Source organism: Ailuropoda melanoleuca, chromosome 18 (genome assembly GCF_002007445.2).
Source record: "Ailuropoda melanoleuca isolate Jingjing chromosome 18, ASM200744v2, whole genome shotgun sequence".
NCBI lineage: Eukaryota > Metazoa > Chordata > Mammalia > Carnivora > Ursidae > Ailuropoda > Ailuropoda melanoleuca.
Window position 1 is genome coordinate 23,033,207 of NC_048235.1, and position 144,179 is coordinate 23,177,385.

The 144,179-nt window shown below is 46.0% G+C and overlaps 1 protein-coding gene, 1 long non-coding RNA gene and 3 pseudogenes across 3 annotated transcripts; 2 read left to right on the plus strand and 3 right to left on the minus strand.

Moving 5' to 3' along the window:
* LOC100471020 overlaps positions 1 to 635 on the plus strand; it is an 848-nt pseudogene extending 213 nt beyond the window's left edge.
* A 13,022-nt stretch (positions 636 to 13,657) lies between these two features.
* On the minus strand, positions 13,658 to 14,954 carry LOC100470768 (annotated as a pseudogene).
* Positions 14,955 to 60,844: 45,890 nt separating this feature from the next.
* PRAG1 (PEAK1 related, kinase-activating pseudokinase 1) lies at positions 60,845 to 110,724 on the minus strand. 2 transcript variants are annotated; one of them, XM_002919542.4, is made up of 6 exons: positions 110,489 to 110,724; positions 105,879 to 106,384; positions 101,738 to 103,575; positions 80,997 to 81,145; positions 69,243 to 70,000; positions 60,845 to 62,180 (listed from the first exon to the last, which is right to left on the minus strand). In XM_002919542.4, exons 2-6 carry the CDS (start codon positions 106,206 to 106,208, stop codon positions 60,999 to 61,001), a joined length of 4,257 nt encoding a protein of 1,418 aa, XP_002919588.2. In that variant the 5' UTR covers positions 106,209 to 106,384; positions 110,489 to 110,724; the 3' UTR covers positions 60,845 to 60,998. The 2 variants fall into 2 exon arrangements, with proteins under 2 accessions (XP_002919588.2, XP_034503371.1); XM_034647480.1 differs by lacking the exon at positions 110,489 to 110,724 and having other exon boundaries at positions 101,738 to 103,611; positions 105,879 to 106,014.
* Positions 110,725 to 111,447: 723 nt separating this feature from the next.
* On the plus strand, positions 111,448 to 119,937 carry LOC117797121. Its single transcript, XR_004622008.1, has 3 exons — positions 111,448 to 111,656; positions 112,625 to 112,779; positions 119,644 to 119,937. It is a non-coding gene; the product is annotated as an uncharacterized LOC117797121 (long non-coding RNA).
* A 20,985-nt stretch (positions 119,938 to 140,922) lies between these two features.
* Positions 140,923 to 141,629, minus strand: LOC100469841 (annotated as a pseudogene).
* Between the last annotated feature and the right edge of the window lie 2,550 nt (positions 141,630 to 144,179).

Sequence of the window (144,179 nt, forward strand, 5' to 3'; positions counted from 1 at the left end):
TATCTCTTCTCCCTGCCCACCAAGGAATGTGAATCATTGACGTTTTCCTGGGGGCCTCCCTCGGAGACGAGGTTTTGAAGATTCTGCCCGTGCAAAAGCAGACCCCAGCCGGCCAGCGGGCCAGCGGACCAGGTTCAAGGCGTTTGTTGCCATCAGAGATTCCAGTGGACGCGTTGGTCTGGGTGTTGAATGCTGCAAGGAGGTAGCCACTGCCTTCCATGCGGCCATCACCCTGGCGGAGCTCTCCATCGTCCCCGTGCAGTGAGGCTACCAGGGGAACAAGATCGGCAAGCCCCACGCTGTCCCATGCAAGGTGACTGGCTGCCATGGCTCTGTGCCCGTGAGCCTCATCCCTGTCCCCAGAGGCACCAGCAGCATCTCAGCCCTGTGCGGGAGAAGCTACTGGTGATGCCCGTATTAGTGACTGCTACACCTCAGCTGTCCTGCCAGCATGAGCAACTTCACCAAGGCCACTTTGATGCCATTTTCAAGACCTACAGCTATCTCATCCCTAATCTCTGAATAAAGAGAGTGTCCACCAAGTCTCCCTATCAGGAATTCACTTACCATCTTGTAAAGACCACACCACAGTCTTCACGCAGAGGACCCAGGCTCCAGCAGTGGCCACCACATAATTTTAAACAAAAAAAATAAAGTGAATTAAAGCCTACTAAATATAATAGAAAAGAAGGAAGGAAGAAAAGAAAAAAAATGAAAGAAGGAAGAAGAAAGAAAGGAAAGGAAGAAAGAGAAAGAAAATAGAGAAAGAAAAGAAAAGAAAAGAAAAGAAAGAAAGAAAGAAAGAAAGAAAGAAAGAAAGAAAAGGAAAGAAAGGCCATCTGTGCACCGGAGGATTTCTACTAGTTAGCCAAAGTGGCGCCGCCTATGGGCCAGAGGGGAGAACCAGATGGAGGACCAGAGCTGGAGTCAATCGTCAGCACTCCCACACTCCGTCTCAGGTTTTGTAGGAGTTAAATATTTATTGCATATCTCACAGGGGCATGTAGTGGGTGCATGAAAAGTGCTAAGAATGGCAACACTGAATAAATATTAGGCTTTTAAGATGATCACTTCAAAGGTCAATATAATTCCTGGCATCATTAGTTTAAAATGAATTATTTCTTCTCTCATCCGTATCTTACTTGAGTGATAAAGGATTTTTTTTCCCCCAAGTGAAACAATGATTGTGTTTTTCTAAAAATCTGCAGATGGTTATATGTGAAAGTGCTATGCGTCCTGTGAAGTGTTCTCAAGTCAGTGACCCCCCTGACATCGGCTCAGAACTTGTGCACTCAGCGGGTCACAGCAAGGACATTTCTGCGTGTGTCTGGCCAGCTCACGTGGATTTCCCCTTCTGTGGGAATTGTCTAGGATCCTCAGAAACTGCTTGTTTTTACGAGGAGACACCTTCCCAAGTCCTGGTTATGGAGTTCTTCCTTGAGTTCCATTAGAAACCACACTCTCTACAACAAATTCCTTAATCTGCTTATCTTAGTTTCATTTAGACTCTGTTACTCATAACCAAATGAACTTCAATGCAGTAAGGTGAGACAGTACATTTTTCTTAGGGATGGAGCTGGTTTTGCCTGAGAAAAATACCTTGCAAAGTAGCTTAGAATTGATGGTACAATCCCTAAGCTGGTCCTTTGCAGGAAAGAGCTGAGCGGCTGCCGAAAGATCCAGCAGGACTTTGACGTCGGAGGAGAGCAGAGCCTTGTGTGTGTGTGGCCTCTGGGAGTAAAGGCCAGGAGAGTACGTGCAGTCCAGATCCCCACGAGTTAAACAATTCAGCAAAAATGGAAGGTGATCCAGAGGTGACCTGAAACCAGGCTCCTCTGCCCAAACCCCAAGAGAGCTGGTGGGACTCTGAGAAATCACAGCCCATGGAGTAGCTTTATGCCACTTTTACTTTGATTTCAAAGGTTAGGCTTCTTCTGACACTGGAATTACACCTTCAAGGACAAATGTGAATAAACAGATTTTCAGGTTTAAAACCATCAGTTGTTATCTTACTGTCACCCCTTAATATCACCTTAAATTCGTTTTCCCTAAATGTTCTACTTCCGTTTAACCCTTAGTAATGATCTCAGTTATCCACCCCGTTGGCCAAACCAAATACATTCATTCAGCGCGTGTTTACTAAGCATCTTCTAGGCACTGAATTTACAAGTTGAATGTCACCTAGATTCGCGGATCTTAAAGTCTAGCAGCAGGGAGAGAAGCTTTACTGCAACAATAAACAAGTCATGTAAAATTGTCACCCCTGCTGGGGCGCCTGGGTGGCACAGCGGTTGGGCGTCTGCCTTCGGCTCAGGGCGTGATCCCGGCGTTACGGGATCGAGCCCCACATCAGGCTCCTCCGCTATGAGCCTGCTTCTTCCTCTCCCACTCCCCCTGCTTGTGTTCCCTCTCTCGCTGGCTGTCTCTATCTCTGTCAAATAAATAAATAAAATCTTTAAAAAAAAAATTGTCACCCCTGCTATAAAACAATCAAATAGGATATAAAGAAGAACAGGGTGGGTGACCTATTTTTGATACCATGGTCAAGGAAAACATTTTTGATGAGCATGAAATGCAATCAGGCATGGAAAGAAGGCTACGGGTGAGAAGACAGCGTGTGTGAAGGCTCTGAGGTGGGAAAGATGGGTCATGTCTGAAAGGCAGGAGCAGTCTTTCAGAGTTGCACCCCTGCATCAGAGGACTCGGGAGAGAAAGCCCTTTCCAGAAATTCTTCCATTCCAGTGAGCAATTCAACCACCCCTTCAGGCATGATGATAGACATACTTCCTATCTTTAAATCACTTCCTCCCTCTCTGTCCCAGAACACAGCGCCAGGCTGGGAGAGCTGACTTCACACAAAATGTGATATCGCCCTTAGTTGTGACGTGTGTAAGAAAGCTGCCACCACTGAACTCCATGCACTTGTCCCACGGAGGCTACAAGATGACAGGTGCGACAATACGTCCTCATTCCTCTTTGCTTCCAGAAGCTCCATGGAAGACTGACCTCGCTGTGTTGGAGCTACACGCCATAGCCCACCGAAGCGCTACACTGCGCATAATCCCCGAGAGGCACGGTAGCTCCCATGGGATCCTTCGATTCCCATGGAAAAGGGAGAAATCACTAGAAGACAAAGCCGAAGTGCTACAAAGCAGAAGTGGAAGGGATCCTCTGGGGGTGACGGTAACTCACGGATGGGAAGGATGTTCTCTGCCTTTTATAACAATCCCACAACACTTGGCTTGCAGAAAAGTCATGACATTAAAATTCTCAAGTTACTGAGAGGAAATCTTATTCTTCCTGTGGGAATGTTATCACCATGTCCTCAGTGCTTTCCTGGAATTTCTATGATCTGATCATGGTTGTGGCAAAAAAACTTTCAGATGATAAGAAATCTGGGTCTTCTCCAAAGCATGTGATCTTGGGCAAATCTTTACTCTTGGGGGCCTCATTTTCCCCATCTCTATAATTAAGGACTCAGAATAAACGTTTTCTGGCATTTCTTCCAGTTCTAAATTCAGTGATACTATGGGAAAACCCCGTGATGTAATAAAAGTTTGGGGAACATGGAAGTCAGCAGAGCTCAATGCAAATGTTAAGACTCAGTCATTGTTGGACTCTCAAAAAAAAAAATCTTAACCTTTCTAACCTCAGTTTCCTCGTTTCTAAACCAGAATCATAAAATTAATACAAAACTGAATTACATCTGGTTGAGGTCAAATGAAATGGCAGAGGGGAGAGCTTTGTAAACCCCAAAGCTCAGCATATATGGGAGTTTTATTACTATAATTCTGAAGATGAAAGTAAAAATAAACAATACCTGGTCTTCTTCATGGACAATGTGGCTTAGATCTACTTTCCTAGCTTTCATCTCAGCTTACCTTCCAAGACAACACTCCCAGTATTTGCCTTCTGGCAGGGAAACTCAGAATTTGGGGCCAGAGGCACCGGCCTCAGGCTTTGTGGGACCAACTAGGTTGTCCCTCCCTTTCCAGCCTCTCTCAACAGACTGGCATACAATTTCACACATTTATTTATTCACCTGTAGAGTAATTTTATTAGCTCTCCCGTGTATAACACAGAAGAGAAAATTACAAATAAAAATAAGATATATAGTCAAGTACATATATGATTACATCTACAAATATATACATTAATATAAGTTATAGAATTACATAAATTAAGCATAAAGTAAATTAATGTAAATATGCACATTACTTTGAAATATTAAATACCAAAAATCCAGTGTGGAGTAGAATAGAAAGGAATTTCCTTTATGTCTGTGGTTTCCTTTTTCTAAATAATGTGTGACAATACGACAGAATAAAATGGAAATCTAATAAGTTTCAATATCTCAGATTCCTAACTTTTTTGATATGATTTTTGTGCATGTGTATGTAACCGAGGGAAAAGATTGCTGAATATAGAAAACTTGTTTCAAAAGGCCACAAAAAAGACTATCATGTAAAGCAAAGAGGCTTAGCCAGATAGAGTAAATTACCCTGAGGAAATGGCCACACAAGAAGAAAGTTAGGAATTAGCAGCACAAGCAATATTTCTGAATACAGACTAGTAACTATGGACTGTTACCCACACTGCAAACACTGTGTTCTCACAGTAAGCTTTCATTTGGTTTTCTGGACCTCAGGACACAGTTCTCCATGGAAACAATGTTTTAACAATTTGCAGGCTGGTCTGTGAGACCAGTGGTCCCTTTATCTATTATGTAGCTAATGTGCTAGATATTGACAAACAAAAATGGTAAGAAAAATACCACCATATTACCAGGAATGAAAAAAAAATGAACATGAAAGAAACAATTGAGTACTTTCTTTAGAAGTGTAAACTCTATTGGCCGCTGAAGAGGAGTCACTTTCCTGTCATGTGGCTGAGGAGATGGAAAAAGACCAAGGTCTCCGTGGGCGTTGTCAGTGGACCAGAACCGCGGTGGCACCTGAAGCCTTGTGTGGGGCAGTGAGGAGCCTTCAGAGAGGGACCCCAGTGGGGTGTGTGAAGATCACATGCTTATCATCTAAAGAGAGAGGACCTAGCATTGAATGAATATTTAGTTTCTAAAAATTATATCAACCTATTACCTTTCAGTTTCAAGTGCTTTGATATAAGGTGCCATCCGAAATAGGATTCCTTTTGAAAACGATGGATTGAGTGCAAGAGAAAGGGCACTATGGGCAATACTTTTGGCAAGCATTTCTTTTATCCCCACACTAAGCTAGGGACAGGGGATGTCCACGACACGGTTCCCTCCCTCGAGGAGCTTATGGCACATGTGACAACACAGACATAAACTCATTGTTGCCTTGCGAAGTGACAAGTGACATTTAAAAGAGATAATGTATGCACTGCTATGGAGGACCAAGGGGGAGCAGGACCACCGACAAAGCAGAAGATTGCAGAAAACTTCATCCAAGATCATCGAACTTTTAACTTGGCCCAGAAGGACCTCCTCTTGGCAATCTCCTCGAGGTCATTATGCTCGCAGTTGCTGCTGTCTCTTGCATTTTCTTCCTCCCTTTACCCACGTCTCCCTCAGCCACCTTAGTCTTGGCAAGTGGCAGGGGAAGGGGAGAAAACCGTTTCATTAGTGGAGCCATTTTACATCACAAGATTGCTCCATCTGCCAATGCAGATAGAACAGCCTCGGTAAAAATAGCTTCAGCTAAAAATACCAAGCCAGCTACAGCGACCCCGAAGCAATTCCGTATCCATACTTGTTTCAGGCAAAGGCTGAAATCAAGGACAGCATATGGACTCCACAGCCTCCATTTGGGGACGCCAGTGCCATCTGTCCACGAAGCAAGTACCTGATAATCATTTGCTGCTTGGAATTAGAAGCTTCAGCTGAGGTGAAACAGGATCACTATTCAGAGATTATTAGCACGAGAGACTGTAAAGTGAGGCCATGGGTTGGTGTATAACTCCTGACCATCTACAAGGGAAAGGAATGAAATTCAATTTGAATGAATGAAAATGAAAGGAACGAAGTCATCTCTTTTGGGAAGAGACACAAAAGGGCAGGTTGGGGGATCAAATTCCAAAGATAACAAAAACAGCTCTATTGGTTGTATGAAAGCGAGAAGAGGACCAACAGGCTGATGAAGGTGCTGGCCCCCAAAACCTGGAAGCCAGGCTTCCCGGGGAAGAAACAGGAGGGAGAGGCTGAGAGTTCCTTACACCTCAAATAGATAAGAGAGGCACATAATGAACATGTGGGACTTCATCAAGATAGAAACCTTCTGCACAGTAAAGGAAACAGTCAACAAAACAAAGAGGCAGCCCACGGAATGGGAGATGATATTTGCAAATGACATTACAGATGAAGGGCTGGTATCCAAGATCTATAAAGAACTTCTCAAACTCAACACCCAAAAGCAAATAATCAAGTTGACAAATGGGCAGAAGACACGAACAGACACTTCTCCAAAGAAGACATATGAATGGCTAACAGACATATGAAAAAATGTTCAGCATCATTAGCCATCAGGGAAATTCAAATCAAAATCACATTGGATACCACCTTACACCAGTTAGAATGGCCAAAATTAACAAGACAGGAAATAACAAACATTGGAGAAGATGTGGAGAAAGGGGAACCCTCTTACACTGTTGGTGGGAATGCAAGCTGGTACAGCCACCCTGGAAAACAGTATGGAGGTTCCTCAAAAAGTTAAAAATAGAACTACCCTATGATCCAGCATTTGCAATACTAGGTATTTACCCCAAAGATACAGATGTAGTGAAAAGAAGGGCCACATGCACCCCAGTGCTCATAGCAGCAATGTCCACAATAGCCAAACTGTGGAAGGGGCCGAGATGCCCTTCAACAGACGACTGGATAAAGAAGATGTGGTCCATATATACAATGGAATATTACTCAGCTATCAGAAAGAATGATTACCCAACATTTGCATAGACATGGATGGAACTAGAGGGGGTGATGCTAAGTGAAATAAGTCAAGCAGAGAAAGACAATTATCATATAGTTTCATTCATATGTGGAACATAAGGAAGGGAGCACATGAGGAGAAGGAAGAGAAAAATGAAGGGGTGGAATCAGAGGGGGAGACAAACCCTGAGAGACTCTAGACTCCAGGAAACAAACTGAGGGCTTCAGAGGGGAGAGGGTTGGGGGATTGGGCTAGCCCGGTGATGGGTTTTAAGGAGGGCATGTACTGCATGGAGCCCTGGGTGTTACACACAAACAATGAATCATGCAACACGACATCAAAAACTAATGATGTACTGTGTGGTGACTAACATAGTAATAATAATAATAATAATAATAATAATAATAATAATAATAGTAATAATAATAAAGAAAGAGACGCATACATGCTCCCTCAGATGGCTCCAGAACTAAGCAATAAGTGAAGAAAATCAGATTGAGACCATTTCCAGCTGGAGAAATCTTCATCACTGCCAGCCATGGAAACGGTCATTTCTGGAAAAAGGCACCTGACCAGGAATTCTATTCCTGAAGCCTACTCCTTTTTCACACATTCAGGAAGTATTCATTGAGCACCTGCCATGTCCTGGATGTTTTCCTTTGCTTTGGGGCAAAATCCCTGAACTTGAGTTCCTCTCAGCATACTTCTAGGTTAATTAGAATTTTCTAGATATGATGCATCCAAAACAAAATATAGAAAAGGACAGTGAGGATATAAAAATAGCTGCCATTACAGTTTGTTTTAATTAAAATGCATTTCTTGATCTCATGGATGGCCTTTTTAATAAGTGAAAGTGATGCTTTAAACTTAAAAATAATTCACTAATAACATAGTATTTTATCGATTTTGTGTAGTGGAGTTCCATCACTGAAATAGTTTGAAAACCACTGAACTACGCTAGTGTCCTACACCTGATAGGAATCCCTTCCAACAGCCTGGATCTGTGTTCATCTGTCTTTTTGCTCCAGCAACAATGTAGCCCGTGCCATTTTCAGATGTTCTACCAGAAATTTTTTCTTGTTACCTTTGTTACCTCACATGCGTATTTTTTGCTGACCGACCACTCACTTTGCTTTCCACGAAATCCCATGGCATCATCTGTTTCTGTTTTGTTGTCACACCTGTTGTCACAGAAGCTCCTGTGCTTGTGTGATCTAGTTAGGCTTGGCCAAAGGAACGACTCCAAAACTTCCAGGCTTAAAACAAAAGCAGTTTAGTATCATTTCATGATTCTGTGGGTTGACTGGTGCTTTTCCCAGCGGTACCCGGACCTGGTCGCAGGTCTGCATTCAGTCAGCTGCTGGGCTGGGGTGGCAGGGGTCTCGGTCCCCCTCCCAATGGTCTTTCCACACTGCTAGCTTGGGTGGCTTTATAGCTTGTTGATCTCAATGTAGCTGGACTTTTTACATGGCAGCTGGCTCCCAACAGAGTTGACGCTGCCAACCTCTTTAATCCTGGGATCTGACCTCCCCGAATGTCATTTCTGTTGCATTCTGACCAGGACAGAAGTTAAAGCACGTAAAACAAGTTGCAAGGCCAGGCCGGATTCAAAGGGAAAGGAAACCGATCCCACTGTTCCACTTGCTTCGAAGCAGCAAGAGGAAGCAGCGACGGTGACAAGGTTGGTGGCCACGTGTGCGTACAACCAACCGCAGCCCGAAAAGCATTTTCTTCTTCTATACGTTCTAATGGCCAAGAGAAGTTTATGGCTGTGGTCCTCCAACGTGCTGTCGTCGCAGAGCTGAACACATTATTCTTTGAAGACCTTTAAACTCAGATAGGGTCTTTTCCTCCCTGCTAATGTAAGGGAGGCAAAACTTAACCTCTATCTTTTTTGGGGTCTCCAGCTGGGCCCAAGAATTCAATAGACATAGATTGGTTAACAGGAGAAAAGTATATGCATTTCTTTTCACATGTACACGGAAGTCTCCACACACATACACAAAACAACAACAAAAACAGGAAGACTCCAAGAAGTGGCAAAATATAAATGCTTTTACACCAAGTTGAGCAAAGACAGGCAATTATGAAAAAGTAACTAAGTCACACGAGGAAGCTCAAGGAAGATGAGAATTATTTAACACAACCTGTGTGCAGAGAATCCTCTTGGCCACAACTCCCTCGTCCCCGGTGACAAGAATGTTTCTTTCCTCCTGATACAGAGAGGACATCTCTCATGGGGGAGTTTTTCTCTTGCTTTCAGGAAGAAAAGGATTGGTCAGGGCACCTTTCTTGGTCCTGCTGTTTTTCAGAGCCTTCGGCTCCAAATAATCCTTCCACCAAAGGGCATATTTAGTGTGCCAACCCCACGAGGCCTGGGCATCTCTGGTTTGTCACTAGGACTTGTCACCAAGCCCTAGTGGCTTGCTGCTTTTACTTACCACGTTGAAAAGCTGGATGACCAACTAGCCTTTCTCTAAACCTGCCAAGCATCCCCCTGCCCCCGCCACCTTTTTTTTTTCCAATGTGGTAGTTTTTCTTCCTAATCTTTTGCCAAATGTTATTGCTTGGTTAAAGTAGCTCTTTTGAACATTCTTGGTGATGCTGAATTGTTTCTCTGGCCCGATGACTAATGTCTTCTGTGCATGTGCTTTTCTTAACACGGTTTCGATTGTTTCTGTGGTTGTTTCTTGTGCTTCTTCAAATGAGCCTTTTCACAACCTTATTGTTTTTGCACTTACTGGAGGTAATGGAGTAAAGAATGCTCCTAAAAGGACCTACATACCAAATGTAAGGATAATTAACACACACTAGACTAACGGCTAATGCCAGGGGCAAAACGCTATTGTTTCGCTACGTTCCGACTAGACTGACAGTGCGTAACTGTTACCGCCCTCTGCTGGTGGGTGTTTTTGCTCCAAACACGGTTTTGCCCCTCCTTGCGATGGCTTGCAAGCTCCGGAGTTGAGTTTCCGAACAGTCTCGGGAAGGCTCCGCGGAGCATGATTCACTGTTTTACAAGCACTAATTGTCTGCTTGCAGAGTGCTTACGTACTCGCACTTACAGCCAATTTTTAAAGTAATTGTGTTTTTGTAAAAATAGCATTTTATGAGTTGAATGAGTCTTGAAAACCTTGGTTAACACAGTGAAGCCATCCCAGTCGAATGATAATCTATCAATTTTTTTTTTTTTGAGAAAAAAAGATTCTCCAGCATTTACAGCAAATAATTTTGGGATTAAGTTTCAATGTAAAGACACTTGCCCTAATTCTGTGTACCTCTTTTGATGTGACTAGGAAGCAAGCTCCTTCTCTCTCCTCATTTTGACCACAACTCAGCCTGTGTTGGCTCTCGAAGAGTCTTCAAACGTAGTTCTGGTCTAACACGGCTGCTGTGCGCGCAGCTCCCACGGGGAACGTTGCCCTTTCTCCGTGGGGACCCGCGGGGCCTGGAACCTATTTCTGCTGCTCGTAAGTCCCCTTAGTGAGTGTCCTGGCCCCTCCTCCTGCTCGCGGGGAGGCCCCACGGAGGTCTGTCTCTATCACCGCAGTACCTGCCTGAGGGCCTTAATACGTGCTCAATAAATAGTCCTCGGAGAAAATAAGTGTCCCTGACTATTCCTCAGAGCCTGGAACACCACCCCCTGTGCCTCCGTTGTCTGGCTCCAGTTCAGGTCTTTTCTAGGCTCTGCAACAGCTCTGTAGAAGTGGGGGAAGTCAAAGTGTTTATTTTGATGATGACTGCTATTTTTAATTTGATCAGTGTCGCTTCATAAATGAGGGCGGCCAGTGGCTGCTCCTTTTCATTACATTTCCACTGCAACTGTAATATTTAAAGGCTTGTGGAGAAAAAGCATCTCCTGCGTGGTGAGCAAGAAGCCAGGGAGGTAGCCGGGTGCGGGGGACAGCGGGCTCAGGAGCGCCGTCTGTGCCACTGCCTGCGGTGCCGTGTGCTTTGGAGGTCCCTCCCGCGTGGGCTCCACTTCCTTGCCCTTCAGTGAGAATCGGGATTGGATGACCTCTCAGCTTTCGGCCAAGTCTAATGACCTTGGCTTCTACTGAGGTTTTATCACATGGAAGAGCGTGACTTGGGTCTCTCTCCTGTCTTCGGACTCCTGGGCCAGGGACCTTCCCGTGGCCCCAGTTCGTTTCTCCTCCTTCCGGGCTTTATAGAGCTTCTACAGTTAGAAGCAAATTCGCTTCGAAAACGTGGTACTAGAGTGCTAATTTGAAGGCACTTTCTACTAGGATTCTAGTCTCTTTTTCTTGACGTTTGATAGCTATGCTCGCTTACGGCACATGTTCCTTTTTCCATCTTAAGTTTCTCCTCTTTCTGCAATACTCTGCTTTTCCTCTGATTTAATTGAATTCTGTTTCTGCTACCTTTCCAAAGCACTAAATTTTCCTTAAGTCAAAAGCCTGTGAATATATCTTCCACAAACTTCATGAATGTTTCACTCTGCTTCGTCATGTGAGTCACTGGTGGAAATCTAATACGATGAGAGAATAAATGAAATAAAGCTTCCTGAAAATAGTTCCCTCATGTCGCTCCCCCATGAAAAGCCTACATTCCATCTTTCCCCGAACTCTTCTTCATATGTTTGATCCCCACTGGGCAAAGGCCCAGTGGTCAAGGAGAGAGGCCTGCATTCAGGAGCTGCTGGTTGCTGAGAAAGGCGGGGAAAGGAGTAAGATGTGAAATTATGGCAGTAAGCAGATAAGGCTTTTACGAAGGGGCTTGCGTCAAAACTGAAGTGTAGGTACCAGTACAAGGTCAAGGTGAGGCTGTGTGGGAGGTGGCTGTTCCGAGGCTAGAGGATTCTACGGAGACATCTTGGCAGACTCATGAACATAGGGATGGTAGCCGCTGCCATGGGATCTCACTGGAAGGCTTGATAAAAGAGAAAAATAAAGATTCAGGAACAGAACCCTAAACACCTCCGACTTTTATAGGACGGACGGACTATAAGAAGCCCACAACAGAAAACTGAGGGGGAGAGGATGAGGGCATAACTGTATTTAACATTCATTCATTCATTTCCTCAACAAAAACATACGGCCCACTATTTCAGGACCTGGGAATTCAGCAAGGATAAGAGAAACATACTTTTTTCCCTCAAGTTTGAATTTTGAGGAGAGACGAACGTTCAACATATAATTGCCCATTGACTGAATTACTCTTTGGAAAAGTATTATAAGGTGGCATAGAGCTTGCATGAGAGAACATGGCAGGACAACTGTACCCATTCCAGGGGATTCGGGAAGGTTCTTCCTGAATAAGTGAAGTTTGATCTGACTTCTGAAGGCTGAGCCAGCATTAGCTAGGTAAAGGGATGGCAAGGTCACCTCAGGCAGACAAAACTGTGTGTGGACAGGACAAGAGAATCAAGCATTCAAAGGATGGAAGGACTGATAGAATTGAGAGACAGAGATCTCGGGAAACAGAGCCTTGAGAAAAAGCCGGGTGACTTAGGTAAAGCACACAGCCTAGGAGATTGTTCTCTTTATCCTACAGGAAGTGGGATGTCTTTTTTTTTTTCAGTGCTACAGTAACTTTTTTTTTTTCAAGATTTTATTTATTTGCGAGAGAGAACACAAGAGAGAACGAGCATGAGGGGGGAGGCAGAGGGAGAGGCAGCGGCAGACTCCTCACTGAGCAGGGAGCCCGATGCGCAGCTCGATCCCAGGACCCTGGGACCATGACCTGAGCAGACCCTTAACCGACTGAGCCACCCAGGCGCCCCTACAGTACCTTTATTTTAACAGAGGAACCAGGGTGCAATAGTCCGCATGACTCGCGCAGATGGAGATTATCTTTCCAAAGGGTGAAGCCTGAGCCCAGCTGGCAGCACACGGAGGTTAAAACCGAAGCCCAGATATCCTCTTTCCCGGCCGTGCCCAGCGCTGCCCGCTCATGATGCGAGATGAGAGATGGCACAACCACACTCAATGAAGGAAGAGGTCCAACTGGGCAGAGGCGACATTCCGACAGGAGACAAAGACTCCTCAAAGAGGATGTGGAACCAAACGCACAGTCTACCCTCTGCTATTCTCTGAAGATCAAGGCCAGTGGGGGGAGGAGCGGAAGATCATGTTCTCCATTCTTCAAATAAGTAAATCCTAGGGGGTGGGGTTGGCGGTCCATCAAGCGGAAGACTAGGATGAAAATCTAGGCTAGCCAGCGATCTCTGTGCCTAAAGAAAAGAAGAGCAACGATAAGGGAGAAGAGAGGAGTGTTAAAATGCCTGAAAGTATTAAAAAGAAGAGCCCCCCTCCCTTTTTTTTCTTAAATAAGACAGGAAACGGCATCTTGTCTTTTCCTCGCGGCAGCCGCAGCACACCCGCTGGTTTTCAGGCAGCACGATCTCTGTAACGGGCTGTTGATAAGCTCGCTGGATCGCGGGAGGACAAGCACGAGGCTGCCTGTGAATGTGAGAACTCGCTCTTCCCACAGTGCCCCTTACAGGTGCTAATCTCATGCTGGATCTACAGAGGGGCCCCCAGCGCCCTTAGGTGCTGCAGTTAAAGCTTCGGGAATATCACAGTGGCACAATCGACTGGTTTTGGGGGGCTGTGTCTTTCTTGTACAGGTAAACTCGTTTGGAACAGCTGGGGTTAAAGGATGAGCAGGAGTTTGGGTTTTGAGCCACAGAGTTTCAGACGCCAGCCACAGATCCTCTGCCCGATTCCACTACACGTTCTTTTCTGAGAAACACATTCAGTGGTTGAGTGTTAAGTACTGCGGTTGAAAGACATGACCTGCTCGCCACCACCTGCCTCCTTCCTCCATGTGACTCGCACAGCAGCGGGGTCTGCAGGCAGGAAGGTTGTGTCTGTTCCCTCTCACCCAGGAAATTACTGGGGGACCTGGTGAATGGCACGGACAAGGTGGCCCACGTTGCCCAAGGTGACCTCTGCCACAGAGATGCAGCCGTCCTTTGTCATGCACATGGAGAAGTCCTTGGTCAGCCGCTCCACCTGCTCTGGCTTCAGTCCTGTGAAACAAAACACGCCATCTGGTCGGTCAACGGCTGCCAGCTGTGGGAGGAGCCCTCCTTCTTGAGGCTGGAGACCAGCTGAGTGCGCATGCTCCTGGTGCAGCCGGCCGCGCCTTGTACTTCCTGCCGCCATTGATTTGCAGGCCAGGGCCGGTCAGGATGGCTGAGGCAATCCATGCCCCGTTGGTTAGAGGGTTGGAATACGCGGGATGGACCGAGAGTTTCCACTGTGACTCCGCCCTGTTGGCTTCCGCATCTCTACAGGCCACAGTGAAGGCTCCCACAGGCCCACCCATGTTCTTGGCCCAGGATTGGCAGAGACCAACATCAATGCCCTGGTCGATGAGATGGCGTACAGCCCACCATCCTTGTTACCATCACCACTGGGAAAGCCTTGGTCTACCATGTCAAAGAATGCAAAGAGTTTGTTTTTCTTCACCACTGTCGCTATTTCCTTCCACTGCTCAGGGAGAGGATCCACTCCCGTGGGACTGTGGGCACAGGCATGCAGGAGAAGAACACTTTGCTGTGGCATTTTCAAAATGTCCTCTATAGCACCTGTGAAGTCAAAGCCTCATGTCTTGGGGTCATAGTATTGATAACCGTGGAGCTGCATGCCCACGTCCCTGAAGATGGGTGTGTGATTTCTGCAGGATGGTTTGTACAGAAAGATATCTCAACTGAACTTTAAAATTCGTTGCAGAAAATTGGCTCCAATCCTCAAGGCCCTGGTTCCAGAAAGGTCTGCAGGGTAGTCCAGAAAGGTCTACCCATTGGCAGGTATTCTTTGTCCAAATTTTTTACAGCGGTCTGGACACGAGTTGCCCATAAAGCTTTCCATTATCATCCCAGCAGGCATCAACCCCTGGATGCCTCTTTTTGCTGTTGGTGTCTCTCTTAAAGGCTTATGAGACTCCCAAGATGGGATCTGGAGGCCCCATCTCCACATGGGTCCACCAGGATCTGGCTCCAGCAGAAGCCACAGCAGCAAGGTCTGGGTGGAAGGTGGTGGCGACTCTGGGCAGGATTCGACCAGGATGCGGCAGGGCCATGGCAGTGGGAGGGGGTGAGGGGAGGGAAAGCAGTGGGTAGCTACATGGCAGAGCAGAGGACCACAAGTGGGATGTCTTTAAGCAAGAGAATAATGTGGGGCGCCTGGGTGGCACAGTGGTTAGGCGTCTGCCTTCGGCTCAGGGCGTGATCCCAGCGTTATGGGATCGAGCCCCACATCAGGCTCCTCTGCTATGAGCCTGCTTCTTTCTCTCCCACTCCCCCTGCTTGTGTTTCCTCTCTCGCTGGCTGTCTCTATCTCTGTCGAATAAATAAATAAATAAATAATCTTAAAAAAAAAAAAGAGAATAACGTGATCATATTCTGACTTTAAAAGGTTAGTGTGATTGTGGTGTTTCTTTCCCATAGAAGTGTGTTCTATCACTTCCCGAACATCTCAGGATACCTACCATACACTATGAGTACGTGCGGAATAGACACCTGATGGTGATGAAGGAGCGGAGAAACGAGCTGGGCAGACAATGTCCCTACACATCCTCTGGGTTCCTAACAGCCTTAAAGTTCCCTAAGCACTTCTCTTTCTTCTTCGGCCAATATTGGTTGAAGGGAATCCCATCTGTAGAAATATCCTTCATCATCTGCACTTTGTTAAAATAAACTCATTTCTTTCTGTTTATGTTCTGCATAGAAATCAAGTAGAGTCAATGATCAGTTTCCTTCCTCTGTGGAACACTTACTTACTGAGCACCTGCTAGGTTCTAGGCATTGCACTTGGCTTTAGGAGTCCAAATCACCACCACCAACAAGATCACTTCAATAACAAGGGATGATTATATTTTATCAAAAGTTCATACGTAGTAGTTATTTTGGGGGTACTCTTAAAGTATTTTCCAGTAAGAAATAAAGTACAAATGACAGTTAAGTTTTCAAACCAGTCCAGAAAATCTTATGTAACTTTATGGTAGTAACAAAAGAATGAGCTCAAGTCCCTTCTCTCTCTTCTCTCTCTCTCTCTCTCTCTCTCTCTCTCTCTGTGTGTGTGTATGTGTTTGTCTGTCTGTCTTGATGGTAAAGAGGTTGCACAATGCTTCTTTTCTACATATGAATTTCTAGCTAAAATTCTGAAATAGATGAGGTTTACCTCTGGTTTCCTTCCATTTCCTTTCTACACTCTGTCATAGTGGCGTCTTCCCTGTAGACCCCCACGCCTCCCGCCTTCTTCTGCAGCCTGGCCTTGGACTAGCCCCCTGCCCACGTGCAGCTCCGCACTCAGGACAGCCCATCCCCCAGAGGTGTCCTTTTTGGACAGATGCACTTGTGTCACCTGGCATGAAAACCAAATACATGGCTGGGTAGAGGTGGGCTTAGAGAAAAGGAAGTGCAGAGGACTAAGGGATTTACAGTCTACAGGGAAGACAGACATCAAACAATTACCTAATTATAATTGGGATAAGGATAAGATATTTAGGGTGCTATGAAAGCATATAATACAACCAAGCCTGGGATTAGGAAATGCTGAGAAAATGGCATTTAAGGTGACCCATGAAGCATGAATAGGAGTCTTTATATAACATAGAGAAGTCCTGTTCTTCCATGTGAGCTCCTCTTTTGTTCTCATCTAAATCCCTGGTTCTTCCATAAATGTCCTGGGCTCCAAAAGCACCACTGTTACCAGATCAACCCCAGGACAAGTACACTGACAAGGCGTCAGCTACCCTGGACTGGGAGCCCCAAGGGGAATCATGTCCGCCATCTACACCCTTCTGACCAAGAGTCAGATTAATTGTGACACCCAGGGAGTCTAAACTGCATGTGTTAAGAAAACAGGCTTAGGAGTCGAGCCACAGTGGCTTCAAATCCTAAGCCTACCTAAGGAGCCATACAACTTTGGAAGCATTACTTAACCTCTTCAAGCTCCAATTTCCACCTCGACAGAAAACATGGCTGCCTTTTATTTTTGTATCGATAGGATGATTTGACTTCAATAAGCAGAAATCCCTGCTTAAACCAGCTTATACAATAAGGAGATGTATCATCTCACAGGAGCGGTGATAGATCAGAACCCTGGCTGCATTTCTCTGAGATTCTCTCAGTCCATCCCTCTCTTTGTGTGAGCTTCAACCTTGGGCAAGTAGCAAGATTCCAGGAATGAGATTAAAGGTCATCATGGACTAAAGAAGAGAAGTTTCCTTCCATGGCTCTCTCTTAGGAGTAAGGTTACATTCCCAGAACCTCTGACACCTTCTCCATCAAGCTCTGTTGGCCAAAATTTGGTTATATGCTTCTTCCTGAGACAGAAACGGTCAAAAGGAATGGAAGGATCCTCAGATGAACCAGAGCCAGCCTCGTGCTGAGCACGAATCTTACAGACCCAATGCTTCAGAAACCAGTAGTCTACTTGGGCCCTTCAAGCTTTCTGTCTCCAGCTTCCTTCTGCAAACATCCCCAGCATGCCCCACAGATCCCTGCTCCACCCAGCCCACCCTCAACAATGACTCACCCTGAACACTGGATCCCAACAAGAGCTCTGGACAATGGGGACCCCCTTCCATCTTGGAAAAGCCAGCCTCAGACTTTTTCAAAGCCTTCTACTAGGCAAATCCAGAGCAACCTACAGGAGAAAGCCTGCTGGTGGTGGCGGGGTTGGTGTTAGTTCCGAACTATTTTAGTTCTTCTAAATGCAGTCAGCATGACCTCAAGTAGCTGCCTCCTGATACTCTCCCTCGGCAGTTCGCCTCTTCTAGTTTGTTTTTCTAACCCATTTGGCACCTTACCTTAGTTTCTACTTGTTATTCGGCCCCTGGGAATGCTGACCCAGTGTAGAAAGTTTGTTTTGGCTCTGACCTTGCATTCCTCTGGGGACGTGACTTTCAGTATTTACCTGTCTCTACATGGTACCGCAACTGCCAGCAACAGGTGCCTCATTCTTCGGCCCCATCCCGACCCACAGACCGAGGCCAGTCCCGCCTGCCCCAGGAAGGTGACAACAGGGGGGAATTCTGTGCCGGAGAGTCATCTCTCCTTCCCCTCCGCCCCGCGAACACTCTGCTTCTTCAGGGCTCTGCACATGTAGGAGGAAAGCAATCTGGCTGAATCGATTGCATCTTGTGTGTGAATTATTAATACCTGTTGCACCCTTAAGCTTGTATTTTAAGCCTACTTCTGGTTTTTATTTTTTAATTTTTATTATTTATTTATTTATTTTAGGGAGGGGGCAGAGGGAGAGGGAGAGAGAGAATCTTAAGCAGGTTCCACACCAAGTGCGAACCCACCGTGAGGCTCGATCTCAGGACCCTGAGATCACGACCTGAGTCAAAACCAAGAGTTGGACGCTTCACCGACTGAGACACCCAGGTGCCCCTATTTCTGGTTTTTAGAAGCAAACAAAGGTAACAACATGAAGCAAAGTGTTCAGTGTTGGGGGTAGGAGATGTTTCAGGCCGCTAGAAGTCACTCCTTCCTGGGAGGTGAAGCCTCCCCAGGTTTACCCTCAACTGCCTCTATTTTTACATTGCTTACTCTACTTGTGAAATCACGGAGCCCATGAATGTTTCCGCTTTTCAACTGACTTCTGTGGTCATCACAGTGGGTGCACAGATAAGGGAAAACATGCTCCGTTTTCTGTGTGCCTTGGTATATGGAGCTATTTTCTTCCCATTCTAGCTCTGATTATTACCTCTGTGTTTTTCTGTCTCACTTAATAGAAGAGCTCCACAGAATGAAAGGCAAGAAGGGGAATAAATTAGACTTATCTTAAGAAAGGAATGTTAGGTTTTAAAGTGTAAAATAAGTACTTAATTGTGTCTTGAATTTTAGTACAGTACCCCCCCCCCGCTTGTCTGTGGAGGATACATTCCAAGACCCCATTGGATGTCTGCAACGAAGGCTGGCACCAAGCCCTATATATGCTATACTTTTTTCCTATACACATGTACCTATAATTAAGTTTAATTTATCAGTTAGGCACAGTAAGAGATTCAAAACAGCAAGCAATAAAAAAAACCCAATTGTGCAATATTTACAATATACGATTATTACAATATATTAAAAATTATGTGAATGTGGTCTCTCTCAAATATCTTATTATACTGGACTTACCCTTCTTCTCGTGATGATGTGAGATGGTAAAATGCCTACAAGATGAATAGAAGTGAGGTGAGTGATGGAGCCATAGTGATGTAGCCTTAGGCGACCTTGACCTTCTGAGCATACATCAGAAAGAGGAACATCTGCTACCTGACCTCGGTTGACCAACTATGACTGAGACCACGGAAAGTGGCCTTTAACCCCAATCCCTGGCGCTTGGAATTTCCTGGGTGCTGGGAGTGCCTTTGGTTGAAATGGGGAGACCCTGGGTGTTCCTGGACAGCTTCAGGATGGGGGCTGGTCACCAGGAAGATCACGCCGTGATCAGAAGCTTGGAAGTTTCATCTCCACGCCCCATTCTCAAGTGAGGGAAGAGGGGCCAGAAAACAAGTTAATAATCATATCTACGTGATGAAGCATCCATAAAAGTCTCTAAAGTGTTCCAGAGCTCCTGGGTTGGTAAACGCATTCATGTGCTGGGAGGGTGGCATGTCCTAACTCCATGGGGACAGAAACTCCTGTGCTTGGGACCCTTTGGACCATCCTCTGTATCTCTTCGTTTGCGTCCTTTAGCATATTCTTTATTATATCACAAACTGGTAAATGTCAGTGTTTCCCTGAGCTCTGTGAGACATAATAGCAGATTGTTGAACCTGAGGAGAGGGTCACTGGAACCCCCGATTTGTTGTGGCCGAATCAGAAAGAAGTGTGAATGACCTGGGGACCACTGCCTATGGTCAGCATCTGGAGTGGGGTTGCCTTGTGAAACTGAGCCCTTAACCCGCGGGGTCTTCTGCTCACCCCAGGTAGACAGGCTCAGAGCTGAGCTCAATTGTAGGACACCCAGCTCGTGTCAGAGGATTGGTCAATGTGAGAAAACCCCCCACACATCCGCTGCCAGAAGTGGTGTGAGTGCAGAGCAGAGGAATAGAGTTTTCCTTTCATTTAGTAACGAATGGTTACCAGGGTCATTACCAGATGCTGTCTGGTTGTACACACGAACCACATGTCACTCCCTGAGTCAGAGATGCATATGAAATTTTGTGTGACTTGGGGGACTCTAAAAATTGAAAAAATATCCGTAATTAACCATTTACCCACACTTCTCACCAAACCTTTACTTGAACAGCAGAACAGAAGCCTCTGAAATGATCTACACAGATCCTTCTTTCGATAACTGCCGAATCTGGGTCAGCAGTAGGAGTGACTCCAGATGTTGTTATAAAGCTGACTCATTAGAGGTTTGAATAAACTGACACAACTTCTCACAATACATCAGGTCTGTGTAACTCTCATAACATAAATGGATAGGACGATACTGTGGAAGGCAGCACAGGAAACAGACTTGCTTTGGGGTCTGCTTTCGTGTCCAAATGCAAGGACACGGGGACATGACTAAAGTCGAGAAAATCTCCATGAGCCAACGAACCATTTTCCAGGAGCTGCTGAGGACCAGCAACAGCGAGTTACACAGGAGGACGGACGTTTCCGCCACTCTCAAGTCCATACCGACGCCAGTATGCAAGTTTGTTTCAATCAGATGGGCTTCGAGTTTGAGAATAAGCACATTCTTGCTTAGGATGTTTATCTTCCTTCCTAAAGTGATACTAATTTTGTTATCGCAAAAAAAAAAAAAAAGGATGATTTCTGGAACATTTATCTGTTTATCGCAGCAAAGAAAGGAAATAGGTCTATCGACATTCAAAATAAGAAACATATTTGCAGCTAGGGGGAGAAAAACACAATAGGAAAAAATAGTTTCCAGAATTGAATACCTTTCAAACGTTTATAGATTCTTTGTTTAATTTGAAACACTGACAGCAGTTAAGTCAAATGGCATTGTACTTTTTATTTTCTGTTCGAGAAGCACAGACTGAAAGGAGCCAAAAGACTGAGAAATTTAAAGCTACTATAAAATGGCCCTCATTTTTCTTAATTAAAGAGTGTGCTGTTCTGACTCAGAAACGGGCCTGAATCAGTGAATGTTTCATAAGAAATGTCATTTATGGCCACCCTTGACAGGGATAAGAGAATTAAATTAAAAGCCTTAAAGAATTAAAAAAAATTAATAAAGACTAATCACTTGGCATTCATTCATTATTTGTTTATAAAGACTACCACGAGGGTCATTTCAATTTTTTTTTAATGCATTTGCTTTAGCACTTAATAAACACATCCCTTCTTTGCTTATTCCTGGCAATGCAGTCTGTCTGGAATGACATGAAATTCCAGATTAACGGAGTCCAAATTAATGAACTCTGTTGGCCTTGCCTGTATCAAGTCAGAGGTAATCAACTGCTGATTTTGGGGGGGATTTTTTTGTAACATTCCCAGAAAAAGAATTTGTAGCTGCCTGACAAAATGATGGCATATTTCTCCTGTGGCCGCCAGAGGTCTACTCACCACTACAAATACTCCAGGCCCTGCGGCTGAGGATGTGAGCCAAGACAAGCAGTGTGGGCAAACCCACCGGGAAGAAACACAGGCTCTCCGGCCATCCCCCAGACCTATTGAATCAGAGGCTACATTGTAACATCACTGGGCAATTTGTGGGTGCAGGAAAGTTTGAGAAGCACCATTCTAGGTTACAGAAAGAAAACACTTCATGTTGTATAACTGATCAGAATTAGCAGATTTGAAAACTCAGAGGATCTTGCCACCTAGTTCCAAGCTGGATCTCCTGTCACCAGATCAGCTGGTGACCACTCTCTTAAGGGCTCTCTTCTTAAAACCACTTAGCCTGAAGGAGCACCTGGGGGGGGGGTCAGTCGGCTGAGTACCCTACTCTTGATTTCAGCTCAGGTCATGATCACAGGGTTCTGGGATGGAGCCCTGAGTAGGGCTTCCTGCTGTGGGGCCTCTGCTTGAGGACTCCCTCTCTCTCCCTCTGCCCTTCCAACTGCTCACACGCTCTCTTTCCCTAAAATAAATAAATCTTCCAAAAAAAAAAAAAACCCAAAAAACATTTGTCCTAAAGTGTTTCTTTTATGCAAACTCTATTCCCAAAAAATTTTCATAGTCATGAACGTTTCTTGTTTAAGCTCTGTTTTATAGATTTTTGGAGCTGAAAGGGCTCTTAGATTTTCTCATTTTACAGAAGAAAGCCCTGGGCAGAGGATTTTCAGAATATGGCAGTCTCAATGAGATTCCCCTTCCCTCCATTTCCAAATCCCAAAGATTTGCCGCTCAAGAGCCAGGATCTACTGTGGGTGTAAACGAGGCCTTGGACTCTCAGTGGGGACTCCCCATCCCTGAAACTTCCCTTGCTAAGGAAGTAATGCTGAGCTGGGTGAGCTCGGAGAAAGGGACTGGGCTAATCAATCAAGATATAGACCCCAGGGGTAGGGTGTCCGCCCTATCCTACTTGAGAGTGTCCAGATTCTCCAGGGACATAAAAGTTTGGGCAAGTCTTCCCTGCCATGGGTGCTGGGAGAGCCTAGGGTGACCTGAGAACAGGGCTGCTTCCTAGGTGCCTCAGAGAGGACTGTCTGCCTCTGTACTAGGCTCACGGGGATGAGACCCCTTGGGCTGAGAGTTTCCTGATTTTTTTGAGTAGCTCTAAAAAAATAGGCCTGAACTCCAGTTGGCCAATGGAGGGGGAAAAAAAAAAAAGAATCAGGGGCCTAAAGATGTCCAGAAGCCAAAGAGGACAAATAGATTCAACAATCACATTGCACACCCCATGGAAGAGACCTGCTGGATCAGACAAATGGGTTCCTAAATTTAAAAAAATTAAAGGAAGCACTTAGGAACAAAACTACTGAATAACAAATGAAAACCTCACCGATTCAGTGCATGAATGCAGAGGGTTGATGGTGATGGATGAGATCTGTGTTAGTGGCCTGCAAGATTGGGGACCATCCACAAGTCACAGAGTAGAACATGCCATGAGCTGGAAATCACAAGGTGACAGGATGTGACTTTGGGAAATGGATGCAGGATACCAACCATTTGAATAATAGACATTCTAGAAGAAGAAAGAACATACGAGGTAGAAGAAATAATTTTAAATCATTTCGGAGGAAATTTTCCTAAGCCAAAGAAAGACAAGTTTGCAGAGTAAAAAACACTCAAGAGTTTTTGGTTCGACTGGTGAAATGAACACATGCTTAGTCCTATCTGGGTAAAACAAGTTTCTAGGCTTTTCCTTTTTTGACTGTCACTGGACTTCTTATCTGCAACACTGGAAGCTAGAGGAGATTGAAAGAACCCCCAGAATCCTATCCTAGGCTTTTGCAGTTGTTTACCTGTTAAGGTGAGCAGAAGATATTCAAGGACATGCACTAATTCAGAGAATAAATCATAGAATGCCCCATCTGAGGTAAATACTTGAGAAAAAGCCCTTTCCAGACACCAATGAACTGGACAGAGACTTCAATATAAGGAAAGGGAAAGTAGGAAAGAATCAGAGATAAATAATGCATTGGTTTTTAGAAATACATTATTAAATATTAATGGTTAAGAATATAATGTGTAATATAAATCTTGCACATGGACCCTGAAGACAAACGAGCACACAGACAGTTGTTAAGTAAAATCCTATGTCCAACTATTTCAGCAAAGCCTCAGAATTAAGAGTGCAAGAGGAAGTAAAAACATTCCAGGGTTTAATTAGGGGGCTAGAGATGCCTAGAAGGAGGAGCAAGAGGGAAAATGAAAGAATTCTAAAGATTTCGTTCCATTAGGCTATGAGCAAAACATGATGAAATCAGAAAGAGGAAATCAGTAGGGAAAGAGTGGGTCTTGGTGGGAGAAACAGCTTTGAAATAATAGGGCAACAGAGGCACTCGGTTGGCTTTCTAGAGACCAGAAAAGCCAGGTCATTAGTTGAATGGCACATGATGGTAAAACTTCTAAATTAACAAGATGAAAATGGAATGCATAGCCCTAGAATGAGACCAATAAAAGTAAGAAATGAAAACAAGGAACAACAATGTTAAGTGAAAACTGTATCAGAAAAGGAATAGGGTTTCCTTTCCTCTGCATTATTTGCCTTTTTTTCTGGCACTTGTCTACCTTCTTAAACTAGATGCGAGCTCATATATTTCCTTCTTCTTGAAAATGTAAGCATTTAGGGCTTTTTTTTCTTTTCCTAAGTACAGCTTTAACTGCAATGATATGTAGCGTTTACCTTTCTTTGTAATTCTATTTTCTAAAAAGTTGAGACTTCTTTTGACCCGCTGATTATTTATTCTTATTTCTCCAAACCAGGTTCTTTCAGGGATGCAGTGAGGCATGACCTTTTTGGCATTGGTGTCTGATTTAACAGTGCTGTGGTCAGAGATTGTCATCTCTATGAAGCAGATTCTGTTTTATTTTTTTAAGATTTATTTAGTTATTTTAGAGAGGGAGAAAGAGAGAGTGACACAAACAGGAGGGGCAGAGGGAGAGAGAGAGAAAATCTCAAGCTGACTCTGCACGGAGCACAGAGCCTGGGATGGGGCTCGATCTCACCACCCTGAGATCAGGACTTGAGCCGAAAACAAGAGTCGGACGCTTAACCGACTGCGCCACCCAGACGCCCCTTTACATGAAGTAGATTTTAAAAATTGTTTGTTGATAGTGGCTTTATGGCCCCAAATATGATTTTTTTTAAAAAGATTTTATTTATTTGACAGAAAGAGAGACAGCCAGCGAGAGAGGGAGCACAAGGAGGGGGAGTGGGAGAGGAAGAAGCAGGCTTCCAGTGGAGCAGGGAGTCTGATGTGGGGCTCAATCCCAGGACCCTGGGATCACGCCCTGGGCCAAAGGCAGATGCTTAACGACTGAGCCACCCAGGCGCCCCCCCCCAAATATGATTTTTAGATATAATGACCGTTTGATCAAGCTTACTTTTTCTTGCCTGCTTAATCCGTCAATTGCTACAGAGGTGGTTTTGGAATCCCCCACTGTCATGGTACGTAAATTTAATATGTACATTTCCTCTTGTAATTCTTCCAAATTTTGCTTTATATATTTTGAGGCTATTTTATTGAATCTATACAAATTTAGAATTGCTGTAATTTCCTGGTGAGTTGAAATTTTTATCAAATGTAGTGATCTTCCTCACTGTCATCAATGCTTTTTGCCTTTAGGCTTCTTTCATCTAAGATTAAAATGGCCATCCTACTTTTGTCTTTGTAGAATTTGCCTCATAATTCCTTCCCCTATCTTTTTTTATTCAACCTTACTGTGCTCTGAAGTTTCTTATAAACAGAATGTAGCTTTATTTAAAAAAAAAAAAAAAAGATTGGGGTGCCTGGGTGGCGCAGTTGTTAAGTGTCTGCCTTCAGCTCAGGGCGTGATCCCGGCGTTCTGGGATCGAGCCCCACATCGGGCTCCTCCACTGGGAGCCTGCTTCTTCCTCTCCCACTCCCCTGCTGTGTTCCCTCTCTCGCTGGCTGTCTCTCACATAAATAAATAAAAAAAATCTTTAAAAAAAAAAAAGATTATGTATTTGAGAGAGAGGGAGTGCGCAAGCAGGGGAAGAGCAGAGAGAGAGACAAAATCTCAAGAAGATTCCCCGCTAAGCATGGAGGTTGACATAAGGTTCGATCTCATGACCCTGAGATCATGACCTGAGCTGAAATCAATAGCCAGATGCTTAACCGACTGAGCCACCCAGGTGCCCCTGTAGCTGGATTTCTGAAAAAATCTGGTCTATTTTTATCTTTGGACTGGAGATATTCGTCCACTTATAATTACTGTGCTTATTATTTCATACTTTCTAATTGTTGTCCCCCCTCCCATCCTGACCCATGTAGCTTTATCTTCCTTTTATGCTTTTATTAACCTCCTTTGGATTAGGTTTTTGTTCCATACCTTAATATTGTCTTTCTAGTATTTTCTAAGTAATACTTTGCTTCTATTTTTTAGTAGTGACCCAGAAAATATAACATGGATATTCAATTTAGCAAAATGTAAAATTAACCAATGGCTTTACCCTCCTCCAAAAGCATTAAGAGTCTTAATTAGTTTTTTAAAAAATTTACCTCCCTTCTGGACTTCTTTGCTATTTTTGCACAGAAATTTAGATCTATCTAAATTTTTGTAGCCTTATACATTAGGCATTATTATTATTATTATCAGTCAATGTTAATTTCGATTTTCTTTGTTGACTTTTTTGCATCTCAGACTTTTTCTGGGCTCATTTACCTTCTCTCACAAGGAATTTACTTTCGAGAGGGTCTGCTGATCGTGACTTTTCCATTTCTGCTTATCTAAACATGTCTTGTTGATGTTTATTATTATTTTTTAAAGATTTTATTTATTTAAGAAAGAGAAAGCACACACAAGCAGGGTGGAAGGGCAGAGGGAGAGGGACAAGCAGACTCCCCACTGAGCAGGGAGCCCAATGAGGGGCTCAATCCCAGGATCCTGGGATCATGACCTGAATCAAAGGCAGACGCTTAACCAACCGAGTCACCCAAGTGCCCTGACCCATGTTATTAAAAGAGATTTTACTGATATGCAACTCTAATTGAATAATTTTTCAGCACTTTGAAGATATTATCCAATGTCTTCCTGACTCTCCTCATCCTTGCTGTCGATTAAATTGTTATTCTTTTATAGATTTGGTAACCAGGCACCAAATCTGCCTGTTGCAGAACCAGCTTCACCTGTTGCCCTGGTCTCCTGTTTGGTTAGCATCCCCTTTCCTTCTCAAAAGTATCCTGCTTTGGATGATAAATTTTGTAGTTAGCCAATTATTGGGCGATCTATCCTTTCCCTCTGGCTACTTTTAAGATAGTCTTTCTTTATCTGTAGAGTTCTTCAATTTTGTTATATATCTTAGTGTTGAATTTCTTTCTATTTACTCTGTTTGGGATTGGTTGGGTTTCCAGACTCCTAAGACACGGTGTTTCCATCAGTCCTAGATAATTCCCAATCGCGAACTTTCCAAATTCTTCTTTCTTCCTGTCTCTGGTTTCTCCTTTAGGAAGCATTAGACATATTTTAACATTGGCCAATTTTGCTCCACTGTCCACATCCCTTAATTGCACAGATTTTCCATTTCCATGCTTGTCTCCGCTGTCATCTGGGAAATGTCACCAGCTCTATTCCCCCCATCATCGACTACATATACAGTCATTAAGTTTCCAATTTCCAGGTTTTCATCTTAACGTATTCATTGGTTCTTTTTCACATCAATCTGGTCGATTTTCGTAATCTCTTATTACAGTGTCGTTCTTTCAATTTGCCTTTGTCTCCCTGTAAGCATACTAAACATACTTATTTTATATTCTTCGATAATTCCAATATCCATCATTTTTGCATATCTGACTCTACAGCTTCCTGTTTCTGCTGAATCTTCCTTGTAATGGCCCCCATCCTCCTTCCTCATCTGTGGAAGGGGGGTCTGGTTTTAGAGGGTGAACGTTCTTCCAGTGGTCTGGGAACACTTATTCCCTTAAGGGTCTTACCATCGCAGGACCACATTAAATGTAAACTAACGGTTTTACAGACAGAGAGTAGAAATTCTACCCTTAAATACTTGTTAGTATGGTCTTGAGGTTAGAAATTTTCGCAAAGAGTTTTTCCTACCTTCCTCAAGTCACATTGCACCAAAACCAATATTTAGGTAGGTCTGCTCACTATCTTCCTCTCCAAGGCAAGTTCTCAGTTCAAATTGGGCATGCCACTCATGGAAGTACAGTTTTATGAAGAGGGTCTCATATGTGGTCTTTTGCAGTGTTCAGGCTCTAGGCTTTGTCTCCTAATCCCCACATGTGGACTGTTAAATTTCAGGCTCTCTGTCACCAGGCCACCAAGATACTTCCAGAGAAACTCCAATGCCAGTACATGCCCCATGGATTCAAGATTTGTCATTTCTGAACATTAGAGAATTTCCTTACTTCTACCAGCTAAGTCATGTGGTATCTATCTATCTATCATCTATCTATTACCTATCTACCCATACCCATATGTTTATACAAATACACATCTAGGATTTTTAGATAAGTTATACTTAAGTAAAAAGATTTATCTAAATATCTTGTCTGCCTTATTTCTAGAAATGGGACCAGTCTTCTGTGACTGTGTGTGTGTGTGTGTGTGTGTGTGTGTGTGTGCACTTGTTGGCTTGCTCAAGAGAGTCTAACACTTCACAGGACCTTACCCTACTCCTTGAATGATTTCAGTGTCTTGAGTGAAGTGCCTCATACCCCTCTTCAACCTTCTCCTTATACCCCGAAAGCATTCTAAGATAGATTTTTGCTTTGACTGGATTTTTGTCATATCCAGTAGCAAGAATTCAGAGGCTGTTCTCCAATGGAAATATAAAATGATAATCACATGCTTCAGTGAATTTCTGGGCTACCGAATAATTTAATAATTATACTAACTAATGCTTGCCAAATACAGAAATGAAGGCACGAAAAGAAAAGGTAGGTACATGTCAGTAACCCAAAAAACATAGACATCCCTATGTCTTAGAGGACACTGGGATATTGACCATTAATAACTGATTGTGATAGGTATTACATAACTTTGAAATGACACTCCAGGTATTTGAAGTATACTTAAAGTAAGGAAAAGTATCTTCCATCTAGGTGAGCCACTCTCTTGACTAGGGAAACATTTTTCAAATCCTATAGACAAACACGCAATGACAAAGCATAATATCAATAATTTCTTTAATACAGTTAATTGTTGGAGTTACATGTAAGGCTTCCTTCCTTGCCCTTCATTCCTTCCTCCATCTCCTTCTTCTTTGTTCTCCGCATTCTAACTTTGTCAGAAGCCACCTCAGAGTCTTCTTTTTATCAAGTTAATTGTGTCACCTACTTGTTGAAACTCTACGTGTGTGGCTCTGTCTAAATGCCAAGGCAATATTTACTACATTCTTTCCACTTTCTTAAATCACGTGCTGTAATGTGCTTGTCCTTGGGTGACTTTGCTCAGGGGAAACTGACTGATCTTTCTCTGAGTGTTACTCCGTGTCACTCTGCAGACTCACTCGTGTTGTGTCATTCCATCACATGCCTTCTGTCATTAATATGCAAATCCAGGAAATGAAGGAAAGAGTCTTCAGGAGTTAAATTGCCTCGAATCAAATTAAGAAATTATTGTGGGTACAGTTTGGTTTCTTAACTGATGGATGCGTGGCAGGATAATTCACTGAAAGATTAAAATGCGTTTCTTCCTGTTTCCTTCTAGTGTTCATAGTTCTGGGCGCTGGCCCTCACTGCAGGTGCTTCTGGCAGGGCAGAAAGCGGAAGCTCATGGAGGGCAACATCTCCACCAGCCTTTTACAAAAGTTGGAACTCACTGGATTCAATGTATTCTGTGCCCCGCAGAGGGAAGAAACTCTTTCTGTTATTTTCTTTCTTCTCTCCTTCCTGCCTTCCTTTCTTCCTTCTCTTTCTGTAGTGAGATCATAAGGTACAGATGTATTGGAGACCCGCATGCTCACTTTGGCAGCCCCTCTGGGGGAATCCATGTGGTGTAATGAGACCCCCGTGCTTTGTGGCAGAGCAAGAAGACGCTCTGATTGAGCTGAGAGTGTGCTCCTGTCTGGGGGTCACAGGCTCGGAGAATTGTGTGATCAGGGGTAGCCAGGATGGGCTCAAAACACAGGTGGGTCCTTCTCCCTTTTGAGTACCACTCAGGCCTTCTAGACTCTTGGTGTCTTAGAGAGGAGAGAGGGACATTGGTAACCATAGAAACAGAATTTTCTGCTGATCCCCTCAGAATGGGGATCCCAAATCAGAATCACTTTAAATTAGGAAGACGGTTGCATTCTGGTGTCCATGAATTGAGGTTTGCAAATGCATGTCCTCCACAAGGATCTTTCATAGAAGAGCAGCACTGTCCTGGCCCCACGGCCACGAGGAAGCTGAAGGTCTTGAGACAAAGATGCCCACCTTGGAGATTCTACCCACCTTTGAGAAAATGTACGTGAAAATCTGTGTAAGTATAAAGTGCGAAAAGTGATTATAATTTTAAAATAAAATATGTGTCAGGTATTGCTTGAAGGACTTGGAGTCAGAATTCCCTATGAAACAGAACTCAGAAAATTGCTTTAGAGATTTACATAACTGGATTTCCAAAACGGAATTGTAACCCGAAACGTCATAATAGAGCTTTAAAACAATTTCAGGGGGACCTATATGCACTTTGAATCTCACATTTGTCAATCTCCCTGCACTCTATGAATGTTCTTCATCTGCTTGAGTTTGGTCGAGCCAATGAAATGGCCATTTTGTTGGACAAAAACTATAGACTCTCTGTGATTTCATATAGTTTTCCTATATTAGTGAGAAGACTTCTGGTTTCTGGTCAGACATGGGAAGAGCTTGCAACTCCTCACTTCTGTCTTTACAGGAGAAAAGCTGGGCAAAGTAAAGATCAACAGCTTTTCTTAGATCTGTCAGAGGATCGAGGTCCTAAGCCAACTGTTGCCCCGAATACTGGAGAGATGGACAGGTAGGTAGGTAGAGTCACAGTTTGCTTTGAGAGTTAGAAACTCCTGCTAAGACTGGGCCCCCCAACACTTTCATGAATTTGACCCCCAGGAGCTCTGACAGGTTCTCCTGTGAAGACTGAAGAAAAATCCCATGTGTCTCGCAGAGTATTTTGAAATATACCCAGAGCATTTTGTTGTCCTTAACAAAGAATGCCCGAAGGGAAACTGTTACCAAAGCTTCACCTACCAGCCTCACCCACTCCAGCTCCCTCACTGACAGACTGAGACCCAATCACAGGATTATAAACGCCTCCCCCACCCCCACACTTCGCCACCACGCCAGCGGGGGCTTCAGTATTGTGATTGGGGAATACCACTAGAGGACTGCGAGCCTCAGACTCTATTTAAGAGTTTTTAGGAAAACCAGAAGACAACAAGGGCCACAAAAGCAAGACACTTAAGGGAATTTTAGCCTCAGACACCACAGCTAGAGCAAAGAGCAAACACGGCCTAACTCCTGGCTAGATAAACATAAGGCCTTACACGAAGGCCTCCGTACCTCAGCTCTTTTTATCTCATGTAATGGGACAGGCTCTGGTAGTCAGGAAGCACTCAAGGACTATCTTAGAGGTGACAGTGGGGACACACTGTGCACCATTTACCCAGCATTTAGATGCCAGTTACCCACAGGCTATGTGCACCATTGCAAAAAAGTCCCAAAGAGACATCACCCAACTTGAAGGATGTCCACCAAGTTCTGGGATTACAGGTTAGCAGTATGGGGAGGATTCATCTAGGGCTGGTCCAACCCTCACTTGCAGATGAGAAAACTAAATTCTAGAAAGGACAAGCACTGACCTATATCGTATAAATAGTGGGAGAGTTCCGTCTAGAGTCGGCTTTCCTCTCTGAAGACATGTATGTGCAACCAGCAAATTGATTAAACGGGCTGGACTCTTGGGATGTTCACTTAAAGCTAAGTTTATTTTTTTGTCTCCTGCTGTTCCTGTATATTTGCTCAGTGGTGGAAGTTTCTTCCTTACCTCTGAATGAAAAAGATATTTACTTTTCACCAGCAAGTTCCCAAGTTTAGTCATTTATAGTGCCCAGGCCTCCGTAATGAGCAAAATTTCAAATTTGACTCAGAGTAAAAATCTCACACTGTCCCATCCTCCCGTGCACACACCCAAGCCCGGGCTGCTGAGGCCTGACCACTCGCAATGGGAAAGGAGGGCTGGGTCCGGTCCCCTTCTCTTTCTGCTGCAGACATTTCTGACCCCATCAGGTTGATGCAGGGAGAGCAAGAAGTGGGAAGTTTTAAGAAGGTTATTTGCTCTCTGAGTGCCGAAACAGTTGAAGTCTGACTCTTTTCCCTCCTGGGAGCATTTCTGAGAGCTTTCTGAGGACCTTTCCCAGCCATCGGCAAACATTTTCTGTAGAAGGCCAGGTAGTAAATTTATTGGGCTTCGTGGGTCATACAGTCTGTCTCCGCTACTCAATTCTGCCACAGATAAGACATCAAAGAGAGGGTGTGGCTGCGTCCTAGTAAATATGTCTTTACAAAAGCAGACAGCCAGCCTGCGGGCTATAGTTTGCCAATTCCTGGGCTCTCCCACCTGGGGCAGCTCCCATGGAGGGTTCTCTCGCCCTGGGCAAATGGCATTTATTTTGTGGCTGCTCACTCCCCTCTCAAGCCTGTGGAAAGAGGACAGCACCTCTAGCTTCTCCTTTCCTGAAGGCTGGTGCTTTTCTAGAGGCCCCCTGAATAGGTTCAAAGGCAAGACTTCATTCCTTCTCTTCAGCATGGGCTCACCAGATCAGGTCAATGGGAAATGCTCATGAATTGTTTGTCTACCCGAAAAGCGGAGTCGACCAACCCGACAATCTCCTTCACTCTGCCATCAGAATAGATATCTGGGCACTTCTGGACCTTACATTCTTTAGTCACGAATGAAATCTAAATCCATTCTATCTAATGCTGGGACACAAGGCTTCTAAGTGGTCCTTCCCAGCCCCCATGCTGCTTGGGGTAAGAGGCACGAGCAGAACTTACAGCACACTGGCAGCAGTCCCCAAACAAATAATCTCCACAAATCCCTTCAGTCTCCAACCACACAACTCTTTTGGCCCTTGGCATAGGTGAATTGTCTGACATGGTTTAAAATTTCCATGGGATTCTATATCTCACAAGCCACCCAGCACATGGCATCTATCATCTTCCTGGGTCAGACAAACCATGACAGGAGGTGCCCATTTTCACACTGTGTGAATGAAGCCCCCATCCCAGTCTGGTGCTCAGCAACCATCCGTTCCTGTGTTTCTCTTCCTTCCATCTGAATTCCAGTCCCCCAGCATGTCCCACACTGGGGTCGTCTCTTTCCCTAACACAAATGTTTATTTTTATCGTAATGAGGCTCTAGAAGGTGTGATGAACACACAACAAGTTAATGCATGCGTGTTCACAATCTCCCGCTTTCCCCCACTGCACGGATTCAATGGCGGGGAGGAGTGGGCAGAACGGGAGTGGACAGATTTGAGGGGAGAGAGGAGAAACACACAGTGAAGAATAGTTGTGAGACAATTGTGTGGAGGGAGGAAAGAAAGACATGCTGGGGGTGACAGGGCGGCTGCTGCAGTGAAGACTCTGGGGAGCTGGAAAGGGGAAGAATTTTTGGATGCTTGGCAGTATGCGTTACACACTCCATGAAACCACTGAGCCCCCCCTTTCAAGAAAACCTGTAAGAAATATCTGTATCACTCTTGGGAGGTTTCTGGAAGAGTCTGCACTTGTTGTTGTCAGGGAGGATTGGTGTCAGCAGAAACAGGCTTCAAGGGGGCTGAGCTCTACTCAGGCCGAGTTCCGAGTTGAGAAATACAAGCATGGACACTAGATTTTAGTGCCCGTGTACGTCTTACCAGTCACCTTTAGGGAGGGTTTCCATGTGGCCCAATGGATCCTAGCAGGCCCTGCTACTGTCTCCTGTCCCAGCACAATAACAAACACCACCCGTCTTTCACTCTCAAAAGTGTCCTTGTTTGGCTGACACATGGTATGGCCGCTCTTCCGGTAACGGACAGCTGGCAACCCTATTGCGGTGCTTCTCAATGCTCATAGTGCTGAAGATTCAGATACCTTTTCTATTGTGGAAAAAACAGGAGTCATCAATTATTTCTACTGACAAGAGTAATTTGTGACTTAAAAAAAACTGCTCCGAGAGTCGGTCGCACATTTGATCCTCACAGTCTGGGGAAATGAGTAATTTAATCAGCCCCTGTTGCAATGGAAGGGACTGTGATTCAGCATAAATTGGCCCGAATGCTGCTGTGGCTCATCAGCCTGGAGACGCTTCAGCCTCAGTAACGCAGGCAACCGATCCTGTCCACACGATCCTAGCTCCCTGCACAAAGACCTCCCTCCCCTTCCTCGCAACCACAATACTTCCGGGACTTTCCCAATAAGCAGCTTGTGTGCCACATACCCCCAGAGACGTCTGCCACGTCCTTCATATCATACTCTGCCTCTCCCTGGTCCGGGGGAGCTGCCTCCCGGGTACTTGAAGGAGCCACATTCTTGCTATAGCTGATTGAGTCACATGTAGGGCTCTTTGTCTACACCAACGTGCCTCCCTCGTTCCCCCACTGTGCACCCCCACCTGCTGTCTGTCCTGGAGGGGGAGGGGTGCAGCAGAGCTGGGCTCTACAGAGAGGCTCAGAGAAAGGCTCTCTGCTGGCCACAGTTGGTCACTGGCTGCTACAGCAGTGAGCTCGTGCAGGGGGGTCCTTCATTTTCTGGCTCTTAATCCTTATTTCTGTTGGAGCTCCAACCAGGCCGAAGGGCTTGGTAGGAAACTCTGTGTAATTTTTATTCTCTTCTCTCCCCTCTCCACCCACTCTTTTTGGTCAAAACAAAGCTCCCGATCACATCACTCCGTGCACATGGATACTTGGTGAGGGACACGCAAACTTGGAAAAGTGTCCGATACCTCACTCCATCCTATCACATCAGAGTTTTTCTAATAATTAGGACTATTTGAAAATAGAATGGTGTGCCTGGTTGGGTCATGATTTGTCCATAATACCAGCAATTTTCAAGGACTACCTGGATCTGGGTGCTTCTCCCGAGTATTATAGGAGTCCCTTCATTGGGTGAGAACTTCAAAGTCAAGGCCACCAGGATTCCTGCAATTCTGGGTCTGCTATTCTAAAATTAAGCTACTGATTATCCACAGACAGACTTCAGAGATGTGACAAATTTTGTTTCAATCACGGTGCACGGATTAGATCATGTGATTTATAAACTGGAAAAAGAGAATGGACAGAAGATGTATTTTCTAGGCAAAGACACCCTTTTGCTTACATGATTATGCCTCCCCTCTCACTCTTAATTTAATTAATACTTTGGTTTGGGATGAGCCATTCATTTCAGACCCTTTATACTCTTGACTTACCTACTTAGACCTGAGCGTCAAACCCTTTTATGCTATACTTTATAACAGTGCAGAGGCTGTCTGCAGTGGTCTGGTGATGGATGAGCCCAGCCCCTGCCCTGTGGTGTGTGTGGCAAGGTGCCTGGTACGCTCCACCTCCCCTTCAAGGAGATGGGGTTGGGAGGTCTTTTATCACTTCCTACTTTCCCGTCACATACTATTCATCAGAGCAGGATAATTGACAGGATGTATACCGAGTTATGAGTAATAGTCTTTCCCTAGCAGCACCTAATCTTTTATTTGGTTGCCGTTGCCATATCATTAGCATTTCTTACCAGGGCAAGAGGTCCGCCGAGCGGAAGAGCTGGCAACCGTGTGAGGAAGTGAAGGCACAGCAAAGGTTACTACTTGACTTCCATTTGCAGAAAATGCACGACTTCGGAGAATCGAAGACATCCAAGGCAGTCTAAATAGTTTTTGAAGGCTTAGTCACACCCTCACATTTAAAAATACAACCTTACGTAAGCAGGGCGTATGCAGACCATATGTGATATCCAAACCCGTTCGCTCCTCTGCGAATGAAGGAGCTGCGTCCAACCCCGGTGCTCTCCCTCCACCCAGCAGTTTGCTAGGCACTCAAGCGTTATGAACACAGAGATAATGAATTCTAGAAAATGTAACCATCAAACTGCCGTCATTCAAATGTGTTTATGCATATAAATATTTGCATTTACCCCACAAAGACCATATAGTCAGATATTTAAAAATATATATTTCCTTTCACCCGCAAATAATCTAGGAGAGTGACTCTGCTCTGCTGGGGCACAGGGGCATGAAAACATTGCCAGCCGAGCCAGGTCTGGCCAACTGGTGCTCCTCCGCCTTCCGGAACCTTCCCCATTCCATTCCCCCATTCCCAACCCCATTTCCAAAGCTCTCCTCCGGTTTGTAACTTCCCAGTGAGGCTTTTTGGAATTTTGCAGCTCTTTATGTGGTTCTATAATGTTTTTGGAGAAAAGCTAAAGAAAAAGAGAGGGAGAGGAAAAAGAGAGGGAGGGAGGGAGATTTCTTTTCATTCCTTGTATCTTTATTACCGTCTTTCGCCTTCCCTGATTCTCTATCCTTGCTGTCTCTTTAAAATTATTAAAACCACCTTAAGTCTAAATATACGAGAAGAGCACATATTATGATTCACTACTTATGCAAAAATATTTATTTATTAGCCAGCTGGTGGGACTGAGGCCTACTACCCTGCATATTTTTTCTCCTCTGGCCTGCAAGCTTCTATCCCCGTTTGGGTTATAGCACAGGGTAATACAAGCAGCATGAGAAGCAGCCCTGGAAGAGCAAAGTCTGAATTCCTGTCGAGCTATGAACTCCCCATTTCATTTCTGCCATGCAGATTGAAGATTTATGCAAATACACACATGTAGATGCACGTATTTTTATGTGATGATATCGTCAGTAAAAACTTCATTCCCTTCTTTTGCTTTATTCGGTATAAACTGGCAGAGATTTGTTTTGCCCCAAGTTTTCCACAACTAACAGAGTTGATTTTTTGAGGGCGGAGTAATGTAGTTTATTTTTGCTTTCAAATAAACAACCGACATTAGGAAATTGAGGTGTGTCGTGTGTATTAGCCTGCACCCCCGGAGCGGGAGGCAGCCGCTGCTTGCTTACTCTCTGTTGTGTGAAGAGATCATCTAAATCCCTTGAGTGACTGTTCAGCTAAAATTTAGAGTCTCTTCATCTTATATTTGATGCTAAACCAAATAGGCCCTTAGGGAAGAATTAAGCACAAGCCAGACGGTATAAAATTCTTATTTTGTTAAATTTGAATAGTCTCTGTGGCACGAGCTATGACTGGAGTGAGACTCTGAGAGTTAGTGTATATACTATCTACCCTTGAAAATAAAGTGCTCTAGGATCCAGACAGACTAAAGAGATTCAGTACTTTCATCTTACTATTTGCCATTCAGTATTGCCCTTTCAGAACCCAGAATGTCACTGAGATTAATAGATAAGGTCATGCCTCCAAGACCACAATGAATCAAAACTGGGGTTGCGCGGGGTGGGGGGTGGGGGGTAGGGAGAGGAGAGGTGAGTAGCAAATCTTGACCTAAATGCCATGAACTTTCTTTTGTACTCTCGAGTCTTGGATTTTGTCCACAGAACACTAACATTATCCAAACAATACAAAATAGAGAAGATTTGTCGGTTATTAGCAAAGCTTTAAGGAAACAAAAACGAACATGAATGGCTAAGAAACAAATTTTTTAACACTAACTCTTCTCTGGGTTGATACTGTCATAAGATATGTTTTATTGTCTCAGAAAAATTATTTTTTGTGAACACATTTTTCTTTTAAAACACAGATTCTGCCTAAAGTCTAAGTTGAAATGAAAGTAACCCAAATACTTCTCCATAAGGCTAGTTGAATTTTTTTTTTAAGGTCACATGTACAGTAATCACTTGTATTTATTGCTCTTGCCACAAATTTTCCCCAAAGATTCTTTGGGGTTTGTTCCTACATTTATTCGTGAATAAGATTATTTCTCTTTTTTTACAGTTCTCCTGTGTGGATATAGCTTTGCTAGATGCTTCAGTAACTACCAGGCTCCATCATTGCTTCCAGACAGTACAGTAGCAAGACACTTGCTGCCTCTTTGGGACACCAGGCTGCGTGCATGGGGGCTGAGCCACACTCCTACTGGGCACTGCCAGGCTGCTGGGTGCTAGTCTCTGCCCTCCTGTGGGCGCCACTGCTTGCCCCGTTCACTTTCCCCCGGTCACCCCAGGACCCACACACGAGGCCCTGAGATACTGAAACCTCAGCTTGTTTGGGGGGTTTCTGAGCTGTAGAACGTTCCTTGGAAAAGTAGGAAAGGATCTTTACCTTCCTTTCAGTGCTATACACCTATAAACTGGTCTAGAACATACACACCCAAGTGTTTTGTGAAACAGTTCTATACTCACTTACCGTCACTTCACTCATAATCTGTTCAGAATGAGATTCAGGCCTGAATGAGTCCACCGGGCTGCGGCAGGAGACGGATCTGGAAGCTAAACACAGCCATCATTCAATCTCTAGTCTTATAAGGAGATCTGCCTGCTCCTGTTTCTTTTAGGATCGGTTTTCTGCATCTGTAGGTTTTTCTTTCCCAGGACTCATTTTGGCTTTTATGTAAAAAGACTGCTACTTACCCAGGCCATGTCTGAGTCCCAAACTTGGACTTCAGTGGGCATGACACTCCCATGTAATGCAACCCTCAATGGCGAGAACAGGAAGAGCACGAGGCAAGAATTCTCCCAAACCCCTCAAGGAAACTTATTCTTTGTAAACTTCTGTTATAACACACGCAAGCCACTAATTCCTATCCACTGCATACAGCCATTCTTCACTTCACTTCTCTTACTTCTCTGTGCCTCAGTCTCCCCATCTGTAAAGTGGGGATAATAAGAGTACTCAATGCATAGGGCTTCTGTGAGGCTTAAATGAGTTAATAGTTTCGTGCTTAGACAAGGGCTTACATGGTGACGGCTATTTAAGTGTTAGCTATGATTATTTCCCTAGCTTTTTCGGATTCATTGTGTCATATCCTGTATTTCATTAGCTAACATAGTGGTTTTCACAGGTGACCTAAGCTTGTTTGCTTTTCCCTTTCTCTTTTTTTATTTTTGTCTCCCTACTTCCTGTGTGAGGATTTTCCTTTAAAACATCCTTCCTGCTTTTGTTTCACTTGTTTCCTAGGATTCCTGATAGGGTTGCTTTCTCATTCTTGTAGCTGCTGATCTCAACTCAGTTTTCCCCTCCCGCCCCAGGCAAAATGAGAAGGCAGAGCAAGGACAAGCAGGACTGGTGCCCCCGGAGGCCGGGAGGCCGGATCTAGGAGGGAGGGACGTATTAATTAATTACCCCAGAGGAGGAGACAGAGGCGGCTGAAAGCAAAGCGTGCCACGCTTCCCCAAGTTCAGGGATAGGATGAGACTTTCAGACCCGAGGAAGGTCAGCAGGTGGAAGTCCCAGCCCCGCCCCTGCTCACCTTGAGCCCTGTGTGCAGCAAACCCAGGGCCGCTCAGCTGTGGTCTTCCTTCAAAATCAGCGTGCTCCTCCAAGCCGGGGCCTTGGGCCTCGGGCCTCGGTGCATTCTTTCCTTCTTCCCAGAATGAGGGCCACCTGTCTTTGTGGAAACCGTGCTCAATCTTTCAGGTCCCAGCTCTTGGCCAAGAGGCCTCCCGCACCACTTCCTTGGTGGCACGTGGTTTGTTCTGCTGTCCTTCCCTCGTGCCACCATCACAAAATTTACTGAGGGTCCTCGTGATGCCACAGGAGCTTTTCCCTGAATGCCAGCAGGAGCCCCCAGCAGGCTGGGACTTGGGGTCCCCAGGCCTGCGAAAAGGTTTGGCACACAGTGCCCACTCAGTCTGGTGGTGGTGTGACGGACTGAATGATGGAAGAGGGAGGATGATAAAAGAGACGAGGTGTAATAAGTGAGATTGTCCTTGTGGAAAGGTTACAGTGAGTGTCGGTAGCAAAACGCCCCGTCAATCTAGGATGGTAGGAGATCTCCATGTTGTAAGAAGTAAATGAGAAGGGTGGGCAGAGAAGAAGTGAGTGCCTTCCCTCCTGGGAGTGAGGCCCTTGGTGGGGCCTCACCCTGAGAACCTCTACCTGGCTGGCGGGGCTGGGGCTCCTCCACCGAACCCCCAAGGCTCCCAGTGGTGGCTAGGGTCAGGTTCACAGCTCTCCACCCCTTCCAGCTATGCAACCAGCCCCTCCCAGGAGGGGGAGGGACTCTGAGAACAGAGCAGGGCTCCTGCGTACCAAGCACCCACGGTGAGCATCCAGGGCCAGCAAAGCCAACTGGCTTCCCCACCTGCCCAACGGTTTCTTTTCCCATCTTGGGCACCGTCCTTCAGGCCCACCGTGCTCACAGCAGTGGCTTTTAGAGCCCCTCAGAACCTGGGGCCACGCTCTGTGCTCCAAGCAGCCTACCTGCCCCACTCCAGGCTCTGGGCCCCTCAGCCTCACCCCGGCCCAGAGGCCTCAAGCCCAGGCGCCAGTCCCATCTCAGTAAGGCCTGTGGAACCTCTGTGGAAACCACCATGAAACAACAAAAATTCAACTGAGTAATTGAAGATCTAATTTGCTCTATTTAAAAAATGATTTATCAATAAGCAGCATCCCATCTAGCAAGTAGAGGGGAGCTCTGAGGAGTTGTATAAAATGGAAGGTTTTCTAGCAAGGAGGTGGAATAAGGAAGTTATAAGCTAAAGAAAATAAAGGACTATTCCAAGTGAGGTCTCCTTTCCTTTGAGGGAAGGGCAGAGGGTCCTATTAGGAGGACGACCTCATCTTCCCTTGGGGGAAGGAGAGGGCCCCTGTGACAGATCATCTCATCGGTGCTGATCAGAAATTTCCTAACTGATCAGTTAAGACATTTCCGGGGGAGGCTGAAATTGCAGATTGGTTAAGTGTTAAGCCCTGGTTTGGTGATTTGGCCTCAGTGATGCCATTTTGGGCCTGTGGTTTTTTTTCAACACTACTTTTATTTTTTTTTTAAGTCATAGGCTGTGTCCCACAATTAGGCCCCTGTAGTCGGCCCCCAGCTGCCGGATCTCATCTGTGAAAGTGCTGAGATCATCAGTGCCATTTCTGAGTCCCTGAATTGTTGAGTTGCAGTCCATCCTGTTGAGAAAATGTGACTGCAGGGAGAAGAGGGAGAGACCTATGGAAAAGGGGGCAAGTGCAGACCTCTCATTCCTCACACCCGTGAGTCCATATTTGCTGACTGCCTACCATGGGCCAGGAGCGAGGCACCCCCTGACCTTGACCTCCACTTGACCTCCACTGAGCACACTCTCCCTCGCTCACAGAACTTGCGTCTGGAGACAAGTGGCTTCCCGCTACCGCTCCCAAGACCCCCGGAAGACCAAACCCAGCCGAGGCGCCAACGCAAGTTCTGATTGGTTGGAAAAAGCTGGCGCAGACTCTGTGAGTGAAACGTCGGTCCCGCCCAGCGCCCTAGCGCGGAGAGTGACCCTCGTGCTGTTGTGGGGGAGGGGCAGCCCGGCTTTCCTCCTTGCGGTGCTTCTGGGGTGCAGTTTTGCTCACAGCTGGGCAGGGCTGCTCTCATGCCCTCTGACTCACACCTTTGACAAGGGAGGGTGTGTCACCTAGAAGCATTCCATCAGGCTGACCTCAGCCATGGGCCCCGATCTCAGTCCCCTCTGCGAGGGCATTCGGCTCGGAGCTTAGTTCATGACCACTGCCACTTCCTGCCTCCTGTCACACCTGCTCCTGTGAATTCGGCAAGTCCCACCTTCTCAGACCCGTTCACCCCGAAGGAGAACTGTGCAGAGCAGACCAGGAAGGGGAGCTCACCAGAGCAGTGCTTGGGGGGTTCTGTTCCATAGCTGGGGTCACTTGTGGGACAGTAGGACAGGTTCTTGGTCACAGGCACCTGTGTGGTGATAGAGGGTACTGAGGGACCCTCCCCTTCAGCAGGTCTGGGGGGAGCACCAGGAAGGCAAAGAGGGGCTTCAAGAGAGGGGTGGATCTGGGGGGATTCTTCCCTCTCTCCATGAGCCCATGTGGAGAATCTCAGTATAGGTATGAAAACAGAGCCCTCTGAGGGGCAATGGAAAAGGTTAGATTGGTTCAAAGGACGTAAAAGGTCTACTGACTCAGATGAAATGTTGAAAGAAAGCTGAAAATGTAGGCCTCGCTTGGCTCCTGAGTCACTGCGTAACCAGTTGATGTGGTGACTTTGATGTCCTCCTGATTCCTTCTTTATTTAAATGGAGCTGGTGTCATCTCCTGCCATCAACCAAAAGGAGACAGAAGGAACATAAGCACTTAGATGGTGGTGGCATTAGAGTCAAAACCCACTAGAGTTCGGTTACGCCAAAGTGGGACTTGGGTTGACCTGATATATGACCAGGGAAGAAGAGGTGGTGTGGAAAAATTCCTTGGCGGTTTCAGCTGCTGGGTTAGGATTTCAGGTCTGCAACTCTGCCCGGGAAGGTGGGCAGATCAGAAAAAAATGCACTGCGTCCCCTGAGGGCTGGCCCCCTCGACAGGGCAGACGGGTCAGCTGGCAAATTCCAACGGGTTGGGGAACACTCAGGGCGGTATTTGAACAGATAGAAAGGTCTCCCCACTAATGGAAAGTGGAAATCAAGGGAAAGCCAAAGAGGATGAGAAAGAACGATAATGTGAGAAGAGGAAAGAGGAAAAAAAAACCAATGCCCTGTGTAGGGGGACTCATTGTCAGGAGAAAGCTAATGTTGACATTTGAGGCAGTCCCTCCTACAGTTAGCCATTCAGCCGTCTGGAGAGGAAGGGTGGTGAGAGAGAACAGGATCCAGACTCTTCTTTAGGGCCTTAATTGCTAATAGTGGCTGTAGAGGATTTTAATCATTCCGATATTTAAATAACTTTAGCCGTAAGTTAAAAGAATGGTTGCATCGAGCCCGTTTGCCCATTGTGGCCAAGGCCCTCAGAACACCTACCCCAGGACCACTGACCACATGGAGGACTTGAGCCACAACAAAGGGAAAGATTCTAATTCTAATTCTAATCAGTGTCCCTCTGATTAGGGTTCTCCTGTGAGCTAGAAAGGCCTCCTCCATGCACACAGCCCTCAGCTGAGTCTGCTAGTGTTTAAAAAGAACCATTGTGTCTACTCCCTTTTTAGGCTGGAATGAGCCATTTGTCTAAGGAGACAAACCTCAAAGTACTGTCAGACTGGCCCTTTGAAGAAGCATAGCGGGTTAAAACTTGACAGGAAAGATAAGTCCCTGAATTCTCAAGCTAAATGTCAAGACAAGGCACTGGGGTTGCTTTAACGAGAAAGTTCCCTGCCGTCTGTGAAATGCAGAGACGTTCACCGCTGAACAGACAGAAGCAGTGGTCATTTGTTTTTTTAAGGGGAACTAGTGTCCGGAGAGCCACAAAACTGGAAAAGACATTACAGATTATCTTCTAATGTGAACCCTGGGTTCAATTGTTCCCAAAAAGATTTTAGATGGACTGATTATAACAAAATAAACATATTTATAAGTGTTACGAATAATGAGGCGGTGCTTGAGAGACAGAAAAATAGTAGCTATAGTTTTAATTAGTCTATAAGGAAAGCCAAGTTTTATAACTGGGCGAGAGAGCAGCTCCTGCTATGGAAGTCAGCCCTGGAGCCTCATAACTATACCTTCCCGTTCTCGGCACGGTCTGTTTCTGGCTCTCTACCCCACCAAATTCCTGCTACCTGGTGTAGTGACGTCCTTCACCTCGGACAGATGCATGTTAGAGTAGGGCCACAGTGGAGGCTGATGATAATATTAGGAACCCCTCAAAGACCCTTTACACACATGTCCCAGGAAGGCAGGTACATGGGGACTTTCAGAACAGGAATGCTCAGGGAGATGAGGAATTTCCCTGGGTGGCTCAGATGGTTTAGACACCTGACTTTCGATTTCAGCTCAGGTCATGATCTTAGGGTCGTAAGATCGAGCCCCCCGTTTGGCTCTGTGCTCAGTGAGGAGTCTACTTGAAAGGTTCTCTCCCTCTGCCCCCCCCCATTCACTCTCTCTCGCTCTCTGTTTCTCAAAAAAAAAAAAAATGAAGGCCAATAAGTTGAATTCTTTGTTAGGATGGAAAATGAATGAAGAATTTTATGCAAAACAATTTGCTATGTGTTGCAAGAGATTTAAAATGTTCATATTGCCTCCGTGAATTTCTCCCAAGAGAATCATCAGAAATGCTCCCTCCCACCACAAAACAACATTTTGATTTTAAAATTAAAATTCAAAAAGCTGGCCAGGCCAAGTTGTGTGGAGGAACGGGACCTCTCCTACACCGCGCGTGAGGATACGGAATGGTATACCCACTCTGGAAAACTAAAATGTTAAACTAACACGTGTCCTATGACCCAGTCATTCCACAGCTAGGTATTTACCCAAGAGAAAAGACACAAGACTTGTCCATAGTGTATTCTCAGCAGCAATTTGATAAACCTAGAAGCGAACTCAAATACCCATGAAAAGTTGGTGAACACCATGTGGTAAATCCATGCGCTAGAAAGCTGCTCAACAATAAAAAGGAATGAGCTACCAATACACCTAACAATATAGATCAGTCTCACAATTAATGCTGCAGGAAAAGGGCACATATTCTGTGATTCCACGCGTACACAATTCTAGCCCAATGGAAGTTAACATAGAGTGAGAGAAGCCTGTGAATGGCTGCTTTGGGGTGGGATGAGCGTGGGCTGGGCGGGGCGAGTCAGGAGTGAAGGATTACACGGGCCACAAGGAAACTTTTGGGAGTGATGATTATGTTCAATCTCTTGACTGTGGCATGATTTCGTGGGTGCATATACATGTCAAAATTTACCAAATCTGGGGACACCTGGGTGGCTCAGTCGGTTGAGCATCTGACTCTTGATTTCGGCTCAGGTCGTGATCTCAGGGTCGTGGGATCGAGCCCTGCATCGGGGTCCCTGCTCAGTGCAGAGTCTGCTTGAGATTCTGTCCCTTTCTCTCTGCCCCTTTCCCCTACTTGTGCTGCTCTCTAACTAACTAACTAAATAAAATCTTTTTAAAAATTACCAAATCTGAAATTTAAATATGCACAGCTTAATTATATATCACATAAATATACAAAATAGCTGTTAAAAAATAAAATGTCCTTTTCACCTTTCTCTATCTTACATTATTTTAATTATCCTTCAAAATTCACCTCTGTATGTCTTCCTCTGGGATCTTTCCCAGTTCTTCCCCTCCCTCACCTCAGAAGGCAAAATTAGCTTTTCCTCCTCTGTAGTCCCCTTGTACCTTAGCTCACATCTCCATGATAGTTCATTTTTATGTTATAGTTCATATTCATGTCACTCTAATAGTTTCTTTGTTGCCTCTTCTCTTTAACTAGCTGGGAACCATTCCTGTTGATTGTCTAGTCAACATAAGGATACTTAGAAATGTTTAGGATAAAAATAACATCCTGGGGCACCTGGGTGGCACAGTCCTTAAGCGTCTGCCTTCAGCTCAGGGCGTGATCCCGGCATTCTGGGATCGAGCCCCACATCAGGCTCCTCTGCTGGGAGCCTGCTTCTTCCTCTCCCACTCCCCCTGCTTGTCTCTCTCTCACTGGCTGTCTCTGTGTCAAATAAATGAATAAAATCTTAAAAAAAAAATAACATCCTAAAGATTACATGACAGTGCCATGGGCTCCTAAGTGGAAAGGTACTACAGAACATAATAAATAAATCATAATAAATAAATAAATGCATGTTTAACTAAAGACAAGCAACTCCTCTGTACATAAATTCAGAATGCCTGGCAGAAACAGAGGAAACAACACGGTTTACTTAGCACAATAGTGAAGGAAAAGCTGGGGATAGAGAACTTGTCTTGGACTTGGCTTTTGCATATTAACTTTAAAAATGTCTCCCCTTTAGACTGCCTTCAATTTCTAATCAATGTTTTCATTCATTGATTAGGGCTTAAAAGTTATAAAACACTGTATTTTTAAAATTTGAGTACAGTCTAAAAGCTAGAGACACTGTCTTAGGCTCCCAGTCACTATCTAGGACTTGGAGGAGTAAAATTATAAATTCAAGATCACAATTTTCTTTATTAAACTAAATCTTTTGGGTGAGCTTGGAAAAACCAATTAACCTACTCTTTTTTAATTAGACCATTTACCAACCCACTGACCTGAAAGTCACAAGACAGAACTAGACAACTTCCCCCTCCACAAGCAAGCCAACCTCTCAAACTTCCGTTTCCTCATCTTTTACATGGGAACAGCAGCACTTGTACTCTCCGAATTACAACGTGAAAACACTTAACACAAGGTATGACCCAGCAATTCCGCCCCTAGGTATATACCCCAAAGAGATGAAGACATCCGTCCACACAAACACTTGTACATGATGTCCACAGAAGCTTTATTCCTGATGGCCAAAGAGTGGAAACAATCTAAATGTCCATCCACAGTGCCCACGGACAGATCAAATGTGGCATAGCCACACAACAGAACATTATTTGCAATAAAAAGAAATGAAGTATTGACATGCGATGGCATGGGTGAAACCCAAAAATATTATACTGAGTGAAAGAAGACAGTCACAAAAGAACTTATATTGTATGGTTCCATTTATGGGAAATTCAGAATAGGCAAAACTATGAAGACAGAATGCAGATGAGGAGTCGAGAAGGCCTGGGGGAGATGGGAGCTTGGGACGTGGTAGCTGGCATGTGGGGGTTCTTTTAGGAGTAATAGAAATGTTCTAAAATCGGTTGTGGTAAAGAAATAAAATAAAATTAAAATAAAATAAATTGTGATGGATGTAAAACTCTGAATCTACTAAAAGCCATTGAATCGTGAACTATAAATATGTGATTCCATGGCATGTGACTCATATCTCAGTAAAGTTTTTTAAAAGGAAAGCATTTATATGATAATTGTTCGGCTTGAAGGTTGGCAATCTAGAGATATAAAAGGCACGCAGCAGCACTTCCTACACTTGAATGTGCACACGAGTCACCTGGCGATCTCGTTAAAAGGCAGATGCTGAGTCACTAGGGCCTGTGTGGGCCCTGAGATTCGGCAGTTGTAGCAAGTTTCCAGAAGCAGAGGCCACGGCCTCATGGATCACGTTTTGAAGGATGTAAAAGATGCAGAGAATAGTCTCTGTCTCTTTTTTTTAAGAACTTGAACAAGAATTGGTGAGATGTCACCCAGAAAATAGTAAGAAGCTATGTTTGAGGGGCACCTGGGTGGCTCAGATGGTTGAGTGTCCGCCTTCGGTCAGGTCACAGTCTCCAGGTCCTGGGATCGAGCCCCACATCTGGCTCCTGGGCTCAGCGGGCAGTGTGCTTCTCCCTCTGCCTCTCCCCCCTGCTCGTGCTCACTCTCTCTATCAAATGAATAAATGAAATCTTTTTAAAAAAAGAAGAAGAAGATATGTTTGAGAGGTGTGTGTGCGCCAACTTTAAGCACTATAAAATTTTGTGAGGCTTGTCCAAGTTCCAGTGGTTAGGACTCTCTGAGAAGATGACCATCACTTCTTTCAAGCCCTGACTCGGTACTGACTTATTTTGGCCATTGTTTCCGACTATCCCTATCTTAAGCCAATAATCTTTTCCTTGCTTCGATCAATCTCATGCATAAAAGTCACAGGATGTGGGCATGCCTTTGATCTCCAGTTTTTCTCATAGGGCCACTCTGTCCTTATTAAGGATGCTGGACAGGCAGTTCACAAGTCAGAGTTAGGGTCTTACCTGGGTGTAAAGGTGACTTAGGGAAACCTTTTAAGATTTTCATAGCTCTTAGTAAGTGAACATTGCTACAAATGTCTATCAATCAATCAATGACTGAGGAAATTGCTTAGGGCTCATGACATGGGACAGCGATCACATCACAGCTCAGTGATTGACAGAGAGAAACTTCTCACCCTAGGATTGTGGCATGTCACATGTTTCATTGACTTTTGAATGCAAACAAATTTCCTGAGGATGTCTATGGACGCAAGAATGAGTTATATAGGAAGAGTTGTATATTTCTACGCCTAATGTATTGTTTAAAAAATCTAAATGTAGCGTCTCTCAAGATCCCAGGTTTTACCAAGAACTGAATAGTAGCAACTCAGAAGCTTTAAAAGAGGTTTTATGAACTCTATGGCGCACCCAGCAGCCTCTGCACTCTTCGGAGACCTTTAGTTCTTGTCAAGACCCTCATACTGTCTTAACTTCCTTTGACCTTTCTGGATGTTGGGAGCTGGGAGAAAGGCACGGCACCTGCAAATCCAGGCTGCTGCAGCCAGAAAGAGTCCATTGCAGTCAGCCTGTGGCTCCGGATGCAGAGAACATAGCTGTTCTGGGCCAAAGTAAACACTTCCCCATCTGGGAGGCCCACTGAGTGACAAGCAGCTTTGATGTAGACATCACTCACCCCCCCACCCCATCCCCCCCGCCCCCGAGAGCTCTTTGTTTGGAGGCAGGGGTGGGAGGGGGAAGACATCTGTCTGCTGAGATGTCCTGCTCTCCTATTTTTGCTTCCTGCAACGAGATCCTCATGAGTTTGGGGGGAAGCGATTACCCTGGCATTTTAAAAGGAAAGTTGCTTCTGAAACCAGATTCTTCTTGGCAGCGTCCTGGCATGCCTTTATCAAGGCTGATGAAGTAATCTGCTGAGGATTTAGCTCACTTTCACAGACCTTTCTGACCAGAAATGGAGAGAAACCAGACGGAGGTTTGAACTCCACCCAGTGTGGCTGTCAGGGACCCTGGGATAGGGTCACGAGGTTTGTGGATCCCTCCCTCCCAGGATAAAGGACATTATTTTGGAAAATTGAATTCTTGTCGTAAAAACATAACACTGAGAAGCAGCTCAACAACAAAGCACCCTTGGGCCATGGCCGAGAAATAAGAGTGTGTCTGAAAGCTCATCCAAATCTGGGGAAACCTGTAAAACGAAATTTTCCCCTCAACAACGTTCCTGTAAAATCACTGACAAACATTTCAGTGATTCGTAAACTTATGTATACTTATGGATTTAGGTGGTTCTCATAAAATTTCATCTTAATTTTTGCCTAAGCATTAAAGAAAAATGTGCTTCCTGTAGAGGGAGTCCCATGTATAGGGACTTCCGGTATAGGGAGTTCTCTATCGCAAGTGGCTTAGTAAACGTGCTGCCTGTAGACCTAAGATCACAGTGTGTTCGCCATGCCTTTCAGCACTGACTCCCACTATCCGGAGCCCCATTGAAAAGGTTCAATTGCTAGGAATGTTGGGACAGCCTCATTATAAACCAGAGATGTCCCACCCAGCTGGTATCATACTAATATTCAGACTTAGCCTTAAGAAAAACAATCTCACAATACAGAGTGAAAAGTTAGCAGCGTGGGAAGTTTAAAGATTCTTGCTCCTTTTCTGCCCAGGTAGCCTCAGTTTGGTGCAGAAAATGGAATTTGGTGTTTTATAGCGGTTTGGCAAAACAAAAGCAAAAACAAAATGAACAAAAAACTTGTACCACTTCCTTTGTCCAGGTTGCCCTGCTTGAGGTTGGCCACCAGGCTGAGCAGCCCGAGGGAGGGAGATCTCTCAGGAAGGTGACCATGGAGTCCCAGCTATTTCAATGAAGACACGCTGCCTGGGGGCCCAGAAGCAGGGCCTGGTGCAGGGCCTGGAATAGGCTCAACTGGGCAGTGACCTTGGACATCCCCCACGTGCCCATCCGACAGGCCCCATGAAGCCTCCGTGAAGTGGAGGCCGGTGGTTGGGCGGAGCTAGTGGCCTGGGAAGAGCAGATGGTCCAAGAGAGAATGTGCTCCCTCGGGGGTGGTGCGGAGGCATCGTTACTCTGGGAGTGCATCTAGCATAATTCGATTGCAAATGTTTCTAATAAAACTTGCGCGCAGCTGTTACTACCCACCTCATCGCTACACATTTCACAGAGGTGGACGGTGTTTGCATGACGTGCCTCAAATACATGCAATGTTCCTTTGAAATTGACTTGTGAAATTAATAACAGAGCACTACACAGTCACTATTGCAGTGGAACCTGCCCAGCAGAGGACAGACAGGGCAGCTTCGGCATGGAAGACAGAGACTGTGGGGGTCCCAGTGCAAAGACAAGCGCACGGTCCTTTAGAAACCAAGGGGTGGCTGTGTGGTGGTTGGGAGAACATCAGGCTTGAAGACAGATGACCTGGTTCCAAGCTGAGTCCCGTCACTCACCAGTCATAAGGACTCTCTGGCAAGTCACTTAGTCTCCCTGAAGCTCATTATCATGCTCTGAGCTTGGAGAGATTTATGACCCTGGAGGGGTGGTGCAAGGCAGGCCTGTGAAAGTGCTTTCTCAACTCTAGAGCCCTGTGTGACTGGGGAGATGCCATCTTTCTAAAGCTGTGGTCAGAGTCATCAACTGTAAACCATGCATCATCATAAATGTTATTGACACAGTTATTAAGCACCCAATGTATAGAACATAAGGGGCTAAGAACTGGGGAAACAAAACGGTTTCAGACATGGTCATGCCCTCAAGGGGCTCATAGTCTACTTAGTGAGGAAGAATACACTACATTGCCACTCCCATTATAACAAGATAAAAATACAGTACCCGTCTCCCCAAAAGTGATCAGTGGTGGGTCAAGAGTACTGGGTCATGGGGGTGCCTGGGTGGCTCAGCCATTAAGCATCAGCCTTTGGCTCAGGTCATGATCCCAGGGTCCTGGGATCGAGCCCCGCATCGGGCTCCCTGCTCGATGGGAAGCCTGCTTCTCCCTCTCCCTCTCCCCCTGCTTGTGTTCCCTATCTCGCTGTCTCTCTCTGTCAAATAAATAAAATAAAATATTTAAAAAAAAAAAAGAGTACTGGGGTATGAATGAACCAGGAGTGAGTAAGTGCAGAGGAGAAAGGGACACTAGCTGTCATGGGCAGAGTAAGACTTGAGTCGAACACTGAAGGACAGCCAGGACGTTGATGGGTCCCAGGGGACACCTGGCCACATACATGGAACAGTGGTACTTGGTGGAGAATGGAAGGCATGGAGCCTCACTTTATCAATTAGTTGATCATTCCAGACCTCAATATGCTCTTAAAATGTAGGTCACCTCACTGGATTCCTACATATATCAGATAAATATTGTGAGAAGGTAAAGTAATATTTCAAATACCAGGATTTTAAGTCTTTTGGAACAGAGAAGTCAGGCAAACAAACAGACTATTATTATGCCATTCATTGTTCTCTAATATTTTCATTAGGTGCCAAATGAAAAATTTCTGTTTAGGCAATCCAGGGAGTCTGCGAATGAAAGTTTGCCTATTATGTCAAAAGAAAGGCAGAGCAGCAATACTTGTATCAGACAAACTAGATTTTAAACCAAAGACTGTAACAAGAAATGAAGAAGGGTACTATACTGTTATAAAGGGGACAAGAAGATCTAACAATTGTAAGTATGCCCCCCACTTGGGAGCACCCCAATATATAAAACAATAACAAACATAAAGGAGCTAATCAATAGTAATGCAATAACTGTAGGGGATATTAACACCCCATTCACATCAATAGACACATCAGCTAAGCAGAAAATACACAAGGAACCGAAGGCTTTGAAAGACACGCTGGACCAGCAGGACTTAACAGATATATTCAGAATATTCCATCCTAAAGGAGCAGAATATACATTCTTTTCAAGTGCACATGAGACATTCTCCAGAACAGATCACACGCTGTCACAAATCAGACCTCAACAAATACAGAAAGATTGAGATCACACCATGCATCTTTTCTGACCACAATGCTGTGAAACTTAATGTTGACAATAAGAAAAAATTTGGAAAGACCACACATACATGGAAGTTAAAGACCATCCTACTAAAGAATGAATGAGTCAACCAGGAAATTAAAGAAGAAATTTAAAAATACATGGAAATAAATGAAAATGAAAACACAATGGTCCAAAACCTTTGGGATGCAACAAAAGTGGCCCTGAGAGGGAAGTGTATAGCAACACAGGCCTACCTCAGGAAGCAGGAAAAATCTCAAACACACCACTTCACCTTACACCTAAAGGGGTTAGAAAAAGAACAACAAATGGAGCCTAAAGGCAGCTGAAGAAGGGAAATAATAAAGATTAGAGCAGAAATAAATGATATAGAAATTTAAAAAACCTAGTAGAACAGATCAATGAAAGCAGGAGCTGGTTCTTTGAAAAAATTAATAAAAGTGATAAACTGTTTGCCAGACTTATCAAAAAGTAAAAAGGATCCAAATAAATAAAATCACAAATGAGAGAGGAAAAATAACAACCAACACCACAGAAATACAGACCATTATAAGAGAATATGACAAGAAATTATATGCCAACAAATTGGACAATCTAGAAGAAACAGATAAATTCCTAGAAACATATAAACTACCAAAACTAAAACAGGAAGAAATAGAAAACTTGAACAGACCAATAACCAGCAAAGAAATTGAATCAGTAATCAAAAATCTCCCAACAAACAGAAGTCCAGGGCCAGATGGCTTCCCAAGGGAATTCTACCAAACATTTAAAGAAGTGTTAATACCAATTCTCAAACTATTCCAAAAAATAGAAATGGAATGAAAACTTCCAAACTCACTTTATGAGGCCAGCATTACCCTGATTCCAAAACCAGACAAAGACTCCACTTAAAAAAGAGAACTACAGGCCAATATCCCTGACGAACACAAATGCAAAAATTCTCAACAAAATACTAGCAAATCCAATCCAACAGCACATTAAAAGAATCATTCACCATGATCAAGTGGGATTTATTCCTGAGCTGCAAGCATGCTTCAGTAGTCACAAATCAATCAACATGATACATCACATTAACAAAGAAAGGATAAGAACCATATGATCCTCTCAATAGATGCAAAAAAAGCATTGACAAAGTATACCAGCCACTCTTGAGGAAAACCCTCAACAAAGTAGGGATAGAGGGAAACTGCCTCAAAATCTTAAAGGCCATATATGAAACACCCACAGCTAATATCATCCTCAATGGGGAAAAAACTGAGAGCTTTTCCTCTATAGTCAGGAATAAGACAGGGATGTCTTTCTCATCACTATTACTTCACACAGTACTTGAAGTCCTAGCCGCAGCAATCAGACCAGACAACAGAAAGAAATAAAAGGCATCCAAATCGGCAAGAAAGAAGTCAAACTTTCACTCTTTGCAGATGACATGATAATCTGTACTCTGATATACTCTATATACTCCAACAGACTCCACCACAAAATTGCTGGCACTGATACATGAATTCAGTAAAGTCACAGGATACAAAATCAACATACAGAAATTGGTTGCATTTCTATATATCCATATTGAAGCAGCAGAAAGAGAAATCAAGTAATCAATCCCATTTACAATTGCACCAGAAACTATAAGGTACCTAGAAATAAACCTAACCAAAGAGGTAAAGGACCTATACTCTGAAACCTATAAAACACTGATGAAAGAAATTGAAAATGACACAAAGAAATGGAAGAACATTCCATGCTCGTGGATTAGAAGAACAAATATTGTTAAAATGTCTATACTACCCAAAGCAACCTACAAATTCAATGCAATCCCTATCAAAATGCCACCAGTATTTTTAAGAGAGCTAGAACAGACAATCTTAAAATTTGTTTAGAACCACAGAACACCCAAGTAGCCAAAGCAATCTTGAAAAAGAAAAGCAAAGCCGGAGGCACCACAAGTCTAGACTTCAAGCTCTATTACAAAGTGTAATGATCAAAACAGTATGGTACTGACACAAAAAATATATACGTAGATCAATGGAACAGAATGGAAAACCTAGAAATGAACCCACAACCATGTGGTCATCTAATCTTCAAGAAAGCAGGAAAGAATATCCAATGGGAAAAAGACAGTCTCTTCAACAAATGGTGTTGGGAAAACTGGACAGCAACATGCAAAAGAATCAAACTTTCTTACACCATACACAAAAAGAAACTCCAAATGGATGAAAGACCTAAAGGTGAGACAGGAAACCATCAAAATCCTAAAGGAGAACACAAGCAGCAACCTCTGACATCAACCATAGCAACTTCTTACTAGATATGTCTCCTCAGGGAAGGGAAACAGAAGCAAAAATAAACTATTGGGACTTCATCAAGATAAAAAGCTTCTGCACAGCGAAGGAAACAATCAACAAAACTAAAAGGCAACCTATAGAATGGGAGAAGATATTTTCAAATGACATGTCTGATAAAGGATTAGTATCCAAAATATATAAACAGCTTACAAAACCTGACACCCAAAAGGTAAATAATCCAGTTAAGAAATGGGCAGAAGACATGAATAGACATTTTTCCAAAGAAGACATACAAGTGGCCACAGACACATGAAAAGATGCTCAGCATCACTCATCATCAGGGAAGCGCAAATCAACACTACAAGGAGGTATCACCTGACACCAGTCAGAATGGCTAAAAGCAACAACACAGGAAACAACAGGTGTTGGTGAGGACTGTTGGTGGAAATGCAAACTGGTGCAGCCACTCTGGAAAACAGTATGGAGGTTCCTCAAGAAGTTAAAAATAGAACTACCCTATGATCCAGTAATTGCACTACGAGGTATTTACCCCAAGGACACAAAAACACTGATATGAAGAGATACATGCACCTGGATGTTCACAGCAGCGTTATCAACAATAGCCAAATTATGGAAAGAGCCCAAATGTCCATCGACTGATGAATGGATAAAGAAGATGTGGTGTATGTCGGAAATCTTGCCATTTGCAATGACATGGATGGAGCTAGAGAGCATTATGCTGAGCAAAGTAAGTCAGGCAGCGAAACACAAATACCATATGATTTCATGCATATGTGGAATTTAAGAAACAAAACAGATGAACATAGGGGGAAAAAAGAAGAGAGAGAGAGGCAAACCAGAAAACAGACTCTTAATGATAGCGTACAGAGGATTGCTGGGGGGGGGGATTAAGGAGCGCACGTATTGTGATGCACGGGGGGTTATATGTGAGTGATGAATCACGACATTCCTCACCTGAAACTAAAAAAAAAAAAAAAAAGCCCATTCAGGCATTCCTTTCTTGGTGCTCAGACCTCAGGGGTAGGGAGTCAAAACTAGGCAAAGGACCTGTTTTACACAGCCAGTTTTTGTTCCCTAAACAACGTGGTGTCCATTTCCAGACACGCGGCAGAGCCAAGCCATAGGCGTTCTCAGGGCCTGTGGCACGCTCTTACCCTAGGACTATCAAGTGTCTCTCTCCTCCATCCTTTCTTTCCCTTAAGGGTAACTTTAGAGGTACCACCAAGGAGAAATTCCACACCTGGACGGTGCTCACGCCAGCCTTCTGGCACACTGCTCCTGGAGAGCAGCTCCCAGACGCCTGCGCGCGCCCTCGGGAATGACCTTTCCAGGCGCACTCGTGGGCCGGGTGTTAGAAATGGTTACCCCAGCAGAGCTGCAGTCCCCAGGTAACAACGCCCTTGGCTTTCTTCATTCCAGCGCTTTCTCCAGGGGGCCGCTGCCTTTTCAGCGCTGCAACAGAGGGGGCTGTCCAGCGAGGAGCCAGGGCGCCACGGCTGGCGGAGGCCGAGCCGGGTGCAGCGGGAGCGCCACTGTCGAACGTGCCATTCACGGCTGGGGGGAGCCAGCTGCAGGGGCGCGGTGGGCACTCGGCAAGGAAGGCGCTCCCAGCTCTGCACGCTCCGGTGCCTCCTGCACCCGCCGCGCGGCTCGCCACCCCCACGCCCCTCCCCCAACCCTTGCCGTCCCAAGAAACCATTCCACGGGACAAAACGCCCAGCAAGTTCCCTCGTTCTACCTCTATTTAATCAGGTACTTGAAACAGCGCATGACTCATGTGGGACTCTGCCAAGACCAACAGCATCAGGCTTCTTTTGTGTAAGAGTTAGCTCCAAGTTCCAGAACCGATTTCCATGAGTGGAGTCCTTGTTGCTTACGTTGCCTCGCTCTGAAGTCAGGGAAAGAGAGGACCACACTGGAGCCACAGAAAAGCCAAGCCTCGGAGAGTCACACAATCTCTTTCTTCTTTAAACACTTTCTGGGAGATTATCCAGGAAGTACTTTCCTGGAAGACCTGGCCATCGTCTCTAGGTTGGATTTGCCCTAAGGGATCAATGCAGAGTTTATCAAAGAAGAATTAGGTTCCAAGGACAAAGACTAGCAGAGTCAATCCAGAGAGGAGTAAACGCCTGAGGATCATTTCTCTCAGGGGTCTGCTGCTGAACCTGGCTGCAGTTTGGGACGAGTCTCAGGGTTTCCATCTGGGAGCAAAAGCAGCCTGTATCTCCCAAAGAAAATAAAATGGGTTGTCCTAAGAACCAAGGGGAAACACCAGTAAGGGATCATTAAAAGGTCGATGAATTAATGCTCTCCAAGCAGTGCAAATGATGCTTTTACCACCTTGGTGGATGACGAACTGTGTTCATTCTCCGAATCAAGCAAGAGATCAAGTCACCTCCTTGCTTTAAGAAAGTTTTCGTTGAGGGATGCCTGGATGGCTCGGTCGGTGAAGCTGCTGGCTCTTGATTTCGGCTCAGGGCATGATCTATGAGTCCTGGGATCCAGCCCCGCATCAGCTCCACGCTCAGTGCAGAGTCTGCTTGAGGATTCTCCCCACCTCTCTCCAACTCTCTCTGCCCCTGCCCCCACCCTCACAAATAAATAAATCTTTAAAAACAAGTTTTTGTTGACACACCGCTAAGAGAGAAAAGCAAAGTGCTCTTGCCCCTCTGGTATACTAACATTTGTGTAAGAAAGAAGAAATAGTCTTATATCTGCTCATTTGTGCTAAAGAAACACAAGAAAGAGAAAGAAGAAATCAGTGAGTTTGGTTACAACAGCAGATAGGTGGAAGCCAGAGGAAAGGATGGAAGAAGGGGACAGGGTTTGAGGGAGGGATACTTCTCTGAGTATATCTTTTTGAGTAGTTTTGGCTTTTAGTGATATTTTACATACTCAAAAGAAATAAAACCAGTAAGACTGAGGGGTAGGGGAAAAGAAATCTGTTACTTCTTTAGGAAAATAGAAAATTGTCTCCATCATCATGGTGATGGGAATGGTCACTAAAGAAAGGACAAAAATGAAAGGCACTGTTCTTAAAGTTTTTCTGACTTTTTAAGGAATCTCTTACAAACTGAAATTGAACTCTATACCACCTAGAGTTCTACAGTCTCCACATCCCTGGAAATCTGTAAGAATAGAACAGATACATGTCTGTATGATTCCAGGAAAGGGATGGTAAGAATGATATCCTAGCCTGAATGTTCATCCCTCCAAAATTCATATGTTGAAATCTAATTCTCAAGGTGATGGTTTAGGTCGTGGGGCCTTTGGGAGGTGCTTAGGTCACGAGGGTGAAAGCCTCATCAGTGGGATTAGAGCACTTAAAAAAGAGACCCCTGGGAGTTCCTTTGCCCTTTCCACCATGTGAGGACTCAGCAAGAATGTGGCCACCTATGACTGGGAAGTGGAAACTCACCAGATCCAAATCTATTGGCACCTAATCTTGGTCTTCCCAGCTTCCAGAACCATGACAAATAAATTGTTGTTGTTTATAAGCCACCCAGTCTATGGTACTTATTTATAGCAGACTGAACAGACCCAGAGTCATGAACCCCCTTCCGGGGTTTGTGGGAAGTTATCGAGGCTGGTTCCAGGCAAGCAGTAAAGCAGGTGGTTTGTCTCCAAATCTTGCTTTCTTATTTCCTTTCTTCTTGTTCCTCCTTAGGCCTCCGTGCTTCGTTCTATCAATCTGTCTCCATGCCTGATTATCCTTGATAAGGCAGTAAGTCAGAAGTCTGAAGAAGAACCTTTAAGAACGTAAACGTTTTCATGGTCTAAGCACATCCAGTGTTCAGTACGCTGGTTTTGTTGTTGTTTTCTGTTTATTTGATTTGTTTTTGAAATTACTATACTCGTTTCTGGTAAAGGAGCTATAAAGATTGGAACTTAGCATTTTATAACGTATGATCAAACTGTATGTTTAAATTCCCACTGGTATAATTCAATACCAAGCTGGTTAGTTGGCCTGCAGAAAGCTCCTGAGTAAGCTTGACTTTGGCTTCCCCATTCCAGAAAGCTGAAACAGGTGTGGTCAAGCCCTGGGAGGAAAGCTGTGGATCAGAGAAGACTGAGCATCCAGGACTCAGGAAGTTTCCAAAAGGATCATGGAAATTCCGGCCAGACACCAGTTCTCCCTAAATAAATGATATCATTTTGGAGTTCATTTGGATTCCTTTCCGGAGGCTCTGGAACCCATCTGGCTACCTCCTAAATTTCCAGAGCGCAAGCCCTTCCATAATATCTTTCGTCTGGTCTCTTTGGCTGTCCCTTAGCCCACATTGATTAGGACTGATAAAGAGAGGAGTAGTTTGTTAAGATATTCACCCCATGGAACTTGCCCCACTCGTTTTATTCTTGTCTTCTATTTTTAGCAATGTACATCAGTTGGGTTATATTTTGGTTTCTAATGAATCAATTCCATTAACATCACCCTCTATTAAATATGCCAAGCAGATTTTACATGACAAATTTACTACTTTTAATGAGATTAATAAACTTATCCTGAGATCTTCAAAGATTTATAGTCAGCAGAGTGGGAAAGGCCCGCCTCATTTATTAGCTGTATATTTAAAGAATGGCTTTCAGAGAAGTCATTAAAGTAACATGTGTCTTCCCTCTTCAGAATCGTTACAATTGTTTGTGTGCAAGTGCATATCACAAAAGAGCTTTCTCCAGCCCCGAGCTCTTGCAAACCAGGAAGTGTTACGCAGACTGGCAACTACAGCTCCCCAGAGCCCTGTCTTTTTAGATCTAAGCCATGTGTTATGATAAATAAATAATCCCTGAAGTGCATATCTTGCTTCTGGCAAGGATATAACAATTTAGATGTACAGCTTCATAACGCCTACAGGAAAGAACTTAGGAGAAGAAAAAAGATTCCACATCTTGGCATGAAAACGGGAAAGGCCCTGTTAACAACCAAGATTACAAATGTGAAAAGGATATGGGGGCGACCTGACTCAGAGCTGGGGAGAAAAAAAATCTGGAGATTTAAATACCAGTAGCGGGGGCTCAAGCCAAGCAAAAAGGAGGAGTCCACAGATGCCAAAAGTGTTGAATAGCCAAGTGTTAGGAGCCCAGCATCATACCGAAGTCCCCGCTTGTTTCTCAGCCTTGAGGAACAAAATATTGTTTCTGGACTTCATCTACTTAGTGCTCGAGCTTTCTGGGAGATAAAGCTGTGCGTTGAAGGTGTATTTTGAGGCCAATCCCCCCCCCCAATTATATTGAGCCCCTGAATTTAGAGTGGCTAAAGCTATTTGCCCAACCGAAAATACATAGTTACACGATTTACCATTTAAGGAAAAGGCCAACAAGCCATGAAGATGAAGGGATGGCAAGTACCCTGTATAATCACCTCGATGGAAATAGGCTTGAATGTTATCCCCTCGGATTTCACCAGTAGTGAATATAAGAAATTGCCCTATCTAGGAAAATGTCTTTAAAAACAAAAACACTGTGATTGGGGACATTATCCAATGTCTTTAAACAAGGAAATCCTTGACAAATTCCCTTCCACAAAGAATTCTGCAAGCATCTGTTTTCTGCTTTTTCTCGGTTGGAGGACAGCTCAGAAGTAAGTTTGAGGTTTGTTATCATTCTTCTCAATTGGACTTTATTGTGATCATTTCTCCTCACCTTTACTTTTGGATTCATTTTGGTTTTAAAACCTTTTCTACAATCTCATTTTTTTTTCCTGAGGTGGGTGCCATATACAAAAGGTGTCATTCATTCAGAGATTTAAAATGTGCCTCTTCCGACATGCGTTTCCAAGTGGCACTGCATTCCCTTGGCAGAAGGTTTCCTCTTTTCCCATTGTTTATTTACTTGAAGCGAGAAAAGACGAGAAAGCAAAGGACAGTAAATTGAGGGCAGAGGGTGTGCCTGGAAAATTCCCAGGAATAAACCACTGACAAAATATTGCCCCCGAAACGGATCGGTCCTATGAAGAATTATGATTTCCATATTCGAAGGCTCTTTTTCTTGTACAAATAGAGTTGAAGGGTGGCTTATTCAGGTCTTTCCTCCATGCTCAAGCAACAATTGACAAGGCAGGTGTGCTGTGCAGGAACTGTCTTCACAGCTGTCGCAGGGAAATGGGAGTGTATTTATCTGTAGTCTGAAAGGAGTGAAATTAATATGCAGAGGGGGACCTGCGAGATTTCCCTGTCCTGGTTGCTAACCACATTCCCAGATTTCTAGGACATCCATTAAGATCTTTGCATTTGTTTTACAATTGCCCATAGTTATTAACAAGGTTTTAGAAATTAAATAGCTCACTAGGTGGAAAATTACCCTTTACATAGAAATCAGAGGGTCTTGGGGCTGCCTCCTTTCAAATGAGTAATTAGTAACATTTTGTGTGTCTAGTTTGTGGAGGAACGATCCGGTATTTCCTAAGTCTCTTCCCGTGCTTTAAAGGCATAGTGACAAATATTGACCAGGGTAGAGAGTAGGTGCCAGTAAGCGTGTTAAATACAAGAGTTTTACAAATGGAAACCAGAAGGAGCTTAGGACAGCAGGGAGACTACTGGTCTGGGAGCCAGAACACCTGTTTTATCCTGGCACTGCTGTCCTCTAGCACCGTCGAGGCAAGAGGCAGCATGCCGCCTGCCCCCCTCCCCCGGCCCATCCTTCCCGTTCCGTGCCCCAAGGAGGCCATTCCTGCTAACTCCATCCCCGGAGCCCCCCCTGGGCTTGGCCTGGGGATGACAGGTGGGAAACAGAGGGTGAATAGCTAGTTCTCCCACTTCAGCCCCTGCTTTTGCCTCATCATCTTTCCTTTTGGCTCTTAACCCCGATCACGCCTCTCTAAGTGGCCCCATTCAAGTTTCTTCATTTGAACCATCTGGGGTGGATTCTGCTTCAGCCGGGCCTCTGACCAGTACAACTGGCAAGCAGCTTCGGCACGCTGGAAATGATCCGGAGCAATGGGGTTGAATTCTGAACCCCTGCTGGGCTCACAGTTGAGTCCGGGTTCTTTCTAAGAGCCTGCTGGGTGGGAAGGGGAGCAGGGGAGGTCAAGTGGTGGCCATGCGCCCCAGGCCGAGGGGCCTGCTGCCCTCAGAAGTGTGAGATACGGACACCTCAAGTGGTCTTGAAGCCACTGCTCAGAGGCTTAGAGGCAATTCACCGCCCCAAGATACTAACGTGCTCAGGCACTCTGCGATAAAAGAGGTTTGCTAATGACTCAAACCCCAGTTTTTTTTAAATGAGGGATTTTTTTTTTTTTAAATAGCCTTTTGACTAGAGGGTGAAGTGATCCCATGAGGAGGCAGCGAAGCCAGAGTGCAGGCTTCGCTCTGTTGGCAGAACTGTCCCCAGGCCCTGGCGCTCAGCCAGAAGTGGACATAGTTGCAGGAAGAAACGGGGGGGGGACCTGGGGAGGAGGGGGAGGCCAGAGTGGGCAATGACAGCCGCAGTCTTTCATATTTAGATTTTTTATATATATATTACATCCATGTATGACAGTCGTTTGTACCATTTCCCAGGGGGAGGAGACGTTGCCAAGGCAAGGTAGGGCGCGGGGGTGGGTCTGGGGTCGGGCAGGGAAGCGGGCGGCTAAGTGCGGGGCTGGGGGCTGCGCTCACAGAAGCTGCAGGAGCTTCAGGGACTGTAAGACGGCCCCCGGCTCTGCGGACGCCAGATACTGGCAGCACAGCCAGTCCTCCAGCTCCACCCCGCGCCTGCGGTCCACCGCCCTCTCGGCAAACTTCATCATCATCAGGGCGCGCTTCATGTCGATCCAGTTGTGCAGTGTGCCGCACAGCACCTCCTCCGACGTGCCCGGCTGCTCCACCAGCTCCCGCCGCGGCCCCCACAGCAGGCACTGCAGCACCCGCTTGGCCTCGCCGATGCGGATGCGCTTGATGGGGTCGGCCTCCAGCAGCAGGTGCGCGAGCTGCTGCAGGCCCGGCGAGTAGAGGGACAGGGCGGGCAGTGGGGGCAGGTCTTCCTGCCGGTAGTCCTGCTCCCGCAGCTGCGCGCGCACCTCGAACGGGTTGGGCTGGTGAAGCAGCTCGTAAATGAGGATGCCCGTTTGGAACTCATCGAACTTGCGGTACTGGGAGGCCGACACGATCTCGGGGGCCAGCCGGGCCTGGCTCTTTTTCTGCTGCAGGTTGGCGGTGCCGCCTGGCTTCTGCTTGGCCTTCAGGAAGTTGCTGATGATGAGCCGAGGCAGGTACTTCTCGCTGGGCGCTTCCTGGCAGGCGGGGGCAGCCGAGGGACTGGGAGTGACACCGGCGGGGGGAGCGGCAGCGGGGCAAGGAGAGGGAGCAGCAGCAGGGGAAGCAGATGCGGCAGTGGCGGTGGCACTGGAGACAGGGGGAGCGGGCGTGGCAGAGGCGGGGCCGGGGGAGGCCTGCGGGGCGCAGTGCACCAGCAGCAGGTTCTCCAGGCACAGGTCCCGGTGGATGATGCCGTGCTCCTTCAGATGCTCTAGCCCGTTGCAGAGCTGCAGAAGCAGGAAGCACACGCGCCGCTCGTAAGCCTCGGGTTCCGACTGATGGCTGGTGGCTGAGTCCCGCACAAAGTCAGAGGCCGTCTGGTGGGGCACCTCTGGGGTGATGACCACCACGCAGTCCTGCTCCTGGGCAGGGGGGTGTGAGGGCAGTGCAGGCTGAGAGTCCTTGGGTGCGTCCGGAGAGGTGAGCATGCTGGAGGGCACCGAGGCCACAAAGTGGCCGCAGTCCTGCTGGATGTTGAAATGCACGGGCACAGAAGGACTGCAGTACGAGGCTGTCTTGGGCTCAGGGGTTTTGCAGATCTGCGGGGGAAAAGGCAAAGTCAGGTCAAGAGAGGACTCTATCAACCTTTTCAACAAATGGTGTTGGGACGTTTTGGTATCCATCTGCAAAAAGGTGAGCTGAGACCTTATTCACACCGTATACACAGATTACCTCAAAATGGATCACAGGGACTTCGGTGTATGAGCCAAACATGCACATTTTAAAAGAAAACACAGGGAGCTTTGAGACTTTGGGTTGGGCAAAGAGTCGTCAGATACCTCCCCGTCCACAAAAGAAAAAAGTAGATAATGATCAAAATTCTTCTTTTTTGCTTCTAAAGATACCATTAAGAAAAAGAAAAGACAAGTCATAGGCTGGAGAAAATACTTACAAAATACATAGCTGATACATGATTTTCTAAATAAAATGGAACAAAAAATTCTTACAACTCAATAATTAGGAGATAAGTTACCCAATCAAAAGACAGCAAAAGATATTAATAGGCATTCTACCAAAGACCTATGTAAATGGCCATAGGCACCCGAAGAGGTGCTCATTAGGGAGCTGCAGATCAAAGCCACAGGGAGGTTCTAGTGGACGCCCGCTAGAATGTCTATCATAAGAATGACGGACAATACAAGTGTCTGGAAGGATGTAGAGAAATGGGAACCCTCCTACATTGCTGGTGGAGTGGAAAATGGTGCCATCACTTTGCTAAAGGGTTTGGCAATTTCTTTAAAAGTTAAACATAAAGGCGCCTGGCTGGCTCCTTGGTTAAGCACTGACTCTTGATTTTTGGCTCAGGATGTGGTCTCAGGGTCCTGGGATGGAGCCCCTCATCAGGCTTCGTGCTCAGCGGGGAGTCTGCTTGTGATTCTTTCTCTCCCTCAGCACCCCCCAACTGCTCACTCTCTCTCTCTCAAATAAATAAATCTTAAAAAAAAAAAGGTGAAACATGAAATGACTACACAACCCAGCAGGAATGGGGTTCCTGCAGAGCGATGTGCAGGGTGGCACCCAGCTACCAGTAGGAAGACATCCTTCTGCCCATGGTGTGGGCCGGACAAATTCTCAGGAAGTCAGACCAGAGTTTACACAGGCTGTCAGCCTGACTCCCCGTCCCTTGCACCCAAAGGCAGCCACCTGACAGCGGATATGTCCCACCACGGGGGGCGCTCCCTTCTTGGGGAATCTCAGGGACAGAAGCAGGCCCCTCGAGGACGTGGCCAAGTTCCCTCAGGCTGCCCCAGTTTCTAGATCCAGGTAAATATGCAAGGCCTGCGCACCGCCATGGCCTGCAGGGCCAGCTGGTGTTACTGGCAGTGCTAGATGAAAGCCACATGCTGTCCTCTGAGGATGAGTCACAGAGCCGAAAGAGAACAGAAAGCTCTCCAGGGTTAGGGATGCCCAAGTGCCCAGGGCACCCTCGGAACTGAAGGGAGGAATAAACCAGCCGGTGATCTCAAGCTCCTCTGGGGAATCCCCACGACCACTCCCCTGCCTCCCGAACATCGAACATCGTCTCGTCCGCATGACAGCGCCAGTCCCCCACACCTCTCGAGCACCGCTAATCCTCCTGCGGCGGCCCCAGCTGGAGAGTCTCCAGCAGACATAGTGGCCCTGGGTCAGGCCTTGGTTTCCCTGCAAGTACATGAAAGGGCCAGAAGACAGCCGGTGGGCTCCTCTCTCCAAAGACTACAGTGCAGCCTCGGCCACGCTTTACGGAAAGGTAAGGATGGGGGTGTAGTCCTGCAGAGAAAGGCCTCGCCTCTACCGTTACCATACCAGCCTGCAGATGGCCCAGAATCACTCTTTGGGCGGCTGCCTTGCCACACATGAGGCATTCCAGCCGTGTCTGTGCAGCGCCACGTGCTAACAGCGGACGTTTTCAGGAGTTCTGTTGCAAGCACCTTCTCACAGAGATTGATTTAGGCTGCAGCTATCCAAACCTTCTCAGCATAAGAGAGTCCAGCCTCTGAGGAAACTTTTAAACACGACGGGGGTGGGGGGCAGGTAACACATTAATTTCGTAATCCATTACAGAAGTGAAACAAATAAAATGGCAGCACATTTTCTCCCAGACACTGCTCCCTATTAACACTAACAGAAATGATTCTGGAACACATGGAGGGGGGGCATTGTTGCAGACTCCTGGTTCTAGCCCACCCAACTGTACCTGGATTTTAAATGGCAGTCTTCTGAAAACGCTATTAAAGGAAGGGAGGGGCGCCTGGGTGGCTCAGGTTGAGCGTCTGCCTTCGGCTCAGGTCATGATGCCTGGGGTCGAGCCCCATGTCCTTTTCCCTCTCTCCCTCCCTGCTGCTCGTTCTCTCTCTCTCTCTCTCTCAAATAAATAAATAAATAAAATCTTTAAAAAGAAAAAGCAAAACAAAAAACGAAAGGGAATTTGCAGTCCTCAAAAAGTGGTCTCGCATCTTGATCCCAACCACTGTGTACAGACCTGTCTGCCGTGCCAGCTGGGGCTATGTGGGCAACGCGCTGCTGTGGTCAGGGTCACTCTCCTCCCGTGAGAGCTTCTCACCCACCACAGACCCCAGCCTAACTCTTGCATGTGTGAGGCACTGGGGCCTACTAAGCGTTTTTCACGCAGTGTCTCGTTCCATCTCAGACAACCCGAGGAGGAAGGAGCCGCTACAGAAGAGGAAACAGAGGCTCCAAGGGGTTAAATTATTTGCCCAAGACTGTACCAGTGAGAGGTGTTCCGGGGCCCAAAAGTATGGGCTTGGGCGTGAAGAAGACCTTGGCTGAACTCCGAACTCTGCAAACACCGGCAAGTGACAATCGATTCTTGTTGTTTGCGGTAGTCTGTTCTATTAAGGAGCCCACAAACACGTTACGAGTGACTGCTGACCCGTTGCTCCTAAGGGAAACGGCCAAGGCGAAGTTCTTACAAGCGTCTGGTCACATTTTACCAACGGGCCAATACAGAACCTTGTTTTGTGCGTGTTTCTGTTGAAAGACGCTTTAGCAGCAGACACTGTGGATTCACAGCCAGCACTGTAACTCAGGACTGAATGCAGTTTACTTAATGCTCTTGGAGAGACACATCACAGCCTTCTGGCACTCAGGAACGCCAGACAGGACTGCAGCGCTCGGCTTGGTCATTTTCAACAGTGAAATCATCAACACGAAGCACAAACGTGAAGAATGAGGCAATAAAGAGACCACAACAAGGACACTTGTTCACGGATGAGTGCTGAGACAGGAAGCCAGAGCCTTGCCTTGTCACACCTGGGCTGGGAGTTCATACCACGGGTGACACAAATTTCCCCCTACTCTGTGCGTGCAGCGACCACAGAAAATGATTTGGGGTTACAAATTTAGAGAGTGGATTCAAAAATACGGAATCCACGAATAACGAGGATCAACCCGATGTGTCCCAGTCTAGTTTCTCCTCTGCAATCAGGGCCGTGATCCAGGTCCCTGCTTCCAGAGCCACTGTGAGCCGTCCATGACACGATGCAGGTGTGGCTCTCAGCATAGTGACTGGCCCACGGAGAGCACGCCCTGGGAAAGGTTGCTATGGTTATTGCTCTGCAGGTCTGGCTGGAGCCATGTGGTGAGGCAATCCCAAGCCCGCTTGTGGGTTATTGTACAAACCTGGAGGGTGCAGCTGGCCAGGGCCTGGGAAGTGTTTCCAAGGATCCCTTTTCTCAAGGGTATCAAAAGCCTGGGCCCAGCAAACACCACTGACAGTTTGCACAGACATGTAAATGAAGGAGCAGAGTAAATGGCAATGGGGGCTGGATGCATTTCAAAATCGGGACCGCAGTCCTCAGGACCTCTGCAAGGACCCGCAGCTTCCTCACTGCCCCGCCTCCGAGAGTCAGCACAGTACAAAGGTCGGAGCGGGGGGGGGCGCGGGCGGCTGCCCCCTGACATCCTTTTTTACCATGCGTCAGGGTGGGTGTGGGCAGAGGAAGGGGCGCAGGTGCGGGGTGCCTTCTTCTCCACCCTCATCCCCTCCACTTCATTTTCAGGGAGTATGTGCTTGGGTTTTGGTGCAAGACCACACAAACCTTTGGTTCAGCTCAAATTTCAAACGTTTTGCTGAGCCAAGTCTCACTTTAAACTTCGGAGGAGCCTCAGCCTCATTTGTGGTGAAAAATCTGGGTGAAGTCACGTTTGTTAAATAAAGAAGGCCCAGCTGGCTTAACACAGGTCCCTAATTACCGAACGGGAGTTTCGAGCTGACTGAGGAATAAAGCCTCCCTGAAAACTTACACACAGCTGATGATTTTTTCTTTTTCCTCTACCACGTATTCCCGGAGCAGGGCTGCAAGCGCTGGCTTTAATCTCCCGGCTGCGGCAGGGCGCCGAGCCCGTAAACTGGGGGCCCGGCATTTCACGGGAGCAGGTGCGAGCCTGCTTTTGCTAATGGGGACTCGCCAGCAAGGCTCCTGCGTACCAGGCACAGATGAAGTGAGCCCCGCAACAGGGCGGCAGCGGCGCGGGAGCGGGGAGCGCTCGGTCCCGCGGATTCCAGGTGACTGTGTTCCGTCTAGACTGCAGCGATAATGACGTGGGAGAGCTGCACGTGGGAAACGAGGTTCCAAAAGCCCCCACCCCACAATTACCAGGCCAGGCGCACTTGCAAATTGATACTGTTGTTCCCTAGACTCTGGATATCTGAAGCTCTTCTCCGAATTTCCTTTTCGTACATGACATAGATAGTCCCTGGGCTGCCAAGTGTCGGGCAAAGTCAAACAGGACACCCAGGGACTGTCTTCCTTAGAGGGCCAGGGCCTAGCTTCTCGTTCCCTTATGGTTTCCATTTCTAATGAACGAGGAGGAATGCTTGTTTCTCACCTCCTCTGGGAAAGATGGATTTTCTGCATTGTTCTTCAGAGAACGTGGCTAACTCTGCAGTATTATAGGAGGTCCTAGATCCAAGCTGCACATGACAAGCACCTAGAAATATAAAAACCATGGGGGTGCCTGGGTGGCTCAGTCTGCCTTCGGCTCAGGTCATGATCTCAGGGTCCTGGGATGGAGCCGCGTATTGGGCTCCTGTTTCTCCCTCCTCCTCTGCCTGCCACTCCCCCTGCTTGTGCTCTCTCTCACTCTCTCTCTGTCAAATAAATAAATAAAATATTTTAAAAAATAAGATGAAAATTAACTTATTAAAAAAAAAAGATGTAAAAACCAGACCCCTTTGTCCCAAGGTTCTGATCCGGTGGAAGAGGTTGTGTCAGGCAGCCCCTGGGTTCTTGCAGCAGGGTCACATCATGGTCTAGCCAGTGGCAAGAGGCAGTAAGTCTGTTCCACCAAGTTCTTTGCTCCTCAAAATGGAGAGGCACTGAATGAGCCCAGATTCAGCCTCAGGAGACGGGTGACAGGGGCTGATGCCCTTTGACCCCAGGGAGGGGTCACCTCCTCAGGTTTCCCCGGGCCAGCAAGAGCAAAGAACCCCCTCCAGGCACCTCCCTGCTTCAGCCTTCCAGGAGCTCACATGTACCGCCCTTTCAACTGGCTGGGATCTGGGCCGACATGGTAACAAGGCTTCTCATGTTCAGCTCACTGAGCGTCCACTCACTTCCCCTCGACTGGATACGGCACCATCCTAGCAGGAAGGGAAACACTGGGATTGTTCCTTTTTTGCTTTTAACTGGTGTTGGGGAGTGGCAGGGCAGGATCGCTTATCAAGAATGTAGCTGCTGCATTTAGATAAAAAGAGACCACGAGATTCAAGAAATACACAGACTCTCCCCCAAGACGCTGGCGTTTGCCTCCATCTAGTGCCTGCCATCTTGGCCACACCTGCTCGTCTTTGGGGGCCTTGATTTCTGGACCATCAGCTGGATCCTCCTTGTAGCCGTACAGCCCCCACCACCCTGTTTTTCCCTAGGAAGTCAGCAAATAATTAAATATAGCCCCTGAACATATAAATCAGAGGTTACCCATCTGTCTTTTAGGGTGGTGTCACCAAGTTCTTCAGAGAAAAAGCTCAAAGTAAAGTCACTGCCATTTTCCTTGGCCAATAATCATAATATTAAAAACAAAACAAAACAAACAACAACTCCCAGACCATTTCATGTTAGTTCACTATCTGCATTTCTTTCTAACTGGAAATTAAAGAATATCTGGGGACAGGTGATAGCAGAAAAGAGCTCAGCGTTTCCCTCCTTGCTCCCCAAAAAGCTTGCATTTACAGAAGAGCTCCAGAACCACTAGGTATTCAAGGGATGCCAAAAAAGATGAAAGAAGGGGCTGCCTGGAAGAACCAGGGTGTGTGTCAGAGACCAGAGTGGCCAGAGGGGTGTAGACAGCCCGGCCAGCTTGCTGACAGCTGCATCCTGAGACAACAATGGGGGGTGGTAGCAACAGCCCTGATCCAGTGGCAAAGATTGAAGAGCTGTGTCACCTTGGGCTAGTCACCTAACTTCTCTGAACTTCCTTTTTCTTAACGGACAGGGTGGTAGCAGAGGTGTTGCAGGCAAAACAAGGCAGCATTTACTTCCATCTTAGCCACCAGCTAGCTGTGGGCAGACTACTTAATCCTTCTCGGATTCCCCGTCTGGAAAAACGATCTGCACTGTGACAAGGTGAGGTTGTGGAGTGAATACACCCGAGAGGCCTGTTGCATAGCAAATGCTTCATCTAGGCAATTACTCTTATTGCTCAAGATGATGCTTAGGTCTAGCACTCTCCAGCTCTAACATGTGCAGAACAATATCTTCATTGGCTATCTCCCTTCCTAGATTATAAGCTCCATAGGAACCTTATGTTCATCTCTATCTACTCAGATCTTTACAAAATACCTGGCATGCGGTAGGCACTCTGTAAAAATCTGATGAATAAATGAATGAACTCTCGGCTGCCTTAAAAAGACAACTAGATCACATAGGCAGAGGATGAATGTTACATTCCCACTACAAATCTCCCCGCACTACACTGTGTCCTGGGCCGGGCTGAGGGAGAAATCGGTGAGCACTAAGTGTTGGCAGGAAGCTCAGGCTTCAAGCCTGAGCCTGCAGCCCGGACAGGTGAGAGGCCTTGCTCGAGCTGCAGCCTAGTCACATCCAGGGCCAGCCTGCTGCAGTGCAGAATGGAAGCACAGGGGGTGGGGTGGTACCTACTTTCACAGCGTAGGTGCTGCCGGGGTCCTCAGAGCAGGTGGCACAGTAATAGATGGCATCCCCAGAGTCACAACAGGGCTTGTTACAGGTCAGTTTGAAGAGTGACCAGTTATTCTCGTTGAAGTGCAGCTCCTTTTTCTGGCCGCCCATGAAGAGATCCTCACACTTGGCCACGAGGCGGACCAGGGACTGGGCATAGAGCCCCCCGAGCTTGGCATAGGTGCCCTCCTTGCTGCTGATGCTGCTCAGCAGGCTGTGGAGCTGAAGCTGGGTGCTGCTGGTGGACGCCTGGCTGGACACGCTCAGCTGGGAGGACGAGGCCGAAGGGACCCCTTTGAACTGGAGGCTGGGGCTCCCACGGCCACTCTTGCTGCCCGCCAGCCCTGGTATTGGCACCCAGTGGCCGTTGCCTTTGAATGTTTTCTCCAGGGGCTCAGAAGAGGAGAAGATAGGATGATGGCGGCTCCCAGGGCTTGAGGAGTAGCTGAAGCGGGGCTCTTCGTGGGCACAGACGTTGGTTTCTGAGTGGCTGAGGTTCAGCTTGGGACTTGCTGTTCTTGGCTTAGGGGAGCCTTGGGTCCAGAAGAAGCCATCGGGTGAGGAGGCTGCCCGGCTCACTAACTTCTTCTGGGGGAGAGGCGGGGGTTGTAGGGGGCCACTGGGGGACACATCCTCAATGGAGCCGGAAGGGAATGGAACAGGAGCAAAGAGCTTCTTCCCACTGCTGGTGGGCGAGTGCGCTGGCTCGGACGAAGGGCCTAAAATTGAGAAATAGCAACAATCAGGCTAGAGGCCAAGGCCACTCAATTCTGGGGCCCTGCCGTCAAAGCAATTTATTTTATTTGTATCTATTTCTTAGAGACAACAAATGTACAATGAACAAAATCCAAAATGCAAAAAAGGTATATGGTGCCAACGAAGTCTTCCTCCTTCCCTGTCCCTTAGCACCCAGTTCCCCGCATCGGAGGGAACCACTGCTGGCAATTTCCAGGGATCCTTCTGGGGACTTGCCAAACAACAGATCAGATGTACAGATCATCCAATTCTTTTTAACAGTGATCCCATAATATATCATCCTATGCAAGTATCATAATTTATTTAACTGATCCCCTCATGACGGACACTTAGGTTGTTTACCAACATTTTGCAAGCAATGCCTGCAATGGCAACAGCAAACCTGAATGTGTGCTTTGAATGGATTTTTAAAAAGTTAATAGAAGTTAATAGAGAGTACGATTTATCTATAGCAACCCCCCCCTTTTTAGTGTGTACTTCTTTGAGTTTTGACAAACACCCTGGTGCCTTGGGGGGCAGGGCAGACCCAGAAATGTCTTAGAAGGAGGAGGTACGTGACTTTATATATGAAGAAATAGATCTCAAGAGAAAGCAAGTCTTTCCTAGACCCCCAATTCCCATAGTGGGGCACATGGATGCTGACCCTGGTGGGGGACAGGGTGGAGGAAACTCCATCACGGCCCCAGCCCCCTCCCCCACCCCCAGAGCATGGGGATGTTCAGAAACATCACAGATGGTGAGCTCAGCCGGTCTAGACTGGACAAAAACTGCACTTCACTCTTTATTATCAGCGTAGAAAACGGGTTTCACCATGAAACAAGAGTTCAGGTAAAAACATGCAGGGAAAATGGCACAACCACTGGGCATGGGAAAGGGCAAACTGAAACAGTCTCTCACTCTCGGAACTGACTGGAGGATGTCCCCACTATTTTGATAGCAGCTTTTAGGGCTATCATAACAGAAGCACTCACTGTATTCATAGGTCGTAAAATGCCTCCTAGAATCCCGAAGGTTAAAATGTGAGAGAACTATGGGTCTTACATTCGAGGACAGAGGCACCGGGACATGCACCCCTTGTGGAGTTCCCCAAGCCGTATCATCCTCGGGGCAGGGCACGCGGTGTCTCTCTGCACCTCTCCCCACCTGAGCAGAATGACCGGAACGCAGGAGCTACAACAAACACACAGGCCCCAGGCACACAGTGAAAGGCCCCCAAGGAAGCAAACTGTGAGTTCCACGTCGAGGCACACCATCTTTCTAGGGTTGCTCCTGCAGAGTTAACCACTTTCTCTGCCCACGCTGAGTCCCCCTCTGCGTTCTCTAACCAAAGTGGGGACAGAAGGGGCCCCCGAGGAATAAGCACGCACTGGGCCCCTCAGATCAGCACTGGGCTTCCTTACTCAGGACATTCCACAGGGAGGGGGGTCCCTCTTAGGAGCAAGGTGAATGCACACGTCATCAGGGCTCCTCCAGCCCCCAGCAGAGCGGGCGCTGACATCTGTGCCCTAGCTTCACTGATGAGAGTAGCGTCAGGGAGCTGACAGCAGGGGCCCCCCGCCCAGGACAAGCCCAGATGCAAAGCTCGCAGCATGGTCAAGTGGCTGCATGCAGCTTGATGAACACAGGAGCCGGGAACCAACAGGTTCGTGCAGAAAGAAGCCTGCGTGGCACAGCAAGGCGGGTGGACCCCACACCAACACCTTCCCTGCCTCTACTATCTCTCTTCCCAGACCCTGGAGAAAGCACCGTGCTTCTCCCGCTCCCACGTCTGCACTAGGCGAGCACTCTCACTGCCCCATGGCTTATCAAGATCACAGGCGGTTTTCCTTCCCACCTCACCCGGCGCTGCTAATGACAGGCGGGGCACCTGCCGGCAAGGCTGAAGGAGAGTTTATACCCTTCCAGGAGGCCAGGTTGATTATAAACCAAGCAGCATTGGCACGGTCAGGCCAGCCAACTCCACACACCCGTGTAGGCTCCCCTCACAGTCAGAAGGGGGGCAAGCGAGAGCCAGGCAGCCAGAGGACGGGAGACCCTGATCGCAGCTGATCTCAGCAGGTTCTGGAAGGTCCCCTACCCCACACTCTCCAGGAAGAAACCTTTCTCCTCTCCAGGGTGCAGTCAGCAGTGGGGGCGGCTGAAGGCTAGGGCTGCACATTCACATCCTCTCTGTCGTCCCTCTAGCAGAGGCTGAGAGAGCAGGGGGAGGATCCCTCGCTAGCTCCTGGACTGAAAAACGGAACAGCAAGACCCCTTAAATATGGGGCTCTCAAAGGACACTAAGCCTCAGCCACCAAGGAGCCAGGTGGTGAGGAAGAGGGCAGCCAGGAGGAAACAGGTCCGTGTCCTGGCCTTTCTGCACTCTGGACGGCAGAACACGTTGAAGCGTCTGATTCTCCATTTGTCATCGACAAACAGAAGAGGTGGGGGGACAAGGGGAGGCAGGGGAGTGTGATCGAGTCCCTGGTCAATGCTTTAATCCGTGTCTCCAGTGACAGGGACAGCCTGCCTATGGTGAGGACTCCTTCTGGTCCCCAGTCCCCTGGCCGGGGTGTGTCTGACAAGTCAGTTTCTGGGCGAGTCGCCGCTTTAAGCCTATTTCCCCATCCTTGGCGGTTTGCCTTCCCTGCCCTCCCTGTACAGCTCTCCGGGACACCCCCATCACAGCCTTTTCTGCCTCAACTGTGGTCTGAAGGCAGATAGCAGGGCCAGCCCCAAGCTCGCTGTTGCCCTCACCCGGCTGAGTTCCCTCCTCTAAAAACTGATCGGACGGCGTCACGGTGAAAGTCCCTTCCAGCAGGAAGAGTCTATCATTTTGGCCACTTGCTCCATTTTCAACCCCTCCCAACATGCATTTTGTCTCAAAGCTCCCCCTGAAATAAAATACCTCTAGACAGGTTCCCTACCTCTAGTCCCCTCAGCTGCCCCTGGGGTCAACTTTTCAATCTGTAAGGATAGCAGGAATCTTAAAAAAAAAAAAGTCTGTAACACTTCTTATTCCCTAGATTCATAAAGAGAATCAAGAAGTTCTGCTTTCCCACCAAAAATAACTTGTGTGTTCAGGCAGTTAGGCAGGAAGTGATTTTCTCCCTGACCCTCTGGGTGTTCTCTTGCTCTCCCGTGGGAACTGTGTTAGTCAGCGGCTTTGATCACATCTACAGGTAAACCCGGCAAGGAGTACCGGGTGTTAGGTGGAAAACGGTTCATTTTTCTTTGTTTCTTAGATGCTCCATGTTTGTCACCCAACAAAGCACGTACTGATCAGAGGATGGCACTGCCCCCCAGTGCTCCCTGACCACACATGTCCCCAGCAGGGCGGCTGTGGTTACCCAAACCGCATCCAAGGAAGTGAGGCTCCCCCGAAATGTGCACCTTCCCCATATAATTGGCATTACGTACACATATGGTGATTTTGAGGTAAAAAAAATTTGCCTAATTCTGTAAAAGGCACAACCACCTTCCAAACTGAGGCATCCTTCTTAAGGTTTTCCTTTTCCTTTTCCCTTTCCTTTCTTCTCCTTTCCCTTCCTTTCTTGCTTGCTTGCTTTCTTTTTCTTTCCTTTCTTTCCTTCCTCCCTTCCTTTCCTTCCTTCCTTTCTTTTTAACTTACAGTTTCTTAATGTTTTTCTCCAGATTTGGAACCACAGCTAGTGACAAGACCATACTTCACTCAGAGAGCCCCCGGCTGCCTCAGGACCACGGAGCAGCCCAGCTGGTAGTTTTCCCAGGGCTACTCCGAAAGAGATGTCAACATGTGGCCCTTCTCGATGAAACTGTGATTCCTCCACCATGACACAAGCAGTACCTACTTGCTATGGGACCAGAGGGCACCCCTAAAGACCCACTCTGATTCCGCCAGTTTCTTCGCTCTTTCATGGGGGAACCTCCTCATGAACGTGGCTGTAGGCAACATAGCAGCCAGATTCTTACTTACAGTTGACCCTTAAAAGACATGGGGTCAGAATGAATGGGTCCACTTATATGTGGTTTTTTTTTTACATCAATACAGTACAGTACTGTACATGTATTTCCTCTCCCTTATGATTTTCTTTCTCTAGCTTGCTTTATTGTAAGAATGCAGTATATAATACCTACAACATACAAAATATGTGTTAGTTGACTCTTCATGTTATCAGGCTTCTGGTCAACAGCAGGCTATTAGTAGTTATGTTTCTGGGGAATCAAAAATTATATGTGGATTTTGACTGTGCAGAGGTCCTATGTTTTTGCCAAGGTCAAGTGTATTTGCAACAGCTGCCACACTCTGCATTTAGAAGAGCCAGAAAGAAGAGGGGACAGAAACCTAAAATAGTTGCAAAAGCCACAGGCAAACCACTGGTTCAGGAAAATGTGCCTTAAAAAAAGTCCTGAAAAAACTTTGGCCAACAGCCCGTATTCTCAGGACTCAGATTCAATAGCAAAGAGAAAAATTCAAATATATCCTGGTTTTATGCTGGTGTTAGATCACCCTGTTTCCAAATTCTGGCTTACAGTTAAGAGTGTAAAAAAAGGTGAGAATGGAAAATACTTTTCTGGGAAGTTTGCCTCCACTATAGTTGCATCATTGGTAGGTTTTTAAATGACTTTTCATACTAATCGGGCCAGAGAGCTCCAAACCCCCATTCCCAAGTTTTTCTTCCAATTTCTAATTCTGCGTATAAAGCCAGTAGCCAGCTACAGACTAGGACACTTCTGCATGTCTGCAATGTGTGCGTTTCAGAGGAGAGAAAGTGTTTCCGGTGGGGAAACTACACATCACATATGGGGCCCTGGGTGGGATCTTAAAAAGACCAAGGGGAAGGTATACTGGTTTGGTGCCATTATATTTAGAAAGCAGAGAAGAAATCGGGATTTCAGTGGTTGGAATAAACAGCTTAAAGCCAAGGCAGAAATGTAGGCCAGAAGTTCAAACGTAGTACTGTGATATCTTCTTTATTATAGAGTCCTCTCTTCTTGCTGGGTTTTAATAGGTACCTTCATTGTTCTCTTCAGCCAAAATGAGAGGTAAGCTTAAGGAGGAAGTGGTCAGTCCAGTTTTGAGCTGTGTGAATGAGCCCGTCTGGCTCCCTCGGCGCACAGCTCTGCCTCCCGACAGCAGCTAGCCAGAAAAAATGTGGAGGCCAAGGGTAGAGTCAGGGCCAGGAGGATCCAAGCTCCAAATTCTTAGCTTTTGGGTCTGGCTACTCTCCAACTGCAGGTGAGGTAAAGCAAACTGAATTTTCTTTTGTTTGAAAAACCTGGGAGTGTTCCATGGATCACTGTCTAAAATGAGGATATAGACTGTATAGATGGAAATGGCTGTGCAGACCTATCCATTCACTCAGCTCATGTTTCCTGATCACCTACAACGTGCGAGGCATAGGGAACAAGACAGAGGGATCAAACCTCTCCTACGGCCTGTGGCCTCCTTCAAACAAAGCCATCTATGCGGGCACCTTGCCAATGGCACACAGAAGTGGTACTCTGGCAGGTTTCTGCCAAACCCCCTCTTTCCACCTTGTAGACGTGAAGTGGGTGGCAGAGGGGAGGGTCTAGCCTCACGTGCAGCTTTTTCCTCCAAGGAAGAATTGTGCAACCCCTTGTTTAGTCACACAATCAGACAGGCTCAACTCTAAATGTTTTATAAAAAAAAAAGCAGCCAAGTACCCCTTCAAAAAGAACCCTTGCATTCCCAAGAAGGTAAACGTGGTCTGAAAATGGAAGCACATTATTAACATTTTACCACTGGCAGGAAAATGTGGTATTTGTGAGGAGTCTCTCTGGAACACTTATCATCCCAAGAAACAATAAGCAAGATGTGAATGCAATTTACATGCAGAAGAGGAGAAGCCCATCTCAGTTTGGAAACTGGCTCATGGCAAACATTCCATGCCCACCGCCCCAGCGTGGCCCCAGAATCCTGCACTTTCCATCCCCTGTGAGAACACAGTATCATCAGGGGTCTTCTTTCCAAATTAACAGTAAAATCAACCGTTAGTTCAAAGCACTTTCCCATCCTGTTGATGGAAGCGTGCATTGACATTTACAGGATCGTTTGGGAACATCTATTTAAAATGCATATGTTTTGACATATCAATTCCACTCTTCTAAGAATTTATCTTACAGATATGCTCACCGAATTATCTTAAAGTGTGTCATGGGATCTTACTGGAGACTGGTAATGAAAATCACCTAACCATGCATTGTTGAGAGAGGGGTTTAACCGCTTTTCACAATCACAAAATACACAGCATTAACAAAAACGAGATCAATTCAAAGGTTCTGATTTGAAAGACTTCAAGATATATTAAGTATAAAAATGTGTTGAATTGAGGTTTATGACATTTTAAATACTGATAAAAGGGGAGACTGGGTGGCTCAGTCAGTTAAGCGTCTGCCTTCGGCTCAGGTCATGATCTCAGGGTCCTGGGATCAAGTCCCACATCCGGCCCTCTGCTTGGCGGGGAGCCTGCTTCTCCCTCTCCCTCTGCCCGCCGCTCCCCCTGCTTGTGCTCTTTCTCTCATGCTGTCAAATAAATAAAATCTTTTAAAAAATTAAAAAAAAAATACAGATAAAAATTTCTGAAAGGATATAAAAAAAATGTGCTCAAAACGTGTCAAAGGTGGGAGCGCATTTAGAGGGCATATGATGACTTCGACTTTTCATTTCACATCTGTCCACATCATGTGAATTATTATCAGAGACAGGTACTGATTTTACTGAAGTAATAATATATTTAAAAATTCAGTTTAAAGGGAATAGTTTAAGGTAAAGCTTCACTTTTGTGATACTGTAAGGGCTCAGACCACAGACATTCTTAAAAATGAGTATCTCTTCCTTTAGGATTGCTTCTTCATCCTTCACGAATCAATCTCCCAGAACAGACCCCATGACTCAGTCTGTCTCCACAGGGGTGGGGGATGAGGCGGGCCTAACCGTGGTAGAGCCAAACACCAAATGGAATATATTAGACCAAACCCACCAATTTAGGATCAAGTGCTCTGACAGCCTGTTTGATAGTCAGAACACACTATTTTCAGCTAGGGAGTTTTAGGTGCCTTTTTCAGGGCCACCTTTTCTTCTTATAAAATCTGCTCAGTGAAGGTCAGGCTGTCACTCCTGACTGATGACTGATCTTTGTGGACTTACTATCTCTCCTCTGGACAGACCCGCCCTCCCCTCCCCACCCCCTTCCTGGCTCGATTTCTCCCCCTAGCACTTCAGCCATCTGACACACTGACTGCCTTAGCCCTTTATCTTTCTCCTTGTCCATCTCTCCCCACTGGAATGTGAAAGGAGGAACTGGGCATTGTTTGTCACTGTTGAATGTTCAACATCTAATATTGTACCCAGCACAAGGTTTGGATTCAACAAATACCTATCAAATCAATGACTGAACTAATGTATATATTTAAAAAATCCTCTTGCAGGGAGGACGCCTGGGTGGCTCAGTCTGCCTTCAGCTCAGGTCATGATCTCAGGGTCCTGGGATCGAGCCCCACAACAGGCTCCCGGCTCAATGGGGGGAGATTGCTTCTTCCTCTCCCTCTGCGCCACCCCCCCCCCGCTCCCACTCATCCGCTCTCGTGTGCACGCTCCCCCTCTCTCAAATAAATAAATAAAATCTTTAAAAAAAAATGCCTCTTGGCATTATGACTGAGGAGAAGAAGCTGACTACTGTCAAGATATTTCATGAATCTGGCTACATCTCTGGACCGCTAGCTACAAACACTGACCTGGTTCATACCTTCCTGTGAATTCGTACCTACATTCACTGTGTGGCCAGACCTCTTCCCTACTGCTGGTGCCAAGAGCTTCTGTTCAATAGAGCACTTTCTCGTCTCCTGTACTGTGGGCACCTGGCATCCAGGATGGTTGTTACACTGTGGCACTGAATTTTAACGTTATCCTAAATCAAAGGGGAAAATAATGTGAAACTAGGTTCACTTACATAAAAGGAACCATTTAAAGCATGGGTGTCTGCTGATGACCATTGGTAGTGATCATTCAGCGGATGCTGTGCTGCAGAGCTATTCACCACAGATCACCTCTTGGCAGCAGTCACAGATCTGTCCCTCCCAAACCAAGCAGAAACCAAACAACTGCTTCTGTGGACTCTTCCTTCCACTGAGCTGACTCACTGTTCACTTGAATTGCCTGCATGGACAAATGGGATAATAGATGTGCTCTGAGGGGTATGGCATGTGATACAAGCATAAAGAAGCGAAGTTAATATTGATATAAAGAGATAGTTTGTAAACATAAAATCTAGACACACTGGTTTTTAAAATGCAACAAAGTTATAAATTTCAATTATGTTTGTTTTTCTTACAAAAAGTTTTTAAGAACTCATTTCTTTATTTGAAAGAGGGAGAGAGAAAGAGAGAATGTGGGTGCACACATGCATGAGGGAGAGAGGCAGAAAGAGAGGGAGAGAGAAACTTTCGCAGACTCTGCACTAATTGCAGAGCCCAACGCGGGGCTCAGTCTCACGACCCTAAGATCAGGACCTGAGCCGAAACCAAAAGTTGGACACTTAACTGACTGCGTCACCCAGGTGCCCCTTTCCTTATAAAATTTAAAACTTTTTTTTTCTTGCCACAAAACCCAAATAGTAGAAAACTAACTTTAACCACTAACCCTGATAAGCGTCCAAGAAATTTACACAAACTACTGTTATGATACACTCGAGAATTACTTTGTCCTCAATTCACTCCGGACTGCCTCTTCTGCATTACAAAAAGTCCGTGAAATGCACCTCTTTTCATTAGTGAATTCTTACTGACAAAACAAATAGTCTCGTGCCATCTTTTGACTTAATACATAGTATTAGAGAAGTAGACACTACATTCCGGTCTCCAGGAAATTTAGCTTGAACTGACTCTCCCTCTCTTATTCAGATCCACTCTCTCAGCTTCAGTACTAGATACAAATAGTCACAAAAGGCATGATGGATACATATTTCAATATTATTTTTACAAGGTAAAAGCGAGTAAGAATTCATGGGACAGAAGGGTTCCTCCCATTTCGTGATCAGAGTGGTTCTCGATAGTCTCCGGATTCGTGTTTAACAGATGTGACAAAGGGAGGGTGGACAAAGAAAGTATGACCCAGGGTACAGAGTCATAAGCAGGAGCGGTACCTGGAAATGGTTCACTCTGAGGACCCAGAGCCTGCTAACAAGGTTTATACTTTTTGTTGATCTAGGAATCCGAATTTTGAAGTGCATTCCCATTGAATAACTGGCTCATGATAAAGGCAGAACCACGAAAATATATTCATTTTACTTAGAAAATGTCTGAGTTAGGTGTCACCGTCGTACTCCTGAATCCCCAGTGGCTCCATTATTTTCCACTTCCACACACTGGTTTTGAGAGCTTTGTACAATCCAGCCTCTACCTTCCCACCAACCTCTGGTCCCATTTTCCCCTCCCTGCTTCCACTGAAGTGTGTCGGTCCTATCCTTTTCCCAGCGTGCCCTGCTAACCCTGCCTTGGCTCCTCTTTTGTTGCTTCCACGACCTGCAGAGCCCTTTCCTCCCTTCTACCTCCTCAATTCTAACCACACTTGAGACGTGAGCTGAAGTGCTATCTTCTCCCACCGCCTTCCCTGAACCCTTCCTCAGTCCTCATTGATTCCTCTCTCTTCTGGAAGCCTTGATAAACATTCATGTTCTGGGAAGCCCAATCTCCTAGCTTAGACCAGCCACCCATGGGTCACGTGTTTTAGGCTTGTCTTCCTAGCTGGACCTGAAGAGTCCTGACAGCAAACATGATTTGCTGCTTCTGACTAGCCAAGTGCCCAGACGGTTAGGTAGAGTTCTCATTAACATGAGCTGGCTGGTAGCCAGTGGGGCTCCATGGTACAGTGCTCCCTCAGAACCGGTCACAATCCCCGAGAGAGCACGTCAGGGCACAGGGTCCAATGGTTCACGTGCCCAGCCCAGCCCTCTGAGGAATAACCCACTTCACTGAATTTTTGCACAATTGGATGGGAAAAGGGAAAAGATGTAAGCCCAGGAAAATCTGCCGAGAAAGAAAGCCCTCCTTTGCTACATGCCACCCCAATCAAGACTAAGAGATTTCCCATTTTGGAGTCTGAGCTGTCAGGAGGTTCCCAGAAGAACACGCCACAGATTGACAGACATATGCTCTAGACTTAGCAGTACTCGTCTTTCCCACAGAAATGTGTTGGTGATTGTGATTTTGTGACAGAAGCCCCGACTCCAAAATTGCCTACCGGGAAGAAATATTTCCATAGGAGTGAGAAAGGTCGTCATGTTAGTACATGTCAAAACCAAACATGCTAAAGCGAGTTTAAGAGAAATGTAGGAGAAGACACACAGGCACACAAAGACTGTTGAAGTGGTGAGAGGTTTTAATACTACCCATCACAACTACAGAAACACAAGAGTTCCTTCTCAGGAATGTGCCCAGTCAGGACATACCCACATAGTACGCCTTAGAGCTTTCTCCAGGGACTGGGATGGCTGGTAGTCTCATGAAGCCTCTGTACTTTATTTCAACCAACATTTATGTAAGCACCTGCTGTGTCCAAGTAAGTGTGTGCATGTGTGCACACATGTGCACACTCATGCACGTGAAGGAGGGGACAAGATGGCGGCGAGGGAGAGAGAGAAACGTGGAGGGTAAAAACCTCGGGTTGGCGGAACCTAATCCCGCAAGAACCAATCCCGAGGATGGAAATGGGAAACAGACCTATACATAAATGGCTCATCACCCCAGGAATCTGTGGACGCACTGTGCATCAGTGGAAAGGGCAACGCGGGATGAGGTGCCTCGTCATGTATCCAACAGGGAATTAACGCCAATGGCTCCTTGGTGGAGTCTACCTCATGGGGAAAGCAGGACCAAGATGGGAGGTCTAGCTCAGCCATTCCAAATCCTGGCCGTGAGCCCAGGGCTGGCCTTCCAGACTCTGAAGAATCTAAACCTCTCCGTCAAGGTCAAGTCTGTTACCTCCATCGCTGCAGGTCCTGGAGTCCGAGGCCAGGCTGTCCGTGGAACCCGTGGTGAAGCTGACGTGGACGCCCCTGCAGGGCGGGCTGAGGCTCTCTGCAGAGCCCTGGCTCACTTTCTCCAAATCAGAGTTCATCTTTAAAAGGTGCCTGGAAAATGTAAGAACAAACAATAAAAGCGATTAATTTGGTTTATATTCAAAAGCCAGGTGATGTATCATGAACCTAGTATGCTCCCAAAGCCTGAACAGTACCAGCAGGTTTTGAAAAAATGATTTTGGGAAGAGAGAATGGGCACTCTTTTGAAACCTCATACACATGAATGGTAGGAAATTTCTCAAGTGTGGTTAGGAGTGAGTCTATGAAATTTAGACAAATGCCAAAATCATGATTTGGGAGGAACAGCCTTGATATTCTGACCGTGTTGGCCAAAACGTTTACGTCACCTATTATATACTGTATAACATCTCTATGAAGAAAAACATGAACATTATCATACGAGTCAATGTATAGAGATAAACAGAGATTGGGTAGCTTTTGCAAGATCACAGGACAAGTGAAAATCAGGACTAAAAAGGTGGGATTTCTTTTTGCCTGGTACTCTCTTGACAGAGCTTCAAAGGGTCTAGGTTGTTCCTTGGAATTAAGGAAAACTTTGTATCAATTTAACCAGACTTCTAGTGTAATGCTCAGAAACATGTTAACATAACCCTTCTTCCTGAAGCACAGAATCTGCCCTTAGGCTTCCTATGAAATCTTTTGTAGCATCTCTAAGGCAACCCTTAGCAACCTATCAGGGACCGGAATACCAAGTTCAAGAGAAAAATCACTTGCCTTGGAGAAAACACTGCCATTATCAGGTAGCGTGGTTAGCTTATTGATTTCTCCTTCCCTTTTTCCAAGGACTACATGAATATTCAGTCCGACCTGACATTTTCGCCACAAAGTGAGGCAGACCACAAATCAATCTAGCTCTCTCCCTGTTCGTGGTAACCCAGATTTGTCTGCACTGATATTTCCTGATGACAGTCCTGTTCCCACTACAGCAGATCTATATCTCGATATCTGCCGTAGGAAATATACAATGCAGTATTGATCTGGCATCAGAGCTGCCTTATTTAATGCACACGACCTTACAGGCAAGAATTTATCGATCGTTCTTTCTGTTCAACATTGCCAGGCCGTGTATTGGTCTTTGCAGTCACGGGGATCCTGTGCCGATTACCAGAAAAGTTTAGAGAAAGTTTGTTAGCTACCATGAAAATACTCTTTAGGAACACGTCCTTCTCCTCACCCCCAATTCTTAGAACCACATTAAAAAAATATTTTACAGCTGTCCAATGTAAGTTGTGACAGGGAGGCAAGGTTATGACTAATACTGTTCCTGACATTTTAATGTCACCGTAGGGCTCTGGAAATATCAGATCCTTAGGAAGTGCTGTAGCAATAGATTATCTTTATTTTACCCTCTGGCAAAATAAAATCATAGAAAGTTTTGTGAAATATTTTTATTCTCATCAGGTCCATCAATCATGGCTTTTGCAGATAAAGCCTGGATATGCAGTTGTGAGTAATGACAACTCCTTGGTCTAGGAGAGAAGCCAGCTCTGTGGCAATGCAACTACCCAGCCCCTCCGGAGTGGCCTCTGGAGTCTCTTGGTCCTCAGGCCCAGAAAACGGCCAAGGGAGAAATTCCAGCACCAGAGCTGCTGAGCTGGCGGAGCGCCCCATTCTGTAAACCTACAAAAACACTGAATGAAATGTATATAAACAGATAAAACTAAAAAATATGTAAATATGTGTTTGTGTGAGTACACACACACACACACACACGCTTGGATATATGTCCTTGAGCAATGTTATTCATATCACTAGTAGTGAATGAATGGCTAAGTCAATTTAGTGAGTCATGGCAGTTTACCAGCAGTTTATTTTAACAATATATGCTGCTATGTGGCCAGAAAATATTATAGTAAGGATTTTTGAATCATTGTTTTGTGAAGCTTTTGTTTCACGTCTGTGCTCGTTGGATCATGATAGTAAATGTATTTCTTATTGTGGGTTATTGTTAAAAAAAGGCTAAAAATCATTGCTCTGGAACAGGGGTCAACAAACATTTCCTTAAAGGGCCTGGTGGGTGATATTTTATTTTATTTTATTTATTTATTTTTAAAGATTTTATTTATTTATTTGACAGGGAGAGAGACAGCCAGCGAGAGAGGGAACACAAGCAGTGGGAGTGGGAGAGGAAGAAGCAGGCTTCCAGTGGAGCAGGGAGCCCGGTGCGGGGCTCGATCCCAGGACCTGGGATCACACCCTGGGACTGAGCCACGCAGGCGCCCCTGGTGGGTGATATTTTAGGCTTATGGATCATATGGTCTCTGTTACAACTACTCAGCTCTGCTGCTGGAGCAGAAAAGCAGTCACAGACTACCTGTAAATGAATGGCCATGTTTTCAAATAAAACTTTATTTACAAACACAGATGACCACACTGTAGATGGTAGATTACTGAGATCTGCTTTAGACCAGCCTTGTCCAATAAAATACAGTGCAAGTCATATATATAATTTTAACTTTTTGGCAGCCAAATTATAGGCAAAATTATTTTAATAATATCTTTTATTTAACAAAATATATAAAAATACTATCATCTTAATAGGCAACGAGTATAAAAATCATTAATGAGATATTTTATTTTAATTTTTTCATTCTAAGTCTTCAAAGTTGGGTGTGTATTTTATACTAACAGCACAATGTAATTTAGACTAGCCACATTTTAAGCTACTGGTTATTGTACTAATCAGTGCAGATCTAAAGAAACTTTCGTACATGGACAAGGCTTTTCATGGTGTTACTAACAGCAAAAACAGAATCGTAAACATTCCAGTATCCATCAATAAAATAATGGATACATTGTGGTATAGTCTTATAATGGAATATGATATAGAATTCAAAAATAAATGAACTTGACTTTAATGAACTAATATTGAAAGGATTCTTAAATGTTGAATGTTAAGAGTAGCTTGCTGCAAATCAAAACCACAATGAGATAATCACCTCACACCAGTCAGAATAGCTAGTTATCAAAAAGATAAGAAATAACAAATGTTGGTGAGGATGTGGAGAAAAAGGAACCTCGTGCACTGTTGGTGGGAATGCCAACTGGTACAGCCTCTATGAAAAACAGTATGGAGTTCCTCAAAAAATTAAAAATAGAACTATCATACGATCCAGTAATTTTACTTCTGGGTACTTAACCGAAAAAAAAAAGAACACTAATTCAAAAAGATTTATGCACCCCTATGTTTATTACAGCATTATTTACAACGGCCAAGATATGGAAGCAACCAAAGTGCCCACTGATAGATGAACAGATAAAGAAGAGGTGGGACATATACACAATGGAATATTACTCTGTCATAAAAAAGAATGAGAATTACCATTTGTAACAACATGTATGCACCTAAAGGGCATCAGGCTAAGTGAAATTAGACAGAGAAAGACAAAAATACGCTATGATCCCACTTGCAGGTGGAATCTAAAAAACAAAATGAACAAACACAAAACAGAAAAATGGACTCGTAAAAACAAAGAACAAACTAGCGGTGGTCAGAGGGGGAGTCAGTGGGGGGGATGGTTGGAAGAGGGGAAGAGGAGGAAGTGGTACAAACTTCCCGTTATCAAATAAATCAATCACGGGGATGGAAAGTACAGCATAGGGAATATAGTCAATCGTATTATAATAATTCGTAGGGTGACAAATGGTAACTACACCTCAAGGGAAGCATTTCATAACGTACATAAGTGTCAAATCACTACGTTGGCACACCTGAAACTAATACGATATTGTATGCCAACTATACTTCAATTAAAAAAAAAAGTAACTTACAAAAGTTCTCAAGTACAGTGTGATGCCATTTAAATATATTTTAAAAAATACATAATGATGCTATAATTTGTTTATCATATATATGCAATAAAATGGAACTAATACTCATCACCTTCAAGACAGTGAATCCTCTAGGTAACAATGGGAAAAGGAAACAGAAACTAGATACGAAGTGATCTTCCACTGGACCTGAAATGCTTTTATTTTTTAAAAATCTAAAATGACAAAAACTTTAATGACACTTGAAAAATTTTTTGGAGGACACATGACAGTGAAATTATTCTTTGAACGTCACTGTATGCTTGAAATCTGATACATTGAAAATGAACATTTCTACAAGGAGAGAAAGTCACTAGGGCCTGCATGAGCCCAGGAATGGACGCTCTTGTTGACCTGCTGCCGAGCCTCTGAAAGGTGCGGGACAGAAAGGATGACCCAGCAGGCTTTCCATCAGGCCCCACTGCAGGACAGGCAGATTCAGTGAAGGTCAGTAATAACCACAGAAGAGCCTTACCGATGGAAAAAGTTATTTCTCGGACCTAACCACTCTTCTGAGACTTCAGAAATGAGTTCTTCCGCGTCTAGTCACTATGAGGGAGAAGTGATAGTTCTGAATTCACCAAGTGAATGTAGACAAAATTAGACTATTCTTGGGGCTGTGGTATAAAGCGGCAGCATACACACGTGTGTGTATGTGTAGGGAAGTGGCAAGCCTCCAACAGTAGGCCGTGGTAAATCTCAGTATCTAAGCACAGGGGGAGTTTGCATGTTTTCATGTTTTCATGGCTTCTGGGAATATTACTGTTTCTCTACTAAAAGGGCTCGAGAAGCCCAGGCTCCCACCAGGTAACAAAAGCCCAACAGGCATCTGGAATGCTCTGGGTACATGGGGAAGAAAGGGTAACCCTTTCTCATAATAGCGAAATCTTGGGAGTGATGACTCTTTTATACGAACTGCATCGAAAATCTTCCATCTGGGAAGCTGGTACAATCTGCACTTTAGAGAATTGCCATCTTAAGTACGGAATGAGCGACGCTACCTCAGATTTCAGAATGAAAGGGGAAGCTTACCATCAGAGCAGAGACTGACAATCAAGTTGTTTTTGTGTGTTCCATCTATGTATGCAATAGATTTCTTACGAATCCCTGGAAAAGGCTCAATGTTCCAAAGGTGACTTTTCTGAGCCCTGTTGGATTGTTCTGTCCGACCTAAGGCCAGATGACCACCCAAGTGCGCCCAACGACGCACAACAAGGCTCTGCTGATTATTTCTAAAGGCGAAGCTTTCCCCTCATTAATGAGCGTTTGATCTGATGTTCATAAAACTGGTGCCAGCCATCTAGAAGACTCAATGTGATGTCATGTCATTTAAGGAAGTGGCTTCAACAGGCCGAAACCACACACTCCGGTCTTTCCTCTCTGGGTGGTGAATAACATTCTTATCGGCTGCAGGGAGAGCACGGCCTGCACAGATGTCTTCGCTCACGCAGCGTGATAAACGACTTGTTCTTACTCAGACTTCCTTCCCTGCCTCCCGTTGATTAGCCATGGTCACAGGAGAGTAGGATGAAACACCCGGCCAGCGGCCCGGGGTCCTTGGAGACTGAGCCCTGCAGCTGCCGCCCGGTGTTTTCAGAACGGCTTTTCCCCGCATTGTCCTTAGCGAAAGAAGTCCAGCCAGAGTTTTCCCCCTACTGTATGGGTAGAAAGCTGGAAAAAAATAATCCAGGCGGAAGAGCCATCTGCCAGACTTCCTCATTCATAGGAACAAGCCTCATCTAAAAATACCCCCAAGCTTTTAGAATGTCCGAAATTCTTAACGGAGGCCCGGCCCCAGTGTGTGGCGGGGACGGCGTCTCAAGCTTCGCGTGGCCGTCAGGGTCCTCATCGGACGGCACAGTTGGTAAAGTGTGACGGAGGCCAAGGTTCCTTCTCACCGCCCTGACTCGAGTTTCGTTCACACGCATTCGGTTGAGAGCCCTTTGCCTCCAGAGCGGAAGCTCAGGAAAACCCAAAGAACACTAGCACGCAACCTCAGACTCGGGACTCTAGACCCTGGTACACCTGCACACAGAGCCTTCGGGTTGGTCAGATTCACAGCTAAGTTTAAAAAACGTTTTTTAAATTGCTGAGAAGTGAAAACAGACTAGTTTTAGATGCAAATAAGTCAAGTCATGCCTAAATCAAAGAATGAGAGCCTCTTACCATCCTAGACTCTGGCCCGTCGTGCCATCCTCATCGGCATGGCCCCCCAGAGCCCAGAGGCGGGCTGCGCCAGTGACTGCAGGGTCCCATGGAGCAGCCCTGAGGAGGAGGGCCAGCTTCGGTGACGGTGGCCGGAGCGCCTTGTCAGCCAGCTGTGAATTCACTGCTCAGAGCTCTCCTTTCCCCTCAGTTCCTCTCTGACTTTTCTATAAAATGCACTTCCGGCAAAAGCACAGGAAAACAGGGACAGCTCTGCCTCTGACCTGCAGCTTTAATCTCCAATTGTCTTGTTGGGCTCCAATGTTCGCAGCAATTCAAATACACTCAAACACCGTCAGCCTCACCCTACTCATTCTCTACTATGTAGCCACATGCTAAGGTCAAAATCATTAAATGATTCAAGTTGAAACACTGAGCTTGCCTGGTGAATAAAAGCACTTTTTTTTTTTTTTTACTTATGTCTCTATTACCTGCAGTGTGTCCCCCATCCCGTCTATCCTGAATAGGATTCCCAGGTTTTTCGAGAAATAAATTTTGACTGCCTACTCTGTGGTGAGCACTGTGTTAGGTGTTGGGGATACAACAGTGAGTAGAGATGATGCCATCCTTGCTTCAACAAACCGACAACCTGGGAGATAAATACTTATCAAGCTCCTCTAAAAAAATATAGAGAGGGTTCAACCTATACCTTCAGAATAGATTTGCAGCCTTGGATTTGAGCATGCTCACTCCAAGTCTTTCTAAAACACGGCTCTTATAATGATGGTGGGCCCTAATGAGCCCTATGTAGAGCTCTTGTAAGTATTCTTAACCTCGGCCACCATATTGGATCTTGGGCTCTCTGTGGTGACTGGAACACACACCCCAGATATTCTTTGCCAACCTCAATTTCAAACATTTCCCCCCACTGTTTATATATTAGAACATATGGCTAGACTTCTCATTTGGGAAAAAAAAAATTGCCATTTTGTTTAATATACTACTATTTCTCCTCATAAATCCTTTGCTCCAATTGGGCTAATCTCTCATTGTCCCCAAATCACTCTGCATTACTGTCCCCTCCCCATCCTGGCTCTGATGAAACAACTGTCTCTCCCTTTCAAACCTTTACATCCTCAAGACCCAGGGTCAGTATCACTTACCTACAAATCCCTCCCAAACCATTGCAGCCTTTTCTGACTGGCCCGTCTCCTCTGGAACACACAATGAACTGAGTCTGATTCACATCACTGGGCATTAGGTTATAATCCTGGTTAGATGATTCTAATTGTTTCATGTGAAATAGGCTTGTTACCACGGCCAAATTATAAACTCTTTGAGGAGCTGTGTCATACTCAGAATATACTGGAACACACTGTAATTAATAAATACTTCTTGACTAACTTTATCTGCCTCTGTTTCAATAGCTTGGTGTAATCTGGGAGCATAAATGTTTCCTTTTGGTAAAGAATTACACTTTCCTAGCAAAACTTGCAAAAGGCAGGAACACTGAGCAAACAACCCTCAATAAAGTTGGATTCAATACCCCAATCTTTCTCATATTTACAAAATACAACAGTCCCACAATACCCTGAATTTGTACAAATCTTGTAATTAAAAAAATTTTTTGTTTCAAGAGATGGGATGAGAAAGGCAGATAACTATACTGAAAGGTTTTTATTGTTTTTATCTTTGATTCTCTTTGATGAAAATGCTAAGGGAGTTATTTTCCAAGTATCTTAGTGTCACTAATACACTGAAAGGGCTAATAAGTCCAGTCTACTCTGGGGGCATGTTTCCCCCCTGATTTATTAGCATGTATAAAGATAGGAAATCAGTTTCGTTTTTTCGGTCAGATGACCTCAATGTTCCCCACGGTGCAGGCCTATTACTTTGCATTTGCAGTTAATGCACTAGTGACTTCCATAGCTGTACAAGCTGAAAAACCTTTGGTTCAACCTGACAGTGAATGCAGTTTGCATTCAGTGGAAACCAATTAAAAATAGGAATAAAGCCATATTTATTTTTAAAGATAGGGATGTGCACACATACATTTAAGTCAGTTGTTTGTTAGTTTTAGGGAAGGATAAAAATGCTATTGGTCAAATGGAAATCTGAAGGCATTTGCCCTGACCGTATACAGATCTACTTTGGCACTGAGAGATACAAATGTTTTTAAGAGATCAGGTCTCTTTCAGGTCTCAGAAAATTCAAGTTCCTTCATCTGTGGCCCGGGTTGGCATGGTACTCTTTTGTGCACTTTCCTATAGAGAAGCTCTGGGCTGCCTGGTGTCAGGGGGGAAGGAAGGCAGAGGTTTGGAGTTACCTGGCCTGGGAAGCTTTGAGCTGAGGCTGAGGACAGGCCAGGAGCTGTCAGGGAGTAGGTAAGAGAGACCCCACCACCAGTGCACTACACTTTATCTCCCATATACTCACCTAAGAACAGAGGCCCTGAGTCCCGGCCTGGAAAGTCAAGGAGGAAGCTCTTACAGGTGTTCAATGGGGGCGGAAAGGATGAGAAGATGAAAAGGCGGGGAGGAACAAATGGACAACGGAAAAGCTGCAATCCACAGAGGGGTACCCTGACAGCCAGCCCTCCTACAGGCCAGCACAGTATGGGAGGACCCGCAGGGGGAAGGACCCGCCTTTGGGAAGAACAGCTGTGCAAGCATTTGCCGAACTTTCTAGACAGATTTCAGAGTCATCTAGGAAGGCTTCTTGGTGGGGTGGTTAAGACCATGAACCCAGGGGCTCTGCTGCCTGGTTTGGATCTTGGCTCCACTGCTTACTGGCTGGGTGCCTTAGAAAAGGCACCTGAGCTCTCTCTGCCTCAGCTGCCCATCCAGCCCATTTCTCCCAGTATTGATCTCCCATCACACTCATCTCACGGGGCTGCTGGCAAGATGCAATGAGTTAATATTTGTTATGTGCCAAAAACACCAGGTGCACCAGGTGCACAGAAAGTGTTCCTTATACAGAAAGATGGATGGATGGATGGAGAGACAGAGACTGAGGGAGAACTTCAGCAGCCTCCAGTAAACTGAGTAATTCTGCTACCTGGACAGAAGCAGAAAACAGCACGTGGCTTACAGATCTCACTCTCATACGGCTAGTTTTATTATGGTACTTGAAAGAGACTCAAAGGGGGCGCCTGGGGGGGCGCCTGGGTGGCACAGCGGTTAAGTGTCTGCCTTCGGCTCAGGGCATGATCCCGGCGTTATGGGATCCAGCCCCACATCAGGCTCTTCCGCTATGAGCCTGCTTCTTCCTCTCCCATTCCCCCTGCTTGTGTTCCCTCTCTCGCTGGCTGTCTCTATCTCTGTCAAATAAATAAATAAAATCTTTAATAAAAAATAAATAAATAAATAAAATCTTTAATAAAAAAAAGGGGGGGCGCCTGGGAAGTTCAGTCAGTTGGGTGTCTGACTTCAGCTCAGGTCATGATCTTGGGGTCCTGGGATGGAGCCTGGCCTTGGGCTCTGTGCTCAGCGGGGAGTCTGCTTCTCCCTCCCCCATTCTCCCTTTGCCCCTCCCCCAGCTTGTGTCATCTCAGGGGCACAAGCTCTCTCTCTCTCTCTCTCTCTCTAATAAATAGATAGGATCTTTAACAAAAAAAAATAAAGAAATTAAAGAAGAAAATTCATCAGGATGATGCTTTGAAGATACGCATTATTCTAAAGTAACTAGGAAGAACTGATCGGTCCATCAACCAGACCTCAGTGTGAATCTCCGATTCAAGACATTGCTAATTTGTACGGTAGCCCCAGGCTTGGGGCTGACATACTCCACAGCCGACCAGGCTGCTCAGCTCCATTACACACAAATTAAGAAACAGAAGAACCTCTTTTATTATATTAGCTTTCCTCTCCCATGCAAAAAAAGAACCTGCCATGATTCCTTCCCTCTTGACACCGCCTCTCCACCCCCAACGGAGGACTCTGGTGATTGAGTAAACCAAAGCAGTAGCAAAGTCTTACTCACCAACTTGGGAATGACTCCTCTTCTACTCCTGACCTATCCCTCTTGGAACCCATCCACCAATACAATCAGTGCCTGACCAGAATCTTTCTGCTTCTAGACTACTGGTTTTGGCAACGATGCTTTCAGAATTATCTTTCCCTCTTTCTCTTGATTCAGCAAATGCTCCAAGTCCACTTTGTTGACCCAGTTTCGGAGCCCAGCTATTGGCTTAAGAAATCTGTGTGTATATATTAGACATTGTTCCTACCCTCCTGGCTTGGGGGAGTCAGGCTACTTGGAACAAAGCCCCTAGATGATCTTCTCCACTCCCCACTCTGGCCCAGTCTGTTGCCCAAAAAGGATGAGGTTTCTTTCCCACTCCCAGGTCACCTCTTCAGCCCTCTGTTAGCTGCTCCCTCCCATCTCCCATCTCCCTCAGCCCTGGCTGTAACCTCCCCCAACCTAGGTAAGGGTTTTTTTTTTTTTTTTTAAAGATTTTATTTATTTACTTGACAGAGATAGAGACAGCCAGCAAGAGAGGGAACACAAGCAGGGGGAGTGGGAGAGGAAGAAATTGGTAAGGGTTTTGGTCACCCAATTCCAACATGGCGGTGGGGGGGGGGTCCCCTACACCACGAATTCTCACCAGCTGGGTGTCCTACCATACAACTCAATTCTGACACTAACGAGCCAGAGACAGAATCAGATGCTGCAGGTTAAGGGCTCAGTCCCACTAAATTGCCTCTGTCCCACATGACAATTGCAGGTCCACGTCACCACCTGTGCTCCTGACCGACAGGCTACAGACCGGAGGTTCCAATGACCTCTTCCTTGGGTCCGATTCATTTGCTAGAGCAGCTCACGGAACTCACAGAAACATTTCACAAGCAGAATATAACCCAGGAGAGACGCACAGGGCAAGGTGTGGGGAAAGGGCGCGGAGCCTCCATGACCTTGGCAGGTGCACCACTCCACCCACGTCTCCACAGGTTCACCAACCTTGTAGCTCTCCAAACGCCATCCTTTGGGGGTTTTATGGACGCTTCATTATAGAAGGTACAGCTGATTAAAGCATTGTCCACTGAAGACAGATTCAACCTCCATCCAGCTCCTCACTCCTCCCCAGAGGCCGGGGGGTGGGGCTGAAAGTTCCAACCCTCTAATCACAGGGCTGATTTCCTGGCAACCAGCCCCCATGCTTAGGTGGGTTCAAAAGTCACCTCATTAACATAATAAAACACACCTTTATGGCTCCTAGGAAATTCATCACCTAACAAACTCCATGGCTTTTAGGAGCTCTGTGCCAGAAACAGGGATGGAGACCACATTTTTATTTCTTATTATAAATCACAATATCGCACTAGGTAAGTTCAAACATTTTCCATTTTCACTCCTATACCAGGCAGCCCACTGCCTCTCTAAGAAAGTGCATAACCATGCAGCCTGGGGCCACAATTAATTCATGCTTCCTGCTTGCAGCTAGCTCTTGGGGCTCCCTGGCAATCCTTGCACTTGACCTCCCACTCTCCAAAGCAGCTATTCCAAACATTCACCATCTTTCTTGATATTCTTAGTTGCCACCCTTATTTCTTGCAAATACATCCCCTTTCTCCATGATTGTCTTTCTTTATGTTTGTATTTACTTCAAGTGCAGAGAGGGGAGATCACCTCATGTCTCAATTAATGATACACCTTCGCACAGATCTGCGTTGTTTTAGCTTTTTCCTTCATCCCCACCTCTACACTAATTCTCTATGTTCCCGATTTCCCACTTCCGGGTACACACTCTATTTCGTTGGATTTATCTTTTAAAAAAATTGGTGTTACTTTGTGTGTTTTCAATTTATAGAATTACATTGTGTTACGGATCCTGCTGTGTTTCTTAGTTATTTCACTCAAGGTAATTTAAGGTTCATCCATGTTTCTGGACATATATCGAGCCCATAACGTCTGACTGTTATTAAGCATTTCATTTCATACTCATGACGTTTTACTTGTCCGTTTTCCTAGCCACGAATAGCTGGGATTGCCCCAACTACCCTCTTCTGTGAACAGTGCTGTGATGACTTTATCCTATGTGTTCCCTTACTGACCCAAGTGTTTCTCTGAGGCATACACTGAGAAATGGAGATTGCAGGCACATGATGTATTCTTGTACTGAATTTTACTCACTCACTCATATTAGCTCCACCTACACCGAGTCCTCAATATTTAGTCAAGACCAAGAAAACTTCAGACTCTGAACTGTAAGAAGGGTCTCTTTCATTCTGTTTCTCCTCTTTTACAGGAAGCGTGGACAAGCATTGAAAGTAGGATAAGAAATAGGATCAAGGGGGAATGAAGCATGAGAGACTATGGACTATGAGAAACAAACTGAGGGCCTCAGAGGGAAGGGGGGTGGGGGAATGGGATAGACCGGTGATGGGTAGTAAGGAGTGCATGTATTGCATGGTACACTGGGTGTTATATGCAACTAATGAATCATCGAACTTTACATCGGAAACCAGGGATGTACTGTATGGTGACTAACATTAAAAAAAAAAAGAAAGAAAGAAAGAAAGAAATAGGATCAAGGGACTGGATTTAGGATTCACTGGTAGAGACAATTTCTGTTTCAAGTTTTGGAGAGGACATGAATATAGAGAAGGCATTCTGAGAGGTCTGAAGGGAGGTCATGAAGTAAACGTAACAGATCAGTGAATATTCTCGTCCCGGCTTTCTTGTCCTTGCTCCTTGGGAGATGCTCTATCCCGAAGTTGAGTATCTCTGAAACAGACAGCCTAACTCATCACCAGTCAAGAAGATGAAGAAAAATTATATGTACTATGTTTTATGAAAACATATATTTTATATTATAATATATTTATATTAAATTTATATGATAAATCTATAATATTTATATCATATTTATAATATGGAATTTTCATTTTCAAACTATCCCTCTAAAAGATGAGACATACTTCCTGCCCCTACACCCCCATTCTCCTATCGGGGAGCATAGAAAACCAGTGCTACAAACCAGAGAGGGTAAAGCTAAGTGAATATACATTACTTAACGGGTGGGTAATAGACAACGGTAACTCTTACTTACTCAAATACAGATGTTCAAAAAGGTTAAAATTCATGGGATATTCATAATCACTCACAAAGAGAAAACAAAACCTTTGGCATTACGTCTGAACTTTGAGGTTATAATCAAAGAGAGAACCACAGTCTGCCCAAGTTTGCTTAGGATGGCCTGGGCTGTAGAGAACACAGATCCTCTCCCAGGTATACAACCCTTGAATTAGTGTAGGAAATAGTTACTAAACCTAGACTGACAAATACCTGGCACACATGTCTACACTCCCTGCTGGCGTAACCTGCTGACAGTCCTAACTGATCATGGTGAACTTTCCTGGGGGAGGGCACATGATCTCCCCCGTTTTCCACGCGGGGCTCAGGGAGCTACGCTCGTCGACTAGCACTTTGGAACTGGTGTGGAGAATGCAACCGGACTGCCCTCAGGGTTCAAGAATATGCCATCACAAAATCTTCCTTTTGAGCTCCACATATTAATAGCATGATTTTAAGTGACAACCCCACTATGATTAGTTTTAAAATTCCAAAGACTTCCTTCCTTTTTTCCTGGTCTTCAGGGTCATATTACTTATTAATATGTCAAGTTACCCATGTCGTTGTATTTTTTCATTCATTCTGACTGCCCTGTGGTGCTCCCTGAAGAGCAAGAGCCATTCTGAAGGGCATTCTACAGCCCAGGAACATACATAGTAACCCTGCCAATTATTTGCCTTGGTTTTAGACTTCAGATACGTTTTTATAGCACAAGCATAAATGAGCACGAAGTGACTGAAAACCAAACTACCAGGAAGTCAGGGGATCATCTGACAGTCATAGGTACTGGACAGTAAGATGAGTAAAAAGGGAAGGATTTCTTAAAGCAGTCTTCAATCTGCAGGAAGTTCCCCTTTTCCGCCCCCCGGTGAAAAACAGTTGTTTCTATGAGTCAGCCCATTAGAGAAACACAGAGAGTAAGCCACCCAAGGCATTAGACAAAAGCTCACTGAAGCAGGATTTTACAAACTTGTATGGAAATAGCGTGAACACCCTTAACGACCAACAGTTCTAGGGAATGTGCCCAAGAGTCAACATAAAGAAATAGTGAGCAATTCGAGTACAGGGGAGGAAGACCGATCTCAAACTCTGAAGGTTATCAGCTGCAGAAAGGGCCACTGAGCGTTCTCTGCAGTTGGTCTATCAACCGTGTTAAAAGGAAGTCCTTTCATGAGCACACCGGCCAGCGATCCTAACGCAGTAACAAATGACTCACACCACAAACAGATAATTTCTCACCAACTGGTGAGTTCTACACCCAAAAAGTAGGCTGACCATTTTAGGAAAAAGTCCCTCTGATCACCTAATGTACAAAGGGGGCTTGAGCATATGGCCCACACTTGTGCTTTCCAACCCACCGCAGAAAGCATGAAAAATCTCCTCGAAGCCAAGAGAAGTGAAACCACACCTAGAATTCCTTGCGACTCACTGGTAGGGAGAAAGGTCCTTAGGTGATGACTACCTGAAAGGAACATTCTTGGGGCAAGAGAGGGCTGGCTCCACACACACCTGCTCAGCTTGGTGGGGGGGTGGGGGGAGGAAGAGCAGAGTATGAACCCAGTTGCAAAACTGAAATGTATAATCATTCATTGGAGAGAAATTAATCCATGAAAGGATGCATTGTGTCCATATGGTGTTTGCCCACCTTGAAACATTAATAATTATTAACTTTGGCTTCTCTCACTCAAGGTGACAATGTTCTATTGAGCAAGGCTAGGCACAGAATTATAATGGGATGTCCAGTGAAAAATCAGGCAAAGATCTGTAGTTCTCTCTGGCCTTTTGTTCCCCCTAATTCGATGATTCTGTATTGAATACCTACTACGTTCCAGGTACTATGCTAAGATATTCTATGGGAAATTCAAAGAAAAATACATGAAACACGGTTCCTGTACTCCCAGGAATTTACGATTTCTTGAGGAGATACAAATAGGGATCCAATTTAACGTGGTGCCAGACATACTGTGTTAACTGCCAAAACAGGGTACTGGGGCAATCCAGAAACCTGAGTGTCAGAAACATACTTGGATACAAGAATTTAAGGCTTCTTGCTCCTTTTTCAACATTTCCTGATGTGCAAAACATAGTGCTTTTGGAGAGAGTGAGATAAGCCACGCATGGTCTCTGCCTACAATTCCACAAGTATTTCTTGAGCATCTATTATGTACCAGGCACCAAACAGGATACTATGTTATTACAGATGGCTAAGCATGCACTTGACCTTCAAGGAGCAGCTGCCTCCCCACACCATCCTGCCTTTTTAAAAATAAATGGTTATCTATATACCTGTACTAACCTTGATCTTGAATCAGGTCAAAAGACACTTAAAGGAAGGAGTATTCCTTCGCTCCTCCTGGTCACCGAGCTGAACTTACCTCTGTGTTACCCAACGGAATGAGAATGTGCTGAGAATCCAGTTGCTACGATAACTGGTCTCAACAAAGGGAATCAAAACAGGGGGAAAGCCCGTGGTGGTCATATGACACATCTGCTGATTTAATTTATATCCACTCAACCCTCAGGGACCTTAAGGGGCAGAACCCAGTCACTGATGTTTTAGCACCTTATACAGAGCATAACGGAAAGTAGGCAGTTAGTAGACACCTGATGAATTACAGAAAGCATCTCTAATCCCTAGCCTTAACCGTGGATGTATGCTCCAAGTTGGAGAGAAGTTACAAAATATTTGATATAGACTACTGTTCAACTCAGTGATTTTTTTTTTTTAAATTACAGTATAGAAATATAGGAATCGGTTTTAATTCTCCCTGGTCTGAACAGCATCGTGAGATGTCTGGTGTTTTCAGGCTCTATTCACAAACTCAGGGGAAGAGGCCAACTATTCACTTGCCCCTGGCAGGGAGCAGGATATAAACGTGCATTGCTGATGCGCTGTGTTCTGTTTGCCGAACTCTGTGTGTATGTGCGGGAGCACTCTCTGTCCCCGAAGTATTCCCGTATGCATTCTTCCCTGGATTGATTCGACCTCCAGCCAACTTATCTCAGCTTTGTCAAAAAGGCTAAACATAGAGAAGATTCTCAATGCACATGTAGTGCTTTCTAATACAAACTGGGATTTTCAAAATGCCACAAGAAAAGCCCATTATGCATCAAGACTATGGGCTTTCCTAGTAAATTGTTGTCGTTCTACCGTAATCCACTGTAGCAGAAAATGCGTCAAGAATAAAGCGACTGGAGGGGCGCCTGGATAGCACAGTCATTAAGAGTCTGCCTTCAGCTCAGGGCATGATCCGGCGTTCTGGGATCAAGCCCCACATCAGGCTCCTCTGCTGGGAGCCTGCTTCTTCCTCTCCCACTCCCCCTGCTTGTGTTCCCTCTCTCGCTGGCTGTCTCTCTGTCAAATAAATAAATAAAATTAAAAAAAAAAAGAATAAAGTGACTGGAGCTTGACTCAGATTGGATACGGAGTCTGGAGATAAATATCCATCTCGATCATTCTACTCCCATCCTTGGGGCTTATGCTAAGAGGCCTTGTTACCAAGGGACCACACGATGAAGTCATTTTGATTTTGATTCCAACGGCCCAGTGGCCACTTCTGTGGACAGAAAAGTGCCTCCTCTGTGACACTGTCACCACCTGTCTGCCGAGAAGGGATGTGGGCGGGAGAGTGGGGAATCAAGAATGAGCAAAAGCCCAAAGACAGACTCAGTCTCTGCTCCCCAGAATCCCCGGAGAGGAGGGAGAGAACATAGTTAAGTACTGGGTTAAAATTACAAAGCATGAGTGACAACTTCAAAAGTAAATCTCTCTCACTTTCTTGGGGAAACTCTTTTCTTTTGATTAGTCTCATCTGGGGCCAGACCTCTGGCCACTGAAACCATATAAACCTGTCTTAGTTCTCATTCACCTGCCGTGCCCTTACTCCTCCTCTGAGTTCAGGCCTCTCATCCTAATTTGGGGTCTCTCTGTGAACTTCCTGTCTGCACTAATCAGAGGATTCTCCCTCAACTGACCTTGTCACTCAAAAGCCATAAGTCTTTTAAAACCAGGTCCGCATCTGCGAAGAAATAAAAGGCAGAAATAAATTTGACTCTTCTGCATTTTAATCATTTCCCAGGCACTGCTGCTTTCATGAAACTACTTAAGTCTTCTTTTTTTTTTAAGATTTTATTTATTTATTCGACAGAGATAGAGACAGCCAGCGAGAGAGGGAACACAAGCAGGGGGAGTGGGAGAGGAAGAAGCAGGCTCCTAGCGGAGGAGCCTGATGTGGGGCTCGATCCCATAACGCCGGGATCACGCCCTGAGCCGAAGGCAGACGCTGAACCGCTGTGCCACCCAGGCGCCCCGAAACTACTTAAGTCTTGAACGTGACATTGAAACTAAGAAGTCCACACTTGTTTCCCCATAGGTCTTAGCCTCCTCGCCAGTGGGACTTGTCAACCCTCACCTTCGAACTCTGCCCTAAACTGGGGCACTAAATTGCCCCAGAGACTCGGTCAGGTCCGTCAGTCTAAGTCGGCGAGCCTGAAGGTGTAAATGGTTGCCTTGGCAGCAACAGGCACAGAAGAACCCAGACTGTGCTTCATCCGCTGGGAGGAACACTGGGGGCACTTAAATACCTCTCAAGGGTATAAAATGGGCATTGAGAGCCTCATGGCATTACAACAAGAGTCTTCTCCAGAACCCTAATGGAAGCTTACAGAGGACAATATCTCAGACAGAAAAGCTACTGCAGGGGCGCCTGGGTGGCACAGTGGTTAAGCGTCTGCCTTCAGCTCAGGGCGTGATCCCGGCGTTACGGGATCGAGCCCCACATCAGGCTCCTCTGCTATGAGCCTGCTTCTTCCTCTCCCACTCCCCCTGCTTGTGTTCCCTCTCTCGCTAGCTGTCTCTATCTCTGTCAAATAAATAAATAAAATCTTTAAAAAAAAAAAAAAAAAAAAAAGCTACTGCAAAACACCCAAAACAACACCATAGGAAATTCTTAACATCTTTTTTTTTTTTTTTTAACTTTAAGCCACGGTCAGTTGTAAAGAAGGACCATTAGGCAAACCAGAAAATGATTCTTTGTTCTTCCATAACAGTCCAAGGAAGCAGGAGCTAAGTGAATGTGTGAAAAGTAATACTGTCCTGCATGAAACAACCCCTTTCTTGAGAGTGTTGAGTGTACATAATACATGTCATGAGATTTGCTATTTTTGTTTGTGGGTGAGGCTGATTCTTAGAAATAGGACCCATTAACAGATGGGCCGTGCAAAGAAATTGAATTAACCTTCAGTGTCATTCAAAGACCTTCCAACATTTTCCATCTTAGAAAATCGACACCAGCCTGCCATTGTTACCGGTGTGGTACTGGTATTGGTCCTGGATCAGCTGTGGGCTGTAATCGCATGAATAGTCCAATTTGCCATCACCCTGACCTGCTAGATTTGAAGACTGTGGGTTTCTGGCACTCTCCTCAGAGGGATTCAGTAAGTACTGAGTTCCAGAATTAAAAGTCCGCTTATGGTCCCAAGCTCACCTTCGTTTCTCCTCACGAGGGAGATATGATGATTCAAGAGATGTCAGTAATGCTTCAAACACCTACCTCAAATGACACTATATATGAGTTTGTTTTATTTTAAATAGTACCACGTGCTCTTTGCTCTCTTCTGGGCTCCCTTAAGTTAATTTTATTTCCTAGATTTCTTCCCCAAAAGTCCTGGAAATAAGAACTTTTTTGGTTTGCTTATTTTTCTTGTTTTTAAGAGCTGGAACCCAGAACCTCTGAGATTCCCCCCTGGTTTGAACTGTATATAATCCAATGGGTTTATCATAACTAAGTGGGCCAAAAAACTCCGATCTCAGCCCACATGCTAATGCAAACTCTACCTGAGTCACGTGGCTGTGGTGACAGGGGTTTCTCCAAGCCCTTAATTCTTCCATGAAAAAGGTTTAGTTTCTTCTCCGAGGAACTAGGTGGTGTTCAGGCGGTATGCCTAGGAGTGGGCTAGGAGGTTCCCACAGGGTGCGGATGTCCCTGTACAGTCAATAGCTCCAGGGGGCTCTCGCCTGCATAACAACTAACCTCTCTACTGGAGTCTGCTCACGTCGCTTGAGTCTTTCAATAACAGGGTGTATGAAAGTATTGTTATTACCATCCAATTTTAGGGAGGCTCAGTCATGGTAAGTGGCTTGCTCAGGATCACTCAGCCCATAGATACGACAGGTGCAGTATAAACTTGCTTTTCTGATCAAGTTCAAAGCCTGTGATTCCCACCAACCTACCCAGGCCTGAGGCAGACAGATCCAATGCCCATGTTTTACTCTCATGCCTTGTTCACTTCCTACACCTGCTGAAGTGTTAGGAGCAGAGCCGACCAGGTACAGGTGTGTAACCTTGGCAGGTGACTTCAGCTCCTCCCATCTCTGTTTTGTCATCTGTAAATTGGGGATGGTAATTCCTACCTCTTGGGGCTGTGAGTTAATAGGTCTAATTCCCTTAGATCCATGCCTGGCCCATAGTAAGCGCCATATAAATGGGAGCTATTCTTAGCTGCTGGATCCCTCATTCACTTGGGAAGTTAAAACTGTAGCCAAAAGGAGTCTGCAATCACCAGAGGATCTGGAGGACATGTACGCCGCCTGGCAGGTGGCCAATGCAATACCAGAACAAAGCAGTGGTCACGGAAAAAGCCCGTGTTAGAAAGCATCACAGCCTGAGATGCCTTGATGTTCAAAGTCAAGTGTCACAGCTGCATCTCTCTGTGGTCAGCTCCCTGCTTCCGACAGCAGCCCGAAGTCACATGAGCTGAAACAGAATCACCAGAAATGACACAACTAGAAAAAGCCTGTTTGGAAAGGCTGTCATTTAAACAACAACAACAACAACACAGCCGGTTTCTCCTTTCCCTGATAAGAATCCCTTTTGCTTGAATAAGAGAGAAAGTTTTTGTTTTTTCCCCAGAATTTAAATTCCATGCACAACTCAATACCTTTAAAAAGGCACGTGTTTTTCTGGGGCCTTGGAAAGGTACTTTAAACCGGCAGGAGACAGCTGTGAAGCGGTGGAAAAGCTGTGCAGTTTCAGCACGCTAAAACGAACTCCTTCCCCCTAAATACCCACATCTGAAGGTTACTAACCACGCGCAGAGCCTCCTATTCTGCTCTTGGCTCCAAGGCCTGACTGTTTCTGGAGCACACATTTGGCAGTGCCCGCGGGCCTCCCCATCTCTCTGCCTTTCCAAACGCTGCCGCGCAGCCTCCCCTGGCCTCCTTCTGCGTGTCTAAATAAACGGCGAATCTCAACATTTCCCTGCGGAAGCCTGCTAGAGAGACTTCGGAGAGATGGGGAGGAAAAGAGCAGCAGCGTATACGACTCCAAGCACCAGGAAAGGGGAACGACTTGGCATGCTTCTTGGAAAGATTCATGCCAAAAAGCCAATCCCGGGCAGGGCAGTGCTTGTAGGCTTGTTTGGGGAGCACACACATGAACGACTCAGGAACTGACTTCAAGGCACAAGGGCCTTCGGGCAGACACCGGGGCCCGGAGCGCAGGACTCCGAGCTGGGGCCTCAGGGCTTTGGGTAAAGGGCAACAGCAAAGGTTTCTAGAAGGGTCCCGAGTTACACGCAGACCATCGTACTCACCTCGACTTCGGAGGTGGCGGTGGCGGTGAGAATACCTCAATCCCGCTTCTGTCCTTGGGGAACTCAAAGGCAAAAGAGGCTGATTTGCTCATGCCAGTCCCGACTTTGCCGCTCTGCCCAGAGGAGCTGTCCATGGGGCGCAGACGGTGCCAGGTGGAGGAGTTTGTGGGGTCTGGGGTGCCGTTTTCCATCTCTCTTCCCCAGCTTTGACTCAACAGCTCCTGCTCCACCTCGTCCTCTTCCTCTATCCGGCACTGGCGGCTCCAGGCCCCGGTCTGGTACCGGGGCCTCCTCTGGTCCAAGGTTGAGGCTGTGGCCGCAGGCAGGTGGCATGGGACAGAGTCACTGGCGGCAATGCCGTTGGCCCGGCAGGAAGAGGCAGGGTCCGTGGGGCCCCTGAAGGAAGTCGGGGGCCCAGTACCACCAGTGGAGCTCCCCTCGCTGAGATCAGACAGTGGGGAGGGAGACGGTGACACCGGGGACCCTCCGGGACTACTCTTGGACAGCTTGGGGGGAATGGCGGGCTTCCCCTTGGGTGTGTTCTCACTCGCGTCGAGACGGTGGCTTTCTCGGGAGCTCAGCCCCTGCCCAGCTGAAGCCTCCTCATCACCTGCCTCGGAGTCCTGGCTCACAGGCCCGCGTGGCCACTGTACCCCCACAGCAGAGTCGGGGCTGCTCAGGTAGATGGTCCGGTGGTCCTCTTCTGGATGGGCTGCCATGACTGTGATGGTGGCTGCCACCTGGGGAGCCATATCTGGGCCTTCCCTGTCCCGGCCCCAGCCAGATGCTCCTTTCTGAGCCCAGGCATTAGCTGTCCGTACCTGGCCCTGGCCCTGGCCCCGAGCAGCTGCTGCCTGTTCCACTGTAGCCTGTGGCTTAGAAGGTGCTGGAACCGCCTTCCTCCTCTTGGTGCTTTCAGCATAGATGGGTTCAGGCTGTACAGCCTCCCTGGGGTGGGCTGGAGGCTGGGGCTCCCCAGTCAGTCCAAGGCACCTGTTAGAGGTCACCACATGGCAGCCTGAGTCCTGCTGCTTCCCTGGCATGGGTTCCTTCATGAGGGAGCAATAGTCACTCTCAAGATGGGGGGTGAAGGGGCTGCTGGCCCCACTGCTGGCACTCCCACAGGAGAGGCCGTCTGAAGAACTGGCAGCCTCTGAGGTGAGGGACAGCTTCTTGGGACCCAGGCGGGGCAGGCTCTCTGCTGGGCCCTGGCTGCAGCACTCCCTCGGGAAGCTCAAAACCCGCTTCTCCTCCTCAGGGAGCCCCTCGCACACTCCCTGCTCCCAGCACAGTGGTGAGCGCTCCCCTCTGCCAGGTCTGCACTGAGAACTCTCAGCCTGTGAGGTGTCCGTGGCAACGGGGCTCCCAGGGCAACAGTCCAGGATGGAGCAATACTCCCCCCCTTCGCTGTCCCCTGAAGGTGAGCACCTTTGATCGCTGTCATCCTCCGAGGGCAGGGACTCCCGCAGGGGATGCGGAGAGGGGCAGGGCCCAGGGCCCTTGTGACAGCCAGACGTCATCCCAGCAAAGACAGCCACCTTCTGGTGGAAGCTCTCCTGAGTGGAGGTCAGCTCTTGGTAGGGAAACATGGGTTTATCTTCTCGCCCAACCTTCTCACTGGAGAAACTCACTGGGTGGAAGGCCGTGTTCCGCTCCCCCCGGGCCTCTAGGCTGTGCAGGCCGACCATGGCATACGCGGGGGGGCAGCGAGCATGGCCCTCTGTGGACACAGAGGGCCCGGCGGGCTTCTGGACACCACGGAAGCTGCCCAGGTAAACTATCGGCACGTCGTCCTGCTTCGGGAGGGGGAGCTTGCCGGGGGCTCGTCTCCAGATGACCTACACAGCCCCAAGGTTAAAAGACTTACATTAGACCTTGTCAGAGAAAAAAGGAAGAGAGAAAAAGTGAGAGGGAAGTGCCATGACATTGTCAACGGTCTTCTGTGCTGTAGCGAGGAAGCTCTCCAGCACGCCTACCTTCTGATCTCCCCACAGACTCTCTTCATTGCTGGGGCCCCCCTGGAGCCAGTGGTCTTCCCAGACACTGAGCTGTGCTTCCCACCCGGGGTCTGTAATTCTGTAGGTTTAAGTCTCTGAGGTATGGGGGGGGGGGAACCTCTAAAAAAGAACATTCTGCCTTTTCCCTCAAAATGGCCCGAAGAGATAAACTCTCTGCAGACCTTTGAAAACAGAGTTTTGAGTTTGGATGAATTTTTGTTTTATGTTTGTTAGTTTTTTGATAACTGTGTCACAGTACAATCCTGAAGAAACTAAAAGTCATGGGGCTTTTTTAAAACAGCTTGGGTGGGTGCGGGGGCAGGAGAGTGAGGGGTGGTTTCTGAGCTGGGTCCCCAGCTCCCTTGGTCCTCTCTGGGCCACGCCAAAGAGCTACTCCCCCTCCAAGTTACAGGCAGTGACCTCAGCCAGAGTGGCTGGACTAGTTGAGCTCTGGGACAAAGATGTGGGCTGGTCATGGGGTGCCCGGGTGGCTCAGTTGGTTAAGCGTCCAACTCTTGGTTTCAGCTCAGTTCATGATCTCAGGGTCAAGAGATCAAGTCTTGTGTCGGGCTCCACGCTAAGCCCGGAGTTTACTTGAGATTCTCTCTCTCTCTCTCTCTGTCCTTCCCCCCACTCATGCACACACACACACACACACACACACACACTTTCTCTCTCTCTCTCTAAATAAAATCTTAAAAAAAAAAAAAAAAAGATGTTGCCTGGTCATTCTCATCACTGAAGTCACAGTCCCCTTGTCCTTCTCTTCTAAAGTCTCCCCTACCCCAAAACCTTCAGATGCAGCCTCAAAGTTGGGCATTCGCCTCCTTTTCAAGATGATTCTGAACTGAAGGAGTAGGGTCCCTAGCTTATGTCTGTGAAGACCGGAGGTACTGAGCACAGCCCGGAGAATGGGTGTAACCAGCTCATGACACATGGAGCAGTTCTGAAGGGACATGGACCTAAGTGCAACCACAGGAAATGCCTCGCCTCAGTTAAGCCTCCTCCAGTTTAAAACTGGCCTCTGATTTCACACAGGCTCAATCACCCTTCCTGATCCACTCAGTATGATGATTTAGGAAAACTAGAATAGGTGAAAAGATCAAACAAGTCCCAAGCAGTTCTCAGATGTTCTAGACTTCCAGCTTCCTAGACCTGTCTAGAGGCAGCAGGCTTTACGTGCCCTCTAAATTATTATACCCTTGCGAGGGGGACTTGCGGGACGAGCAGAACGGTTTAATCTCTAGGGATATAACTGTCTCTAGTGATCCCAGGTCAAAGCTGCTAAAATCCAAGCTTCACCATTGGATATACGAACGCTGCCTGGGAACTGGATACGAAGGAATTACTGCTAACACATTAAGTGTGACCGTGGTATTGTGGTTCTCTTTTTTAGGAAGACTTTATGTTTTATTTTTTATTTTTTTATTTTTTTTTAAAGATTTTATTTATTTATTTGACAGAGATAGAGACAGCCAGTGAGAGAGGGACCACAAGCAGGGGGAGTGGGAGAGGAAGAAGCAGGCTCATAGCAGAGGAGCCTGATATGGGGCTCGATCCCATAACGCCGGGATCATGCCCTGAGCCGAAGGCAGACGCTTAACGACTGAGCCACCCAGGCGCCCCAGACTTTATGTTTTAAAGACATGGGTGGAAATGATTCGATGTCTGGGGTTTGCTTTAAAATCACAGGGAGGGGAGCGTGGGGCTGGGGGCAGAGAGGAAGCAAGATGGGGCCATGAGTTGATCTGTGGACGCTCATGGTGGAGGGCCGTGGACGCAAGGCATTTGTTATGCAATCTCTGCTACTCGTGTACGCATTTTAAACTAGCCATGAAAAAACTTGAAAAAAAATTTTTTTTAAAAAGCTGCATTTTTGCGCGTCTCCAGATACATAATTAAGACCATATCCAAGGCCCCTTGAGGGACTGGACGGATGGTTCTCAGCCTGAAGGGACAGGTGGAAGGGAGCGCAGATAGGAAAGGAGGGCAGCAGTCAGGAAGGAGCAGTCGTGGGGCAGGCTGACGGGAGGCCAGCCCGCGGGAGCCTTGCTCTAACAGCCCTCCCTGGCTGCCGGCCAGCCATCCAGCCTTACAACCAGAGCAGCCCCTGTAAAAATACCACAGCGGTTAGTCAGCCTCACCTGCGAGACGTCGGCGCTCAGGTTCGCCTCCGTCCACACCTCGGAGGCGTCGGAGCTCATCATGGTGGGCTTCACGGCGATGGTGGGCTTGGAGTAGGGTGAGCCGTTCACGCCTTCATCTTCCAGGCGGCAGTTGTCAGGCCTGGGGGGCAAGCGAGGCGGAGGGGGCAGGTGGCCGGCTCTTGGCTGGGGCTGGCCGGGCGCCAGCTGGTGGTCACTCCTCAGGCAGAAGCAGTTCTTGCAGGACCCGGGCTTCCAGATGTGCTCCACAAAGTCGCTGCACGCAGACATCTTTGGGCTCTCGGGGTTCAGTCGGACGGTCTGGTGCATCTTGAGCCGACGGGGCGCTGGTTCATCTTGCGCTCGGCTCCCCGGCGTGGTCTTCTGGAAGGTGGATGCGGGCCACAGGGCGGCCTCCCGGAGCAGCAGAGCCCTGGGCGATCAGAGAGCTGCCCGAGCTGAGGACGGCTGCATGACCAGCCAGAGCCTGCTTAGCTCAAGGGGGGCTTGTAGGGAAAAGGAAGGAGGAAAGAAGGAGAAAAAAGGTAAAGATTAGGATTCATGTATTTGGAGGCCCTCACCTATCTGTCGTAAGGCTCTTAGTCACTCTCTGGTGCGGCCTTATCAGAAGCAGCAAAAACCAAACATAACTCTGTTCCAGGAGTACAGAGCACGGTGGGCATGTCAGTCCCCAGGGCTGAGGTTTGGGGGCTGTGACAGGAAGAAATCACACAGGGTTTTAGACGAGAAACCTGCATGGCATCCATGTGTTGCCTGCTGTTATGCATCTAGAGCTTGGGACAAGAACGACAAAGTCATACAGCAAATAAAAATGGTGGCTTCTAGAGGAGAAGCCACAACTTTTCACCAAGGACTGTGTGAGTGGGCAGGTAGGCCTGGGCCCTGAGCCCAGCGCTGGAAGCCATACTTCTGGCCAGGTGGACACTCAACGGATGAGAAAGGGGAGAGGGGTGGGGCCGGCCTGCCCCTCAGGGGAACTGTGTTGGGAGGGCCGGCATCTTGGGAATCTGCCCTCCTCCCCTTACTTCATAGACTTTTTTCAACCCAGTGGTGAGGTCCACAGAGCTGGGGCTGCCCGCAAAGGAGGGAAACAGAAAGACAAATGCCTGATTACCATAGCCCTCTGGTCTAAGGGTGGCTGGGTAAAATATAACAAAGGGAAGAGATTATCACACAATTGTTTTTCCCTACGATTTACCCCTGGGGGTAAGGCAGTCTGCTTGTTGCAGGAGTTGTCTCTGATAGTCAAACAGCGAGCAGAGAGTTGGCCCAGAGAAACTAGTAAATTCACCTGCTGAAGAGGAGCTCAAAGGGTTGCAGATATTAACCAATTAGCGTGAATAACACCCCGGCAGTTATCCCCATTTTACAGGTGGAGAAACAATGGCAATGACATAAACCAAGACTTGTCCAACAGACACAGGGAGTTCGGTGGTTCTAGAAGGCAAGGCGAACTGTGCTGGCAGCCCTTCAACTCTTCACATCATTCATTATACAGAGTGGCTCCCCATCACCTGTTCGCTGCTCGTCACTCTTCTTTCCTCATTTAAATGAAATGTTCATGAGGAAATCATTCCTACAAACCTCAGGCAATCAGATTGTCAACAAAAAGGGAGTTTTGCCTTGAGGTTTGCTCTCCACTCTCCTCTAGTGGGAACTTGATTTGGGGCTGATGCCATCTGAACTATCAACAGGACTAACCAGGTGGAATGAGCCAGGAGCCCGTTCCAGCATCTTTGGGGAGAGTGCTCTCTTTCCAGTGACCCACACTCGCAGACAGGGGTGCTTATTCAACAAGCACCGCAGCTAAATTCACCTCCTTTCCCTCCCAAGTTCACTGTGAAGCCACTGCATCGGGAAGCTAAACGAACACTCTGAGATAAAGACAAGTGTCTGTCTTTCAGCAACTGTTCGTAGGGTCTTACGCATCCCTCTGTTCAAGATGATTGTGGGTAAGGGTCTTCTCCTCCCCTAAATACACCCAAGTAGTGGGTTCATGCCTCACCAAGCTCCCCAGAAGAGGTCACTAAGCTTCAACAAGCCGAGGAGGATAGCAAGGATTTTTCTTCCTCCCAGAATCTTGAACCATGGGGAGCTTTAGGCTCTGCTGCTAAATTTTGGAGGGGCGGGGGAGTGGAGGAAGCACACTGGTGTTCAGAGAGCAAGTGTCCACATCCCTGCCCCAAGGTGGGGAGATGGTCCTTTCCTAGAGAGTGGTTGGCTTCCGGACCACAGGGAAAGAGAGGCTCCCCTTTACTGCAGACAAAGGCTCCCGAGCCCCCTGGATTGGATGGGGAAAGAAAACTTAGAAACCCATTCTGTGGGGGCCTCTCCCGTTCCTGCAGCTCCTTATAAGGCTGAGCTATCTATGAAGGTGGGTGTCCAACCACTTCCTCAGGGCTGCCACAGACTCACAAAGAGGCAGTCTGGGGTGGCCACTCTTCATTTCCTCCCCAGCAGGCAACCGAGAGCACAAACTTGTCATGTCTGCTTGGTGCCAGAGCGCCCCATTCTTTGTCCCCGATGGCCCACAATAGCCCTGGCACTTTGGGAAGCTTCCTACAGAACCCTCGCCAGCTTACACACACTCTCTCTGCTCCCATGCCCAACTCTGAAATTCTCTGACACCGACACAGCTCTCCACTGGACTGCTCAGAGATGCGAAGGTTTTTAGGGGAAGTCTTTGAGTAAGAGAACAGAATGCAGCACTAGCCTTCCACCATCATTGACTCACAGCATCCTGTTAAAACTGGTTTTTCAGTCACAGCAAACAGAAGTTCCCATCATTTCAAGCCAGAAAGATTCCAGTTCTGTCTACAGAGCTCTATGCCTGGAATTATCTCCTATTTGTTTTCAGTGAAAGATGGTGAAAAACTCAAGTGGCACTCACAAAGTGGTAACGGCGCTTCGCCTACCAGTGCCAACTCTCCACAGCCTGGGAGTGGTACCTTCCTGCCCACATTCCTTACCTCCGAGGGGAGGCAGCCCCCAGAATTATGCAAATTGCCCCATTTCAGTGGGAGGCAGCAGTGTAAGATTAGAAAAAGATCCCAGCATTCTTTCTGATCCAAGTCCCGATAAAATATCTTTGCCTCTGCAAACTTCTGCACTAGATTTGTGGCTACAATTTGCAAGACTGAAGTTGTCAGACACACTCCCATCCCATTTAAGAAGAATCTGAAGAATGGTGGCCAGATCCATAAAATTAAATCTTTTGGCTCAAAACGGCTCTCACACTGGAATCAAAGGTTGTTTATGCCTTACCCTGAAGTGACAGAATTCCAGAAAATACTCACCTAAAATAAATAAATAAATATAGATAGATAGATATATCAATTAAATTAATGCAACACCGGAAAAGAAAAGTACATATGGAAAGTGTCTGGACTTCACTACTCCACTGGCAGGGGTTGCCCAGGCAGAAAGAACAAGGTGACAACCTTAACACCCACCCAACACACACACAGAGGGTGTCATGACACTTGCCCAACTTTTTAATTTTTTTCCTTCTCCAATGCTATGTAATCTAATCTCAGCAGTAGGAATGTGATTTTCATGGGTTAGACCTACTATAGCCTAAACCAGTTAAGGAGGATGGCCGAATTCCACAGGATCCCCTGATAACAAAGTAGCTGCAGAATGCCCCAGGGCTTCCTGTCAAATTTCCCTCTCAAAAAGGGAAAAGGTTGCTACCATAGTTCAGGCCAGTGATCAATAAGGTCCGTGGAACCTGACTCTGCCCTGATCTCATTGCAAAACTCCTGGCCCACAGACCTTTGGGCTTTCGTCTCCAGCTCTGCAAAGCCATGCCCTCGCTGGCTGAGCTCTACCTGAGAAAAATAAACACATATAGCCGGCCCTGCCTCCATTCCCATTTACAGGACCTGAAAGCGGAAAGGTGGAGAGGTTCTATTTTCTCAGTGTGTGTGTGTGTGTGTGTGTGTGTGTCCCCGCCTGCGGACACAAGCAAAGGTTAAGAACGTGCCCACAGTACGCCTTTCGGAGGGCTCAGCCAGGGCTCGGGAGAAAGGCATCATCTCGTTCCCTCTGGGGACTCGGACGCTGGCATCTAACCCGAGGCAGCACACGAGGCGGCTACTCTGGGGCCCCAAACCATCTCACCCCCGGGATCCCGGTCCTAGCAGCCCGGGCGGTCTCTCCCTTTCCGCTCCTTTGACAATACTCCTGCCGCAAAAATGAAGTCTTTCCCATCAGCAACTCGCAAAGCGCTTCAGTCTCTTACCCTAAACAGAACAGCAAGCCCAACAAGACCAGCTGAACAGTCGGTTTCCCCTCCCCGAACTCAAAGGAAAGTTTCCCCATTTTAAACAGCGCGATTCTCCAATGAATCGAAAACACCCCTCCGGCTCCCGTGTGCTCGAGGCTCAGCGCCTCCAACCTCGAGCCCAACCCCGGGCGCACGCGGTCCGGACGCTCCACCCTCCGCCAGCGGCCGCCTGTCACCCCGGGGGACGCCAACAGAGGGTCGCCCTCTCGGCGACCGCAGCGCTCCCCCGGAGCTCCCCTCTGTGGCCACGTTCGCCAGACAAAAAGAGACTGGATTCGGAGAAAGCGTCGCGCGGGCTCACCTCGGGGCCGCGCTCCCCCGGCCTCGCCGTTGGTCGCCGAGCCGCCAGCCGCCCCGCCGGGCGCCTCGGAGCATTGTTTGGAGAGTGAGTGCGCGCGGTGCCTGCCCGGCCGCGGGCGGGTGTCCTCTGCCTGGGCCGGGAGGCCGGGTGGCAGCTGCGAGCGCGGCTCCGCCCCTCCGCCTCCGGTTACGCCGCGCGCCCGGGCTGCCGCCCGCACCTCCGCAGTCCNCTGCAGACCCGCGAGCCGAGCCCCCACCTGCCCCCGCCCTGGAGGCGGCGGTGCGCGCCTCTGCCACGGCGACGGTCGGGGCTTGCAGCCTTTCTTTGGCCACAATGTCAGTATAGGTGGCAGAGGTGTCCTGCATCCCTTCATCCAGCCAGCTCTGCGAGACCCCGGGGCGGGGAAAGCCCGAGAGCTGGGGTGGGGGAACGAGAAAGCGAGGGGTCGAGACGGGTCGCGAAAGCTGCGTGGGCACCGATATTGTCCATTACTGTGGCGGGGGAGGAGGGTGGGGCACGAGGGAGCCGGACTGGGAATCCCGACCGCGGATTCCAGGTCCCGCTCAGTCCTGGGACTGAGCGTCCCGCAATTGCTTCATCCCCAGGAACTTTAGTTTTCTGGATGTAGAAGGAAAGGAGAGAGCTGGTCTTCCACCTCGCTCGGACGGACATCCAGGTCTTCCGCGAGCCAGTATTACACCTGTGTTTACAGTTATCCGTAGGTGACTCACTCACTGAGACAGACTGAGTTCGAGATAGTCCCCGGACTAAAAAATCTTGTAACAGAGAATATGACAGCCTACCACCTAGTCAGTCCCCTCCCTTCCTCCAGCTGCCTATGACAGGCTCGCACCTTGACCTGGGTGTTCCCTCAGAGAGTTAGCGAGCGCAAGGGTCACCACCTTAAGCTGCCTGGGTGGGGGCAATGTGGTGAAATAGAATAGGAATAAGACCCTGAAAAGAAACACCTGTGGCCTCTTCTCTAACCCCGCCTTCCTCCCCAAAGAGGTAGTATTGTAACTCCAGTTAGGTCCTCTGCCCTTCTTCGGTCCACAGGGATGAGCCCTTGAGCCTCCACCCAGCTGAGAGGAGGAAGACTGGTTTCCCTCGAGAGTCCTGTGCTTTCCATGAGATATGGCAGTGACAGCAGGACTGAGGGGGTGAGCAGGTAGGTGGAGTGGAGACAGGGAGAAGACCTGTTTTTGAGATTTGGCTTGGATGCTAGAAAAGGGGAAAGGTAGAGGGATATAAGGAATACTTCCTCATGCTCCACTGTCTTAGTATGAATAGAATTGGGGGGGTGGCATAGAGGGATGGAGGGGAGCTAACGTTGGTTAAGTACCTACCCTTTGCCAAGCCACCTCATGAGAGGGACATCATCCCCATTTTATAGGGAAGAAACCTGACGCACAGAGGACCCCATAATTTGCCAGGGCCCATCAGCTGAGCAGTGGTAATACTGAGATCAGAAGCAACAGCCGTCTGGCTCCACTAGTGGACAGTTCCACTCTGCCGTGCTGCCCTCTCCAAGTCCTGGCAGTCCAGCCCTCTTTATCTTTCTTCTCAAGGAAACCATGTGAACAAGCATGGAAGGAAAACTCTGGATAGCCTCCATCAGCATCCAACAAAACTGAAGGGACCAGGCCTCCTTCTCCTATAAGACCCAGTGGGGGGACTGGGGGGTACTGGTGATAAGCAGATAAGTTCAAAGTGGTCTGCACTGGAGAAATACAAAAATGGCATAAGGATGCGCGTGCAACTTAGTTACAGCAGGAGACGGTGCACCCTGGGATTCGAGAAGTTCCTGGTTCCCATGATTCAGGCCAGATATATCATTTCTCCCTCTTTAAGGCCTGGATGGGGACACCCACCTCACAGGATTGAGCCTATAGAGGGCATTCATGTTCCCACTTGATTTTCCTCTCCTTACTTAATTTGTCCTTAAGACAAACAGGCTGAAGAGCGTAATTATAAGAAGCGAAGGCAACAGTGTGGCAAGGTTGGCAGCTCTATGGCAGGTTGGCAGTTCTGTGGCACAGGATGGCAATTGAAGGGTTAATTTAGTCTTTCTGCAGAATAAACCGTGTTCCCAAGTGTTTTGCTGTGCTCACACAAAATAAATGCATTATCCTGTAGTTGCTGACATATCACGTGCATCCTTTTATGCCAGCGACATGGCCTTAAAGATGGCTTCATCTTGCCCAGTGAAAAGAATCAAAAAGTACTTCAAAGGACCCACTTAGATCCACATAAAATACACATTCTCTTATCCAGTGCTCCACCAGTGACTGGTAAGTATGGTATCTCCTCAGTAAAGCTGTGGTAAGCTCATGCATTTTAATAATTAACAATTCTTGCTCGAACTTCCACACTGCAGCCTGCAATGCAGTGCCATTTGCGTGTACACAGCATTCCGCTTCTGGCTACTTATCAGTCCGTTTCATGACACTTCTAAATGCAGGGCTCAGGTTCCCTGATATAGATCAGATCTTGAGGGAGAGCGATTCCCTTCATGGTTTTAGTCTGTGAACACCAGTCTGTATAAGAGAGCAGTGAAATTGGGGGAAATTAGGACAAAGGCTGGGACAGGTGGCGCTTTGGGGGTAGGTAAGCTAGAGTCATTTAACATTAGAAAGGCAAAAAGGCAGAATGAGGAAGTGGACACATTAAAATATACTGAGAAGAGGCTAGCCTGGGGTATTGGAGGGGTTGGACAGTGGGAAGATTGGACCAAAGTAATCCCATGCCTGGTCTCTCCCCGGCCGGAGAATAGACCCCAAACAACAGAGAGGTGTCTCTCCCCTAAAAGGGAGAAAGGGGTTCCGTTTTAGTCAACAAACATTTATTGAGCACCTTCTACTTATGAAGGGCTGGATGAGGTCCTACGGGGATAATAGAAGGTCTGTGAGCGGGAGATGATGCAGGGGCAGTGGGGGCTCAAAGACGGAAAAGATGGAAACCCAAAAAGTGGTTTCACGGAGGCAGGGAGCTTAGGAGAATGAGAAGAATTTCCATTTGTGGACAATGGGGACTTTCCAGACTGAGAGGATGGTATCCACAAAGGAATGGTCGTGGGAGAGACAGGAGACTGCAGAGATACCCCATCCGGTCTGGCTGGAGCGTGGTTATAGGAGACAAGGCTGAAACTGCAGTGTGGGACCGGCAAGAAGGAGGGAGCCTACCAACCAATGGGGGAGCATTGACTTTTCTGAACAACCGAATGACGTCATCCAAGCTAGTTTTTCATTAGCTCCACCTGGATCTTCTAGCCCAGATAGATTAGGAAGTGGGAGAGGAGGTTGGAGACAAAGAGACTGGCTTGGACTGTCTGTCTGTGGTCCAGATGGGGGATAAGGGGCTGTGATAAAGGAGGCTGCAGTGGGAATGGAAAGCAGGGATGTGGGATGGATGGTTTGGAAAAAGACGTGAAGTGGAGATCTGGGTACTGGCTACTTAATAATTCCCTGAGGACAATAAGATATTTACACAGAATTGCTTACATTGCAGAGCATTCACTTTGTGTCAGGCCCTGTGTGTGAAAGGGTTTGCATTCCTTTTCTCATATGAAGCTCACAGAAATTCCCAGGTAGGTGCTGCTATGGGAGGGGAGGAAGGAATCAAAGATAACCAGCAGAATTTTAGCCTTCAGAGACTGGTAGACTAATGGTTTCACTAGTACAGCTAGGAAGTCAGGGCATTTACTGTATGGTCTCTTGAGTCTGGTGTGTATGGCAGCCAACCGGGGAAGGAAGGTATCCCGCCAGCTGTGGCGTTTGGAGCCATAGAAAAAATGGAGGATATTGGAGAAGAGATGACATGAAGAGGTGAAGTGTTGGCAAACACGTTAATCTAGAAGAGGCCATGGAGAAAAGGAGCGTGGACCCTTTCTTTGAGACCTTCTGAAACCCAGAGCAGTGTGAAGAGGGAATTCAGGTTGGAGTGAATTGTTTGAGATGGAGAGTGTCTGAGGCCAGCTGAAATTCTTAGTCACTCTGTGTATAACAGCAGCAAGTTCCAGTGGACCCCATGGAAGAAAGGAAATCAGTGGGGAGGAAAATGGAATAGGAAAGGTGGGCTCTTCGATAGGGCTGTCAGTCCAGAAAAGGACATTTAACAGGGGGACGACGGGCTGCCGATGAGATAGGATGGAATCCCTGGAAGCCATGGGCAGGTGTCCAAAACCACCCGGGAGGGGATTGGGCTGGGAAGAAGGGAAGGAAAAAGGTCTTCTGAGAATTTGCTGTGAGGAGCTCATCTGAGTTTTTTCTGTGTGTGGCTGGAGGCTGGTCTTCTCAGCGAGCCAGCCAAAGGTTGGTCTAACAAGCATACACAGCCCCACTCCCCTCCTTCTTTCTCCCCAAGTGATAATCAGCTCTTTGGGTTGCCAACCCAACTTATCTCTTTCTTCTCTGAGCTGTGGAAATTCAAGTAATCTTATCGGTTAACCCATGTCCTGTGATTATGGCATCACATCCTTGTGTCCCAGCTTTTTAAAAAACCTTTTCCAACATCCCGTCCTCCCCCCGACTTTAGTCCTAGGCAATTCTCCACAGGATAAAACATTCTAAATAATTTACAGTATCATATTCCAAGCACTGAATAGATTTTTCCCCCCAAACTGAAAGCTATTATTTAAATAACTGCTGGATGTCAAAATTTCAAACCACATGGGACTGAGAGCCCAGGGTTCAAGATTGTTATGATCTTCCTTTGTGCCCAAGTGACACAGAGCTCAGATGTCAAGTGTTGAAGAAGGAAAACACTTCCTTTTTTTCCTTTTATAGAATAAACACAGTTAGATGCACTTCGGTGACAGATACCTTATTGAAAACCTCATTTTTTAAAAAAAATGTTAATATTATAGGTTGAATTGTGTTCTCCCACCTTCCAAAAAGAGAGATTGATGTCCTAACCCCAGTTTCTCAGAACGTGACCTTATTTGGAAGTAAGGTCTATAAAGAGGTAACCAACTTAAAATAAGGTCACTAGGCTGGTCCCTAAGCCAATGGGACTGGTGTCCTTATAAAAAGGAGGAAAGAAACAGACACCCGAAAAAGGAGACTGTGTGAAAATACAATGGGAGAAGAGGCCATGTGACTAAATCGATGCTTCTAGAAGCCCAGGAAGACCAAGAATTGCCAGCATACACCAGAAGCTAGAAGAGGCAAGGGTTTTGCTCCAGAGCTGTTAGAGAGAGCATGGCTCTTGCCTCCACCTTGATCTCAGACTTCTAGCTTCCAGAACCTTGAGACAATACATTTCTGTTGTTTTAAGCTGCCCAGTTTTTGGTATTTTGTTACAGCAACCCTAGAAAAATAATACGGTTACTAAAATGAAAATGTGCCAGTGAGTGATATACACTATTGCTTCTAGGCAGAAGGTAAAGATTTTTCAAAAATCAGCTCCAAAGAGCATGACATACAGGAGACGTGTTAATTAATGTCCACTAAGGCTATAAGGGCAGACAGTTTTCTGTAATAAGGTCAGCATGAACCTTTGTTCAACCTGCCCTAGGAAGAGAATGGGAAGAGAACCATCTAGAGAATGGTTCATTCGTTCATTGATAGCTCCCTCTTTCTCTGGTTTCAGGGCCCATGGTTAGGAGAAAGTCCTGGTTCCTTACCTGTGTTGGCATTTGCATGGTTGAGAAACTCCTCACCTCCACACCCAGGCAGTATGAATTAAGATGTACTTTAAAGCCCATCAAAGGATTGTTCTGGGTCCACATACACTTCCAGAGATGTCATAAATGGACAGGAGAGATCATCCAGACCTAATCCTTCAGGGACACATGGAGACACTGAGGTCCTCAATGACTGACATGACTTACCCAAGGTCTCCTGAGCCATTTCATAACCTTGTTCCTCTGAGCTTTCAAGGTTGTTTGGTTTTAATGTGGACTCACTGTGAGTTAAGGGTGTGAAAATAAGAACTATTTGAGGAATTAATTCATGACTCCCACTGGTTGGCTTTCTGACTGAGCTGGAGCCAGGGTTGGAAAGAAGCAGAATATTTGACGTTAGGAAGAGTCACAAAGAAAAAAACCCATTGGAAAGATCTGCTTCGTTGCCCTAAAGAAAACCTCTTAATGGTACAGCCACTTCAGAAAACATTCAATGGTTTCCTAGAAAGTTAACCATAACTTTGTCTTATGGCCCAGCAATTCCACTCCTAGACATCTACCTAAAAGAAATGAAACTAGGTACACACAAAAACTGGCACACAAATGCTCTCACAGCATTATTTATAAGAGCTAAAGAGGACAAACAACCCAAATGTCCATCAACTGGTGAATGAATAAGGACATGGTCTGTCCATACAGGGAAATACCATTCAGTAATAAAACAAAAAAATCCTGATACACGTGACAACACGGATGAACCTCAAGGAGGTTATGCCAACTGAAAGCAGCCGGGCACCAAAGATGACTTAACGTGCAATTCCATTTATGTGAAATATCTGGGAGAAATAACTTGATAGAGACAGAACATGGATGAGCAGCTGCCTGGGGCGGGGAGTGGGAATGGCGTCTGGGATCGGGGATTGATTGTCAAGGGGCATGGGGGATCTTACTCTAATGACAAAAGTGTTCTTCAACTGGATTGTGAATCGTGATGGCACAACTTGAAAAATGGACTAAAAACTGTTAAATCGTACACTTAAAAGGGTTGAACTTTATGGGATGTAAATTATACCTCAATGAAGTTGTTTATAAAAAGAGAAAGAATGGAATATGATTCAGCCTTAAAAATGATGGAAACGGACATCAAGTGGGATAACGTTACGCCAAGTGGGATAAGCCAGTTACAAAAGGAAAATTGCTGTATGATTCCACTTTATGCGAGGTTCCTAGAGTAGTCAAATTCATGGAGAGAGCAAGCAGAATGGTAGTTGCTGGGGGTGGGGGGGAGGGGGGCGTGGAATGAGTGGGGAACTATTGTTTAGTGGGTGCAGTTTCCTTTTGGGAAGATGAAAAAGTTCTGGAGAGAGATGGTGATGATAGTTGAACAGAAATGTCAATGTGCTTAATGCCACAGAACTGTATATTTAAAAAAGTTAAAATGGCATATTTTATGTTGTGTATACTTTATATAATTGAGAGAGAGATTGAGAGAAACACCTATATTCCTATATGTGAACTGCCTATTTCTGAAAGATGAAACAGGTCTGAGAAATCTCGTGTTTTCTTTCTTTCTTCTTTTTTTAAGTAGGCTCCATACCCAGTGTGGAGCCCAACGCGAGGCTCAAACTTACAACCCCCGAGATCAAGACCTGAACTGAGATCAGGAGTCAGATGCCCAACTGACTGAGTCACCCAGGCATCCCAAATCTCATGTTATCTTTAAGCCAGTGAGCCTTAGTCATTCAAAAGACCATCAGTTTTTAAACTCCTGTAGGAAATAGATCGATCCATAATTCTATAAAGTCACAGAAACTCCAGGCCTATTTGCCACCTGATAAATCATGGATGAGAAAACATCACTGCTTTACTGTTCAACCCTCCCACCGCTGAGCGTCTTTCTCCCCATGTCTCCCCCAAGTCAGCTTTGGTTTTGCATTATACTAGGTCAGCCGACTTCTGAGTGTCCTGACCTCTGCGTTGTTTTTGTTGACTTCACCCGAAGGCTTCTGTGTAACATCACCTCTGAGACCTAGTTATCATTTGCCAAAACCCAGCCATGTGAATGTCATTATATGGACTGTATCTGAGGGGTTTTTACTTACAAATGTGAGCCAGTGCTCTCAATCAAGCTTTCCGAGGCATGTTCCATGGTAGAAGAAAAGAAAGGTTTCTGTTTTATTTATCTAAAAAGAACACATCATTTACCATCTGTTGTAAAGTTTCATAAGCCTGTTGAAAAGCAAACTGTTTCCTTTGCTTATTCACCCTTACAGGGAAGTGGTCTTTTCTTTTTCCCTTCTTTTTTCCTTATGGTTCTCATAGGAAATACACTACAAAAGGATTGAAAGACAATCTTTTGGGCACTTAGAACGTTTTAGCAATAATCAGCATTGGCCCTTTCTAGGAGTAAAATCCCATTTTGATACAGCAAAAGTGACTCTGGGGACATCTTATTTCTCTCCATGGTCCACCACATGGTGAAACCAAATATACTTTTACCTGCTTCCTCCTTTCATGTTTCTGAGAGCATGAACTGCGTGAAGAGACAGATGGTGCTTGGTTTCTATGCTGGGTGGGGTAGGGTGACATGGGGGAGCAAATAAACCTTCCTCTCTAGGACCTGTATATACATGCAACCTTCCTTCAATTTCAGGCCCACACTATGTAATTGACATAGAGTATCTGTAACCTATCTATCCAACCCCAGAGCCTTCTCCAAACACTGGCCTTTACTAGCAAACTACTTTTCCCCAAGTCATAATGTCCTAGAATTAGCATTCTCATGTGGGGAGGACTTGCATAGTCAGAACAGTCAATAATCAAGTATAGAAGACTGGAGGGAGAAAAAGTGGTTTATTTATTTGCCAGAACCGCTGTTTAAACTCCCAGACAGCATTGCCCACAGAATCCTCCTTGCTGTACTTTGCGGAGTCAAGGCGATCTGCTTGTGGGTTTACATCCCTAACTGGTTCTGACATACCAAGACGGTGGCTGAAAGGCTCCGGGAGGGATGCTTGGTAGAATGTCTAGTGGCCACAGAAGGTAGCAGAGTCACCAGTCTTTGCAAGTGACCAATGAATGGGGGAGGGGGACCATCATATCTGGAAAGGGGGAGGGGAGCAAAACCTTCAACTAATTTACTGGAAAGCCCCAGGCTTTGTTAAGGAGGCTTTAGGATAATAGCTCTTTTGACTGACTGTTCAGTTTTTTTTTTCCCCTTTTAGAAGTGGCAGTGGTGGCTGGCAGGGAGAGACATGTAGAAAGCAGGGCAGGAAAGGGGTCAAAAGACACGTGATGGGGCTGATTAACAAGTAGGCTTTTTAAGCAGTGGCCAGGGGACACCTGCAGCTCTTCCAGACTTGCTGGCCCAGTAGGGGTTGTTTGAATGAGAAAACAGCTTCCAGAAAGATGTAACACAAGAGCATAAAAGGGAAAAAGAAAAATGTGCATTTGTGAGATGAGGGGATTGTAGAGTTTTACCTCTGATTCCTCTCCAAAGAAATCTTTTATTATCCAATATTCTCCTCCATAGGTCAAGGCTCACAAGATGAGGAGAGCGGACTCATCACCAGGGCACATCGCTGGTGTTTTGCTCCAAAAGGAATTTGCTTTCAAACAGACATGCATTCACTAATCTCTTTTCTAAAAAAAAGAAAGAAAGAAAGAAAGAAAGAAAGAAAGAAAGAAAGAAAAAAGAAAACCACAAACACAAAATCTCTTCCAACTCAGCTGACTGAGTCCAAGTGGGGATGACAGCAGCATTCACTGGCATGATCCCACAGAGCCAGTGTCCAGAATGAAAGTAAATGTGACTTTTCAAATCAGGGCATAGTGTTGCTTTGTTTGTAATTCAATTAAAGAACAGGCATTACAATGTTATTGTATGACAGAGGACATAATACAGAGATTCACATCTTTTGGGCTATAATACAGCAAAGCTGTGCTTCACAGATTGAGAACACATCTTGAGAAACCAGAAGGGGACAGACAGTTCCTGATCTCCAAGGGGCTATACTGAGTGTGGTGGCTGGTGGGGGGCAGAGGGGAGAGGAGGAAAAGGACAAAATTCCCATACCTTCCATAGTTAACCAGCTTAGCCCAGAGCTATACCAGATGATTAGGTCTCATATTTACTGCTATTTGCTATGGTTAATAGAGCCTTCCTTGATAAACACCAATTGTGAGATCATACACATGAGATGCCTATATGTCTATCTATCTGTCTGTCTCTCTATTTATCTATCTCTCCCTATTGAGATGCTAACTTGCCACAGAAGGTCAGCCCCTTAAATTTGTTTTTAGCCAGACTTGGAAGGAATTAAATTATCATAAGCATTATCATTGCCACCTTTGGAAAGCCTTAGCTGACTCTGGAAAAAGACTTGGATGTTCCTTCTTGGTGCTTTCCCTGGCCTCAGTGTCCTCGTCTGTAAAACACAGAAAGTAATACCTTCCTCAAGGGGTTGTTTTGAAAATTAAGTAAGCTATGTAAAATGCCTAGCTCAGAACCTGGGGTCTTACTACACTTGGGCTATTTTAACAAAGTGCCGTAAACAACAAATATTTATTTCTCACAGTTCTGGAGGCTGGGAAGTCTAAGATCAAGGCAGCCTCAATGTCTGGTGAGAGCCCCCTTCCTGGTTCACAGAAGGCTGTCTTTTTGCTGGGTCCTCATATGGTGGAAGGGGTAGAGGAACTCTCTGGGGTCTACTCTGTAAAGACACTAATCCCATTCAGGAGTGCTCCACTCTCATGACCTAATCACCTCCCAAAGATCCCACCTCCTAATACCATCCCTTTGCGGGGTAGGTTTCGAAATATGAATTTTGGGGGTGAACCAAGCCATTAATCTACAGTACCTGGAATATACTACACTCAGTCAATGCTGGGTGTTGTGAGAGCATGCATCAGAAAGTTACATCCATTCATCCACTCATTCAGCACATTTTTATGGAGGACACACCATGTACCAGGCTCGAAGCAAGATCTTGATGATACAGTGATGAGCTAAATAGATAGGCTTCCTGACTTTCTGAACTGGACAATATAGCGGGGAGCAGGGGATTGGGGGGATGGGCAATGACACAGCCAAACAGGACCATGCATTCTTTTTAATTATATTCCCTTTAAAATTTTTCTAATTGAAGTATAATTAACATACAGTATTGTATTAGTTGCAGGTGTAAGGATTGTGCATTTTTGGTGGCTAATTATGACAGGTGTTCCGAAGCAACAATGCTCTATAAGGTTGCAAGGCAGGGGAACTCCACTGCCCAGGGAGTTAGCGAGGTCTTCCCTATGATTGATATTGTGCCTGAGGTTGCCAGGATGACAGGGGACTGCTTGGAAGGTGAAGCGGCTCACGGAAGCAGGGTGTGGGAAAGGGTATCTGTTCTGTTGTGGCTTAATGTCAAACTCTTGCAGGATCAGGGTATTTATTTGTATGGATTTGGAAGAACTAAATTCTTGCCCTTTTCCTGGTATGTGAGTTGTTCCCTCTGGCATCACAGGGATTGCAGACAAAGCAAAGGACAGAGGTTAAGGGGTCTGCAGGGAAGACACCTGGGGGAGGATTATGGAGGCAACTCGGTGGGCACCAGCAGGATCCTGGGGTAAACCCATGGAGCACTGGGCTGAGAGTCAGGAGAACCGAATCCTGTTCCTGGCTAGGAGTTCTAGTTTACAGATGAGAAAACTGGGATTCAAAAAGACTGTGTATTCACCCAGGATCTACACCTAGTAAGTGGTGGAACACTTGGGCCACAAATCAGGCCTTTTTATTCCAGGTCTTTCCTAAATAAAGCTCAATGCTATGAGAGATCCCCACGGTGCTTCCTTAACAGTGTAACAAAAAAGAAGAAGGAGGAGGAAGGGTAAGGTAAGCAAGGAGAGGAGAGAGGGAAGAAAAGAGAGACGGAAAGAAAAAGAGAAAGAAAGGATAAAAGAAGAGAAAGGAAAAGAATCTTAACTGTTATTTATGACTTTTCCACTTTGGAATATGTCCAATTTAATCATTTATAGAACCATTAAAATCTACATCAGAGCGATCCCCGATTGAGGGTTTTGTGTCCATCTCATCGTAAGGGCAATCACTGGGAAAGACACGGGACTCCAACACCATATTATCATAACGGTTATTTCAGCCAATGCTCGGTTATCTGTGCCAAATGCAGGGCAAGCCGTGGAGACATGAACCCCACAGAGAGTTCAAAACCGTTCTGAGTCATTAGCTCCAATAAACTCGCAGCTCCCAAAGCAGCCCAGCTGAAGGTCTCTGCTGAGCCTCATTCCCTTACCCTCTTCCCTGCTCTTGTTCTGAGCCTAGAGGTTAAGGAATTAAAGACAGCACACACAGCAAAGAAAAGGTTTCCTTTGCCCTCAGGGTAGCCGGCAAGCTAAATCACCAAGCTGACACTAGCGTCTGGAGTCTAGGCAATTCCTTTTCCTTTCACTGCTTGCATCAAACCGTCTTTTGGCCGCTCCAAGCATAAAGCAAATATGCTTCTCCCAAAGGCCTTTTTGGCATTTCCTTATTCCCTTAGCCACAGTGCCTGAAGACGCTGTTCTTCATGCCAGTGTCTGCGTCAACCGCCCTCCCCTGCCAGGCACACTGTTTTTCTGTTTACACTTTTGTGAAAAATGTAAATGTGTTGTCCTTTAAACATAATATCAAAGCCTCCAAGGTGTTTATTTTCTGCTTCTCTGTTAGAAGAAAGGAATCCTGAGAAAAATTGTGCTTTGTGGTCCTCATGGCATTTAAATATTTTAAAAATAAAATATTAGTAAGAGATGCATATCTCCTGCTCACCAAAAAAAAAAATCTTAATTTGATAAAACGAATGTTTAAAAAAGTAGAATCTGGGGTGCCTGGTGGCTTGGTCGGTAGAGCATATGACTCTTGATCTCGGGGTTGTAAGTTCGAGCCCCGCACTGGGTGTACAGATAACGTACTTACTTAGATACATACATTTCAAAAAAATTAAAAAGCAGAATTTGCTTTGTGTGTGTGTGTGTGCGCATGTGGAATAGGGACTCAGGAGTGACTTTGGAACTTATTAATAGCTCCTGGGCTCTGTGTGGTGTAGAAGGAGGAAGGAGCTAAAACTGAGATACTCTGAGGTGACACTCCATACAAAAATAAATCGTCTATAAAAACAGCATATTAATAGTACACGTATTTTTAACCAATGTTACAGTAAAGCAGAAAGATCTTCTCAACATTTATCCCAAATTCAATCACCTAAGACTTTTCGAGAGGAATATCTAGGAATGTACAGACCAGAAAATACAGTGGCTTTCTAAGACCATCGAGAAAGAAAATAAGGCCAGCTCCTGTTAGCCTACAAACTCTTTCAAAGAAAACCGGACCCTTTTTAAGCAGCAAATGACCCTATGTTAGGGACGAGGCCGTTAGAAAACATTTGTGTTCAGAAATGTCATCTGTGTGTCATGGGATCCCCAGTCTAAGATCTAACTGACTGGCTATGATGGGTTTTATCATTAGAGAATAATCTCATGGACTTCAGAAAAGCAAAGATATTGTTGCCCTTTGTGATGCTAACACCAGATCAGGACACAGACACATCCCCAGTTTCTCTTACCAGCCCATCAAGTGTGTATAAACTACAAGGTTATATTCAGACTTTTGAAATACATATATATTTAGTCTGTATCTTTTAAGGTTAACAAGTTCTATAAGGCTTCCAACTACTTTGCAAAGTAATACTTATTTTACTTCCTCCAAATGCTGTCACTTTCTACCTCCAAAGGGTAATTCAACTTCCCCTTTGGGCTCCAAGGAAGCAATTCATACTCTCTTCAGCCCTCTGATCCCCTCAAATCTCTCTGGGTCTTCCCCTCAGCTTCCACACTTAGTTCACCAATGACGTGCCTCCTTGAATCTGTCCGCAGCAACAAATGCATTCACCGTACTGATGAGTTTTTCTTTCCATATTTTTCATTTTAATCAGTTTTACCTATAAAGCTCTTTTCTCACCCCACCAGCCCATCTAAATTCTATTCATCTTGCAAAATTCATTTTGGGATCATTGCCCCCCACACTTCCGCCATGTCCTTTTGCCCTTAGCTCAATCTACTGGGACCATCAATACCATTTACGTTGGTCCTCTTTTCACCACTTCCATGCCTCCTTTCATTGTTCTTAACCATTTTACAAGTTTATTTCTTGCTCTTGCCTTGGCAGTCACAGCCCAAAGGTCAGAAACCTTGATTTACACTCATTTCTTGTCCTCTTCACCCGTAGGAGTGAACTTTACGTCGAAGAGCTATATGTGTGTCTTAGAGTCTTTGATGGTTTCCCTGCCAATCTTTGTCAAGAAAACATTTAGTCCAGGTCTGTCCTCTTTCCAAGTTTATTCCCCACCAGGATCGTTTTCTTGCTGTCTATGGACACGAGATACCCGAAAGAAAAGCAGAAGCTCATTATTTCCTTATGAAGAAGCAGAAAAGGGATTCAGCGGACATTTCTGGATCCTGAAGCAGTCATCAGTCATTCTAAATAAATCCACTGGCCTTCTGGGTTTTACATAGTGTGTCAGTTTCATAGGCTTGTTCTGCCACATACAGCAGGGCCAACGTTAAGGGTGCCGACAAGAGTCTGTGTTCTCTGCCTTGGTCAAGTCCATGACACCTGGCTCTCATCACCACGTTTCTGAGCCAGGGGCCTCACCTTTCCCTTATGCAGTCTCTCACGTTACAGGCTCGATGTTGAGCCAACCACAAAGTGATGGGTTGCTGAAAAGTCACTACAATCTTAGCCCCATTGCAATGGAGGGTGATGGGGTACTGGGCAGAGCTAAGGCCTAGCAGAGCCAAGAGTCTTGGACACTGCTGGTAAGAAACAGTAAGAGCGTGGAGGTTGTATCCCCCAGAAAACAGGATTTGATGTAAAGAGGGAGCAGCAGGGTTATATTTCATCTAATCATGCCCGCAGGTAATATGGAAGTGGGCCTCTGTTTATATGAAAGCTAGGACTAGTGAGGGTAAATCATAGGGAGACTCGGTAAGTTTACGGACACTGACAGCAAGCTCCCCACACTGATAAGATGTAAGGACTTGAATTCAGATAATTAATCAAGATATAATGGAAGAGATTCCTGCTTTGCATGGAACTAAAATGTAGTTGTTCCCTAATGCTATATACAAATTGCTCTAACTCCAAGCCTCTCGGAGTCTATTATGGTTTCCATGAGATATAGCAGCTATAAACAAATACGATTGCAACTTCAGATGTATAGATAAATAAAGATTTCGTGCAAGGGCAGGATTTGGAAAGGGGGGTGTATGGGAAGGTTTTTCCAGTATCAGTCCTGATATCTTCCTTGGAGTAGGTCTTTCTTGAGAACATGGTGGTTATGCAGAAGGTAATACTAATTCTGCTTCCTCCTTCACATCCAGTATACCAGTCAATACATTCACCAGATTTTAGGCACCCTAAATCCTCCAAAAGTTTGAAAAATACAGATCAGTTGCTTTAAATGTGTCCAGCCTTCTTTCCATGTCAATTTGCCATGAATAGGGGTAGCAAATAACTAAACTTTGGGGGAATTATTCTGTGAAGAAAAAGTATCATTTGTTGAGTTATTTTCATACATACTATCACATTTATTCTCTAGAATAATTCTACAAGATAAGCATCGCCATTCCAATTTTACAGCTGACAGAGCTGGGGAAAGCAAGCAACTTACACAAGCTCACAAAACCATTAAGTTGTGGAGCTTACGTTTCAATCTCGGCCAGCCCCAGTCACATATCCTGCATATTTTTGAAAGAAGGCAATGTTTAGAGATGCCCATTACTTCTGAAAGGATGGCTTGGCTTTACAAGGATAGAGCAGTCTTTGCTTAGAGGGCAGGAACTCTGGCTTTGGCACTGGTGTGGGTTTGACTATCCGCTCTACCCTTGAAATAGCTGAGTGCCCTTCAGCAAGTTCATTAACTTCTCTAGGTCTCTATATCCTTGTTTGAAAAACGGGAGTGCTCATAGAACCTTCCTCACAGGGCTGTTTTTAATAGTCAATGAAATAATACACAGAAAGCACCGAGCACAATGTGAACACAGAAAGTAAGTTCCAGACATTGTGAAGAATATATATTCCTCTTTACCTTATATCTCTCTACTTGGGAGGGAGTTGGCAGGGGTCAAAAGACATCAGTGAAGAACTAGGTTATAGGGAAACACCATAGGAGAGAGAGACAGGACAAGCAGATTGTTCCTTAGAAGTTAGACTTCCTGGTAACAGTAGCATTCTTATTGGCTCTAACAGATTCCTCCGTAAAAGGTTATCTTCTGTCGATGTTTCTGAGAGTCTTCCCAACTCTCCCTCAGCGCCTGCCACAGTGCTTACAACGTGCACCGCCCGACTTGCCCAGGTGAAGAAGAAAAGAGCACACAGCGTAGAAAAGGCAGCAATCTGCCACGGACACCGAGTGCAGACCAGGGTGGTAAAGAGACTTGGTGATCGTGGTGCACTGTGTTGTCCGGAGGACCTCAGAGCAAGACACAGGCTGCAATCCCAATGCGCCGCAGGGGTAACAAATGACTTAGACACATTACCTCGGGGGAAGAGCCCCTTTTGCAGAGAAGAAAACAGATACACAACGCCAGCAAATGAGGGTCATGCTTGGCACCAGGAAAGGAAATCTTTAAAGATATTCCAGAGGTTGTCCAGTGGCTGAGGCCACTGTTGATGCAATTGGAGGTGCTCCCTTCCACCTCTAAAGACCTAGCCACTCCTATCTTTCCTTCAGCTCCCCCTTCCCTCCCTTGTCAAGCTTCTGATTTTACTTCCCCTCGCTGTCTTACAGCAACTGGGATTTAATCATCCTGTTTCTGCTAACAGTGCCTGCCTTTCAGCCAATTGCTACTTTGGCTGGCACTTAAAGTGACACATCGCTGTCCCTGCAGTTTCTTGCTACCTCATTCTGGCAGCACCCCTCCCCCCCACTTTTGTAGCCCTTCAAGGCAAATGAAAAACATGTCTTTTTTCTTTTTCTTTTTCTTGTTCCTTTTCTTTCCTTTTCTTCTCTCTCTCTTTCTTTCTTTCTTTCTTTCTTTCTTTCTTTCTTTCTTTCCTTCTCTCTTTCTTTCTTTCCTTCTTTTTTGCCTCCCTGCTATACCTTCCTGTGGCACGGTCCAGACACAAGAAGAGGAAAACCAAACGCACTTGGCTGGTGTCCCTTCAGTGCCCTTATGAAGCCGGAACAGGAAGGAGGCTCCCCTTCCCGGGGGATCACGCCTGTAGGCTCTTCGCGCACCGAGAAGGTTAACACCGACTTGAATTTTCCACCTTCAAACAGATAGAGTGTTTGAGAAATAAACCAAAGCGCTGGCAAATCTTGGCGGAGGCATTTAGAACTGGGTGGAGAATAGGGTTTGCCCTCTGCTGCTCCCTTCCTCCTCCTTCTTCCCTCACTGTTCCCGCGAGGTCTGGGAGAGCATGACATTAGCCGTTGCCATTCTTTCACAATTGCCATTCTGCATTTGCCGGGAATCCTTGTCCTTGGCTCTCTCCAGGAGTTTGCATTATCCTACATCTTTTTCTTCGACATCACATTTATTGAGGCATAATTTATATATAGTAAATTCACCCTTTTGAGGTGTTGCCGTTCTATGAATGTTGACAAACATATGCAATCCTGTGACCACCACTACAATCAAGATAAAGTATAGTTTCATCACCCCAAAAAGGTCATTCATGTCTCTTTGGGGCCAGTTCCTTTCTGCCATCTCTGGCCCCTGGCAGTTGCTCATCTGATTTCTGTCCCTAGAGTTTTGCCTTTTCCAGAATATCATATTAGGAGAATCATACATTATGTAGTATTTTGTATCTGACTCCTTTCACTTAGTATAAGGCTTTCGAGATTTATCTATGTTGCCCCATGTAGTAGCAATTTGATCTTTTTTCCCTTCTCAGCAGTATTCCATTACATGGATATACCACAATTTGTTTATCCATTCGCCAGTAGATGGATATTTGATTTATTTGTGCGTTTTAGTGGTTTTGAATAAAAATTGATTTCGAAGGGTTTTTTGCAAGTTAGGTCAATATTGTTTTTAGTAACTTACCATAGCTTACTCACAGAACGATTAGCAACTATACTTTTAGTCTGATTTGATATTAAGAAATCATCTTTTGGGGCGCCTGGGTAGCGTAGTCATTAAGCGTCTGCCTTCGGCTCAGGGCGTGATCCCAGTGTTCTGGGATCGAGCCCCACATCAGGCTCCTCTGCTATGAGCCCTGTTTCTTCCTCTCCCACTCCCTGCTTGTGTTCCCTCTCTCGCTGGCTATCTCTCTGTCAAATAAATAAATAAATAAATAAAATCTTTAAAAAAAAAAAAAGAAATCATCTTTTGCCTTTACAGCAGAAACTGAGTTGTGAAATATGACCGGAACCAGGGTGGGCCGGCCATGGGAACATGTCACAGACGTTCCACTAGGGAGCCTTCTTTCTGTACTTGTCATTTCAGGCCCGTGACTCTCCCCAGGGAGAGCAGAACACGGCTTCCTCTTCATATCTGAACAGGCAAACGTGCTGCTGGCCGAAGGGACTGAGAAGCTGGTGGCTAGAGCTGCCTTAGATCCCCTAGTCCCTTTTGCAATAAAGCTATGATGTGAATAATCACATGTGAACAGGTTCACCCAGAGAAAACTAGGGGCTCAACTTGAATTCTTCAAACCCTGCTACATACTGAAAAGTGCACACCTGAGAAGCAAGAAGAAGAGCACCCATAAAGACATCAAAGTACCAAGATACGTGAAGTGCTGATTTATTATGTAGCGTATGCACTTCAAATGGAATTTGTCTTTTAGATACACTTGCCGCAAGCATCATAGTGTTGCAACATGCTGTGGTATCGGGTTGCAAAACTATCCCTGTTGAAACTTCTCTCTCTTCAACCTCCTTCTTTTCCCAGAAGAAGGGGGGAAAAGCAGAGTAAAGGGGGTAGGGAGTGGAGAAGGGAGCAGAAAACTTGAGTAATTATACAGCACTCTTTATCTTAGAATCTCGAAAATTCTTTTCAGAATCAATTCACTTGCTCTATTACCTGATTGCCAGGACACGGAGAGCTAGGCAGGAACTAGAGTGGATTTTTGTGGAGAACCACAATATGGTGGTTAATTTTATGTGTCAACTTGGCTGGGCCATGGGTTGCCCAGATAGTTGGTCAAACATTATTCTGGATGTTTCTGTGAAAGTATTTTTGGGATGAGATCAATATTTAAATCTGTGGATTTGGAGTAAAGTGGATTACTTCCATCATGTGGGTGGGCCTCATCCAGTCAGTTGCAGGCCTGAAGAGAGCAAAACCTTGACCTCAGGAACAAGAAGAAATTCTGCCAGCCGACTGCCTTTGAACTTGAGCGGCAACTTTCCCCTAGGTTTCCAGCTGGCCCTGCAGATGTTGAATTTATCACCCCTCCACAATTACCTGAACCAAATCCTTAAAATCTTTCGCTCTCCCCCACCCTTCTCTCTCTCTCCTCACACACACACATGCACATGTATACACATATCCTGTTGGTTCTCTGGAGAACCTTGACTATTATACACCGCAAGTCAGTAGCGGATGGAGCGCAGCATTGATGACAGAGGCCCTGCAGCCAGTGATCTGACTTCAAATGAAAACTCTGCCAGTCATCAGCAGCTGTGTGCTCCGTCTCCTTATCCGGGCGACAATTCTACCTACCTAATGGAAACGTGAAGGAGCAAGGGCTCTGGGAACCTAGCTGCAATTATCATTATAATTAATATCTGAGTCCGAGTGACACTTCTCTCAAAATTGGCCCACATAATCAAAGATGTGTACTGCTTCTAGAAACCCTGAAAATAGCAGAGTTCGAAAGTTTTGGGAGGACCGAGCAGTTGTATCTAGGTAAGCATTGCTATCAAGATTTATCTACTTGTTATCGAGTATTCGGAATGCATCAATCACCCTGCAAAGAGTTTTACACGAATGTAACCCTCCAAATACACAATAAGCATTGTAATCCCAATTTTACTGGTGAGGAAACAAGCAGGTTGGCGAAGAACCTTATCTGAGGTCACACAAGATAATAACACAGCTCTCAGGGGACTTGTGGCCACGATATCAAACCAAAAGCAGATACACACACACACACACACACACACACACGTACACACGAACACATACACACACAAACATGTAAACTCCTAAAGAATCACAAATCTTGCACAGCTGGGAAAATAATGAAAGACCATTTCTTCCAACCCTCCCTCAGACCGTAAATCTCTTATCTAGCATCTGCTTAAACAAGCAGTGAGCCTCTGCTGAATATTTTCTGCCCGGGAACCCAATGGCTCCTGAGGCAGCTCTTTATATTTGTGGAGAGCTCTAAATGCATCACGTTTCGTTGCTTTGTTTGTTTCCTATACAAGCCCAATCTATTTACCAATGTCTTCTCCCCTTTGGCCCAATCTTGTGCCTGGGAGCCAGACAGGCTATTTGCACACAGGTATGTATCCCCCTTGTCCAATTCATCTTAATTTGAACGATCTATATGGCAGAGCAATTTTGCAATATTAACTAGTTTTGTTGGTGTGTTTGCTTCCACCACATTTCTAGGTACCTGCTTTGTCCTTCCTTCATAAATCACCTAGGACATTCCTGCCTACTGCCTCAAGGAAGGAAAACAGCAGAACACTGAGCAGAGTCAATTCTGGGACACGGCAGAAAGAGCGCTGCATTGGAAGGAACGGCCCCTGTAGCAAGGAGGGATGGGACACCGGTGTGCCTGATGACCAGGGCCAGCCAGGATGATGACAGACCTCTCTGGGATGCCTCCCCAGATGGGCAATGTCCAAGGACTAGATGAATCCCAGATGCCACCATGCACACAACGATCCAGTATGAAAGGGCAACCAGTATTAACTGGGTTAAAGTCTCTACCACTGAGTAAAGGTATGAAACAAAATTTTCGTTGGGTTATAGAAAAATCTAGTTACATTCCTACATCGGCTCTTATTCGGCACTGAAAATGATTCTTCACTTTGAGACTAGTCCTATCGCTGGAAGGGTCTAGATAAGGGTGGGAAATCACAGTCCCATGGAAATACCCCGAGAGTCATGGGCATATACTTTTATCTTCCATTGGTTCCTCAACTCATTCTTTTCAGTTGCCAATATTCCTTCAAAAAGCATTTAGTAAGTGCTTGGTGTATGCTGGCCAATATGCTAATCGCTGGAAAATCAAAGACAAGGGAGCCCTTGTTACCAGGAGGAAAACTAAACTGTGGGCAAGCACGATTGAATGACAATATTAAATTGGTTTAAAAACATGTAAGAAGGTCTCCGTTTCCCTTCCTCTGCAGACCTGCTTAAAGCAATTACCTGAATTTTTATCATTAAAAGTGACTATTAGGGAACCAAGGCGCTACTGAATCCATCTCTTGAAGCACGTGAGACCCTGAAAAAGTCAGTCAGGGGTAGAAATTCTAAGGAGCTGAACTTTATAATGGTCAGAATCACCCTGAGGAGTGTAACTGTCCTCATAGTTCATAGGCAGGAAGGCTAGGCAGCGCTGGGCTTGCTTGCTGAGGACGGTGGCCTTTTCCAGGTCAATGCAAATGCATGAGATATATAACATTACTGAGCAGTGGTGCTCGGGCCTTGACACATATTTTTTGATTTAATCTTCATGGCAAACAATGAAATAAGTATCATTGTTAACCGGTATTTTGGATAAGGAAATAAAAGGCTTAGAAGATAAAGTAACATGCCTAGTGTCACCCAGGTAATTAGCAGCAGGACAAAAATTCAAATCCGGGTCTGATCCAGAACAAAATCATTATCCTGCTATATATTATTGCACCTTAAAAAAAATGCAGAGGGGCGCCTGGGTGGCACAGTGGTTAAGCGTCTGCCTTCAGCTCAGGGCGTGATCCCGGCGTTATGGGATCGAGCCCCACATCAGGCTCCTTCGTTATGAGCCTGCTTCTTCCTCTCCCACTCCCCCTGCTTGTGTTCCCTCTCTCGCTGGCTGTCTCTATCTCTGTCAAATAAATAAATAAATAAAATCTTAAAAAAAAATGCAGAACAGGGGCACCTGGGTGGCTCAGTTGTTAAGCGTCCGCCTTCTGCTCAGGTCATGATCCCAGGGTCCTGGGATCGAGCCCCATGTCAGGCTCCTTGCTCGGTGGGGAGCCTGCTTCTCCTTCTCCCTCTCCCTCTGCCTGCCGCTCCCCATCTTGTGCTCTCTCTCTCTCTGTCTAATAAATAAATAAAATCTTTTTTTAAAAATGCAGAACAGTTATTTTAAAAGCTAAAGAGTTATATATCTTTTTTACATTTCTGCTAAATCATCAACTCTAATAGGAATCAGCAAACCCTTTTCTGTAAATAAAGTTTTATTGAAACACAGCCATGAGCATGAACGTATGCCCATCGGTTTATATATGTCCTATGGCTACTTTCACACTACAAGGGCAGAGTTGAGTAGTTGTGCCAGAGACAGGATAGCCTGTAGTCCTGAAAATATTTTCCTGGCTCATTCTAGAAAACTTTTGCTGACCTATATATAATACAGAGAAATACGACAGAAATATCACATGTAACTTGACCAAGTTATGTTCTCTTTAATCAGGAAGCCCTATCTTCCACATCTATCTTGAAGCTGGCCTCCTTGTATTAGATTTACAGGATTTGAGGGGCATCAGACAATCTTGCCAGGTCTCTGTAACCCAGCTTACCTCGTTTGAGCAGAAGTTAGTCTTCCTGTGTAGTATCCTTCTGGATCTATTATGAGTGCCAATATCATGAACAGACTTCTCAAGGATCTCATTTTTTATTAGTTTGGGAATTAGTAATATGGCCCAAACACCTTTGAGAGAAGGACAAAAATAATTACTTTAAAACTTGGAACATTATCTGGGTTTGGGAGCAACAAAGTGATTCTACTGGGATTATCTCTTCTGAATTATCACAAGTCATGGCATGCCAAGAAAATTACTCTCAAAAGCAAAGGAAACGTGTCTAGGTGGCTGTTACCCTCGTTTACAAAACAGTGTTTATGCCGTATGCAGAGATATGTCCCCACACATGTACACACACACACACACACACACACACACACACACACATTTCAAGCACACCAGTTGAGGTTTTTTGTTTTGTTTTTGTTTCATTTTTTTTTTCATTCCTGTGTTGCTTCCAAGAGACCGGAGTTAGCCCTGTCTTCATTCTATGGCTCTTCTGTTCCTCTCCGAGACTGCCTGTACGTGCCTTGGCCTTTTCCTCTTGTGCTGAATGCACACTGATGATCTCAGAGCGCGTTGCATTCTGTCTTGCAACTCATTCTCCACCCCAACAATTTCCCATCACCCCTCCTCGTCCCCATTCTCACTGCTCTTTAGATTTGTTTCCTGGACAAACGTCCAGGCAGTGACTGGGACAGTCACGCACCGCTAGAGTAATGACACCATCAACAAGCTTCAGGGGGTGCCCATTCTCCCCGAGCGGTGGTGCCTGCCGTGAGACGTGATAGGAGCATGGGGGTGGGGATGGGAACAGCTAGTTATCCTGGCACAAGGGGTATTTCCTGGCAGATCTGATTAGGATCTTAAAGAATGAGTAATAGCTGTTCCCAAGAAAGTGAAGAGAAACCATATGGAAGGGAAGGGAAGAGTCTGGACCGAGGGACACGCGGGGTCACGTGTTTCAGAGAGCCTTCCCTGCGATTGAACTCCTGGCTCCGCCCTACTGCCCCCTGCGGCAGGTGCAGAAGCTGCCAGAGGAAGATCAAGGAAGCCATCCCTGAGAATGAGGAAGTGCCTTCTGACCTCTGACCTCTGTTAAGCTCTCACTTCTCTCTGTCTGTGTCTTCTTCTGCTAACATTGCCTTATGGTAGGAAACCTGCGGTTAGCGTTTTCCTCCTAATAACTCGCAGGGTGGGCTCACCCTGCCTGATACCGAATTCCCTTTATCTGGACTAGACGAGAGGCAAGATCCGCCAGTGGTACATTGAGTCAAAGAACTGCCCTCAGGACTTTTCTTATTTAGTGAAACTATTGTTGACAAACCAAAACTGCACGCAGACTCCACACCCACCGCTTATCCAAGCCAGGTAATGTACTAAGCACATTGTATATGTAACAGCGTCTTTCTTTCCAGAAATCTTTGGCTCCGGAAAAGAGAGTTCAGATGTCGGTCTGGTGGTTTCATAAACATCTTGGATAAAGATTCATGTGGGCGAAGTTTCTGTGGTATCTGATTTAAACGTGAGACAGCGCCCAGTGGGGCATGTATAATTCACGTGTAAATACTTTTTCTCTCTGGTGTTCACACACTTAGAAATGTCTCTTTACTGAATTAAATAATAAACAAGAATTTTAATCAAACACTTCCTGAATAAGAACTTTAGAAAGACAATTGCTAACTTTGATCTTTGGAAGAGGGGGCTGATTAATAGTCTCAGAGCTCACATGTCAGTGTTAAGATTTGCTGGCGGCCGTTGTCAAGCCTACATAATATGGTTTTGTGTAGTGACATGGGCACTGCCTTACACAGCAATGTGACATGGGTCCATGATATTCAGCACATTTCGGAGCAGAAGCATGACACTGAGACCCTTCTCACAGGCTCCCATTTTGCCCCTTTTGGCATTACAATGGGGATATTGTTTTGAGACCATGAGACCAGCACTATCAGATTATGGCTTCATAGCTATTTATCACTTTGGGTTGATGTAAAAACCAGGCACTTCTAATCACTCTCAGCATAGAAAGGCCACAATGTTATCAGAGAAGAAAGTTTTAAAAGAAATATTGAAAAAATTATTTCACAAACTTTTTAAACCTTTAAAGAAATCTGGATTTCCACTCAAATATTTGGCTAACAAATGCATGAAGCAGTTAACTGTGATCACTTTTATAAACCCCTTCCGTTTTACGTACTTAATGTGGGGAGGGTCAGGAAAGAAAGAATGTCACTGTTTCTTCCAGGATTTATCACAAACACCTTGGTTTTTTGTTTTGTTTTGTCTTTCTACCTCTAGGAGGTTTTAGAAAGAAAAGTCAGGACAGGATAAGAGGGAAGGCTTGGCTGACTCTTTACATCTGATGCATTTGTCAATTGACTGAAATGATCAGATTTCAGATGTACCTCAGGGCAAGGAAGCAATCCTCTGAAAGTGATAGCCAAGTGTCTGGTGAGGGAGGGGATGACTCCCCCCCCCCATCCTGAGTAACAGTAGTGAGGATGTCCCCCACCCCAAGGAACAGTCTTCTGTCCTGTGTTACTCTCATAAGCAGCCTTTGCACACCTCTAGCCTAATAGCCATATAATGAGGATTAATTATCTGCCCATCACCTGTTTCTCCTACTGGACTGTGAACGCCTAGATACCAACCCTATGTTATTTAAAATATTTTCCCCAGGGGCACCTGCATAGCTCAATTGGTTAACCATGCGCCTTAGGCTCAGGTCACGATCCCAGGGCTCTGGGATCGAGCCCCGTGTAGCTCCCTGCTCAGCGGGGATTCTGCTTCTCCCTCTATCTCTCTCCCTCCCTCCTGCTTGTACTGTCTCTCTCTCTTAAATAAATAAATAAAAGCTTTTAAAAATATGTAAGTAAATAAAATGTTTTCCCCAGGGCATCTGGGTGGCTCAGTCAGTTAAGCGTCTGACTTCGGCTCAGGTCATGGGATCAAGCCCCATGTCCCCCATGTCAGACTCCTGGCTCAGTGGGGAGTCTACTCCCTCTCCCTCTGCCCCCCCTCTCCCTTTGCCCTTCCCCCTTCTTGTGTACGGGCCCACTCGCTCTCTCTCTCTCAAAGAAATAAATAAAATCTTTAAAATATTAAGTAAATAAATAAAATGTTTTCCCAAATCCTGGCCAGAGTAGACACTCAGTAAGCATTCTGGAGGAAGGGAGGGAGGGAGGCAGGGAGGGAATGAAAGGAGGGAGGAAGAGAGAGGCAATAGTTCACTTACAATGTCTAAAAAGGTATTGGACAAAGTAGAACATGTGTTTAGTTCGAGGAGTCATTTTGTTAAGAACCAGTTACGATTTAGCCAGAATTAAAACACAAGGTATAATTTCGCAGGTACTATGGGCCTTATGTAATGAGAAATAAACACAATACATTTTGAAAGGCTTTCGGGTACTCAATATAAACTAAACTGATGAGATTTTTCATCCTCAAGAATTACCCGGGATATGAGCTTTGCAAAGAGTAAAAGGTAAAAAGGGGGAGATTGCTGAAATGAGGCCAAGTGGATTATTTGCATAAATATTAGTCACTACAAACTTCCAAAGGATTTTAAAAGTGAACAAAGGAATATTTCTAAAACAAAGCAGTTTTATTTATCATCCTTATATATTATGAAAGCAAAATATTTTAGTAAGTCTTACCGATGAGTGGCTGATTTAATTCTTTGTCAATGAAGTTCTTTTTTTTTCCCAACATGGATAATGTAAATATGTTGGTTAATCATTAGAGACGCCCAGTCTTTGTCTTTGTTCCACTCCTTAAGCAAGAAGATTATAAATCCTTGAAGTTTCCTTGGAGTTATCTTAGGTAAAGTCCAAAGTTTAAGGTAGTGTTCTCCACACCATAAACCATGCTACCAAAGTACCTCTAATGGCAGAGAAGAGTCAAAAGACACCTTGAAATTCTAGAATATTCTTTACTAAGCTTGCCTTCAACCTATTTCTTTAAAGATTAGTCGTCTTGGCCCTTTAATCCATGAGCTATCTAGATTTTCAAAAAAATATGTATATTTTTTTAATTTCAGAACGGTTTTAGATTAGAACCCTCACAACTGTGGTAGAGAGAGTTCCCATACAGCCTACACAATTTCCCCTATTATGAGCACCTCACCTGATATTAGTAAGTTCATTTGTTATAATTAATGACCCAATATGGATACATTATGATTAACCAAAGTCCTAGTTTACTCAGATTTCCTTAATTTTTACCAAATATTCTTTTCTGTTCCAAGACCTGTCCAAGAGACCACGTGACATTCCGTTGTCAAATTTTCTTAGGTTCCCATTGGCTATAACAGTTACTCAGATCTTCTTTAGATGATTTTGACTCAGATCTTCCCTCAGTTGGGGTCTGCCTGATGTTTTCCTCATGGTTAGACAGGGGTTAATGTAAAATCAATATGACATCACTGTTGCTGTTGACCTTGGTCTCCTAGCTGAGGTGGTGTTTATCAGTTTTCTCCACTTCAAAGTTACTCTTCTCCCCTCCTTTCCATACTGTCCTCTCTGCAAGGAAGTTAGGAAGTTGCTAAGCACAACCCATATTTAAGAAGTGGACAGTCAAGTTCCACCTCCTGGAAGACAGTACAGAAATTATTTGGAATTATTGAGATTTGTCTCTTTTTTGCAATTTATTTATTCAGTCATATATTTAGAGTAGCAATAGGCTTATGGATATTTTTTTCCCTTTAGATTATAATCCAATTCTACTTTATTTTGGTGCTCAAATTGTTCCCCTTTTGGCTCTCATTAGGAGCTCTTTGAGTTTGTTCCTATGTCCCATTGACATTTCCCTGTCATTGCGGGGTTTTGTTTTGGGGTTTCTCCTTCCTCCAGCATTTTTCACCTTTCTGGCCCTGTAAGGTACCGCAGGCTCACCCTGTGTGTTTCCCGCTCTGGTCCCAGAATGAGCCATTTCTCCTAAGAGTCCTGCCTGGTTCCTTTCACTGGAGAACTCTCTAAGAGACCAAGATTCTAGGGGTCCTGGCTTCTGGGTCCTCTCAGCTGACAGAGCAAGGAAATAGGTGTGTGTGTACTAATTCCTATATACACATCTATAAATATTTGCACATCCATATGTATCCCAAGTACATACAGATACATCTCTACCCATATTCAACTAAATGTAAGCTCGTACAGCATTTCCAATGTGACTCCATTAACACACGGCTCATGCTAGCCTTCTCCCTTTGCTTATCTGTCAACTCTCATTCCAACAGCGAGAAAGCCGATTCCCATCACTGGTTACCCTCTTGCTGATTTGTTCATTCCCGGTGTATGGGTGTAGCAGGAACCGTTGTTAATATGCATCCCTGTGGAAAACCACTTCATCGGCTAGAGCGCAAAGCTCATGTACAGCTCCTCTCACCTTTGGTCTTGCCGACTCCACTTATTTCGGAAGTTACTAAGGTCAGGACCAGCCCCACCCTGCCCACCCCACCCCCAGCACACATCCCCTCAGTGAAGTCTTTTCATGCATTTACATTCCGCGTTGCATCCTTGAGAACCCTGGTCTCCCAGATGATTTTTTAAATTTTGCATACATTCAGGTTCATGCTTAGTACAGATTTATTTTAATATTAAAATAATGTTTGGGGCACTTGGGTATCTCAGTCGGTTAAACAGCCGACTCTTAATCTCAGCTCAGGTTTTGATCTCAGGGTTGTGAGTTCAAGCCCCTCATTGGGCTCTACCATGAGCGTGGGGCCTATTTAAAAAACAATAAAATAAAATAAAATAAAGTTTTAAATTATGTAATAACCAGTGAAATTGACAAACCACAGAGATGTATTAATCCAACAGATGCCCTCCGAGCGCCTCCCTTACATTAGGCCTTATAACAGTGCCTCTCTGAGGGGCTTTATGTTGTAGTTCCCTTCGAGCACCCCCGGCGCATCCCTGCAAAACCAGGGCAGAGGCATGCCAGCCCAAGAAGCACAGACTAAGGAAACCGGATTGTGCGATTTATGGCCACATCTCTAAAATTCTAGGATTCTCTAGATTTGCGGAACCCTATCTCCCTCAGTGTTTCCAGAACCTCCAAAAATAATCTATTTAGAGAATTGCATTTACAGAAAGTTAGAATTGTGTTGTTTTTTCCTTACTGCTCCTTTGCTCCTAGTAAGAAAGTCATTTAAACTGCGGGGGAGAATAGTAACTACCGAACAACTACTAGCTTTTGTCTAACACAACTGCCAGCAGCACAACTTCAATGATCACCCCCTTTGTCATTCTGGGTGTGCTGAAAACAATGATGAAGTTGCTCCACACTTGCAAGTGAGCTACTGTATTGTTGTTTTATGGGCTTTATTTGTTGCAGCCGCCACATTATCTAAACAGCTAATGAAATTGCAAGTGTAAAATTATGCCAATAAAGAAAGGAAAGGCAATCATTGCTTGTGACTCTTATCTTTGGGGATGGGGAAGAGGACTTGCTGGCATTAGCAAATTCACCAATAGATTAGCTTTCTTCAGGACATTAATGTTTTGTGAAGCTTTTCAACGTCACCTTGCCTAACTCCTAGGGCGGCCATCTACCTCACGGTTGTATAAGGTTGTCCCCAGTGGGAATGCTTACTGCTAACACTGCCACAACGGGTTGAGGACTTGGTAGGAGCAACGCCCTGGAGTTGTATGATTGGGAGAAAAAGTAGAAAAGATGAAAATCTTGACGTTTACCTAGTAAGATACTGGTCTATATCTTTTGAGGTGCAAACCTCTGCCACACTGGGGAATACAAGCACTCTTTTGGGGGTGGAGCCTCCCCTGGGGTAGGAGGACGATTTAGTAGGATCTTTCAGCACGTTAGTCATGGGCCAAGTGCCTGCCTCTGTGCAAAGGGAAACTGGGACCCAGAGAAGGAAGGAATCCAGGAGCTGATGCTTCAGCTTGAGATGGGACCAGGTGCTGAACAATGCTGAGAAGATGTAACAATGGAACTCTATTATGAAGAGATAGAAAACGGTTTCCCCCCAAACTTTCCAGGATATTACTGTTGTTCATGGGAGGTATGTTGACTTTGTCGTCCGCACACTGGCTTTTAAAAAACTAGGAGCGAGAACCAGCTTTGTCAGTCAAATCGAGCTTACTTGAACTTGTGTCCACTTGGGCCTGAAAGAAAGTAATAAGGAAAGGGATGGCTGGGCCGGGTCCTGCAGCCTGGTCTGTGTCATCGCCCGTAGGAGCCGTGATTTAAGGTGACCTGTGCCAGCCACTGGGAGAGCTCCCATGGCTCCAGTGATTGCTGTGCCCGCGCTCTGAGGGGCGGGAGACGCCTGCTTAGAAGAAGGGTGGGATTTCCTCCAACGAGAAGAAACAATGATCACTCGTCCTGGCAGAGGATAAGGGTGCGTTTTGGATTGGCAAGGTGAGGTTCCTTCCACCCCCCCATGGGAACTGAATTGGGCTTGGACTCTGAGGTGTGGGGAGGCTTATGGAAACTAAGCCAAGGTGCAGAGGCTGGGTCTCAGCCTAAAATGCCAATGGTATATATTTCTAGAAGCAGTTGTGAATTTCACTTAGCTTGTGGCAAGTCTTCTGCTCTCCAGTGTACCACGTACCATGTGTAGGTGTACTATAGGGAGTTAAGGACAACCATGGCCTTCCGGTAGCCTGCAGAAAGAGATGCTTAGCATGACAGAGATGACTGGATGACTGGCCTGGAAGAGCTGTACTGTTGTTGTTGTTGTTGTTGTTTGTTTGTTTCGGGGGTTTTTTTTTTGGTCACAGGGGAACATCATTGGGAGGAAACATGGTTACATACAGTAGGCATGCTTTCCCTCTCATTAGTGGTCTTGCACACACATACACACACACACGCTCACACTCATCTCCAGCTTCTACCACACACATAGTCCAGGTCTCAGCCACAGGGTGGGACTCTCTCAATTCCTAAGACCCAGAGGCAATAGGGGCAGGAGAGGGTCAAGGGGGTAAGCTGTGGCCTGGTTCACAGGTGGGGGTCTCAGGAACAGAGTTCAGAGAGCCATGGTGGGGCCTCCCACCCCATACTAGTCCTCTCGTGGGGAGTGGGAGCAGGGCAGGGCAGGGGGCAGGAGCGGCTCAGTTCTGGGGCTCCTCAGGAGACTCACCCCCTCTTCCTTGGTGCTGTGAGCCGTCCCCAGCCTCAGGTTGTTTTGCAGCCACTGCATGATGATGGTGAGGGTGTGCAGGTCCGCCATGGCCTCGTCGAAGGGGTTGTTGGCCAGTGAGACAGCCTCCTCTGGGCTGTTCGTGATCTCATAGAAAAAGACCAGAAAGCTCCTCCAGGCCCAGGCAGACGGGGCTGGTGGGAGCATTTCCTTGCTGATGTCTATGGTCTCCTGGTAGGCCCACGGGGCAGGGTTGATGATACACTTTTGGTTCCCAGTGGAGGTGACCTCAGCCAGCTAAGGTGTAGTCGTCCTTCAACTTCAGGTGGAAGACCCAACTTTTAGCATGACCAGTGTCCTTGATGAGGCGGTGTCCAGCAGGCCCACCACAGTGTCGCACACCTTCTCCCAGTCTCCACCTTCTCCCAGGACTCTTGTACCTCCGGGCCCTTCTCTACCTAGCCCTCCTCATTGCTTTTCTGCTCAGCACAGAGCAGGCCCCTCCAGGCAGTGCCCTGGCCCCCCACCACGCCCTCATGGGCCACCGAGAGAAAGTTTCAGTCTTCATGGGGTGTCTCCGCCCCTTTCCCATGGCGCGCTTCATGAAGACCGCCATGTCCCCATAGCCTTCGCCTGCTCTGCCGGCTTGGCCTTCTAGATCACAGTGGCTCCCTCCATGGCTCTGGGGATAGATAGACAGGCAGTGGGCTAACTGGCTGCCTGGAGACCAGTGCCAGACTCTGTCACAGCTGCACTCTTGTAAGGGGCAACAGCAGTAAAGGCTGCAGGCCAAGAAACAAGAAATAAGCAAAACCAAAAACTTGTTCCAGAGAACGTACATTTTGGCACCTTGAGAAGCCTCACGCTAACTGGGAGGCATGGGATGAGGATGGATGTGGGTGCCGGGGAGTGGGGACTGCATTCAAGTAACTAAACCTGGAGGGGCTCATGGCATTAACGTCTTGGGAGTGCAAAGATAGTAACCTGCTTTCAGCTCAAGGTCATAGTTTGGGATGCCAGGGGCAAAGAGGTCACACTTCATTTTCCTCAGCTTCTTAACACTTTTCTATAAAATTTCTACCATAGGTTTGCTATCGCTCATCAGAAACAACTTCTATACCTAATTTGAAAAAACTAGCATTTAAATATAGAACAGTACTGGGGCTCCTGGGTGGCTCAGTTGGTTAAGCGTCTGCCTCCGCCTCAGGTCGTGATCCCAGGGTCCTGCGATTGAGCCCCACATCAGGCTCCCTGCTTCTCTTTCTGCCCCTTCCCCACCCTGCTCATGCTCTCGGTCTCTTTCTCTCTCTGTCTGAAATAAATAAATAAAATCTTTAAAAAAATAAAATAAAAAATAAAAATAGAACAATATTTTAAATATTTTACGATGATGGCAGTCTGTTGGAGCCACACGTCCCCTTCTCCGCAGCGCCCCTCGCGTGTGTGTTCATGGGCACACACATTCACTGTTCTCGCTCGAACATCCCCCGCACAGGTGGAGGACTTATGTTCTTATAATCTTAAAACCTTCAATGATAACTCACACTATAACAACAAACTATAACTCACACTATAGTGTGATAACTCACACTATAACACACTATAACAATAAAATGTGTAGGTGGAAGCTTGCCAAATATTTATTGAGGACTGTACCATTCACAAAGCGCTTTAAAAAGATTTGATCTCATTTGAATCATACTTTTCAGCAAGGGTACCGGTAGAGCTTTCTTTCTTTTTTGCTCTGTTTTTAACCAAAGGTACATGTACGACAGCTCATGTAAACAGACTAGGCAGATGTTAGCTCCGACCAGCATTCTGGAATTAGCACACAAGGAGTACTGTGTTCCATTTCCTTTTTTTGGTATCACAGGCCTTGATCTCTAAGCAAATACATGAAGTGGGTCTCTAAACTCTGAGTGGAAGTAAGGTAATCATTGACATTCGAGACTCTCTGCTACTTGACACACTTTCACAATAAATGTCCAGCCACTCTACAAACTAAGTTTCTACTGTGGCAAAGAATTATCCCCTTAAGGGGCCCTTGCAGCTCTGTTGAGGTGTTTGGCAGCCTGCAACCTCTCTGCTCCTTTTTCAGTGTCCCTCAGAGTGCTCAGCTCAGAGATCGGCACAAAGGCAGTGGTTACTGTTCTTTGCTGAACGGGGAAAAATAAGGTAATTGTCACCAAAGAGGAACACCGTCAGTCCTAGGTGTTTGCTAACAAGCGACAGATCCCTTTAACTACTCTGCAGTGTATTCAGCACCAACCTACTCACAGCTGGAGAAACTGAGGCTGTGATATACTAAGGAATACGTATTTGGTCTTTGTCCTCAGTTCCTGGCACAGAACTCTAAAACTCTTGTAATTTCCTGAGCGAGGGCATCTTTTGTTATGACATTTGGTCTTAGTCCCTGACTCCAAACACAAGCGTTTTAAGCTGTTGGGATCTCTGGAGTGGTAAGAATGTATTTTGTATGCTAATGAGATGACTGGTGGTTGGGGACCCCTAGATAGCTCCAGAAGGGGGGCTGGTCCCCAGAAAGACTAAGACATGATCAGAGGGTTGGAACTTTCATCCGCACCCCCTGACTTCTGGCGGGGTGGGGAGAGGCTGGAGATGGAGGTAATCACCAGGGGATATGGCTTAATCAATCGTGTCTATGTAATGAAACCTCCATAAAGGTCCTGAAACTATGTTGGGGGGTGGGGATGTTCAGGGAGCCTGCTGATTGGTGTTCACCTCAAGGTGCTGGGAGGGTGGCGAGCCTAGAAAGGGCATAGAAGCTCCAGGCCCCTTACTCACGTATCTCGCCCTCTGCATCTCTTCAATTTGGCTGTTCCTGAGTTGTATTCTTTATAATAAACCAGTAATGGTAAGTAATGTGACTTCCTAAGTTCTGTGAGCCACTCTAGAAAATTACAGAACTCAAAGAGGGGGTTATGGAAATCCCCAATTTATAACCAATCAGTTAGAAATATGGGAGGCCCCCAGGACCTGCACTTGCATCCAATGCCAGGGGCAGGGGTGCCTGGGTGTCTCAGATGGTTATCTTTTGGCTCAGGTCATGATCCCGGGGTCCTGGGATCAAGCCCCGCATTGGACTCCCTGCCTGCTCGATGGGGAGCCTGCTTCTCCCTCTCCTTTTACTGCTCCCCCTGCTGTGCTCTCTCGCTCTCTCTGTCAAATAAATAAATAAAATCTTAAAAAAAAAAATAAAGCAAGGGG

Bases quoted from the DNA above. Each gene is read 5' to 3' on its own strand.
- PRAG1 (XM_002919542.4), bottom strand. From the start codon at position 106,208: ATGCACCAGACCGTCCGACTGAACCCCGAGAGCCCAAAGATGTCTGCG. The intron at 103,576-105,878 runs GTGAGGCTGACT...GGGGCTGTGTAG, and splicing joins TGAGCGCCGACGTCTCGCAG to GTCATCTGGAGACGAGCCCC. The intron at 62,181-69,242 runs GTAGGTACCACC...TTTCCCCCGCAG, and splicing joins GCAGCACCTACGCTGTGAAA to ATCTGCAAAACCCCTGAGCC.